Raw genomic sequence first — 144,179 nt, forward strand, 5'->3', positions numbered from 1 at the left:
CTAGAACACAATGACTCGACCAACAACAAAGACACCGACGATGGACTCAAACTCAACGACACGAATACTGAAAACAAAATTGTGAAGGCTCAAGGTGGTTTGGACAGTGAAAAAACTAAGATCCAAATATTTTTGTGGGGCAATTTTCAGGACTCTAGGTAATGCAAAACGATGAAACAAAGGGGATAACTGAGATTACCTAACGGGCAAACGAGGCTCTGATACCACTTGATGCACGTTTGCCTGATCTTCCGAAAGGTAATATGATAAGTCGATTGGTGAAGCTTCGACGTTGATGATCCAAAGGCTCTGAACAGAACAGATCGAGAACCCTCACAACCACTACACCACTACATGGTTATCAACTATGCCAGGACGCGGTTAACCTCGCCAAGAAGGTTTTTCCTGGAAGCGAATCGAGAGGGTTGTGCAGCCGTGAAAAGAGGCGCACACAACTTGGACTCCGACTCTGACACGATTACAAGCCCCAACTAGGTCCAAAACGGTGGCACAATATCTTATTCCTTTGACTCTAACTACACCATAAGAAATATTTGGTCTAGCTTATATCCATTGGAAAGGGATCATTGTAAGCTTTCCAGAATGTCAAAGAGTGCCTCAAATGAACTTTGTATGAGAGAGTTATGCCCGTTTTACTGACGTGCTGTCCTGAGACTCCACCACGACCACGACCTCGACCATGACCACGACTAGGGCTCAGCCTTGAGTTAGAGTAGACTTGGCCTTCGAGTGGTGACATCCGGGTAAGGTTGTGCTGCTTCTCCCACGTTCCTAAGCAATAAAACATTATAAAAATTTAGTAGTAATCCATCCAAGGAAGCATGAATAGCAAGGGACGAGTTCACCTGGTGGTCTAATTGTCGTGCACATGCTTTTGTAATTGGACCTTGTATGATTTGATGATTATTGATAGTATTGATCATATCCGAAGGAGCCATGGGCTCATCAGAGATCCCTAAAAGAAAGGAAACCACCCGTAGACACCCAAAGCATCCTGTAACTGGGAAGGTTTATCTCCAAGAATAGGAAGGATGAGTTCAGAGGACGTACGATACTCACATACACACAAACAGAGCCAAGGGGCCCTATGGAAGACAAGTGATTAGAGAGCACAACAAGCAAAAGCAACTCGAGACAAGCCAATAGAAGCCAAGGAGGAAGTCGCTGATTAGGTTTAGATCCATCTAGGCTAGCTACACCCCTCTTGTAACAGTCTCAGATCAATACAATACAAACAAGGTGTAGGGTTATTATCCTCAGGGAGGCTCGAACTTGTCTAAAAACCCTTGTGTGTTCCCCTTGTGATTTGTTTACTCAAATAATCCCCTAATTCTTCAACAAGTTCATTAGATCGGTGGTTCACCAATCGTCGACAACTGACGTCGTTCGTGGGGATCATGAAAAAATGGCATTGAAAAGTCTACACATGACATGTCGTTGACATCGCCTAAAGCTTCGCCAAATACTGGTTTTTCAGATGAGGGGTTCTATGATAACTTTACCTCTCTTCCCGACGAGCCAGTGATCGATTGGGTGGGTTTTGGCGATGAACTTTCTAGAGACGATTCAAATGATGAGGTAAGTCAATTTATGGATCAATGTGCCAAAGATTATGGCATCGAGTTTGAACCACTCAATTGCCAAGACAACTGTGAATGTTCGATTCACAATAAGTCAGGATAATCCCTTCAATTTTTGACATTATGGATTGTCAAGGTACCAATTTGGAGCAATCTGATGAAGCATGCATGATGAACCTAGAAACCTCCTCTAACGGAGATTACCCCCAAGAAGTTTTCACTATCAAAGGTAGGGGAGATGATATGGGTCATCATGATGATGGCCATGCTAATGGTTGGGGTTCTCTAGGTTTGGCAGCAGGCAATGGTCAGCCTCAAGCGGACACACCACCTCCAGTCCTTTGGGGTCTCGGTCATATAGTCTTTCGATTATCAACAGGGGCTAATCGCTTTAAATCTGTGACTGCTAAGAGGATCCTCCTTCTACAAGAGGCCCTCATGCGCCCTCCAACAATGGATCTGGCTACCCCAGCCGGTAAGGATTGGGTGAGCTCGGCGGTTGACTTAACAAAGGAGATCATAATCTAGGCCGAGAACTCTCACCAGACCCTAGCAAAAAATAGTGCAAATTGGGGCAGATCAGGCAATCCCCTGTTGCTAGATGCATCGGACCTAGAGAGGCGTAACCCTAAGAACAAGGCTTCCCAGGATGACAACCGGGCAAACAACCGCTGTCAGACCTCACCGGTTAAAGGTCGTCCGAACAATGACTTGTGTCAGGTCATCGACACCAATGGAGATGCCTCGGGGCTTCTAAGGAGACTTCTTCTACCCCTTATTGATCAAATCGAGAAACATCCCGATATTGATCAAATCAAAACCGATCTCTGATTTCCATGGGAAAGACTCTTAGGGGTGCTCGAACCAAGCAATATGCCATCAATGGATGCCTTTAGATCTACGAAACGTAAGCTGGATGGCAAGGTTCCACCTTGGGATGATTGAGAAATACAATTGAAGCACAAATTTCATTGAGTTTCTCCAGATCTATACCACGGCCATCCAGGTGGCTGGTGAGGATGAGAAGGTAATGGCGAATTATCTCCCCATGGCTCTTGAAGGGGAAGTCAGAACATTGTTGAACAATCTATCACTAGGGACAATCTATTCGTGGAAGTAGCTTTGCGATGTATTCCAAGCTAACTTTTAGAGTGCCTACGTTCACCCCAACATGTAAAATGATCTCCACCATTGTGAGTAGATAGGGAAAAGTTCGTGTGATGCTTCAGTAATACCCGGAATACCATCCCCAAGATTAACGACTACGATGTCATCTAGGCATTCACTTGAGGGGTTAAGAGCCATCGTTGCATTGAAGCCATCGCTAGAAAGGAGCCTGAAATGGTTAAGGAGCTCATGCAGATCGTCGTAAGTCTTCTAGGGCCGAGGATGCGCTCCTCTATGTTAAGGAAAAGACTCAGGGCATCATCCATCCTCAACTGGGGCTCGACGACGACAAGGTCCAGAGCAAGCGCAAGAACACCAAGGGAGGTAACGTCCATCTCAACCAGCACTCTGGTCCTTCCCAGAGCAGAAGCTTTACACTAGGCTCTGGCCAACATGACATAAAGCCTTGGTACGACCTCCACCAAATGACAACCATAGCATCTATGAGTGTCGTCTTTAGAAAAAGTTAGTCAAAACGAAGGTTGAAAAAGTGGATAAGGGAAAGAAGATCCAGGTTACGACCCAAAGTAGAGATTTCGACTCGGATGGCACTTAGGACAATACGGACATGATGTCTTTTCAGCCGGGCGAGAGGACAATTGACCACGTTCGGTGGTCCCGTGTCCTACGAGTCCAAGCGGCAATACAAGACGGTGGCCCAAGAAGTATTAGCTGTCATCCCTAAGGTTCATCAGGCCGTGAAGTAGTCAGATACTGAAATCTCCTCTAGCCAAGAAGACTGTCTTGGTAACTTCGTACGACCAGGCTGCTTCCCGATAGTGATCGAGCCTACGATAAATAACTATAGAGCTACCCAAGTCCTTATCGATGGAGGGAGCTTCATGAACATCCTCTTTGCTAATGCACTCGAAGAAATGAAGATCTCTCGGTCTGCTATTAAGCTGGTTATTCAAGCCTTCCATGGTATAGTACCTAGGTCTCGGCCACCCCCATTGGCAAGATATCGCTACCTGTTACCTTCAGGAAGCATGATAATTTCTGAACAGAAAAAATTCTATTCGATGTGGTTGACTTCAAGACGGTATATAATGCCATCCTAGGAAGACCCACTCTTGTCAAATTCATGGCCGCCACACATTACACTTATCAGTGTATGAAGATCCCCGGACCCAAGGGGATCATCACCATCCAGGGTTGCTCTAAGGCAGGTCTCTGTTGAGATAAATGAAGTTTTGACATGATAGTTTAGCACCAACCAAGCGAGGAACCTAAAAGCTCAAGGATCAAGGTGGATAAGAAGCCTCAGTCATAACCACGATCACAACACATCGAGATGCAAACCCAAAAGCTCAGGGGCTCAGCTTCATGAATAGTCTAGAGTCTATGAAATAACGCCTATGCTACCCCCGAAATAAGAAGGGTCATTGCTTATCGGCTTAATCTAATCTGTGTCATTTAGGTTTAAGATACTAAGTCTACGTAGCTCAAGAGTCATCAGGAGTTTCCTGTAAGTTCCATGTGAAAGTCATTAGAGTACCTTCTCGTAATAATAAATATCATATTGCCTATGAAGTCGATCGATTTTCTTTTTATGTCTTTCTTGTCTTTCTGCGCGTCTTCATGCCTGACAAACATGGTAAGTCATTTCTCGGATCCACCATCCCAAACACGCAACCAAGGGCAATATGAGTTCCCTTTACTTTAAATATGTTTTTTTACTATATGGATTGTCCACCCATAATTTTTATTTTTGAGTAGAAAGTTGGGGGTTTAATAAGTACTAGGCGCTGGAAACCGAAAACAACATATTGTGGATTCTCTAAAAGCAGATTCTAACGACAAGGGAAGAACCGTTGTGTTATGAACTCAGGGTTGCAAAAAGGCTGCTTGTCGCGTTCCACTAGCGACTAGGGGCTATGATGTCTCCCACTCAAGCAGATTGAAGGCCGTCCATAATAAGAACTCCGACTAGTGATTAACATGTCCTAAACTAATCGGAGGAAGAAGCCAATCAAAGATTATGATATGCTGTCAAAAGAGTCCAGCACGAAGTACTCCCATCAAGCATGGAGAAAAATTTAAGTTCCCGACTTAAACTAACAAAATCTACCAAGTGTTCTTACAAATTGCAGGGTAAAAGTAAAAAAACTACATCGAGGGAAAGAAATCCATCGCATCCAAGAAGGCCTTGGCTACCCAGGTCGCCTCCTCAACCTTGTCGATCAACAACTTTTCTGACTCATCCTCGAAACCTTTTAGGAGATGTTTGCGTTGAACTCTAGTTGATGGGCCTTCAGGACAGCCACTACGTAAGCGAGTGTTAGCTCCGCACTCTATCAAGACTGGCTCGAGAGGTGTTTGCTGACTGTCTCTCGAAACCCACCTTACACCTCGACAAGCTTGGCGACCTAGGCAGCGAGCCCAGGAGCATCCTCTCCGTTAGTATTCTCAGTCTGGATCCGAACCCCAGCAAGTGAGGAAGATATCAAGTGCCTCAACAAGATGTTGGCGGGTGGCTAACATTTGGGCCCCTTCATGGGTGACAGCTTCTCGGGCCATGAAGAGTTCTGCAGGGCGATATATTAGGAAGACAAAAGTGAATAATTCGCTTGTCCAGATATTGGAGGCTCAACCATCGTCTGGTCTTGCAGCACGACATCCGCTTTCTCCTTCTTCATCATCATCTGAGAGAGCTACTGGCGTAGCTCGATAGCCTCCTTTTAGAGCTCAGCGACTCGGACGGTGGCCTTCTTGGCATTGCAGCGGGTCTTGTCCAAGAAGTGCAAGGCAAACTTTAAAGAAAGATAAGGTCGGTACCAGTCATGTATCTAATTGAGTTTCTAACATGTATGTATAATATTACCATGAAGAAAGCTCTTAACACCAAATCCGGCTGATGGCCTACCCGCCCTTCAAGAATTTCACCCTAGGATGCATCCACCTAAATTCTGTACTCATTTCGTGGAAGGGCATCAGGACCTCAGCACTGGCTACCTCCAACTCCTAACTGGTAGCCACTGATGCCCGGGGCTCACGAGGCTTGCTGCCATCTCTTTTAGAGGAGGGAGGGGTTGAAGGTTGGGGACGTCAAGGCTTGGTACTATCGATGGTATTTCGACTAGCATGCGGAGAGACAAATTGAAACCATGAATTCCATCAAGCATGATAAATAATTCTCAGCATACCTGAGTCATTTCCTGGTCGCTGAAGGCTTCACCGGGACTAGAAGGGGCGCTAGTCTCTTGCTTCTCGACTGTAGTTGGGTAAAGGGAACACCGCTCGATGGACTCACAGGGACTTCTACCTTCCTGCGCTCTTGGGCTGAAGGCTAAAACATAGCCGATAGATTAAAGAACAGGGACATCTACAAAAGATCAGGGTAAATACTCAACTTACTAAGATCAAGTCCACAGTAGGGGTCGACATTGGGTTGACGGGAGCAAAAGGAGTAGGAGCAGTTGGCATTAGCGGCCTAACATCACCCGTCGCCGAATCTACTCCTGTAAAGTCATCATCCTCCAACACCATGCCATTATCGAATGATGTGGTTTGCAGCGTGCGATCACACTCTCAATTGGACCCCTGCTCCTTGTGATAAGAACATCAACAGGGTTTGCAATCGAGGCTCTCACGTTCTCGGCCTCTAGATCTAGACCTCTGAATCCAGGAAGTTACCAAAGTCAGTAATAGCCATCAATACAATTACGACTACTTAGAAAAAAAATAAGTATCAAGAATGTTTTTGTGGTACTTAATGACACTATTCTTGCCTGAGCTTCGGGGTATGTCGGAGGGTTAACTCCTGTCGCAGGGATCCTGAGGGACCCCTTTTTAGAGATTCGGCCGGGGGGATGATCCTGAATGTGTTCGCCGGAGAAATAAACGGGTATGAATGCGATGGCCGGTGGGGCGGAATGATCTAGTGTAGAACGGAGTAAATGCGCTGGTGTTTAGACAGGTTCGGGCCGCACAGAGGTGTAACACTCTACTCCTGTATGGATACTATAAATGCCTTGAGAATGTCCCTCAAGGATGTTGCTGGTTGCAAGAATGTTTGTCTATCTTAGAGCCTGAGGCTCCTTGTTCTTCGGTCTGCGTGTATCTACTGGCTTTGGGTGCTCTCGATCTTCTCTTCTCTTCTCTTCGCTACCTCGAAAAGCTTTTCCAAGCCCTCTCTTCTGTCCGTGCTGCCGGCGGCTTTAAATACCCGCCGGCAGTAGCGTGCCCAGAACGGGAGGGGGGCACAAGTTCCGAGACACCATAAATGGAAAGGGCGTCATAATAGCCTCTGTGCGAAGTGACCGGGGGTGAAAAAAGCGTCCCACGCCCAATCATCCGTCACCATAAATGCACTGGCAACGGGCGCCGTGGAGAGGGCCCACTGGGCAGTCGCAGAGCGGCCTGGTGTGCCCGCCCTATCTTGTTCTCCTGCCACAGTAGCGTGGCAAACAGAACGCCTCAGCCCTAACAACGTTATCCCGAGACGGGTCGGATGGCACGAGATGGGACCCGTGCATTTAATGACCCCACGCCCTTCTGCCAGAAAGTGGCAGGAACTGACACCGAGCATGGTGGGAGCAGTTGGGGGTGACAGGCCACGCACGCTCTTTAAATGCGGTCTTGGGCCTTTGACTGGCTGACACCTCATCAGTGGGCCCCTCGGGGGCCACTGTCAGGGGGCTCTCTGAGTCGTTGGGGAACCGGGTGCTCGGGGGTCACTGTTCACCTCCCCGAGCACTCTCTCCCGAGAATGCCCTTTCTTGATCCTCGGGGAACCGAGTGCTTGGGGGTACTGTTCACCTCCCCGAGCACTCTCTCCCGAGAATGCCCTTTCTTGATCCTCGGGGAACCGAGTGCTTGGGGGTACTGTTCACCTCCCCGAGCACTCTCTCTCGGGCACGCTCGTACTGATCCTCAGGGGACCGAGTGCTCGGGGGCTGCTGCACGCAGCCCTGAGCACTCTCTCTCAGAACTTCCTTCAGTGGGTCCTCGGGATACTTGGGTGCCTAGGGGGCCACCGCTCGCAGCCCCGGGCACATTTCTCTCGGTACTGAGCTTTCCTGATCGTCAGGGGACTCGGGTGCTTGGGGGTCACCGTATACCTCCACAAGCACTTTCTTCCCGGTACTTAGACTTCGCAGATCATCGGGGAACTTGGGTACTCGGGGACCACTAACTGTGGCCCTTAAGCGCCCTCTCCCGGGACTTAATCTTTTTTTGCCTTGCGGAGGAGACTCCGCGGGATGGCGCCACGTGGCGGATTGCTGGCCTGGCCTCGGGATTCGGGGACCTCCGGTTCCTGATTCACCGACAGGGTCCATCTCTACAATGTGAGTCGGGACGTTCTTGTGGCCGGAAGAAGGGATGGCTTCAAAAAGAACCCTGACCTTTTTGTATGCAGCCTTCGGTGAATACACTGCAAGGAGAATAAATAGTTAATTAGAGTAGATCTTGCATATCCCTTACATATGGTTGCTCGGGGTCGGGAAGTACCTATCACACCATTTCTAGCCAGATCCAATCCGGTTGGGAACTGCCAAGCCCCTGTAATCCTCTATTTTAGAGGACTAAGTCAGTGCTTGATGAAATCCCTGGCGATGTCATACGCTATCAGGTTCCTCTACTTTAGGTGCATGATCTCCTCGATAAGGTTCTGGCAAGAGTGGTCATCATTGGCTCCTAGGTCCAGGCGAGCCTCAACAACGTCGATAAGCCCCGATAAGGAAGCCTCTTTCGACTAGGTTGGCAATAGAACCACTTCTTGTGCCAACCAAACCAGGGGGACTTGGTTGTGAAGTCAATGTACTCCACTGACTTGCCTTCTCGGAGCCAAAACCCGATGCCACCGGCGACCTTATTTTGAAGCCTCTTTAGGACATAGAAGTACTAGAAGAGGTCGAGGAATGAACTGAAGCTGAGAAAGGCCTCACACAGATGCACGAAGACACTTAGTATGATAATGTAATTGGGATTAAGGTGGATGAGCTCCAGGCCATAGAAAGCCAACACCTCGAGGAAGAAGCTGGAAGAAGGGAAGAAATCAAGGAAGACCATCAAGTTGTGGGTGTCCGGGCTCGGGATCGTTTGCCCACTAGTCGAGAGATTGAGGGATGATGGTTTTTTGGGGGTTTTATGGAGCAGGGGGTGCAAGGAGAAAGATGAGCAAGACAGAAAGCAGTCACTGACGAAAGAATCAACGTTGAAGCGGGTCTCCTTTGCCTTTATGAAGAGCGAGTGCTCCCAGAAACGACGGTTCGGCTAACGACATGACACAACTTGAGGTCACAGTCTCCCTCTTTATCATCATGTCACATTTAATACCCGACGCACGCAGGGCAGTTAGAGCCGTACCCTAAGGAGTTCAGTTCCTCGCGCTGCTACTAAAATGATGACACTATGGCAGGAAAAGATCCTCACCAATACCCGAAATCTCTGATGCGACATTTCAATTTTCAAAAGGGTAGAGCTAGCACAAAACCTACTCGGATGGAACACCTTTTTGAGGACTCTCTTGGAGACTTGGAGGCGTTTGGAATCTCGAGCAGAAGATCAGAAAACCCAGTTAGAACCTTCACCCTAACCGAGGACATGAGTTCTACTCAACGACATGGTTGGGCAAAAAGGTTATCTTTGCTAGCCATATACTTGATCTGTCGAATTCTTATTTTACGTACTGATGGGGGACTTGACAATGAATAATGGATAGTTACCATATCTGGGTACTATAGAGTTTCCCATAATTCTCGGGGCATAACTTTATATATAGGAAGGGGATCCCTGAAAAAAAAGGAAACCACTTGCAGACACCCAAGGCGTCATGTAATTGGGAAGGTTTATCTCTAAGAATAGAAAAAAGGAGTACACAGGACGTAGGTCACTTCTATATATATACGAAGCCAAGGGACCCTACGGAGGACAAGTGATTAAAGACCACCACAAGCCAAAGCAAGTCGAGATAAGCCAATAGAAGCTAAGGAGGAAGTCGCTGACTATGTTTAGATCCATCTAAGCTAGTTACACCTCTTTGTAATAGGCTTATATCAATACAAGACAAACATAACGTAGGGTTATTATTCTCAGTGAGGTCCAAAGCTATCTAAAAGCCTATATATGTTCTTCTTGTGATTTGTCTACTCAAAGTATCCCCTAATTCTTTAATAAGTTCGTTAGATCGGTGGTTTACCAATCATCGATAAGACCATTGGTAGGAGATTCTTCATATGTCCCGAAATTAACCCTGATTTTATGGTGTGTTCCTCTTTCCCACATTTTAGCACATGCCAATTCTATATTCTGAACTACACTCATAATACCATGCTTATCAACCATAACCTTGTTGCTTCAAGCAATAGCGAACGATGATGATGGATCAGAGAGGCCGAAACCAAACAGAAGTACAAGATCAAGATGGAGGAAGCACGCTAGACAAGAGACACGTTGGAGCAACAATTGGAATGCCAGCGTTGAGAACAAGAACGCAAGCGGCAAACCGAGAAGCTTCAAAGATGGGAGGAACTATTTCAGAGGTGTCAAGCTCTTCTGCGCCGCCATGAAGAAGAGAAGTGCGGAGCGACGCGTGAGAGAAAGGGGAAATATCCCCATTACATACAGTAGAATACTTGTTCTATCTCTGTCATTATAATATTTAAAATCATGTACCATAAACTTTGTAAATGTAGATTTTACCTAACCGAATAAAAATAGCGGCTTCTAATCTCATAAAATATGCAAACTTATAAAAAATTACAGTTCAACAAATATGAGAAAAATATACTAATCTTGTGCTGGGTGTATATGGTTGGAACTGTCATCCGTGACGGCGCTGATCGCACTGGCACGGGCACGAGCGGGACACCTAGCTTTCTTTGTGCTTGACAAGCGCAAGATGGCAAGTGGCACGGCTAGCGAGCCAGTGTACTACTCGAACAGGCAGGCGGCACACGTTTTCCGTCATCTCTCAGTTCTCATCGCGGCTACTGGAAGCAGGGAGCCCAGGATCGGCACGACATCCTCGTGTCCCCTCGGGCAGCGACTTGATTCGGTTTTCCTGTTTCGATTTCCCTTCCCCTGCCTCGTCTCCTCTGCTTGGCTTCCGTGAGATCGCCGACAACCATCTTCATTTCACCTTCCTTGTACCCTCGTTTCTACCCCTCCCTTTCTTGAATCGCGTCTCTGCGCTTGCCCAGGTTTAACTCGTTAAGCTCCTCCTCTGTTGCATCCGACGGTGGTTTGGTTCGGGTGCTCTTGTACTTGTAGAAGGACCACATGGATAGGCGGAGATGGGTCGTCAAAGCGGCGGCGGCTGTGGTGCTCCTGCTGCTGTCCACCACTTCTCATGGAGGAGCAAGAACAGGTACTTCGATTCGGGTTTACTTATACAACCATTTCCTTTCCGATCCCCAATCCGTGGAATGTAGCTTGTGTGGTCGATGTTGTTAATATGGTTTGAGGAAGAATACTCGAGAATGCCAAATTAATGGGGTAGTCAGCTATTAGGTAGCGTTGTTGTGCACACCATATCAGTTATTTAGGAATGACTAAAATGTTGGGAGAAGTCAATAATGCACGCGATATTTGTGCATCTTGTTTTCCTACGATATAGTCTCCGTGTGGGTTGTCCTATAAACTGGTCTATCTTGAATGAAGTCAACAACTGTGCATTCTTAATCATATTTTGGTAGTGTTTGATGACGATAAGTAAGATTTATAATTGAGTTTCTTACTATATATCACTGCCTGTGTAAACTACGTGTTCCAATTATCACAGAACCCAGTGTCAAGAACAATGAGCAGCAATTTGTTTTTAACTATACTCTAGCCAAGGTTGTTGTGGAATACGCTTCAGCTGTAAGTTATCCCCCCCTTCAGTTTTCCTGAATGTGCCCGAGTTATTGTAAAAAAAAAAAATAAAGAGAGTTATGGAGGCTCTCTCTATATTTTTTTCTCGCTCTTTGATCAGTGATTCACCGGCCACTATACTAGACCTTTATAACATATCCCCAATCTTTTTTTTCACACATTTCCCAAGAGTTCATTAATTTTTTTTTTGTCAAATATGCTCGTTACCTTTAATTTCAGTTCTTCTCAAATGAAGTGACCCCCAAAATTTTCTGGCCCATAGGTATATATGACAGACCTAACGGCTTTATATACATGGACATGCTCAAGATGCAATGATTTGACTCGAGTAAGATATCTAGGATTATAGTGTTTAGCAATATTTCAACATAATTTATTTCAGTTTAAGTAGGACAACGATGCATTTTTTACTGACTCTGTTGTGGGTACCTATTTTACAAAACAGGGCTTTGAGATGAGATGTATAATTGTTGATGTCCAGAATTGCTTGCAGGTCCCTATGCTACTTCCTTTCCATGATCTAGTTCCGAGTGTGTTACCTATCAATTTAATTTACAGAAAATAAGCTTCTCGTGATTGAACAACCAATGTGGCAGGCATTCGTTGGTGTTGATCACAATCTCAATGCTATCATTGTTGCAATCAGAGGGACTCAAGCGAACAGGTTCCAAAATAATTGGCAAACTTCTAGCAATCCTGTTCAGTGCCTTTTCGTTGAGTTGTGTAACTTATGATGTCCCTCTCTATTCACTTCTCAAATTTCCCGACCAGCATACAGAATTGGATTAAGGACATGGTATGGAAGCAGGTTAATCTTCACTATCCAAATTTGCCCAATGCAAAGGTTTTTTCCATTACCTTTTGATATAATTCTACTTCTTTTTTAAGAGTGTGACATGTATTTTTTTCCCTTCTTTTCTGATGAGATTTCTACTCTGGTTAAAGGTCCACACTGGGTTTTACTCTTCTTATCACAATACACTTTTACGTCCAGCCATCAAGAATGCTGTTCGCAAGGCAAGGAAGCTATATGGAGATATTAACATAATAGTTACAGGGCATTCGATGGGAGGAGCAATCGCTTCTTTTTGTGCACTTGATCTTGCTGTAAGTGCTCCCAATAATATTTACCAAATATAAATTTACTGTCATAAGGTTCCAACGATCTGTACTATAGAAGGGAGTTTCATCTTTCGACATGAAATATTTTCCTTTTAATTTCCGGATTTCTGAAATGCTTCTTTCATTTACAGATCAACTTTGGAAGTAGCAATGTTCATCTGATGACTTTTGGGCAACCGCGTGTTGGCAATGCTGCTTTTGCCTCCAACTTCGCCAAATATGTACCCAATACAATTCGAATGACGCATGAACGTGATATTGTGCCTCATTTGCCCCCACATTTCTTCTTCCTCCCAAAACTGACATATCGCCACTTCCCCAGAGAGGTATGCTCCTGCACGAACCTAAGAAATGCACTTTGCTGAATATTAAGTGTCGACGATTAGTAAATCGACTGTCAAATATTTATAAGTTGTATAAGGATACCTGCTAGTCACATATGCGCATCAAAGATAGAAACATGGATTTTTATATAGGTTCATACATCTATTAGGGTAATAGACCTATGTCCTGTCTTGTATTGATTAATCTCATGAATAGATATTACAACTAGGGTATGTAGATCTAGTCCTAAGGCTCTAAGTGGATTTCTCAGTGTTCTAGGTCTTGGAAGCCCTAGTCAGATGATTCTAATCTATGCCGTGGATCTTTGCCGGATGTCTCTGGTTGCTACCCGACTAGGTTTGCTCTGGGGTTCCGCAACTTCGGAGTTCTTGAAGGCGCGAGTTGGCTTGTGATGTAGACTTGTGTTGGTGTAAAAGCACATTCCTTGGATGTACCCCCTTCCCCTGCTTTTATAGTTGGGGCAAGGCATGCGTACCCTACTCAGACTCCTTCGAGCGTAACTTTCCTAACCTGTGGATTCCCGGATATCTATGAGAGTTTTACCAAAGATGAGGATACATTTCTTGTTGGGTATGATTACATACCCGATATTTATTCGCATGTCTTAATTACTCCATAGCGACTATGAGCCATACCGAAACGAGTAAGGAACACGTGCGGCGTGGATACCCTTTGTAGATATACCATATTTATACAATATATAATAAATAATTGTATATCCTCGTCAGCTAGTCCCCCAGCTCCGCTCAGAAGTGGGCTACATGTTAAGACTTCGATATTCGTCAGAGCTCAACTAGTCAAGGGATTCTTTCATTCAACCCTGCTCTGAGAGAAATCTCTGACTGAATAGAATTCCAAAACAACCGAGTCGGGAAATTTCTTTGATCGCCGGTGCCAAAAAGATTGTTGCTCCTTTTCTGTATCCTTATTGTTACATTAAATGCACTCGATTTCTGAGGGGAGTTGAAATGATTAGACATATGCCAAACCACCTCGGAAGCTGAAATGTAACAGGCGCCATTTGAATCAATGCGTTTTGATGCCTACCGAGCTACTTTGGAAGTCGAGGGGTCTCGGACGCCGCTATTGCCGAATGATGCCACCTCTATCTGTCAGCTGAACAGTCGTGAGACACCTTGTCTTTATAAATGGAGAGCCCTAGGGTGTTACCCCTATCAACTCGTATTCTCACTGATCTCGCACTCGGGCTAATAACCCCCTTCTCATTCCTTCCTCCGGTTCCATAGTCATGGATTTTCCATCATTATCATTTTTGTGAGAGCTTAGATTTATCATCCCAGGCTCTCCTCCATCGTCTCTGGTGGGTCCTCTATCGCCATCACTGGCTTCCCCCCGCGCTCCCCCTCTTTCTCCAGTACCTCCAGCGATGGCCCAAGTGGTCATCGTCATCTACTCCAATGAGGAGGAGGTGGCAGAAGCACTAGAGGATGCTGCTAGTTGCGAGGAGGTGACGTTTGAGTGGCCGGAGGAACTCTTTGATCTTGGGGACTCAGCTCCGGACAAGGAGGCTGACTGGGACCTTCTCGAAGAGGATACGGAAGAGTAAGAAAGAGTAGAGAAGAACGTCGGGAAGTTCTCTGAAGCCTCGTCTTCCTCCGATGACGATGACAATGGGGAAATAAGCAACTTCGTCGCCATTAGCCACGATGCCTCACTCGGAGGAAGGAACTAGAGGCGTAGGCTTTTTATATTAGTTTTAGGTGATCCTAGTCACTAGATTTAGGACTCGAGAAGCTTTTGAGGTGCAAAATAGTGCCTTTTGAAGTATTATCTTTTTAATACTAATGAAAAAACCCTCTATCAGAATGTTTCCGAGTTTATATTCTCGTTGGATTTCCTCATGTGATAACATTTGTCTATTCAGACAATAATCCTTGACCAGATCTTGTCCCTCCTAGGCGAGAATATCGTTCGACCAAATAGGACCTTTATCTACTCCTAAGGCTCCAGGCACATTTCTTCGTGTTCCAGGTCTGGGAAGCCCTAGTTGGATGATTCTAATCTATGCTGTGGATCTTTGCTGGATGTCCGGTTCCTACCCAACTAGGCTTGCTCTGGATTCCGCAACTTCGGAGTCCTTGAAGGCGCGAGTTGGCTTGTGATGTAGACTTGTGTTGGCGTAGAAGCGCGTACCTTGGACGTACCCCCTTCCCCTCCTTTTATAGTTGGGGCAATGCAGACGTACCCTACTCCGACTCCACCGAGCAGAACTTTCCTGAATTGTGGATCTCCCGAATATCTAGGAAAGTTTTACCGAATATAAGGATAATTTCCTTGTCAGATACGATTACATACCCGATATTTATCCGCATGCTTTAATTACTCCATGATGTCTACGAGCCATACCGGAATGAATAAGGAATACATTCAACATGCATACCCTTTGTAGATATACTGTATTTATAGAATATATAATAAGTAATTATATATCCTCATCACTAAGCTTTTGTCCAGATTGTCTCATCGTTATGCTTATTGCTCTGGATGCAACTGAAAAGTTGAACTCGATATGCTTTTAACTTCATGTGCTTGGTGGCATGTAAATTTGAGTGAACACAAGTTGCTTCCGAAATGATATGAACATATTCATACTATGTAAAGATAATATAACGTTACTAATGTTTTGGTTCTTTTATGAATTGGTAATTTGCCAATCTGTTGTTCCTATTTGAAGATCCATTATATGCTATATTGGCTTAAATCCTACCTGAATTGAGTTCTGAAACGTTTTCTAATTTAAAATCTGCAAAATATCCTTGCAACGTCATCCGAATTTTTTTTTACATGCATTAGGTTTATTCAAATTTCAGGTATGGGAACATGATGTTGATGGCAAGACAATCTTTCAAGTCTGCGATGGCAGCGGTGAAGATCCAAATTGTTGCAGGTGGGCACCTATTTTGTTTCCACCCTCGTAGCTTGAAGGTGTTGCTGCCTTGCTCCTAGTCTTAGCTAACATTTAGTCATATATCTCTTATTTTCCAGAAGTGTGTTTGTACTGTTCTGGAGTGTTTCTGACCATTTAACCTACATGGGAGTTAGTATAGCGTCGGATCACTGGAGCACCTGCAGAATCGTCCTGGGGCGAGGTTTTGAGCAACTCCAAATGGATCTCGCCAGCAACATTGTTATGTCAGAACACTCCGTTGATTTAGTCATTGCAGATCATAGTGTGAAGATTGATTGATGCATTTCAGGCTTGCGATTCATAATCAATGCATATAAGCCGGTTTTCATTATTGTTACGTTAAAAGATGCGTGCTTCGAACCGAAGAAACGGTTTTCCCTTTTGCTTTCTGTTTCTTTCATGGATAGAAAACTGATATTATGGGTCTATTTGTTTGGTTTCTGTTTCGGTTTTTTCTGCTGTCAGAAGACAAAACAAATGAGATTGCTGAAAAGTGATTTTTAAATAAGTAAAAATCTGTTTCTGAGGAAATGAGTTAGAAATGAGTTAGAAGTTGAAAAACTATCTAAGAATAGTTTTTATAAGAAGTGGTATGCTAAGAAGTTAAAAATTTATTCTAAAAACTAGATGTTAAAATCCAAAGCAGTTTTTTATTTAGAAAAATTAAAAGCATGACTTTTTAAAAAAAGCTAAAAACAGAAGTCCAAATAAACCGGTTCTACGTTTCTCGGCTTCGCAGTTGGCTCCCAATATTGATTGCTGTTGTGTTACCTTGGGCCAAGCCCATATAATCTTGTACAGCTCAAAAGATGAATCCTCGAGCTCTTATGTGTAGGCTTGTAAAACGAAATTCAAATCCAGACGCTGCTGAAAGAACATTTGAGGCCGCTGGGCCGCGAGGGAACTTGCAGGGTGGTGCAGGAGCTAGTAAAGTCCGCACTATCCTCATTACCCAAAAAAAATTCATCAAGCTAGGCGCTTGACAGCTACCGCCAAAATTCCCTTTGGTCAGGGAACGATGATCGTCGAGGAGGCGTCTGTAAGGTGGCCTGGAAAAAAGTATGTCGGCCAGTAGAAAATGCCTTGACTTGCAAAAATTTGGTAGAGCACTGAGATTGAGATGGATGCGGTCAAGACCTGATAGTCCATGGATAGTTACCCCAACACCATGGGACAAACGGACAAGGCAATGTTCTACTCTAGGTGCACCAGGATAACATTGGGCCTCTCTGGAACTCTAGGTGCCTTAATGTTGAGGGCTTGAGGCTCCCAGGGACATTGTACCGGTGTCGCACGTGCATTCCTGAAGGAAAAATAGGACAATGGTAGATGCACTCAACGACAACAAACTGGACCAGAGATATTCACCACAGATCTGCTCGAGGAATATGTCAATCTATGGATCGAGATCAGCCAAGTCTAGTTGAGCCAAGAGGAGGATTCCGTCAAGATGGCCCTGCATAACAATGCTTGGATCTCCGACCTCAATTTCCAAGCGAATCTAACGGGCCGGCATATTGCGGAGCTGGTAAAGCTATGACGACTGTGCAGCAAATTCAACTCCAACCGGATACCCCGGACAATATTACATGGAAATTCTCGGAACATGACAAGTATACGGCAAGCTGGGCTTACAAAGCCAACTCCTTGGAGCCATGGGCACAAACTACGATCTCTTGATCTAGAAGGCATGGGCACCACCCTGATGCAATTTTTTTGCCTAGCTGGCTTACGGCGAGAGGAAGGACCAATAATATTCACTGCTCGCTTTGCAGATGCTCGTCGGAAGCGTTACATCACCTCCTTGCAGAATGTAGATACATCAAGAGAATTTGGGAACTCATAGTAGCCTGGATCTCGCAACCGTCAGTTAAACCACTAGAGTGGGAGCCTAGTGAGACCTCTCATCAGTGGTGGATCGCCAGAGCTCAAGCAATGGGCATGCCCAAGCATGGTCTGCGAAGCCTCATTATTCTTGTGTGCTGGGAGGTATGGAAGGAGAGAAATGTGCGCATTTTTTAGCACAAGGGTTTGCCAGCGCACATTCTTGTACAGAAAATTAAGGAAGAGGGGAGAGCGTGGATTTTAGCGGGAGCACAATACTTAGGCGTCTTATTAGGGGAGAGTAACCATGTGTTTTAGCCACGGCCTCCTTTTTGTACTTTGCCCTTATGAGTTTTCACCTTTTTTTTAAGAGAGATTTTACAATGCTTGGGATTAACGAGAGCCGTCCATTTGCTCAAATCCAATGATTAAAAAATAAGAGGTACCTAATAAGAGGTATTTTAAGTTGTGGGTCGGAACTAAAAAATGTGAGTCAGACATCAACTGAAAGATAAAATTAAAGGGTATATTAGTAATTTCGTTCTCTTTCAGAATTAGAGAGGAGGGTAATTTAGTACGCAGTACTAGTGCATCTTGGTTGAATTCACGAGAGGGGCTTGTCTCTCTTTGTGCTTCTCGCTGCCGTGTGCTCGCCGTCGACCGCGCGCCCATGCGGTGGCGGAGCGTGGGGCGGGACTCGAAGGATCCAACACGTGTGGCCGCACAGTGGCCGTGGTCATGGCCATCGCCAGCCGCCGCGAAAGTCGTCGAGTGGTGCGTCGTTGTGTGCAACTGCGACGCCGTGAAGTGCGTTGGTGGCACCTTCCTGGCAGCGGCAGCCTCCAAGCAACGACGCAACTTGGCGGAATCACCACCTCTCAGGACTCTTCTGCCCAACAGATCAAAATCCTCCCACAAAGTCCAACCATGTTGCAACCTGAATCCTAATCCAATTGAATCGGGCTGAGCAGGAATCGAATCTTCAGATTCTTGAGGGGAAGACTGGAGTACAACGTTGGGCAGAAAAAGAAGCCAGGCAGAGGAGATTGAAAGGCGGCCCATCCTCTGGCCAGGGTCCCTGGGCGGCGGCGGATCAAATAACAACAGTGAGGGCGGCTGTGAGTTAGGGAGCAGCTGGCTGTGGCACCGTAGCAGAGACGAGGTCTGTAACATGACGGAGAAGACGACCTTCGTGTTGTTTTAGCGCAGCGGATAATTACAGTTCCTAACCTACCCTCATTAATATCAACGGTCCATATTTTTTAGAGGAAAGGTTCCTCAGGTACCTCCCAAGCACCGTAACACTCCTCTTTTTTTAATACAATAGGTAGCTCTTCTGCAGTTCGTTTCTAAAAAAAAAAAGAGAGAGAGGAGGATTCCATCACTTGGGACGCTAAGAGCTCTCATGCCTACCGTGCTCAGTTCAGGGATATGCTGCCCTTGACACTCGTTTGAAATTCGTCAGGCCGCGAACGGTGACTAGCCGTAGGCCGTAGCAGAATCAACGATGTTCGATCGCTCCCACCACCGAGAATCTATCGCCGGTAGACCGAAATCAGCCCAAAAACCATCTATTAGCTCCTGATCCGTAGGCTGCTTGCGTATTGCCGGCGCGGCAGCCTCAGCAGCCTGTAATTCGTCGACCTGCTCAGAGCCGTCGCCGAGGACGTTCCACTCGGTCCACGAACGGGATGCCGTGATGGGCATGACCGCGTCATCGTCGACACACTCCTCGACCGGCGCCGCCAGGCACGAGAAACGCCACCCGCTGGCCGGCGAGAGGGAAGGCCGAGGCGTACCGCTTGCCGGTGAATATGTTGTTCTATATCTTAGGAGTTGAACAGATTTAGCCCCTCACGTTTTTATTTTCGCACTTGAAATTGATTCTCTCCTACATATAATATCTGAATTCTTCATGTGTTACGGGAAAAATAAATCAGCCTTAGGATAATAGTTAAAGATTATCATCTAGGTCCCTCCAGAGTCTTGATCTTCGGACTCTCTGTTAAAAGCTCGATCTCCAATGTTATCAGATTCCTTCACGGTACCCTTTTGTACCTACGAAACCTTCCTTTAGCTCCGCCGGCTCGATCTCCCAAAGCCTCCCAAAAACACGACATTCCGAAGCCTCGGTCTTTCGAAGCTTCGGCCTCCCAAAACCCCGACCCTCCGGAGTCCCGTTTTTCAAAGCCTTCACCTCCCGGTTCTCAAAGCCTTCACCTCCAGAAGCTTCGGCCTCCTAAAACCCTGGCCCTCCGGGGTCCCGCTTCTCAACACTTTTTGAGTATTTTAAATTCGCTGTGTTGATTAAATACATTAAATTATATGTTTATATCTCTTCTGGAAATTTTGCAGATTACAGATATTCTTAGTTTTCAGGTTTGAAAGCAACTGTTGACCCTGAGCACTATGAAATTTGAAGAAATCTTGTGCATAGTACATTGACCCGTTTGTCCATTACAGTACCAGAACCGCCTCCTTCACACTGTACATTTGTACAGACATCTGAAACCAAATAAATTGTCACCGCGTGTTTCTGGGACAAACAAGGCGCAAACTTGTAGATCACATCAGTTGTCAATTTATTTTGTCAGATCCGCTGCTAATTAATGTTATTTATGATATGTCAGAGCTAGACTGGATATGCTTTTCATAGTATATATTAAATAGATTCATTGTACACTCACTAATTATGTTTGGTTCGTTGATTAGCGCCGGGATCATCTGTACGTTAATAGCAATGCAAGCAGTTCGTCTCCGATCTGCGGCGCGAAAACACGTACAGCAAGCAAAACCGGCTGCGAGTCCCTCACCGACCAAACGGGCCCGAACTGGATTCCGTCTCCGACCTAGCATCGGACCCGGAAAGAACACGAGTCCTAAGCAGCGGTCGCCATGCAAGGCCGCGTTCGAGTCTGACACGGCCACCGCACGCCCTGGCCGATAAAACGCATGCACGTCCCTACCAGCATGTCGTTCCATCAAAGCTCCTGGCTCCATCGATCGAGTAAGCGCTCCCGACGACGATCGAGATGGCGCGCAACCTCGTGACGTCGCTTCTGCTCGTCATCGGCCTCGCTCTTCTGCTTCCGTCGTTCGGCGAGGCCGAACCGATCAAGACCACGCTCACGCTGTGGAGCTTCCACCTCCCGCTGCCCAACGGCGTCAGCGGCGCTGAGAGCCTCGCCTTCGACCGCAGGGGCCAGGGACCCTACGCCGGCGTCTCCGACGGCCGCATTCTCAAGTGGGGCGGCACCGCCGTCGGCTGGACTACGTTCGCGCACAGCACCAACTACCGGAAGATCCCCTTGTGCACGGCGTCCGTGGTGCCGTCGGAAGAGACAGAGAGCATCTGCGGCCGCCCGCTGGGGCTGCAGTTCTACGCCAAGACCGACGACCTCTACGTTGCCGACGCATACCTGGGGCTGATGAAGGTCGGGCCGGACGGCGGCGAGGCCGAGGTTCTGGCGACGCAAGCGGACGGCGTGCCGTTCCACTTCGTCAACGGCCTGGACGTCGATCAGGCCACCGGTGATGTCTACTTCACCGACAGCAGCAGCACCTACCCGCGCAGGTTCAACACGGAGATCATGATGAACGCCGAGTCGACGGGGCGGCTGCTCAAGTACGACGCGCGGACCAAGCACGTCACCGTGCTCAAGGCTGGCCTGCCGTACCCGAACGGCGTCGCGGTCAGCGGAGACAGGACGCACGTGGTGGTGGCGCACACCGTGCCGTGCCAGGCGTTCAGGTACTGGCTCAGGGGGCCCCAGGCCGGGCAGTACGAGCTCCTAGCCGACCTGCCGGGGTACCCCGACAATATCAGGCGCGACTCCAGGGGAGGCTACTGGGTCGCGCTGAACCAGGAGAAGATGCGACTCAACGCAACGGCTCCCGTCAAGCACCTGGTCGGCGTCCGGCTTGGCGCAGACGGCGTGGAGGTCGAGGAACTGACAGCGGCCAAGGGTGTGACGCTCAGCGACGTCGCGGAGAAGGACGGCCAGCTGTGGCTAGGCTCGGTGGAGCTCGACTACGTCGGCCTGCTTCATTAGATTTCTTTACGTTAGCTCTAGGGAATGTTTGTTTCAGTTTTTAATTGCAATCTGTGATCCTAATACGTAGGTTGAAATAAATAGCTCCTAGATTGTACAATAGCTTCTAGATCGTAACAATCCAGCAATCCGTTTTCTATCAGTGTTTACAAATAGTACGATTTAACTTTATAATCACTACAATAAATATGTTAATCTATAATAAATTTTCAGTGACGACAAAATATTCTATCACTATTTGAGCTCTCTTTACGATGATTTTCAATAATTCGTCACAAAAGACCTCAAAGCCAGTTGACTTGTTGTTAGTGACAAAAGAGATCAAGTCCGTCACTAAAATAATCGTCATAAACACTAATAAAATCATCATAAAGCTAATAAAATAATTTTAATAGCATTTGGGGTTCATTTGAATTTGAAATAATTTTGGAATTAACAAAAATACAGAAATGGCAAATAAGCTTAAAAATCAAACTAACTATGAAAATTACTCAAAATATCAGAAACACATACTTTTGTAAATTTTTGAATTTATTTTAATTTAAATGAGTCTTCTTTGAATTTGGTTTATGTGTTAGGTTCTATAATTTTTGTAAACACATACTTTTTTGTTAGGTGCTATAATTGACGATTTCGTCTATATGTTGGTGCTCTGCTACGGCGTAAGTACTCGGAGGTGATGAACGTGATCAACTTACATATTAGGATCACATCTCAATGGCTCAGATCGGAGCTCCCCGCCCCGATCCAGGAATATTCCAGAACAGCATCGTCTGCCCCCCTCTCCCATATAAAAGCTCCCTCCCCCGCTCATGCTCTCCTCCCCTCCAAACCCTAGTCATCCTGCATCGCCACTCTCGTTTCTCAAGCCTCTGACTCCCCCCCTCACATCTCTCTTTCTCTTAGGCGTGCACCCGCATGGGCGAGCGACGCGGTGGCGTGGGTGGTCGGCAGCTTGGCCCTAAGCCAGTGGCGGCGTGAATCAACTCGGATCTAGCCTTAGCTGTGACAAATCCATAGTGGGCGGCACAGAGGGCGAATGTGATGCGCAGCAATGAAAGGCTGCATGAGGTAGAGTGGAAAGAAGGTGGGCGGGCGATGGAGCTCCAGTGAAGCCTAGAGAAAAGAAGAGGTCGGATGAGGAGAAGGGAGGGCTAGCGTGCTCACCGAGGTGAAGCGGGTGACCAGAGGGGGAGCAGGGCTACGACGATGTGGTGCGGTGAGGAGGAGATGGCTGATAGGTGGCGGCGACGGCCAGATTCATAGGAGAGGGGGGGGGTTCTCGGGCGCTTTTCTATTTTTTGGGGGTTTATGTTTCCTTTTTTCAGGCTGTGATGTTTTTGGCTTGTTTGTATGTGGCTTGTGGTGCTCTGTGGATGTGCGAAGCTCGGCCAGCAAGGGGAAGGTCGAGGAGGAGAATCAGCGGTTGAGCTCGGTCACCGGTGAGCTTGGAATGTTTGTTTCAGTTTTTAGATTGCAAAATTGTGATCCTAATATGTAAGTTGAAATAAATAGGTTGGATTGTACAAGCTGGATTCTACAATAGCTTCTAGATTGTAACAATCCAGCAATCTACCTTCTATCAGCGTCTACAAATTGTACAATTTAATTTTTACAATCACTACTGCAAATCTGTTAATTTATGATGAATTTTCAGTAACAACAGAACATTTCATCACAATTTGAACTCTCTTTACGACGATTTTCAATAATTCGTCACAAAGTACCCCCAAGGCCAGTTGCCTTGTTGTTAGTGATAAAAAGAGATCAAGTCCGTCACTAAAATAATCACCATAAACACTAAGAAAATCGTCATAAAGCTAATAAAATAATTTCAATAGTATTTGGGGTTCATTTGAATTTGAAATACTTTTGGAATTAACAAAAATACAGAAATGGCAAATAAGCTTAAAAAATCAAACTAACTATGAAAATTACTCAAAAAAATCAGAAACACATACTTTTGTAAATATTTGAATTTATTTCAATTTAAATGAGTCTTCTTTGAATTTGGTTTATGTGTTAGGTTCTATAATTTTTGTAAACACATACTTTTTTGTTAGGTGCTATAATTGACGATTTCGTCTATGTGTTGGTGCTCTGCTACGGCGCAAGTACTCGGAGGTGATGAACGTGATCAACTTACATATTAGGATCACATCTCAATGGGTCGGATCGGAGCTCCCTGCCCTGAGCCAGGAACATTCCCGAACAGCATCGCCTGCCCACCTCTCCCATATAAAAGTTCCCTCCCCCGCTCATGCTCTCCTCCCCTCCAAACCCTAGTCATCCTGCGCCGCCACTCTCGTCTCTCAGGCCTCTAACTACCCCCTCACATCTCTCTTTCTCTTCGGAATGCACCCGCACGGTCGAGCGGCGCGATGGCGCGGGTGGCCGGCGGCTTGGCCCTAAGCCAGTGGCGGCGCGACGGATCCAGCCTTAGCTATGACGAATCCATAGTGGGCAGCACGGAGGGCAGATGTGATGCGCGGCAATGAAAGGTAGCATGAGGTAGAGAGGGAAGAAGGTGGATGGGCGGTGGGGCTCTAGTGAAGCCTAGAGAAAAGAAGAGGTCGGATGAGGAGAAGGGGGGGGGGGCTAGCGTGCTCACCGAGGTGAAGGGGGTGACTGGAGGGGGAGCAGGGCTATGGCGATGTGGTGCGGTGAGGGGGAGATGGCCGGTAGGTGGCGGCAACGGCCGGATTCAGAGGAGAGGGGGGGGGGTTCTCGGGCGCTTTTCTATTTTTTGGGGGTTTATGTTTCCTTTTTTGGGCTATGATGTTTTTGGCTTGTTTGTGTGCGGCTTGTGGTGCTCTATGGATGTGCGAAGCTTGGCCAGCGAGGGGAAGGTCGAGGAGGAGAATCAGCGGTTGAGCTTGGTTACTGGTGAGTTTGGAATGGCAGTGAGCCCGAAAAAGCAGGTTGCAACCAGGACAGACAACACTTCGCTTACGATTGAATTCAAATCTCTAGTAGAAATTTACAGCAAACCATCCAACATTTTTCCGATCTCACCGGTAAAAGGCCTAATACCAGTTTTCACCCATCAACATGAAGAACAAGTCCTGCGCTGGGAAATTAAACCGTAATTATGACCAAAAAACTTGAAACTTTATTTTAAGGAAAAAGTCTAAATTACTCCCTTAAACAATTCCTAGTGTCTTAATAACCTTCAAACTTTAAAACTGTTTATTTAACCTCCGAACTTTAAATTCCGGATCACAAAACCTCATGGACTGGTTTGTAACAGCAGTTTTGATGGCATGGCGATGATTTCACTAGCATGTCCGGGGAGAGGAGGACGCTGGCATGGGAAAGGAGCTCACCGGTGGCGGGAGGAGATGCGCAGATAGGGGGTGGGAGCAGGAAAGGAGAAGGGAGGGCTGCGAGGATCAGCGGCAGAGCACGCACGCGATGTTCACTAGCAGCGTGCAGTGGCCCAATCGACTCGACCGAGGGCACCAAAAGCAAGAGCGTGCTGCGGGGAACATATTGGGTGGGGCTCGGCCGGCGGGCTCTGCCAGGAGGTGGCTAGCGGCAAGCACAGAGGAGTGGTGGCTCACGCGGGCAGGCACACCAGCGTAGGGCCAGAGCCAAACCGACGCGCACAAAAGACTTAGTAGAGTATGAGGGACCTCATCGAGGTGCGGATTTAGGAGATGGAGCAACGGAGAGACAGCTACGGAGATGGTTTGTTGATGTTGAGGAAGAAGGCATATGCGCATCAAATCGAGTCGAGAGAGAGGGGGATTCGGCGGGGAACGGACTCGGCCCCACGATTGAGAGTTGCTACCAGAGCAGCGCAGGCAGTGCCGCGGTGCTGTAGGAAAAGGTGTCGCTGGGGGACAGGGCTGAAAAGAGGACCATGCGGAGGAGGATGCCCGTCATGGTGCGAAGGTCAGCGGGGGTGGCAGGCGCAGCGAGCGACGAGGCAAGCCGTAGCGCCAGGGCCTTCGGGTGGGAGGTGCAAAGGCGCTGGAAGGCAACCTCAGCGGTGGTGTGGTCGGCATTGGAGGATCACATGATCGTCGATAGCAACACGTCAAACGCCACCGGGTCACCCTCCAGCGGTGCGGTAGCAGCGGTCTGGTCGTCGGCGGATGCCATCCGATCGGAATCGAAGCTAGGGCAATGGCTAGGGTTTAGTCAGGGGGAGGAGCCGGTGGCAGTGGCGGTGGTGGGAAGGGAGTGGTTGTGGAGAGATAGAGATGGAGATAGAGAGGGAGACGGAGAGGGCGAGGAAGAGAGGTGACGTGGTAGCCATATGGCAAAAACCAGGTGACGTAATAGCCATGGTGGAAAAACCACCCTTAAAACCGGCCTTAGGAGGTTATGTGATCCAGTATTTGAACTTAAGGGGGTCAAATAAATGGTTTTAAAGCTCAGGGGGTGATCCGGACTACAGACATAGTTTAGAGGAGTAAAATGGATTTTTTCCTTATTTCAAAAAAGAATAAGTCCAGTTTTGGACCCTCAACTATTATGTTTGTCTGATTTTGACCCTCAACTACAACAGCTAGTAACTCTCACCCCTAACTGTCAAAACCAGCTCAATTTATACCCCGAACCTACTTGAGGTGGTATTCGAGTGACGTGGTGGCTGTTTTTTCTATGTTGATAGCCACATCACATGTTTTCTATTGACATGTTAGGTTGGTTGTTGGAGAGCAGTGGCAGCGGCTTGCTCTGCTTCGTCGACTACAAGGAGAGGAGGGAGGCAAGAAGAGAGACAAAGAGGAGGATGAAGAAGAGAGGATTGGGTCTGGTAGGTGGGACCCAAATTAAGCCTCTGTGACCACTCTCCACCAACCAAATCAAGCCACTGCCAATCTCCATCAACACGTTTTGCACTGGTGTAGACATATTGGCCTCAAGATCCACGGCGCCACCTTCGTTATCTCCATGGTTGACTGAGAGCTATCGTAGCCATCCATTTGAAAGCTTAGAGCTAGGGTTTTAGAGGAGAGAAGGATGAGTGCCTAGCCTATGTAATAGGTGAGAGTTTTGAGAGATAAATCTTTGTAATCCGCCTAGAATAGGGCTGACATATTTAAGTAATGAAGTTTTTGTTTTTGCATATGCTTGAATTCTCCTCATTCTAATTTCCCTCTATTGATTCCCTTGCAAGTATACAAGTTTTTTGTTTCCGGTTTTGATTTTTATTTTGGTTTTTTGGGCTGAAATTTCAGCACCTCATGAGGTCATTCTTCTTGTTGCTAGAGGCATAATTTTCGTATACACATGTTTATGTGATGGGGTCTTCAATTCTCTTGCCTCTAGACAATTAACTTGGGGAGTTTCATTGTTCGGTGTTCATCTTTTTTTGTTTCTTTACAAGTTGTGATCTTTTGAGTGCTAAGACACATGAATTGATCTTAAATGGAACCTATGGTTCATATACCATCCATGGAGTCGTGTTGCCTCAATTTTCTTTTGTTAACACTTCTCTCTATTTTTACTTCCGCTTGAGTTTTGAGGTGTGTTGGGTGATCCAGATAGAAGAAGCCCATCGATTTTGCAAGAAATTTCTTGAGACGTCTATTCACCCCCTCTAGTCGCCAATCTTGTTCCTACAATTGGTATCAGTACTGGTTTGATCACTTGTTGACCTTAACCAGCTTTGTTATCCGTAGGCGACATGGAGAGAAGTGGGAAGATTCCGCTGTTTTATGGCCGTGATTTTTCGTACTGGAAGGTGCGTATTGAGGCTTATCTCTTAAGCTAAGGAAGTGCAATTTGGGAGATAGTTGATTCCAACTACAAGATCTCTGCTTCTCACACGACTCAGGTTCAAATCGAACAGTATGAGGCCAACAACAAGGCCATAAATATTTTATTCACAAGTCTGAGTAAGAATGAGTTTGATAGGGTTAAACACCTCCGTACTGCCCGGGAGATCTAGACTACTTTGAGTGTCTTTCATGAAGGCACTAATCTGCCTTACCATCAGTCGGCATGTAGTGAGTAAGGTAAGTGCTAAAGCCAACAACATCGACGATCGGTGCTTAACCGACGCAAAGCGGTCTACGGTGTCTGGTTTCCTCAACCGACCTACCTAGGGGAACTCCACATCCGGACAGGACAAAACACCTTCTAGCACCGCCCACACCTCGTCTCATACTCACCACTCATACAACCATCTCAACCTCAACAAGTGTATGGAATCATAAGAAGGTCATATGCTCGCGAACAACGGGATGTGACGTCGTTCGACTTCTACCGAATGACCTAAGCATGGCTAAGCATATAAGTTGAACTCATACCTAGACATTGACAACATCTCAAGGCTACAAGGAATGTAAATACACAAGTATTCAAAGTAGAAGAATGCAATCGGCATAGGTTCTACCCATTGGTACCCGATACTGACTCACTAAACATGCATACATACATAAGCATATTTCATCAATTTTAGACTTATCCAATTACACAAGATGGATCAATATGCTTAGTTACTTGCCTTGATGCACTGGCTCAAATAGGTGGGGCGTGTCGGGATCGCCCTCGGCCTCCGGGATTGATGGATCGGTGTTCTCTAAAAAGTATCAACGCTTGCAATGCAATGAGTATGAATAAAGTGCAAAAATATGCCACAATATGCATATAATGGCTGAAAATATTTTTCCTAGATAGAACAAGTTATAAGGAAACTAGCAAAATTGGATTCATCAATTTTGGACTCGCAAAGAACCAACGGTGAATTAATGAAGTCTTAACCTAATTAATTTATCTCAGATAGTTAATTAACTCTTTCATGGCTGGGGACATTTTTAATAGGTAGATTTTGTTATTATGAAATCAACAAAATTTGTTTTATAATTTTTGGAGTTACGAAAAATTTATTATGAATTTTAAAACTTTCGGACCGCCTGATGAATAGTAACTACGGAATTTCCGGACTTTTGTGGAAGATCCGCGAATTTCTGCGGAAGTTCCAGACTGCGGAACCTCCAGAAAATTGTCCGGAACTTCCGGACTGTCCAGAAAAGCTCTATTTTAGGGGAAAACTTTGCCAAATCGATTTACAATCATCTTCAATCCAAAGGGGAACATGTTTGAGATGGTTTATAGAGTCTATAATTCACTCATCAACCTATCAACTCGATTCCTAATTCAAATCTCATCTAAATCCTCATTTTGGTCCAAAACTTCAAAACTCATGAACTTTGCTCCAATTCAAAATCAACCACCCAAATCATAAATTCATGCCATGGGAAGCCTAAGGGACTTACCCAAGATGCTTGTGGAGTTGGGTGACTGCTGGGGAATGGAGGAAATGCTCGGGAGATGAAGAATTCCGGTGTTCTTCATGTTTCAACCCTAATCACCAAAAATCGTCAAAATCGGCTCGAATCCTTCGGGAAAATGAAAATGAATTGGATAAATGAGCAGCTCACGAGCTAGAGAATGCAATTGTACCACATGCATACCTTGGCCTTGCTCCTAGAGAGAAATCCAAGGGAGAGTGAGAGAGCTAGAGAGGGGAGTGAGGGAGGGGGTGAGCTGCAACTGCAAGGTGGAGGCATGGGGAGTGTGGGAGGAGAGAGAGCAGGTGGGATGCCCACTTGAGTGGTTGGGTAGTTGGCCCACATGTGGGGCCCACTTTTTAGAGAAAAGGGTCCGTTTTGAGTATGAATTTCATTCTTTTTTCTCCCGAATTTCCTCTTCTCATCCAATTGACTTTTAACGAAGTGCATTAGCGTTCCGAATTACAATTACGCAAAATTAAACATAATGCTTAAGAAGCATGATTATGCTTAATTGTATGATTAATAATTTGGGACGTGATAGCCCTGAAGAGTCTTTGGATGCCATGTTTGCTTGCTTTGATGGAATTATTAGCAATCTTCGATCAATTGGTGTTTTCACCTATTCTGACCACGAGAGAGCGATCAATCTTCTCTATGCTTTGGATCGTAGCATATGGGAAGTGAAGATCTGGAGCATTGAAGAGTTATCAAGTTACGACACATTAACTTATGATGAACTCTTCAGCAAGCTCAAGTCTACCGAGATAGCCAATGTGGCTCGGATTGGTCTCAGAAACCCCCTGTCTCAGAACATGGTGTTGGTTTTTGAACCTAGCAGTGGCAACCTGTCTAGAGTTGATGTTTCTTATGCTAACACTTTATCTGGTGGATTTGCTTTGTCTTCTTTGGTCTCTGTCATAGAGGAGCAGGTTGATGTGCTTGATGATGAGGATCTTGCACTGATCGTGAAGAAATTCACCTGCTTATACAAAAACCGCTAAGACCAAACGAGGGACAGTTCCCATGCTTGCTTTGAGTGTGGTGACACTACCCACATCAAGGCAAACTGCCCCAAGATCAAGAAGAAGGAAGACCATGATCACGACTATGACAAGCACAAGAAGAAGAACAAGAAGCCCTTCTTTAAGAAGAATCATAACAAGATAGCCAAGAAGGCGGCCAAGGCGGCTTCTAGGGCGTTTGTGGTAGCTCTCGGTGACATCGACACCTCTTCAAGCGAGGAGGAGAGCTCAGAGGAGGATGAACCGCAAGAAGAAGGCCAAGGACCTCACCGGCCTCTGCTTCATGGCGAACGACAACAATGATAGCGACCCCGAGCTTGATCCCTCCGAGGTATTACCTTCCTACGGCCGCTCTGTTGGTCACTTGGTTGGGTTTTACTTTCACCATAGCAAGGATGAGCGGCATGAGTGGGAGTGGAGTACCCGGGACATGTACCTCCCCTCTGTTAGTGTACATGAGCCTTCTCCTTGCTCTTACCCATGAGTCTCTAGCGTTTTTCAGTTTCTTCCTAGAGGTGGTGCCCGGTGTGGATTTTACCATGACTCATATGGTTTTGATCCACGTGTAAGAGGCTTTGAGTTCCAGCGCTTTGCCGCACCACATTTTTCTCTTTGTGGTTCTCTCCCCCAGCGTACTAGTGTTGATTTGCATAGACATGCTTTTCTTGCTTCAGGCCGGATTACCCATTACTAGATTCCCAAGAAGTTTATGATTAACCCTAGTACTGAGCCATCTACCTACTACTCTTCTTGTATGTAGGTGGCAGGCGGAGGTCTGAAGAACAAATGACTCATTGACTCCTGTTGTTCGCGCCATATGACCAGATATATCATGGTTCTCCAGCCTCACCCCAATGAAGTGGCACGAGTACATCACTTTTAGGGATGATCGAAAAGGAAGGGTGAAAGCTAAAGGTATCTTAAGGGTGAATGAGAATTTCTCTCAAGGATGTGGCTTTAGTGGATCATCTGGGATACAATTTGCTTTCTATATCTCAGTTGCTAGATGAGGACTTGGAAGTGCTTTTCAAACGTGATACTTCTCGAGTTCTTGATTATTCAGGTGCTTTGATTTGCCAAATTTCTAGAGTTGGGAGAGTTTTTAGAGCTGATTTTTCTGAGTCCCTTGGTGGCACACCCGGTTTTAACGGACAAAACCAGATGCGGCTTATGTGTGTGTAGGATGTTCAACACACATAAGAATATCACAGGTGAAGTAACAAAAGCAATACTTTTATAGAATAAACATTAAACTCTTATAGCAATTGACATATATTATCTTCTATGTAGATATCTGCAGCGGAACAGAAGCACTGGAGCCCAACAACACCGCAGGCAACCGACAGGGAGACACGCGCCTAGAACGTCACAACCTCACCTTGATAATCTTCAACATCTTTACTCACTGAGCAGCACCCCACATGTTGCATGGCATAGGGAAAATAGCAAGTGTGAGCACATGACGCGCTCAGCAAGTGTAGAAAAGATAAAGATATGTAGGCTTTCAACAATAACAGGCTAACACATGCTATATTTGCGTAAATACGAGTAAATAAAATAGTAAAGTAATTGTAAAATATTAAAAAGTTGTTAAGTGAATGTAACCCAAACCACCAAACAACTACCTTAGAAGGCTCCCCACCTTGTAAACCACAACAACCTAGTACTCCCTGTACTAGAACCAAAACCACGACCATAACCATTCTCATTCCCCCACCATACCAGAACCAACCCACAACCAACTAATCATGTGAGGATCCAAGTCTCCTATAACCACGGGCACGTCTGTTATAACAGTTTTATACTCTATAAAGGTTGTACAACTTTCCACCGAGTCGTAATTTCATCACCTGCAAGTAGATGACTAAAGTCTCCATGTTGCAATGCCGGCCAAGCACTATACACACGCCAGTGGTGTGTTGCCAAGAGATCACTACGAAGCCTTTACAAAGAATCCTCCCAGTATGTGTCACCAATAGTCCAGGTTTCACCACCAGGTGCTACCGCCTAGAAGCCCCCTCTTGTGCCCTGTGGTTTTTGAGAATTAACTTCCCTCATCCACGCCTCCCATCTAGCCCACACAACACTAGAAGAACCCTAATTAATCGGCTAAGCCTACCCATATTAGTCTCGTGTTTGTACAGAACTTCTCAGGTTGTCGCTCCACGAACAGGTCCTTACTTAGGTCACTTGAGCAAACACTAAACCAACCACATAACCATGACCACTATCACCAATATCCCAATACTGAAGGCCTAAGATTCCATGTTGCTATACCATTAACCAGTTAACCACCATTGTTGTATATGTTCATTAGTCAAGATTATGACACTTTCCAGTATCCCAAAAGCATGGCTAAGCAATCTACCCACAAAAGACACCTAACCATAAACCATCTAGGTTATAAGGGATGATAGGGAAAAACTAGGAAAAACCCTAACATAGGTGACTACCCATCATATTGACAGACAATGCATGCAATTATGTAAAAAAATAGTTTAAATCATAGGTACAAGATGATCAAGGACACTTGCCTTTTACCCAATGTTGCTCAGTGTTGTCAAAATCTTGATCTTGAAGTCCCTCGAACTGATCTAGAGCGTTGATGTCTAATTGCACAATTACCGATAAAATACACAACAAAATACACTAAGAACAGAGCACAAAACAAAGGAACAACAAAAAAAAACCAATCTAGAAAGATAGAGCTCGGAGAAACAAATCTAATGGTGCAAGAATTGCTTAAAACGGAACTACGACAAAAAAGTTATGAGACTTTTACTAAACATGGGCTTTTCTGCAAAAAAAAAAGTCAGGGCTAAAACCTAATTTGTTTCATGTCCAAGGAATTTTATGTAAAATACAGGACCTAAATTCAATTATTAACAAATCTAGGGTGTTTATTGCAAAATCCAGAACCCAGATCAAATTTATTAAATTAAACAGGGACTTATTTGCAAAGTTGCCAATTATCAGGATTATTTGGAATTATTTTTGTATTGAAAAACCTTCTTTAGATGTTGACTAGGCGACACGTGGGTAGATCTGGCTACGTGGCACACATGTGGCAACGACGTGGCATGATGACATGGCTGTGTGATGACTGGATTAAAGGATGGACACGTGGCACCGGGCTATTGGACACCGAAGAGGTAAGTATGGGATCTAATCTTCGCTGCATGCTACTGATCGGACGGCTGAGGACGGGAGGGCAGAGAGGTGACAGCCGGCGGTTCTGCAGAGGCGGCGAAGGTGCTAGGAGACAGCGGTGCATGGCTGGACTTCTCGTCGGATTCATCCTTCGGTGGCTACACACTCCGGTGAGTGGCGTTTCACAAAGAGGAAAGCTCGGGTTACTCACCTAAGGCTTTGGCGGAGACGGCAGAACACCAGAGCGGTCTGATGACAAGCGGAGACAGCCACGTGCGGCGGAGCTACGCGGGGAACACGCTACGGCCTCGGGAACTTGCCAAAAATTTGGGGAAAAGAGTCGGCGACTTCAGAGAAGGGCGTATGGGCATCTATTTATGGGCGGAGAGGCTCAGGGTGGCCAGGTCGAGTTTGATTTGGACACCGTGGCGGTGGCGGTGGATCCGAGCTTGATTTCCTTCGTTTAAACGCGAGTCCGTTGGGGATAAGTCGGCAATCTGGCGCGGGGCTCATGAGGACTCGATTTAGCGAGCTTCTAGAGGTTTTCCCCCTTGGATTAGGCTCAGATTCGTGCGGGATTTGATGGCCAATGCAGTTCGGGCTCGACAAGGACTCCGGCTCGTGGTGGAAGAGGCGTCTGACAAGCGGAGCCCACGTGTCATCAGCCGGAGTAGAGGCGTAAACGGCGGAGGCGCATTTGGCTGTGGTGGCTAGAGGGCGAGCGGCTCTGGGCTGGTGGGCTACTGGGTTGGGACTGGAGCTGGCCCAAGCCGGGGGGAAGAAACAGAGCAAGCCGGGCCGGGAGGGAGAGAGGGAAAAGGCCAGCTAGAATTAGGTTTTCCTTTTTTCTTTTTTTATTTCTATTCCTTTGTATTTCTATTTTTTTTCTTTATCTAATTCTAATTTCTATTCAAAAGAAAAATAAATCAATTAAAGCCAAAACAAACCAAAACCCTAAATGTCTAATTCCAACATGAATGCATTTAAACAAAATATAGCCTATGTCAAATTCAATTTAAATTTAGAAATTAGGTTTTATCCTATGCTATTTGTTTAATCTCAATTAAATCTAGGAAATTTTTTAAAAATAGCAAAATTTAAAAATTAGGATGTGACACTTGGTTCTTCTCGTTGTTTGATTCAACCTTCTTCTGAGCTTTGGATGTGGCATAGGAAACTAGGGCATATAAGCTTTGACTTGCTTACTCGTTTGAGTGCCCTAGGCTTGATCCGAGGATTGCCCAAGCTTAAGTTTGAGAAGAACCTCATTTGTGCTCCTTGTCGGTATGGCAAGATGGTTGCCACCTCTCACCCACTAGTCAATCCGGTAATGACTGAACGACCAAGAGAATTTCTCCATATGGACACTGTTGGTCCTTACCAGGATTGTTCAGCGGGTGGGAGTGGTATGTACTTATCATTGTTGATAATTTCTCTCGCTACTCTTGGGTTTTCTTTCTTGTGAGCAAGGATGAAGTGTTTTCACACTTTCGAAGCTTGCTTTGAGATTGTTCAAAGAACTGCCTCGTGCATTGAAAATAATTCACCGTGATAATGGCACCGACTTCAAGAACTATCTCTTTGAAGCTTTCTGTCTTGAGCATGGCATTGAACACCAATTTTCTGCCCCGCACATTCTTCATCAAAATGGCATGGTTGAGAAGAACAATCGCACTTTGGTGGAGATGGCTAGTACGATGCTCAATGAGTATAGGACTCCTAGGAAGTTTTAGGCTGAGGCTATTAGCACGGCGTGCTACATCTCCAATAGAATTTTCTTACTCTCGATCTTGAAGTTGATTTCCTATGAGTTACGTTTTGGGAGGAAGCCAAAGGTATCGCATTTGAGGGTTTTTAGGTGTCGGTGCTTCATCCTAAAGCATGACAATCTTGACAAGTTCAAGTTGCGTTCTTTCGATGGTCTTTTCTTGGGGTATTCACTTCATGGTAATTCTTACAGGGTCTTTAGTCTTGACACTAACACCACCATGGAGTACTATGATGTGACCTTTGATGAATCAATCTATTGTGCTAGCCCTGTCTTTGAGTGTGCAGGTGATCAGGAGATGAGCGAAAGCATTTTTGTAGACAGCGACCTTCCAGCTTTTGGGGATGACGAGAATGATCCACTACTTCCTACTACTACACTCGCTCCCGAGCTAATTCCTGCCTCCTCGATACCCGTAGAGGGTCCTGCAGCCTCTACTTCCACTTCAGCTGCTTTCAAGCCTATACCAGCAGTTTTTGAGGAGGAGGTCATCTCGCAATGCGAAGCCCCTCAACACATTCAGCGGTGACATCCCCCACAGCTGATGATCGGTGAGCTTGGTGAGAGGGTAACGAGGTCCAAATCTATTTCTCATGCTCATTTCACTGATTCTGCATTTGTTGCTTCTTTTGAGCATCATGATGTTGGACATGCTTTATCTGATTCGAGTTGGGTCAATGCCATGCATGAAGAGCTTGAAAATTTTGAGAGAAACCAAGTTTAAGTCCTAGTAGAGTCATCCTCAAATGTTCACACCATAGGCACCAAATGTGTTTTCAAAAACAAACAGAGGGAGGATGGGTCTGTAGTAAGAAACAATGCTAGACTAGTAGCTCAGGGTTTCACTCAGGTAGAGGGGATAGACTTTGGAAAGACTTTTGCATAAGTAGATAGGCTAGAAGCTATTAGGATCCACCTTGCATTTGTGGCATCCCGAGGTTTCAAGTTATATCAAATGGATGTCAAGAGTACTTTCCTAAATAGTTTCATAGAGGAAGAGGTCTATGTCAAGCAACCCCTAGGCTTTGAGCATCCCAAATACCCTAATAGAGTATACAAGCTTCAAAAAGCTTTGTGTGGGCTTAAGCAGGCACCTAGCGCTTGGTATGATAGGCTTAGGTCTTTCTTGTTAAGGCATGGGTATGTGATGGGGTCAGCTGATAAAACTTATTCACTCTCAAGTGTGGCAATGATTTCTTATTTTGTTCAGATTTACGTGGATGATATCATTTCTGGTGTCTCTTCTCATGCACTTGTGGCCAAGTTTGCAGAAACTATGAGTAGGGAGTTTGAGATGTCAATGATGGGTGATCTCAACTTCTTCCTTAGGTTACAAATCAAGCAATACAAGTAAGGTACATTCGTTCACCAAGCAATGTACAACAAGGATTTGTTGAAGAAGTTTGACATGTGCAATGCAAAGCCATTAGCGACACCGATGGATACCTCGATCGTGCTTTGATCCGGATGAAGATGGCGAGGAGGTAGACCAGCGGGAGTACAGGAGCATGATCGGCTCCCTCCTGTACCTGACAGCAACAAGAACCCGACATCCACTTTGCCATCTACTTTTGTGCTCGCTTCTAGGCTTCACCAAGGACATCTCACCACGAAGCGGTGAAACGCATTCTGAGGTATCTCAAGCACGCTCTCGAGTATGGCCTTTTGTTTTCTGTATCTTCTTCGCTCTCTCTTCATTGCTTTTCGGATGTGGATTTTGCTGGATGTAAAATTGATAGGAAGAGTACCTCTGGTACTTGTCATTTCTTGGGTACTTCTCTTGTGTGTTGGTCTTCTCGCAAGCAGTCTAGCATTGCGCAGTATACTGCTGAAACTGAATACGTAGCTACTGCTAGTTGCCGCTCACAGATTTTGTGGATGGTTGCTACCTTGAGGGATTTTGGAGAAGATAAGTAAGATATGCCTCACTTGCAATATGAGGGCATAGTGTGACCCTTAGTTCTCCGAATACCTCTTTAGAATTGTTAATGGCACTGAAGAGATGATTGGTGATGACTATGTATGCCTCCATGATAGATTAGTTGCACAACCACATAAGAATCAACTAACAATCTAATTGAAAATGTATTTACAAATCTTCAGAACAATGCTAGATTAGGGGCTTACATGAGCTCACATGCTATTCTTTCAACAAAGAATGAGCATGTGGATGAGCTGAATGCAAAGATACAAGTTTCTAGGCCAAGAGAAGGTATACTACAATTTTAACTCAATCAAGGATGATTCACACAACTACCCGATCGACTTTCTAAACTCACTCACACCAAATGGCTTGCCTCCACATGTGCTCAAAGTCAAAACCAACTGCTTTGTGATCATGGTATTTACCTTCGTGAATCTGTGTTCTCGCATGGATAGCTTTATATTGCATTGTCTAAGGGTGTGTCAAGGCAGGCTTCTAGGATTTTGACCAAGCCAAATAAAGACATAGATTCAACAGGAAAGAGAACCAAGAACATGATGGATAATGTTTGAAGCCACCTGGACGATGAACCATACAAAACGGACAAAACGACAAGTAAAGAAGTGATGCTTAATTATCTCGCTTTTGTGAAGAAAAAAAAACTTATGACTACTTCACTATTTTCTTTTAATTAAATTATTCTTGGTTAGAAGAACTTCTTGACGGAGGTACCAAAGGAAGATTTTGATTTGAATCAACACTTTTTGAGTATTTTAAATTTGCTGTGTTGATTAAATAGGTTAAATTATATGTTTGTACCTCTACTAGAAATTCTGCAGATTACAGATATTCTTAGTTTTCAGGTTTGAAAGCAACTATTTACCCTAAGCTCTATGAAATTTGAAGAAATCTTGCGCATAGTACATTAACCCGTTTGTCCATTACAGTACCAGAACCGCCCCTTTCACACTGTACATTTGTAAACATCTGAAACCAAATAAATTGCCACCGCGTGTTTCTGGGACAAACAAGGCGCAAACATGTAGAACACATCAGTTTTCAATTTTTTTGTCAGATCCGCTGCTAATTGTTGTCTATGATATGTCCGAGCTAGACTGGATATGCTTTTCATTGTACACTCAATAATTATGTTTGGTTTTGAATCTTCCGTTGGTATCTGCTATGAACCCTCTTTTTTATATCTATTTCCATAGCTAATAGTAGTTGTTTTTTCCAGGCTATGATCAGTAACAAACATCTGCTATGGCTTCTTTTAATATATTGGACCTTTTTATGTTGTGGTCGTGTGCTTTGGGTTATAGTTATTTGGTACATCCATCGTGCATGTATGCATATTCCTCATATTCCCATATTCCTAAATTGGGGCAAGAATGCCCCCATTGTAATCATTTTCTTTTTCTTTGAGCGGCATATAATATATGGTATGACTCTCATTCTTTGTTATGTCATACACAATCAAGGATGGCTAACATGGTGTATTTCTTTATAAATAATTCAGAGCCCTATTGTTATCATTGTAATAAATGAAAAAATTGGATTGTATATGCCTAGCCATTTTCAGTAGACATATATGTTATCATATAAGCATCTCTTTAAGATATTGGTCATCTTCACATATTTGCGTTTTTTGGTTGATTGCATTTTGTTACCATCGTGGTGCATTCTTCGTAAAGCATTGTCTGGTTTAGATCATGTGTGTTGCGCGTTCATGTTTACTAGTATTTTCATGTATTTGAGAATGGAAAAGGTTTTGAAATATGTTCTCGGTACAATTCTGGATAGCCTCCAATGCAGTTATTCAAAATGTTCCACTTCCCCACTTTTTTGATCATTTTTCGATAATAGAGGTTTTATTAACTCTGATTATTACATCAAGACGATACAATTGAGTTCGCAAGCTCCTGGTCAATTCATAACTAAGATCCACACGACCTAAAGTATAACAATAGAAATGTAAAGCACAATCCGAGTACACAAAATGCACACTTTGAAAAGAGAAAACTATGGTGGTAGGATTGTGATCCGAAACCTAGAACTCTATCCATGCCGGGTAAAGAACTCCCTGACCACCTGCTCCAATCGCATGCACGCTTTTGTTACCATCTCTCGAGACTCCGACTGCCGAAGCATAGACCAAGTATGGAGCCAGTGTGTACATGTATATATAACTAGAAAAGGAGATGAGTTTTTCCTTTTATCAAAAATAATATTATTCCGGCATAGCCAGAATAACCAACAAAAGAGCGATCATGCCCCCAACCAGTACATTGGCCTTCAGTTGTTTACTAAAACCACAGAGCTAGTTTCCCATCATATGAGCGATGCTACGTGATGGATAATGTTTGAAGCAACCTAGATGATGAACTATACGAAACGGACAAAACGACAAGCAAAGAAGAGATGCTTAATTATCTCGCTTTTGTGAAAAAAAATACTTCTGACTACTTTGCTATACGCAAGCGGACGGCGTGCCGTTGCACTTCTTCAACGGCCTGGACGTCGATCAGGCCACCGGTGATGTCTACTTCACCGACAGCAGCACCACCTACACGTGCAGGTTCAACACGGAGATCATGATGAACGCCGACGCGACGGGGCGGCTGCTCAAGTACGACGCGCGGACCAAGCACGTCACCATGCTCAAGGCTGGCCTGCCGTACCCGAACGGCATCGCGGTCAGCGGAGACAGGACGCACGTGGTGGTGGCGCACACCGTACCGTGCTAGGCGTTCAGGTACTGGCTCAAGGGGCCCCAGGCCGGGCAGTACGAGCTCCTAGCCGACCTGCCGGGGTACCCCGACAATATCAGGCGCGACTCCAGGGGAGGCTACTGGGTCGCGCTGAACCAGGAGAAGATGCGACTCAACGCAACGGCTCCCGTCAAGCACCTGGTCGGCGTCCGGCTTGGCGCAGATGGCGTGGAGGTCGAGGAACTGACAGCGGCCAAGGGCGTGACGCTCAGCGACGTCGCGGAGAAGGACGGCCAGCTGTGGCTAGGCTCGGTGGAGCTCGACTACGTCGGGCTGCTTCATTAGATTTCTTTACGTTAGCTCTAGGGAATGTTTGTTTCAGTTTTTACATTGCAATCTGTGATCCCAATATGTAGGTTGAAATAAATAGCAGATTGGATTATACAATAGCTTCTAGATTGTAACAATCCAGCAATCTGTCTTCTATCAGCGTTTACAAATTGTACGATTTAACTTTTATAATCACTACAATAAATCTGTTAATCTATAATGAATTTTCAGTGACAACAAAATATGACAAAAATACAATTTGAAATAATTTTAGAATTAACAAAAATACAAAAATGACAAATAAGCTTAAAAAATCAAACTAACTATGAAAATTACTTAAAAAACAGAAACACATACTTTTGTAAATATTTGAATTTATTTTAATTTAAATGAGTCTTCTTTGAATTTGGTTTATGTGTTAGGTTCTATAATTTTTGTAAACACATACTTTTTTGTTAGGTTCTATAATTGATGATTTCGTTTATGTGTTGGTGCTCTGCTACGGCGCAAGTACTCGGAGGTGATGAACGTGGTGTCACGTAACTGCTTCTTTATGACGATAATTGGCTAAACCATGATGATAATTTTCGTCATGAATTAATGACGAAGCAGGATGATCATAGAACATTATGACAAAAATAGTGATTTTCGTCACCGATTGCAATCAGAGACGTGCAATTGGTGACGGTTATATTTTTGTCACCTGATCGTCATAAACTCTGTTTTATGATTAAATAAAATCATGAAACCGTAATGTTTATAGAACATCACGATTAGCAAATTTCTTGCAATGAATTCATCTTTCATAATTCAGCTTTTTACAATCTATAATCTATAAGTTATTTTTCACAATCCACGAACCCTTAGTGCCATCAGTGATTGGTTAGCAGCTATAACTAGGTAGTGGTAGCTATGGTTACTGAATAAACTTGGTTCTGGTTTTGAATAGTAATTTTCTTTATTACAATATGTTTTAATTGGGTGTGTTCTCTTCTGTAGAATTCCTGTTTAATCTGTAAGATAAAAGGCCAATAGTTTACCTGACATAAGATAGATGGTTTGATTAGTGGTAATTAGCACCAGTTCAGAATACCGACATGTATCAGGACGTCCCGACGACGTGGCAACTAATTTGCCTTACGTATTTGCTGCAGTTATGCAATACTCATGTTCATTAGTGCTGCATATATAAGCAATACCAAGTACTGCCATTCTTTTCGTTGAATGCGTGTGTAACTAGCCGTGGTTACGTCTTCTTTTCCCTGGTCCCAGCAGGCCTCAAAGAAGGCCAGGGATGCTTGCCCCTTAATAAAAAAAAAAATAGCCGTCGTTACGTCTTTAAAAGAAAGGGGAAAGAAGATAAGATGATAGTATAGATGCTTTTTCGGCCTGCAAAAGGACGGTTCGTAATCTCTTCTACCCGTACTGAGGTCCAAACATATACAGGTCACAATAATCAACATGTTGTCATGACCATCATCTAGAAAAAAGAAAAGTGTCAAGACCATAACCTTTTCAGCCGCAGATACAACTTGGATCCTGCTGAGTGGCGACTCTGCTTGTGGTGCAGCACCATATATACAAGCTCGGCCAGCGACGCCAGGCCTTGTGAAGTTTCATCCGCAAGCCCGGTTTCCGGCTTTCCACCATGTGCTTGCCGTGCCTCAAGGCCGAACAGCACGCGTGGCCGTCACCCGCTCGCGCCCACACCTCGTTGTGGCGCACCGGCGCGTGGCTGCGCGGACTGCGTGAGGCGGGACGGGGTCGCTGGACACGATTCGAAGTGGTAACTCCATGGCGTGCTGATGCACCGACTAATTTGGATACTTTTACAGCGAGTATCGTTAGAGACTTGGACGTGCTTTCCTTCGCCCTGGTGACGGGATGCGTCGAAGGAACAGACGGAGGCAAAACTAACAAAGCACGATCTGTTGTAATTTCATGTAGCATAGGCTGAAATCACAACGAATAAGATGATGTTTGGGGCTGCCTCCTCCTTCCACTCCTGTTTCTACGTCAAGCGGTGCTACAGCTCTAGCTCGTCTCTTTGGCTTGCATCGAAGGAAAGCAATGCAATGTTGCTGCTACTAACCGATTGTCAGCCCGAAAAAGCCGGTTGCAACCAGGATAGACAACACTCCGCTTACGGTTCAATTCAAATCTCAAGTAGAAATTTACGGCAAACCATCCAACATGTTTTCGATCTCACCGTTAAGAGGCCAAATACCAGTTTTCACCCATCCACAGGAAGAACAAGTCCTGCGCTGGAAACTTAAACCGCAATTATGACAAAAAACTTGAAACTTTATTTTAAGGAAAAAGCTTAAATTACTCCCCTTAACTATTCCTAGTGTTCAAATAACCTTTGAACTTTAAAACCATTTATTTAATCCCCGAACATTAAATACCGGATCACATAACCTCATGGACTGGTTTGCAACCGCAGTTTTGATGATGTGGCGGCGGTTTCACTGGCGTGGCAGGAAGTCGGTGGGGAGGGGGGCGCCGGGGAGAGGACTACGTTGCCTCGGCAAGGAGCTCACCGGTGGCGGGAGGAGACACGCAGAGAGGGGGCGGGAACTAGAGAGGAGAAGGGAGGGCAGCAAGGATCAGCGGTAGTGCACACATGCGAAGTTCACTAGCGGTGAGCGGCAGCCCAATTGGCCTGGCCGAGGGCACCAAAAGCAAGTGCACACCGTGAGGAACCTGTTTGGGTGTGGCTCGACCGGTGGGCTCTGCCAGAAGGTGGCTGGCGACGAGCACAGAGGGTTGGCGATGGCGGGTGGCTCACACGGACGGGCGCGTCAGCATCGGGCCAGAGCCAAACCGATGCGCACACAAGACTTAGTAGGGTACGGGGGAGCTCATCGAGGTGCGGATTTAGGAGACGGGGCAGCGAAGGGAGGCGGCGGAGAAGGTTGGCTAATGTTGAGTAAGAAAGGGTCGACGCATCAAATCCGGCCGAGAGAGATGGGTATCCGACGGGGAATGGACTCGGCCCCGCGATTGAGACTTTCTACTAGAGCGGCACGGGCAGTGCCACGATGCTGTTGGAAGAGGCGTCGGAGGAGGACGGGGTCGAAAAGAGAACCATGCAGAGGAGGATGCCCGCCATGGCGCGAAGGTCGGCGAGGGTGGCGAGCACAGCAAGCCACAGCGCCAGGGCCTCTGAGTGGGAGGCGTGGAGGCGGTGGCGCAATTGGCGTTCGAGGACGACGTGATTGTCGATAGCAACACGTAGAACGCCACCAGGTCGCCCTACAGCTGTGCGGTAGCAGCGACCTGGTCGTTGGCGGACGCCATCGGATCTGAATCGAAGCTGGGGTGATGGCTAGGGTTTGGTCGGGGGGAGCCGGTGGCAGCAGCGGTTGTGGGAAGGGAGTGGTGGTGGAGAGAGAGATGGAGATAGAGACAGAGACGGAGAAGGAGAGGAAGAGAGGTGACGTGGCAACCATATGGCAAAAACCAGGTGATGTAATGGCCATGGTGGTAAAACCACCATTAAAACCAGCCTTAGGAGGTTATATGATCCAGTATTTGAACTTTAGAAATCAAATAAACGGTTTTAAAGTTTAGGGGTGATCCGGACTACGGGCATATGTTAAGGAGTAAAATGGATTTTTTTTCCCTTATTTTAAAAAAGAATAAGTCCAATTTTGGACCCTCAACTATTATGTTTGTCCAATTTTGACCCTCAACTACAAAACCTGATAACTCTCACCTGTAACTGTCAAAACCAGCTCAATTTCTACCCGAGCCTATTTGAGGTTGTATCCGGGTGATGTGGCGGCTGTTTTTGCCATGTTGATAGCTACATCACATGTTTTCTATTGACATGTTAGCCCACTCAACAAAAGAAAAATAAATAAAAATAAATGATAGGTCCCACTTGCCAGACCCAATCCTCTCTTCTTCATCCTCCTCTTTATCTCTCTTCTTGCCTCCCTCCTCTCCCTGTAGTCGACGAAGCAAATCAAGCCACCGTCACCGCTCTCCAACAACCAGATCAAGCCTCTGTTGCCACTCTCCATCAACACGTCTTGCACTGGTGTAGACGTGTTGGCCCCAAGTTCCACGACACCACCTTCATTATCTCCATGGTTGACTGAGAGCCACCATAGCCATCCATTGCACCATGTCGAGGACTTCACAAGCTTGACCTCGACCGGTTGGGGTCTGAGTTGCGAGCTCTGCAACACCGTCTTGAGGAAGCTACGTCTGACCTCCTGCTTCCTCTACGTGCGAAGCCACACCAGCTGGAAGACCTCAACCCATCGCACTGACATGGGGTGGTGGCCGCAGCCATCAAGGACATTTCGTCACCATGGGGCGTCGGTCATGGTGCGATCCGCTTCGCCGATGTCGCAACATCGCCATTAGCCGGATTTGCCTCGTCCGGTGTGCCGACAGGTTCCTCAGGGATGGCACGACGCAAGGCCAGAAACTCATTTTTTTGCAATGGAAAACTCAAGCTCAGCACAAGAAACTCGATTTGAGCAGCGAGGATCTCAAGCTTCGAGCATGAACTCCATCTAAGCAACCAAACCTCAAGCTTAGCACTAGAACCTCCATCTAGGCAACGGGGACCTCAAGCTTGATGGTAGGGATTTGATTCTGATGTTCCTTCGCTAGCTGGGTCGAGTCCAAGCTAACCGTTGCGGGTTCTTATACTTGATTCAACATTTCCTTACTGAATCCATCTAGCACAAGTTTCAGGGAGAGAGCTTGAAGAGAAAAGGGAATTGACAAAGGTTGAAGACAAGGAGGAAGAAAGTTAAGAAAGAAAAGAGAATGAAAAGTAGGCCCGAGCCACCTCATTACCTAGTTGGCTAAAAATAACCGCTTTTGGCAAGATCCAGGTACAAATTGAGCCAGTTTTAACAATTAGAAGTGACCCAGTTTCATAGTTGAGTTAAAATCAGACAAAGTTGAGGAGCTAAAACTGGACTTATTCCTTCTAAAAAATATTCTACCCGGAGTACAACAGTTGCACACTGCAGTCGTATTTCATATCGGGATCCACGGATGGTTATGAAGATTTATATCCGATGGTAAACAATCCACTAGACACACTGATACTACTGCTTGTCATCTTATCAAACTGCTCACGTAAACAACCAATTGCCCTTTCACACATAGCAGTAGAAAAGCTAATAATAATTTAATTACCTAATAAAGTTAGGTCAGTATTGGAGTTCTCCCATAATTTTCCTTAAGAGGAAAAAAGGAAATGGAGAAATCATTAATTAGTGAAACATGGTTAAAACAGCGCTGGTGTATGATACAGATTAATACATTTGATTTTCGAAAGGAGGGGCCAAAAATCAAAGGTGAGACTCTTCACTAGTAAATCTGCAGAGACCAGAGAAAGCAGCTTTTCGGATAAGAAGGTGAATATCCCCAACAAACACTTCCTCATCCAACATTGCAATGTGAGACCAAATCTGCAGACAACATCGATCGTTTTTCAAGCCAATGAAATAATGTGCTGAAGTAACCTTTTTATAAAAGCAAGAACTATTTTCAGAATGCAACATGTGATATTCGGTTCTAGTACACCTTAGCCTGGCCATTACCACTTTGCTTGGAGATATAATAAATCGGTGCTTACAAGTTACTCTGGGGCAGTTTCCAAATGCTGGACAAATCCAGTTGGTCCAACTCTTTTTAAAAGAACTTGGTCCAACAGGATATCCATATAAAGTATCACAAACTTCCAAAAATGGGATAGAAATACTAACCTCAGTTGCATATTGGCGGGAAAATGACTTGAGATAACCCAGTGTACAAAGACACCATTGCTCAAGCTCTCCAACATTATAGCCATTTGTGTTTTGCCCATTTGATTCACTGTGAAAAATACAAAACAAGTTAGCTGTCCAGAAATAGAGAATGGCAAATATAGCTCCTAGAACCGGTCTAGTCTTTATATAACTGGGTGATTAATACCGGTTCCTGGCATATTATTGCATGTGATCAACATGCCAGATGCAAAATACACTGTTGTAACACTCCAGGTCAGCACGTATCAATTCATCTGGGAACCAGCTCATTTTAACTGGTCTCCAGATCTCTACTGAACATCTGAATTTTGCCCATTATTTGAAAGAACGTTCTAAAAAGTGCTAATGTGCAAGACAGCAAAGGGTAACACACATAGTGATGCAAGTTTCATTTTTTTGGGTCCACCCAAAACCCTTTGAACTAAAAATGCACTTCCACCTAATTGCTGATTCATTTTTTCCCTTAGATTTAGAGGCCAAACGAACTAGAGTGGTGACCCACTTGCATCCCATAGTAACACAGATGAACACCACCGGACTTAAGGAAAATATCCATACCAAGCCCCAACTCAAAATGAACCTTCCACCAGGAAAAAAAATAAACAAGGGCCTAAAGTGGTAAATCTTTAATAGCCCGTTTTACCCCTAATATGCGACTCCAAACAGTACAAGCAGTTATGCTGATAACAGTGATGACACAAACTGAATATTAGACTAACCTATCATCTGCTCCATTTTCGTTGTCAATCTCCATTGTTGCTGTTTCAGGATCGCAGGCCACAAATTTTACATTCAGATCTCCAGCGCGTAGATTAGGAATCTCTCCATCAGAAGAAACAGGTGGCAAACGTTCAGTGAGCACGTCAACAAAGCTCTTAAATAGTAACTTAAGCAATTCCTGTCAAACCAAATGGTCAAATTACAGTAAGTCGGTGAAAGGATAATGAACTCTATGATAGCAAAGCATAACACAAAATATTGAAAGATTATGCAATATTTATACCAATAGATACGTGCACATGGGTGCATACACGGAGCGAGAAATCAAATAATAAAGATAATAACAAAAGCACATAATGCACATATTTATACCAATAGATATGTGCACATGGGTGCATACACAGAGCAAGAAATCAAATAACAATAAAGATAATAACAAAAGCACATAATGCACCTTGCTTTCTTCTAGACCCCGAGCAAGGAGGGCTCCCTTTGCTTCTAAAGATTCTTCAGTGGTTATTTCCTCTTGTTTTGCATTGTCAGCGTATACTTGGAGACGCCTTAGCCTACCTGGTCTTTCGGCTGGAGCAGGCTGCCCCTCTGCAATCTCAAGTAATGATTTAGCCTCCTCCAACTCTTTTATGGCTTTTGCACTGACCTCTTTAGCAACTTGAAGACCTTTCTTGAGTGACTGAATTTCCTTCCGGAGGTCATTGATCCGATTATATGTTTTACTAACAGCATTTCTAAGAATCTGGATGGAAAAACATTTTAATCAGATATATTCAAATAACACATGAAGAGCTTAGTTGAAACAGATGAATTGTGGGGAAAGAATGCAGAGAGGATGGTTATTATAACAAACATGCATCCACACAAAACAGAAACCACATTGTATGTACAATCACTTTTACAATTATAACGAGAAAGTTTTGATCTCTTCACTTCGAATATAGTTCTGATTTGGTTGCTATTTATACTACTTTTATAATACAAAGATGCAAGGACAACGGATGTACCTCCCATGGGCGATCAGAAACATGAAATTGGTCAACATTGGCAGGAGAAAAAACCCATTTGACTATAGCCAAATTGGATATCAGGCGATAACCCATCATTCTATCAATAGCTATAGCAGTCATCTGGGTACTGTTCTTCCAATAAGCACTGACTTCATCCATCAACAGTAACTGCATTTCCTCATTTGGACATAGCTTAGAGATTATTTGACCATATCTCTCCAAAACAGTGATAAGATGGGTGAAACTTTTCGAGCCGATGTCAAGAAGTGTCTGACTAACAACACCGAGTGCAAACTCAGCACCATTTGTTGGAATTATATGTTCCTCCACCCATAAAATAATATCCCGTGTAGTCTTCTTTCCTCTAACCATGCCAACAAGTTCCTTAGATAGTCTATGGCCATCGGTGTTTTCATTGCTTTCATCGCTGTGGTATTTGAAGTTGGGCCCAGCTTTTGGGGGTAACAGTTCTTCCAATTCAGCGGCATCTTCGATACTCTGCAAAAGAGGTGATGCAAGATCCCTATTAAAACAAATGCAGTCCCATCAACAGAAACAAAGCTAGAAGTATGGAATGTCAACATAGTGCCAAAAGAAAACCCTCCTTATTTAAGAAGGAATGGCTAATGGAACAAGACTAACCTGCTTGATTTTTTCGAAGTAGGACAAGCGTACTTCCCTTTCCAATACTTCTTGGACAAAAACACGTTGTGGAGCCCATTTTGGAAGGCCCTTAACATAAGACCACTCCTGCCAAGGCCAAATGAATTGAAAATTTGACCTGTAGAAGTAGAGCAATATCATTACTTTTCGGTATCACAACAGAAATTGTTTGATAGAAAACCCAAAAATGTTACGTTCTGCAACCATTTGCCCAGAAAACTGTATTAACAAAGTATACGATGTTTCACTAATGATTAAAAGAAGCCATAGAGGCGAACATTATTAGGGATTCAGGTTTTGAACATCTTTAAGAAGAATGTACCAAGCAACAGACCACATGAAGCAAATATGAAGAGATCATATATTAGGCAAAAAATCAAATAACGATAAGTAATACAAAGCAGAAGTCCTGAATAACAAAACAAATCAAAATGATGATCAACTTACAAGTGATGTGAAAACCATAGGATAAGTCTGGTGCGGCACTCCGTGTCCATGCTACTAATTCTGTCAAAAAGAGCATGCACTGCTCCTACCACAACTGAAGGAAATGCACCTGGCAATGCCTGAAACAAATCTTTAGATAATCAGGCTTGTTTTCAATCAACCCTTGAAAGACGAAAAACTGCCACTAGGGATAAAACACATGGCGGTTATGACCGTACCATCATGGACCTGTAAGTTCCATAATGCCAAGAGCAAGAAGAGCTGCTTTCATACTGATTTTAATGAAATCTTGAAATAATACTTATAGACCAATAAACCAACACAATACTAAGAGAAATAGCAGACCAGGATAGGCCAGTGTAAAGAGGATTGAGGCAAATCACCACACAACCAAAGGGCTGGGGTGGCATTCTATTAGTAAGCCAAAAAGGCATAATTACAGGAGATTACAATCCTCAATTAGAGGAGCTATTCTAGGCTAGTATAATAGAAGGAAAGGAATAAAGAGGCTATTAATTCTAATACCCACCCGCAGTCGCAGCGGAAGGAGTCCGGACGCAAAGACTGGACCGAAACTCCTGGAATAGCTGAGTCGGAAGACCTTTAGTCATGATGTCCGCGAATTGGTGGGAGGAGGGCACATGCATGACACGGACCTCACCAAGAGTGACCTTTTCGCGAACAAAGTGAATGTCGATCTCGATGTGCTTCGTTCGCCGGTGTTGTACTGGATTGCTAGACATGTATATGGCGCTGATGTTGTCGCAGTACACCACGGTTGCTGAAACTGGGGCAACATGGAGTTCCTTAAGAAGATGTCGTAGCCAACAGCATTCAGCGACGGCATGAGCAACGGCGCGGTACTCGGCCTCTGCACTCGAGCGGGACACCGTAGTCTGGCATTTGGAGGACCAAGACACCAAGTTGTCGCCGAGATAAACGCAGTAGCCGGATGTGGAGCGCTGAGAATCCGGACAGCCGGCCCAGTCGACGTCGGAGTAGGCGGTGAGAGATGTCACCGGGGAGAGTCCGATGTGAAGATCAGCATTGAGAGTGCCCTTGACGTATCGCAAGATGCGTTTGATCAACGCGAGGTGAGGCTCCCGCGGATCATGCATAAATAAGCACACCTGTTGGACGGCATAAGCAAGGTCAGGACGGGTGAGTGTCAGGTACTGTAGAGCTCCTGCAAGACTCCTGTACTCCGAGGGATTAGCAACAGGAGCGCCGTCGAGGCCGGAGAGCTTGGCGTGGGTGTCAACTGGCGTGGCAGTGGGATGACACTCAGCCATGCCAGCTCGTCGGAGAAGATCGACGGCGTACTATCGCTGGGATAGAAATAGCCCGTCAGAGGTGCGCGTGACGGAGATGCCGAGGAAGAAGTGTAGTGGTCCGAGGTCCGTCATGACGAACTCCGAGCGAAGCTGACTGGTGAGGCGCTGGAGAAGTTCTGTAGAAGAAGTGGTGAGTACGATGTCGTCGACGTACAGTAGCAGATAAGCTATGTCAGTTCCCTGATGAAGGATGAACAAGGACGTGTCGGAGGAGGATGCGACGAAGCCGAGTCGACTAATGTAAGTTGCAAATCGCTGGTACCACGCCCGGGGAGCCTGCTTCAAACCATAGTGATTTTTGAAGAAGACACACATGGTCAGGATGAGCTGGATCCACGAAGCCGGGTGGCTGCTGGCAGTAAATTGTCTCGTCGAGGGAGCCATGGAGGAAGGCATTCTTGACGTCAAGTTGATGAATCGGCCAGGAGCGGGAGGTAGCAATGGATAGAACAGTACGAATGGTCGTTGGCTTGACCACTGGACTGAAGGTCTCGTCATAATCGATGCCGTGCTGCTGGGAGAAACCGCGGACTACCCATCGTGCTTTATAGCGAGCCAGTCTTCCGTCGGAGTGGAACTTGTGCTTGAAGATCCACTTGCCGGAGACAATGTTGGTGCCTGGCGGACGAGGGACGAGACGCCAGGTGTTGTTGTCCATGAGAGCATTCATCGCAGCACGCCAATTGGGATCGGCGAGCGCACTGCGATAGGTGGCTGGGACAGGAGACGCCGTGGTATGATGTGCTGTTAGTGAGAAGAACTCCAGGGAGGGGTTAGCGGTAGCCCGAGACCACGTCACCATCCGGTGGGGTTCTGATGGAGCCAAGACAGTTGTCGGTGGTGCTGAAGACATGGCAGCAGATGGTGGCGAGACCCCGGACGGAGGGGCGGCCGCACGTGGGCGTCTGGTGTATACCAGATGCACGGGCGGACGGAGTAGTGCAGCAGGGGCTCCAGCAGTGCCGGGGGGCATCGACGGCGAGGAAGACAGCAGCCGCTCGACACCGGATGGTGGAGCTGCCGCTGGAGGAACCTGCAAGGGTGCCATGGAAGCAGTGCGGAGCACCGGCACAGCGAGATCGTGGACTAGGAACTCCAATTCGGTCTCATTGGTAGGGGAATATCCCGGCAAATTATCACTGCTGGCAAACGGGAAGGAGCTCTCATCAAAAATGACATGACGAGAGATGATGACTCGGTTTGTGGCAAGGTTAAGGTAGCGGTACCCTTTGTGCTGGAGAGGGTAACCAAGGAACGCACATGCCGCTGAGCGAGGAGCTAGTTTGTGGGCAGCTGTGGCGGATAGATTAGGAAAACAAAGACATCCGAAAACGCGAAGGTGACTGTACTGAGGTGGTTTTTGGTGGAGAAGTGTGTGTGGAATGACGCCGCCAATGGCAGAGGAGGGGCATCGGTTGAGGAGATAGGTGGCAGTAGCTAGAGCCTCAGCCCAAAATCTAGGGGGCATATGAGCATGGAGGAGGAGCGTGCGAACCATATTGTTTATAGTGCGAATCATCCGCTTGGCCTTGCCGTTCTGCGGAGATGTGTGAGGACAGGAGAGGCGGAGAGTGATGCCCCGAGAAGCAAAAAAGGATATGTTGGTGTGGTTCACAAACTCGCGGCCATTGTCAGTCTGAACAGACTTGAGGAGAAGGCCGAACTGTGTGCTAGCATATGCAGCAAGGTCTACTATATGTTGGTGAACATCAGATTTCTTTTTAAGAGGGAATGTCCAGCAAAAATGAGTGAAATCATCAACGATAACTAAATAATATAGTGAACCAGAAATGCTAGCAACAGGGGAAGTCCACACATCACAATGAAGGAGTTCAAAGGGCGCAGAAGTGCGCGAGGTAGATGGAGCAAAAGGAAGACGAGCATGTTTGCCGAGTTGACAGGACTGGCAGAGCGAACGAGCTACGTTATTACAGGAAATAAGCGAATGTTTATTTAAAACATCTAGGGAGGTGATGCCAGGATGTCCAAGACGTTGGTGCCATAGTTGGGAGGAGATGGCGAGGTGGACGCTGGTGGTGGCAGGAGGTTTGTCATCACAGATGGTGTAGAGGTCGCCCTCACTATCGCAGCGAAGCATCACTTGTTGCGTCGAAGGATCCTTAACGAAAAAACCGAAGGCGTCAAACTCGATGGAACAGTGATTGTCACGAGTGAACTTTCTAACGGAAAGAAGGTTACGAACTATATGGGGAACAACAAGGACATCATTAAGGGAAAACTTAGTGGTGGATGTATGAAGAAAGGTGTGGCCGCTAGATGTGATGGGAAGGCGAGAACCATTGCCAACAGTGATAGCCGTGGTAGGGGGAGGGTGGGAGGACAGAAGAATACCATCATTGGACGCCATGTGAGAAGTGGCGCCACTGTCCATGATCCAGCCGCCATTCCCTTGGACAGCCATCTGGTTCAGCGCAGAGATGAGGCCCTGCTGGTCCCACGTCGGTGAAGGCTGAGCCGGTGCGAAAGCGGTGTGGGCCTGAGGTGGAGCACCGAGACCGGGAGAGGGTGACAGGCGCCACTGGCCGCCATGGGAAGCCCACGGACCAGCACCGGGAGGAGACCATGGGCTGAAGCAGAGCCATGGTCCGACAGGAGGTAGCGCGCGCCCGCCCTGGAGAGCATGGTGGGCGCCGCTGCTGTTCTGCTTGCCACGGCGGTTGCGCCCGCCGCGACGACCATCACGGTTGGTGTTGGAATGGGAGCCGGCTGAAGGTGTGGACGTCGTGGTGGAGCGGCAGCCGGACTGACCGCAAGCCGAGGGACCACTGGTGGCAAGAAGGGCCGTCTCGGTGGTGATCTTCACTTCATTGGCAAGCCGAGTCTCCTTGAGAGCAAGCAGAGAGCGTGCCCTGGCGAAGGAGGGAAACGGAGTTGAGTTGGCGATGTCATCAGCAGTGTTGGAGTAGCGCGGATTGAGACCACGCAGCAGGTTGAGGACGATTTGTGAGTCAGAGACGGGGTGGCCGACATCACGGAGGGCATCGGCGAGTGTCTTGACGCGCTGGCTGTATTCGGCAATGGACTGATCGCCTTGCAGCAGCGAATGGAATTGGCTGCTGAGGAAGACAGCGCGAGATTCCTTGTTGTCGCGGAAGAGCCCCTCGATCGCGACCCACAGATCACGCGCGGTCTCGTCGTCAGCCATCGCAGAATCAAGGATGTCGTCGGAAACGGAGCCATAGAGCCAGTTGAGGACGGCGGAGTCGGCGAGAACCCAAGCGGGTTCGTCCGGGTGCGCCAGGTCGGAGCCGTCGATGTGAGAGGAGGCCGAACTTGGCGCACATGGTCCGGAAGAATTTGGACCAGCGCGAGTAGTTCGCCGTCGTCATGTCGAGGGTGGTCGGGACGTGAGCCTTGACGACGACCGTGCAATAGGGGTTAAGGATGATGGGCTGCGCAGTTTGTGCGCCGGAGATGCTGCCGCCAGAGGCAGCGGCGGCGTCATCAGTTGCGGTGGCGGCTGCGGAAGCAGCGGCAGCGGCGGTGGCTGCCGCAGTGGCGGCGGCATTCGGGTCATTTGTGACCAAGGCCGACATGGCAGGCGGTGGGGGGGGGGAGGCGGAACACCGGCTGGAAAACAGGGGATGAGCAACGGAATGGGGCTCAAGAAGGAAGAAGAGAAACTGATACCATGTAAAGAGGATTGAGGCAAATCACCACACAACCGAAGGGTTGGGGTGGCATTCTATTAGTAGGCCAAAAAGGCATAATTACAGGAGATTACAATCCTCAATTAGAGGAGCTATTCTAGGCTAGTATAATAGAAGGAAAGGAATAAAGAGGCTATTAATTCTAATAGCCAGAAACGAGAAACCAGCAGGTTACCAGAAACCAATATAGCTCCCATAAATTTTGAAAATTTCTAATTTCTGATCCTTGACTGCTACTAGCAAATATTTACAAGACAACACATCCAATGAATGCTGCCTCTCTTCTAGTTGCACATAGGTGTTCACAATAATTAGTATCAGTGTGTTGTTCACAAGAGAACTCACACTGAGGCAAGATATCAGTATATCACAGAATAAAAACAATGAATCTGAAAAGGATGGCATGAGTAATACACATCATGTGTTGTTCCAATAGCTTCCCAATTCATACAAACCTCATGAGAATTTGAATAGAACATTAATTTGCTTTGCAACCATAGAAAAGTCAAAAGTCCAACCACTTCATGCCTTTGTGGTAGCCTATTCCATCAAACCATGCTTGCATATAGGTAAACAAGAGGAAACTTGCATGGTAATATCACCAAGATTTGACAAATGTTGCAAAAAGCTTGCCAAATGTGATTTATTAAGATTGATGTGTGTTATATACTTGCATCCCATAATGGATTCAGCTGTACATTGACTTTGACTGTAACACAGAAACAAACATAACAGTATTCATCAAGTCTTAAAGCGTGAAACTACCTTGCAAAGGTCAATGATAATTAATGTATAGTAAATTGGCTTGAAAGGTGGATTCGGCAACAATAGTAGCTGCAAAAAAATCAAATAAAACAATGTAATCATAAAGAAAAAAATGTTCCACAGCTATGCTCGCTACGACAGGAAAAGGTGAACCTCAAAGTGCAACACAGTATGGACAAATTTTGCAGCATGTATCCTAGACTCCTAGACATACCTCATAAGACAGACTATGATTAGTGCTTCTAAAATCCATTCATTTCGTGGCAATTAAGGTTTCTAAATCAAAACAGGTAATCCAAGTTGAACCAGGTTGGAAAGTGGCCTGGTACAACCTATTTTTCACAGTAGTGACTTCTCCTCACAAAGTACAAACTACTTCAAGATCAGCTGAAATCAGTAGACTGGTAGACTCAGACAATCATTAGACTAATTCCTCCAGTCTAAAACAGATGACATTTTAGGAGGATGGTTTTGGCTTGTGCATATATGTTGATTTGGGTTGTTAAAGCAACAATTTTGCACCAAATACCCCTATTAACTGCTCATTGGAAGTACTGTTACAAAGATAGATATACATCAATAGGGACAAACTATGCCAAAAAATAGTGTTAACTCCTTTATTGTTCTGTGTGCATTACAAGTAATTCAAACCAAGTAGAACTAAACAATACAGTTCACGTAAAACGAAGGCAGGTACATGGAAACTGATATTAACAATAAACCCCCAATACCCAATAAGTCAATATTAAAAATAAGAAAGCAATACCTGTGAAAATATGGTTTCAGCCATCAGGTATTCATAGCGAAAAGACACAGGCAGGCTGACTAGATAAAACGCACATTCTTTCCGACTATCTTTCAAAGAAAAATATAACCAAGATGGAATCAGTAAGCAAGCTGAAATTATATGATTCATAGGCGATCATGAACACAAAGTTCAATTAACGTTCCTGTGATTCCATATTAAATACAGGTTAATCAAATTATTTGCATTAAAGACTACTTCTGTTCTCTTTAGATATAGCCATAAGCAAAGTTCAACCGTAGAAAAACTGCCCTGAAAATGAACAAATAGTATACCGCACTGCAAATATCGAATAATCCCTGTGTCACTAATTATAGGACGTTGTGGGATTCACGTGGTAAAACTTTTGGACTATAAACATTTGTACATCCAAAATTATATAGATTGACCATATGAAAATAATGTCATTACATTGGCCTCGGAACATGCTTTCATAATAAAAAAAAATTTACTTGTGCATGACAACAAAAAATAAAACCTGGTCAGAGTCTTCCATTTGGGATTGGAAAATCAAGACTCAAGAACGACCTATATTCAGTGACAAAGGGAGTATGATCCAAATCCTGGCATGGTCAGCACTCAGCACAAAAAGAAACTGCGTAGCAAGCAATGCAGGCCCTCTACAGCTTTTTTTTCTCGAACACGCAGAAGAATTGCGTATCATTATATTAAAGAAGAAGGGTAGAAACCCGAGAACACCCACACACACTCACACCATAGGCCCTCTACAGCTTACTCTGAGGGCAGTGAGTTACACTCACGGGGTAAAACTTATTTACTTAAATAATTCAATCAATGGATAGAAGCAAGGGGATACTATAACCAGCTTTAATAAAGGGAGAAAATGAAGTACTCAATATTGAAACCACGAAGACATTTACATAGAGGCTGACAAGCAAACATAATAACTAGTCGGTATCAGACATGTCTTCCATGAATACGCTTAACAAGCAGAGATGTGATATCCTTCGAAATCACAAGTCGTTCAAAGGTATAGAGGTACTAACAATACTGTGACAATCAAGTTTAAATTCAGAAAAAATACAAGTTATACGAACTGACCATCCATTGAAGAAATGCAGCACATCCAATACACATTCTTCAACAACAAAACGATCTACAGGTTGCATGTTCTGTGAACCAACAATAGCTGATTAGATGTGCAAAACACAGTACAGTCGTCGTATGGATATGTATAGTTACAGTATCCTATTGGTACAATATACCTACGAGTGAATAATATCAAGATAGAAATCAAAAGAAGTTTTGGTTTCATTGATGTACAACTGAAGCCAATATGCATATAGATCGGTTTCTAGTGGAACTTCACCCAGCACATAGTGCCCTTTCATGTCCAGGACACAGAACTTGTGCACAAACATGAAGGCGCAGAAATACAATTGCAAAATGTACAATTTCCACAGTATTTACTGAACTGCCTGGGATGAAGAAGCAAATTAAATTACCTTATACAATATTACGATAATATGTATCAAGAAAGAACAGTTTTATCAGGCCACATGTTAAACGTTATGATATATTAACTCATTACAAGATGGACTTTATTTTACTTCACAAAGTGGACTTCATTTACTTCATATTTGGCAGTAGTTTCAGAAACCAAAGGAAATGATAGGGGTATTTTGTATCACTTAAACTAGAATGTGTCTTCAACTTCTAACTTAGTATCGAATGCAGGGCAAACTAGTAGCAGTACATCGGACAAGCACAAAGCCATTGTAAGCCATCTGACAACCAATGGAAGAAGCAGCTCGGAGCAAATATCACAAAATATATGCTCTTTAGAGGATATAATCAACTGAGTTTGCAATGTAAAAAACAAAACAACTAGTAGGAAATTCAATTTAGTTTTAGATTGCATATAGAAAACATAGCGATCAAAGCACACAAAGTGTTTGTAAATCGTAAATTTGCAAACTACCTCGGCTTTATTTGTTGGAAAGATATGGAGTCTACGAAGTCTTTGAGGATACTTCAAATCTGCTTCATGTTTCTCCTGCCCTTTTAATATGTCAGAAGATGACTGCGAGAGAGTAAGTGGAGGACAACTAATCGGGGAAAGACGATGAGATTTTCCAGACACCAACTGAGCTTCAAACGACAAGTGGGGTTTTGGAACTGCCAAGGAAGTAATTAGATTTCCATTCCGTAGTCATAATAAGAATGCAAAGATTTTGGATCAAATGCGACTTAATTTGACAAAACAATAGGTATTTCAAGATTCAACCATTGTGTATGTAAGGGGTTATTAACAGTTGAAATGGATTCTGAAATAACTACTAAATAACAGTTCGTAGTTCAAACAATATAAAATGTCACTGAAACAGAGTCAGGGAAATACAATTATCAGTAAGAAATTGTAAAGGTTGTCTTGCATACCACTTTTAACTTTCCATCCATTGCGGGAAAGAACTTGAATGCGCTCCCATAGGTCTTCCATGAAATCCTGCAAGTACTAGCTTTTATTACAGAATCGAGAAATAAACAAGTGTCATGATCATGTATTAAGAAGATTAGCAGTACCTTTTTGTTGGGAGAGTGGCCTTCATCCGTCTCAAAGACTGAGAAAGCAATATCATCAAAATGCCTTCTGATGCTTATGTAAGACTGTATACCAACCAAAACTCTCTCAAACTCATCTGGAACTTGCTGCATGGTACAGTTCATATGCGTGTGTTATCATCAAGTCCCCATCTGCTAAATATTCTAGTAAAAAAAATACATAGGAGCGCAACACTTCATCCATTAGAGGGAAATTTTGGTGGGCATCAACTCCCATTTAGTCAAAAGTGCATAACGCGCATGATATACTGTTCCAAAAATCCCAAATCCAGGGGGGGGGGGGGGGATTCAATGGATGGCATACATGTAATGCTAAAAAAATGCAAAACTTCAAGGTCAATCTCACCATACTTTCAAAATCTTGCACATGTGCATACTACATTCATTTTTTTTCTGGGTAGATTTATGGAACAGTGCCAAACTGTACTTTTGACTTCCGATTTTCTTCTTCATTTTTTTGTGTGAGGGAGGATGGCTTAACACAAATGCAATATACTATACAACTGCATAACCCAGAACGAAGTATGACAGTGGCTCAATTACTTATATTAGGCACCAAATTTGATGTTGGCTCAGCTACGCACTGAATTGCAGTAGTTAAACAAAGTTACCTCAAACAATTCTGGACCACCCCATGGAAGGGAGGCCAAAATACAATAAACATAAAAGTCTGCATGTGGTTGCCACGATGGATTTCCAGTCTCCTCATCTAATATTGTTGCAGCAGATGATAATAGAGTCTCAAACGTCTCAATGATAGAATCGGGAACAACAACTTTGCTGCACATCTACATAGCAAATTAAAGATCCACAGTTAAGATAAAAAAGTAAACGAACAACAGAAATACAATATGCTTGGCCATGATATATGCATATGGTGCTCAATATAAGAAAACATTTCTACCGTGCCATAAAAAGATCAGAAAGAATCCCTCTGTTATTTCGGAGAGAGGGTGTCAAAGCATTCACTATTTTCCAAACTTGATATAAACTCAAACAAGAGTACCGATAGTAGATATCAAACCTAATGTAAAGATAGAATTATCCTAAACAATCGGCTGACCAGATTCATATTTTAGGACCATATATCAAACAATGACTAGTCATACATAACATGATGACTGATAAACCGTACATATCTAATAAATAAATAGATAAAACTTATTTCTGGAGCAGGAGCTAAAGGGCTTCCACTTCTGGAATGCAGAAGCTAAAGAGGCAAAGATACATGAAATAGCGCCTAAGATAAATAAAGCCCTTTTAAGTACTTCTTCCACAGACATCCACATCCCCCGGTATGGAAAAAAATAATAATTTCAGATATTGACACCAACTCCAAAAGATAACTTTGATCAACAATTTCTGCTGTAGTATGTTAAGAAAACTAATGAAAATTATAATATTGAGACAGCAGTTTCCGAGGCAATACTACTCTTATCATTTTCATATGACCGGTCTAAATGCCTGTAAGATAATCTTTGTAGTTAAAATATGTTGACTGTGCACCATTCTAAAACAACATTAACTTCTGACTGGAGGGAGTATAGTGTACTTTAGCTTTAGAACTATTCATGAAGTTGTACTGTGCAACTGAGCAGTTTTTTCAGCTTATTCATTTGCTCCCCAAGTTAGCTGAGTATCAAGAAGTCTAGTAACAATTCACAGCCTTCAGCATAATTCAAAGGTATATAGACTAAACTATTCGTGCAGACTCATTGTCAATTCGAAACAAGACAGCATGCAGACTGTAAAACAACAAGCAACACGAGTTAGGACATACAGGAAAGAAGCCATTAAGGAGATTAAGACAACAAAATAAAACAAAGCAGACCAGCTGTATTACTTACCAGACCACTGAGAAATCGTAGCAATATCCTGATTCTATCACGATTTTCATTATGCAAGGCATCCTGCAATGAAGACATCAATCGCTCTTATAGCTAGGATGATCTTAAAAGGAGGAACCAAAGAGTGGTTTTCAAATCATTAACTGACATAGTATCCAGTTTATGCACAAATAGCATATACAGTAACACTAATTGCTGAAATATTTTATAGAGAAACTGTATTTGGTCGAACAAGAGGGAGAAAAGGTTAATAGATACTGTTCTGTTAAGTAGTGCAGAAATAAGGGTACATACCTGTAAGTTGGTCTGTGTGGCATCTACAATATCCTTGGCGAAGTCTTCATTTTCTAAGTTTATCAAACCAATCTGACATTAAAAAAAACAAAGTTGACAATCACAAAGAGTTAGCTTGATTTGATAAGAACCATGTGGTTACATCCTGTCCTTACAACAAATCACCTATGCATAATAAAATAAACTCTAATGTTACTGGTGTAAGATATTGATATTATTATGCCGAAAAGTGTTGTGAAAACACATCACCATAGACTACGGACAAGCTTGGTTAGGGAACAGAAAGCTTATAGATAAGAATATGGTTGGCAACAAATGTTCTTGTCATTTGGTCCAAGTTAACAAAATTAGCTACCTGGTCCTACCCTCATAAAAACATGCAATCAAAACTCAAGAGTTCAACACCACAACTGTCTGCACAGCAAAGACTTGAACACACTATAAACACTGTCAAGCCAATGTAACGAAACAGACCGAAATTATCACACAGAGGAGACTATGAGACGCACAATTAAATATCTATGCATGTAGATGCACATAGCATCTGGAACATTTGCTAGTTCCACAGTACATGTGAAATAGGTGGGAAGAGAATATGTTTGGCATTGGTTGCACTTAAAAATATATGTTTGGCATTGGCATTGCAAGCTCCAAAAAGGCGAGGAGATATCTAATAAAAAAATCATACAGAAGCAGCAGATAACAATGAAATCCATATGCATAAATGAAACAGCATAAGGTAAGTTACATCAATTTGTTTATGTGCAAGCACAATAAGACCTAGCTCAACAGCATATGAAGTTATGAACCGAAGCATAAGTGAACTTTGGTGTCCTCTCCCACAAAATTATGGATCTAATTGTATGCAGCGTCACTGTAACTAGTGACCCAAACACAATGTAGAGTGGAATAATTCCATAAACATAACTCCCAAACACTTATGAAAAAGGACAAAATGAGCATCTGGAATTCGTTTCAATAATGCCAGTATAAGTTGCTGTCCTTCATCTTCTGGACATAAAAAGGGAATTAAGCGCATAAACAAGTCAACATTATATTGAGAATATATAGTATTGCAATGTTCCACAGAAAATTTTGGCAAAAAGGCGGGATAATATAATGTAGCAAGATGCAGAGCTTTAGAGTAAATATTTGCATACCAAAACTCCAAAGAAAGGAATCTTGTGAGGCAATTGTTCGGCGCACTTAAGGAGAAACTGCACGGAAAAGAAAAATGTTTCAGTTCGCACATGAAGGTACTCCAGCCATACAATATTGGTGTACCTCCCAGGCTTCGAAAAAGTAAGCAAATGTGCAAGGTGCAGCATGTGAGATATATCCTCTTTGCATTAATTTTTCATTTCTGTACTGGCAGAAAAGAGTAGTCTAAACTCACTCAGTAGCAATGTTGTCAGGATCAAAATACAGATTGGTCTTACAATCCCACAAAGCTGACACAACACGGATCGCGTACTAGGATCGAGATCTTGTGGAATTGGATTCATTCTCCTTATATTATATTAATTTAAGCTTTGCTAGTCTAATATGTTTCCTTTTATCATTATATGAATTATATAAACTAAACACATATTACTTCTTATATTGAACTTTTAAATTATTTATTTTATACAAGTGAATTGAGTTTCAATGGACCAAAGTTGAACTAAATAACTATGTGTAGTTAGTTTAATTGAATTAATTTTAAAACATCATTCCTTCCATCATTATATGAATTATTTAAATTAAACACATATAACTTTTATATTGAACTTTAAATTGTTTATTTTATAAATTTGGATTGAGTTTCAATGGACCAAAGTTGAACAAATTAATTATGTGTGGTTAGTTTAATTCATAATTTAAAGCGCTTACAAATTCATAAAGTTTAATGAATAAATTGCACATTATACCAAGTATATTGACATCACCCAGAACACTATGTGTAAGCAATGCATTGATTCCATTGACATGACACAACCTCTTTTGCAGTTTTGTTTCATTTGGCACCAGGCTTAGGAACCGCTCAAACCAAAGTGGCTTGCTGACACAACGGGCCCTACAGGCGACACGCCGAGTTGCTGCAGTAGTAAAGGGCAATAATGGGGCTCGAAATGTGACAAAAAGGCTTATTCTATAGGCACGGATATGGAATGAAAATCGAAGCTCACTGACGTCGTGGATGTGGCAAAGGGCAGCAATGTGTCTCCCGGATGCATTTTTCACCTTATGCTTCATGTAAATCAAAGCTCATGATGTGGCTCGCAGATGTGGTCAAGAGCTTTTGCTACAATAGCAGCTCACAGATTAAGAGAGGGTCCAATCCTAAGCCAGGTTTAAAGTAAAACAGAATTCTAAAGGAGATGGTGCTACTTGAAAGTTTCCTGGGACCAGATGTTTTATGCAAAAGGGATAGATACCCCTGGTACAATGTGCAATCTACACAAGTCTAATTGAATACTTTAAGTTTTCTGCTTAAAAACATATATCTCAACAAAAACTTGTTACTATATATAAATATATGTATTTTTCAGAACCTCATAATCTTGATTCGTGATCCTACTATCTGTTACCTTGACTGGAATTGTGGAGAGGAGCACAATCATTCAATAGACTTGACATCAATATATAGAGTCGGTCCTCATGGGCCAATATGGGCCAGAATAATATGTTTCCATACCAGGATAATATATTACCATATATACTTAACACCCCCTCAAACTCAAGGTGGTATAGGAGGCTCGGAAACACTGAGTTTGAGTAGATGAAGCTGATGATGCGCTTGAGTTTATGTTTTGGTGAAGAAGTTTGCAACTTGCGACTCTGATGGCACATACTGAAGAGTAATGGTTTTCTGATGGCAATAAGATCGAGTAAAGGAAGCATCAACATCAATATGCTTTGTGAGTTCATGCTTCACAGGATCATTTGCAAGTTGTATAGCACCAGTATTATCACATAGAAGAGGTGCGGGTGCTTCACAAGATGCCAAAATCAGCCAACAACCAACGAAGCCATACAATCTCTGAACTGGTCGTGGCAAGAGCTCGTAGTTCTGCCTCTGTACTGGACTGTGATACAGCAACCTGTTTCTTAGACTTCCATGTAAGAGGAGAAGTACCAAGAAGAATACAATAACAAATAACAGAACGACGATCCATCAGATCACTCGCTCAAGTGGAGTACGAGTAAGCATAAAGCTAAAGCGTACTAGAATGGGCATAGAACAAGCATTGTGATGATGTCCCCCTCAACTAACGTAATACCCAAAGCAAATGACCAAAATACACAGAAGTAGGAGCACTCACAAACTGACTTAAAATATGAACTGCATGAGCAACATTAGAACTGGTGACAGTGAGATACATAAGGCTACCCACAATAAGACGATATCGAGAGGAGTCCTCAAGAGGTGTGCCATTAGTAGGACGAAGTTGTAAATGAAGCTCCATAGGTGTTAGTGACTGTCCGTTTATCAGTAATGCTAGAGCTAGCCATGAGAATGTATTTAGATTGAGAAAGATATAATCCCTTTTCGGAAGTCATAACTTCAATCCCCAAGAAGTAACTAATAGGGCATAAATCAGACATCTGAAATTGCTCACTGAGTTGCTTCTTCACATAAGCAACATGCTCAACATCATCTCCTGTAGTCAACATATCATCAACATAAAGGAGAAGCAAAGTACGCCCTTTTGGAGATAGGTGAATAAATAAGCAAGACCATGATTACTAAGAAAAAAAAAACCAGCAACCTGTATAACAAAAACAAACCACTCAAACCAAGCATGAGTAGCTTGTTTGAGGCCATATAAAGCACGACAAAGATGACAGACATATATTGAAGGAGCATCAACACCTAGGGGTGGCTGCATAAACTTCCTCATGCAGATCACCATGAAGGAAAGCATTCTTAACATCCATCTGAGAGATAGTCTAAGAACGAGTAGCAGCCACTGCATTCAAACTACGAACTGTGGTCATGTGAGCAACAGGAGCAAATGTCTCATCATAATCTCGACCCTTAGTCTGCTGAAAACCTCTGGCAACAAGACGAGCTTTGTATCGCTCAATAGAACCATTCGACTTTGTCTTAATCTTAAACACCCGCTTACATGTGATAGGCACTGCATGAGATGGTAATGGAATAAGATCCCAAGTTCTCGGACGATCAAGTACAGCTAGCTCCTCAGACATAGCAGACTGTCACTCAGGAATACCAGATGTCTCCTGATAAGTAGAGGGTTCCTCAAGTACAACTGCACTTACACAGGGAAACCCCAGCCTGTCAGGAGCCTCAATAGTAGCACGATCACATAGATTATAACAAGTAACAGTAGGCAACTCATCAACAACAGCAGGATCAGTAAAGACAGGAGCATCAGGACTAGCCAAAGAGGTGGAATTGGACAGGTGATTTGAAGGAACTGTAGTCCGACAAGTATAGACATGGATGATAGGCAGAATATATGGTGAAGGAGCTGAATCCAGAGCAGGAGTGAGTGGAGGAGCTAAAACCGAATCAAAGATGGATGGAGGCATCGGAGATGGAATAGGGGCATCATCACCAAATTAAGGAGGAGAAAGACATAGGAAAGAAGTGGACTCTGTGGGAGAGAATGAGGGCTAAGTCGAGGGATTATAGAAGGGGCGATCCTCAACAAAGGTCACATCACGAGAAATACGCATGTGACGAGAGGAATGGTCATAGCAACGATAACCCTTATGCTCAAGACTATATCCAAGAAAGACACACTCAACCGATTGGGCAGACAACTTAGCCCGCTCACGAGGTGCAAGCAAGACATAGCAAGTACATCCGAAAACCCGAAGATGATCATAGTTAGGAAGAGTACCAAAAAAAGCCTCACCAGGGTATTTTTCGACGAGCTTTGAAGACGGCTGTCGATTAATAAGATAAACAGCTGTAAAAACAGCTTCTCCCCAGAAATAAGAATGAACAAAAGATGCAATGAGTGCGCGGGCAGTCTCTATAAGATGGCGACGTTTGCGCTCAGCAACACCATTTTGAGCATGAGCCTTAAGGCATGAGAGCTGAGCAAGAGTGCCCTCAGAGGTGAGGAACTCACGAAAAACAGAAGAGAGAGATTCTCCTCTAGAGTCGAAGCGAAAGACTTTAATGGCAGTAGATGAGTGTGGACCATACGAGCAAAAGATTGATATATAGAACACAACTTGGAGCGATGTTTCATGAAATAAATCCAAGTATATCAAGAATGATCATCAATAAATATGACACAATAGGTATGACCACCTTTTGAAGCAAAAGGTGAAGGACCCCATACATCGGAATGAATAAGATCAAATGGTTTTGCTGAATGAGAAACACTACTGGAATATGGGAGTTAAAACTGTTTACCAAGCTTGCAACCCTTACAATGAAAAGTGGACTCAATGGACATATGACCTAAACGACCATGACGAACCAAAGTAGACAGACGCGATCCACATAAGTGACCAAGACAATGATGCCACTTGGCAAATGATGCAACGGATGACACACGAGCGGTGGAGCTGATGGAGGGAGGAAGACGCAAAGTGTCCAAAACGTAGAGGCCAGGAGACCCGCTACGGCGACGGCCAGTCCAAATCACACTCCCGCTTCAAAGATCCTGAATAAAACAAGATGAGGCGTCAAATCCAACAAAACGGCTTTGGTCAGTGGCTTGACCTACGGAGAGGAGATTCATGGATAATTGAGGTACAAAAGAAACATCAAGTACAAAAAAGCAATAAGTGGATAGTGCACCCTAATGAGTGATATGAAAATATCTGCCATCAGCTGTCTAAATAGATCCTCCTGTAGGGACTGGCTTGCAAGCAACTAGCTGAGAATTATCGGATGTGACATGAAAGGAAGCTCCTGAATCCAAAACCTAAGACTGAGAATCACTGTTATGAGTAGCAGCAACAGATATAGAACCTCAAGAAGGAGCTATACTACGAGCTCAAGCAGCATGACGGGCACGAAACTCAGCCAACTTCTCTAGATGACGAGAGAAGCAATTCTCTGAACGATGACCAGACTTCTTGCAATGCTCACAAGGAATACCCTCTGAGGAACTGCCTCTAACTGTGTTGGTCTTCTGAGAAGCTGCAAGTACACTATTAGGTAATGACACTAGAGCAGACGTGAGTGAACGAAGACGAATCTCTTCAGCAATCAAAGCAGATAATACATCAGCAATGGATGGAGTAGTGGGGTTGTTGAGCAACTGCATACGAATAGACTCAAAATCTAATCAGAGGTCGTGATAGAACTTCTCGATGAACTTGTTCTTCTGATCACAACAGCCTGAACACCCTCCAGTACACTGAGGGACCATGGAAAGCAATGGTCCCATCAAACGATCAAATGCAATGTAATACTCGTCTATGGAGAGATCATTCTGTTGGAAGCCATGAAGTCCTATCATGAGAGTATGCAAGAGGGCACCACAATTTTGAACATATCAACACTGCAAATAATCTCACATTTCCTTGACTGTCTTGTGATGCTCAAGACTCATGATCAAAGACTCGTTCATACTAGTGACAATGGCGCTCATAACTCTTCCGTCATCATTCTGCCAATGTTTGACTTCAAGAGAACCAAAACCATCTTTCGATTTATCAACAGGTGGAACATCAGTCAAGTGAGACGCTAGCGCATAACCTCTCAACACAGTTTTCACAGAAAAAGCCCACTCACGATAATTATGACCATCAAGCTTAATAGGGATAGCAATTGCACTTGGTTATGACATACGGGAAGCAAAACACCAATAGATGAACAGCAACAACACAGTAGCATATGAATAGTCCTGAATAGTCACGCAACAGTGACGAACAAAACAACAGTATTGAGCATTGTTGTGCCACTAAATACCTCCTCCACGGAGCAGCAGCAGCTAATCGATTCCTCCCGTCTCCGCAGAGACGCAGCAGAGGAGCTGGCAGATCCACCAAAAAAGCCTCTGCAACAGGCAAAGGGGGCGACGGGCTGAGGTGCAGCGAGTGGAAGGCCGACAGGCGTGCCTGTGAAGGAGAGGCAATGCACGGATCTGGGGCGACAGCACATGGAACTCGAAGCAGAGGACGATTGCACACGAAATCCGGGGCAACGGCGCGCGAAATCCAGGGCAGAGGGCCGACGAGGCGTCCCTGTGACGAATCCGAGGCGTCGGTGGCGTGCGGGATCGACCGGTCGACGCGAGGACGAGGACGGATCCAGGTTGCAGCTCAGAATCGCGCGGATTGGCGCGATGACGAGGGGATTGCGCGGATCGACGATGACGGAAGACAGCGACAAATGCACAGAGATGGACTGTGATGGCCACACGACGATGAGTAGCGACGGCCACACAGAGACGAGCGACGACAGTCGCAGAGGGAGACGGGCGACAACAACCGCACGAAGATGAGCAGCAGACGTAGAAAAATTGGATCTTGGATTAGACTAACCCTAACGCTAACCCTAATCCTTAAGCTGTTACCATGTTACCTTGACTAGAATTGTGGAGAGAATAGCACATGCATCCAATAGACTTGACGTCAATATATAGAGTCGGTCCTCATGAGCCAATATGGGCCAAAATAATATGTTACCATACCAGGATAATATGTTACCATATATACTTAACACTATCCAATCTTGTGAAGCAAAAAAGTTCTAACCTTGAATCACGATCCTAACAACCTTGATGTTAGTTGATTTAACAAATCCTAAATTCACTTAGCCAGTGGACTACATCCGGAAACACACCAGTTAGATATTCATTTTTTCTTCGTCAAACTACAGATTATAGATTATACTACAAAAAGGATCGCAAGATTAGAAAATAGGAACAACAATATGTGGACATGCAGGAGTACTGCATACTGACCTCAAATATGGCTTCTTTGGAGTGTTCATATTCTCGACATAGTACACCATAACAAGTTTCCTATGAAGCAATGTTTGATCAGAAGAAATGTGAAAGAAACATATATAACACATGAAATTATATTGTTATATTCAGACCACTGCCAAGAGTTGCAACAATTATATGATGGTGTAAATATGCAACAAAAACAAACATGGGAACAATGTTCTAGTTGTGTGCTGCGCAGAAATTCGATATACCCCTTCATTTTGCACCCTAGTTACATCATGTTAAATCTTTGGTATTGAAATCATTTAACTCAAACTGCATTTTGTAAACAAAAGTGACATCAGAAACTCCACCTGTTGCACTTATAAGTTAAAAGTAACACAATGGGATCGCATGGACACATAATTTAACATTCATTTTACCATATCGCTATCCACTACAGTCACAAATTCACTTACAAAAGATCCTATTCAACAGAAGCACGGTAATCAATTAACATGTAAAGCCGTGGCACAGATACAAACCATAAACTCCCTAAATAATCAAAACACAAATTAGCAATTCCAGAATACAGACTTCTGCATTTACAATTTTTTAAGTATGCATTGCATTGTGATAAGCAGTTTTGCAAAACTTTCAGGCCGGGAAGTTACTAGCTACTAGTTTGCATCCAGATTTATTCTCTGCACAGAACCATTCACATTAAAACGCACTTCTACATCTACATGATAAATCTAAGTAGATCAAATTACATACACCAAGTCCAACTAGGGAGAGCCACAATACTGAGGGTCCAAGGCTAAGCAAAAAAATTAGCATAACCAGCGGTAGGGTTTGGAAGTATAAGCAGACAATCAGGTAAAAGATCGTTGCAATTAGATTCTACACCCTACAGTGACACAATTGCTATCTGAGGGTGTGTTCCATTTGGAAGGTCAGGTGATGTGGCCTAGTTAGCTAAATTCAAAAAATGTCAAGCAAAGTTGCATATTCATTAATCATTATGTTGTGGCATGCGTTTGCAGATACCAGCAAAAGATGGATCTAGGAGGAATTTCTGCACAACGAAGTGCAAGAGGGATGGTTTCGTGGTCTGTCCATCCAGGAATAAAGTGGAAGGCATTCCAATGCGAAATTGATCTGCCTGTGCTTTTGCTCTGATACTCTCTATTTACCATTTAGTACAATGATACTAAAAATTTTAAGCTCGTTTTTTAACCAGCTCAAACCGCAGCGGTTCAATAGACACTAAAACCTAGGATCAGGCGCTAGTGCGAGTAACAGGAACCGAGAACTAGGGTTTTGAGCTCCCCGTCCACTCCGACCAAAAGCAGAGACGACCTAAGACGACGCAGCCCAAGCGAAAACCGGCACGTACCCAACCAATTCGGCATGCCGATGAACTAGGGTTAGGGGACCAACGGCGCGCCGGGGAAAAAACAGAGGGCGGGATGGGGGAGGGGCGCTCACGATATGCTCCTTGTGGTCGGCGGAGCCCCCGTACTCGGGGCACCTGTCGCCGATGCGCAGCAGCAGGGTCCTCCAGCCAGCGCTCATGGCGTCCGGGACGGCGAGGGCGGCGGCGAGGTGGGCGGGGTAAGAGGTGTCGGGTGCGCGAGAGGGACGCGGTCCGGGTCGAGGGTTTTGGTTTGGGGGCGCGGGATTTTGGTTTCGGACGCGGCTGCTGGCTTGGTGCGGCGCCAGTCTATATCTGTATTTCTTTACTAATATAAAGCACCAGTTTTGTCGTACGTCCTCCCATCCAATCCCACCATCCATCTAATCTAATAAAAAACCAAAAAAAATAGCAAACAAATCACGCAAAACTAAAAATCAACTAAAGCCTAACCGCCTTCCTTCCCTCAACCACCTGCCCCGGCCGCCCTCCTGCCTAGATCACCCCCACCCCGCCGCCTCTCGATTCCCAAACCCTTTGCCACCACCTGCCGCACCCGTTGCCGATGGAGAACTTGGCAAGCAGCGGCCTCCACGCCGCCTGCCCCGGTACCGACGGCCTCCTCGTGGAGGCCGCCTACGGGGTCAAGCTCACACGACGGCCGTCGCCATAGCTGTCGCCGCCTTCACTCTGCCCGCCGCGACACCACCTCTTCCCCCCGTCGGGCCGCTATCTCCCTCTTCGCTTGGTAGCCACCTTCGCCGCGCGGGGGCACACACGATCTCCGCCCCTGCCGCCCTTCATGGCCGTCGCCTCCAGTAAGTCATCTTCCCCAGCTCGGGTTGCCCTCCATTTAAGCTTTTCCCCGATCCACGGCACGCTATCTCAGCTTTGAGCTTTCCCACATTAACCAGGAGGAACGGCACTCGGTGGCCCGCACCCGAACCCTAACGATGACGGCCCCAGGTTCCGATCACTGGCGGGGAAAGGGAAGCCCGTCCCTCTAGCCGACATCACCAGCACCAGGCGGCCCAACCCCACCAGATCCATCAGCGTCGCCAACGTTGTCAAGGTAAATTTTGTCGCTTTAGCTCGAACAAACCAACAGCCCGATCTAGGTCAATCATGCCATTTCCGTCCGATTGCTTTTTTTCTCTGTGAAAACTGTCTCGTTGCCCAATCCTCGCTTGCTTGGCCGCAGGAGAACGCCAAGTTGCATCATCTGCTCAGCGAGAAGACGTACGTTGCCTGCCTCTCCATTCCGTCATTGTTCCTGTGAAAGGGGTGACAAGGATTGCTGTTTCTTTCTGAATCTGAAGAAATGTAGCGTTGCTTTGATTTCTTTTTTGCAGAAAGATCATCGAGGTCAGTAGAGTTGAGATGCACAAGCTCTGCCTCGCGCTGAAAGCATCACACCAGCAGAACCTGCAGCTCACACAGACCAATTCTCAGATGCTCGCGGTTCGTGTATGTCTCCATCCAGTCCCTGTCTCACCATAGCTGCACTAATTTTAATCCTTTGCTCTTGTGGCTGTTCCTTGATTGATGATTCAGTATTTCAGTTGGATTGTATGCTTACTGTGTGAGTTATACCTGTGCACCACAATATAAAAAGAGATGCTATATTTTTGGGGGGTGGGGGTGGGGGTGGGGGTGGGGTTTCAGATTCAGTTTTCCCAAATCATATATTGAATTGAACTCAGTTATGTTGGATGTGAAACATTGAGTAATTTTGTACATAGGAAAGAAACCAAAGCATCACGCGCAGTTGATTTATTTTGTGCTACAGCATAGAAGCTGTCTAAACCATCTTTCTGTTTTGTGCAGGAACTAAATCTGGGGAAAGATAGAGTAAGCTGTCCTGTTTCTTTTGTGTTTGAGTTTCTTCGATTGTCAGTACTCAGTATGGATTGTTAATTTGGGAACTATTTGCGGATATAATGTGCATCTCAAGGTATTGCAATATGAGCTGTCATGTACAGTAGCAGTGCTTAAGTAAAGGATTCAGAACTCGAGGCAAGCAAGAGCATGGCTTAACTCAGCTTCTTTTTATTATAGATGCCATGATTTTTTTACTCATATTACGTTTTGCAGTGTAAGAATAAGACTGCTAATCAACGGCGGAAGAAAGTAAATTCACAGGTAGATAGCAAATTTGTAAGTAAAATGGTCACCATGGTAATATACAACTATTATAATTATGAGATTGTTTGATTTCTATAATGAAATTAGGAGATCATGAAAGCCATAACTTCCAAAGTTGCAGCAGTTGAGGCTCATCGAATTGATGGTTCAGTCACCAGTGCCGTTGAACACCATTTTGTTGAATCTCAATGTAAAGCTAACACTTCTTTCTCTTCTTTTGTTGTGGATTTTTGTACTGTACTCAGCAGTCATTTTGTACCGCTTTATTCAACACGAGTTGTCTGTTGTGTAAGTTTATTCATGGTGGTTTCGGTCAGTATTGTGGCATTCTCATTTTGCTAGCTTTGTAATGTACTATTGTCTCATGAGTGTTACATTCCAAATAGTAATAGTAATCAGCAATGGTCTGCCATCGGCACATTTGATTCATCGGTGTTCCGCAATAAATTCATGTGCAATTGTTATTTCATTCAGGACTCTTCTTTCTTATCATCATATTTTAAAATTATGTTTGTTAGAGAGCTCGAATCATCAGGACTCAGCTTTAGGAGATGCAGATTTTGCATTGCAATACAACCCAGCACAAACATGGTGACTGTGCACTGTTGCGAAAATTCATCATGGTTTGTTGAGTTCCAATACAAAGCAACTTAAATTGACCAGCAAGGCTGCGATGGAAGATTTCACAAACAATATCCTCTTATAGTCTACACAATAGGAACATGTAGCTCTCCTTTCTATATTTGGGTTGGAACAAGTCTATGTTGCTTTGTATGATTGTCACCTGCAAAGAATTGGAATAAGCCTAAGTTGTTTTGTATGATTTGTCACTTGCAAAGAGGATAAGTCGTTCGTAAATATTCTTCTGCATGTGATGAATATTTTTTCCCCTTAATTTGTGGGTTACCCCTCTTTAGACATGATGGGAACATTAAGCAACTCCTTCGCCGGGTGTTGAGCAGAGATGGATTAAAGAATGCAGGCACTGATGCAGAAGTCTGATCAGCTTGAGATTCCTTCGCTGTTTATGAGAGAATAGAGATGCATTTTATTTGTAATTATTTTTATGGTGAAATAATTGAGAATATCGTTATGATATATGTTATTTTTCGATTGATATGCTATGATAATAGAAGGACATATATTCGAAATATTTGGATACCGTTGCAACGCACGGGTATTGTACTAGTTCTATATAATATATTAGTTCAATTTTCTCTATATTTATATAATTTTATGTTGTTACATAGATAATTTTTTCTTCATTCACTCTAATCTGTGTACGTAGGAATTATACTTCCTCAAAATAAAGCGCTTAGATCTTTTCTCGTATGGCTTCATCAAATTTGATGGGCTAAAACGTACGGTTCATCTAATCTATATCTATACCCCTATATAATATATATATATATATATATATAATATATATCAATTCAATTTTTTTCTACGTCCATACAACTTTCTATCCGCACACAAATGATTTTTCTTCATCCACCCCGATCTATACATGCAGGAATCATACTTCCTCAAAATAAAGCGCTCAGATCTTTTCTCGCATGACTTCATCAAATCCGATGGCCCAAAGCGTTTGTTCATCTAACACTCACAGACCCATGATCTTTTCGCTTACTCTCCCGAGTCCCGAACGCTCCACATGCGTTTCGCTCCTGGTTTTCCCGTTGCCCCTCTCCTGTCCGCCAGATCCGCTGCATCCCCTTCCCCTCCCCAAACCTCCCCTCCTCACACCGCCCCAGCCCTACCCTGTCACCCGGTCCTCCTCCTCCTCCACTAGTTCCTCCTCCTTCTCCAGATCCGCTATCACAGCTCCTCGTCTCCCTAACGGCGCACCCTCATCCCATGCGAAGCGCCCGGCGCTGACCACCTAGCACCTCGCCTTGATGGTGCACCTCGCTGCTCGCCTCGGGCTGCCGGCGCGCAAGATCCAGTTTGATCCCGTCGTCGCGCACATGCACCCTCCAAAAATCAATGAATCTTCACGTGCGGGCTGGACGCCGATGAGCTGCCAGAGTTCGTGGATGCGGTCTTCGACACACAGCCCACTGACAGGACGTCATTGCGGTGGCACACGCTTCGGCTTTTCGCGCTCGTGGTCGGCGAGAACCCGTCCGTTGTCATTGCGTCTCTCGTGCCTAGGCTCGTGGCCTTCACGCTAGCGGGTGCGGGACTGGATTCCTCCATGCGCGTCACGCTCGTCGACATCACGTGCGTCGCGGTGGGCACGACAGCGTCCTCGCCTATGGCACTAGGGCCTCTCGTGAATGCGTTGCTCCACGAGCAAGACCAATGCACGTAGCTCGCCACGCGCTCGCCGCGACGACTGCCGTCGAGGCCACGACTGTGAGGACCCGACCAAACAGTATTTGAACTAATCATCAAGCGGATCATTGACATAATCACAACCACGACGATTAATCAAAATACCGCTCCAGCAGTCCTGGCACGTGTTTTGTGCCTAAAGATCGGAACACATGCCTTCCAACATATTCATCACAACATAGTTTAATAAAGAGCACATAATTAAACATTTATATTACAAGACTTTAAATATACAGTTGTTTCCATAATTTGTATCAAAAGGAAACAACAACTACGCAGCGGAAGATAAACCTATACAACAAAAGCTGACGGCGCCATATGCCCTTAGGTACCGTCCCAAAAGTACCTAGTTCATAGTAGAGTGTGCTACTCCTGCCCGCCACCCTGATCGGCAAGCACAAAGTAACCTAACACCGCCTCTTCCTCACCGACCTGTGAACCCGCAACAACTTAAGGGCAGCACCCTGAGTACGAAGGTACTCGCAAGTCTTACACAGTATGAGTATATATATTCCCGACTTCAAGGATCATTCATTAAGCTGGTAGCAAGAATTAAACATGGTTAAGTTAATTAAACAGTAAGCATCCTAGACATAGGTGTGAGCAACTAACTTAACCAACTTATACGAAACTACCTTGCCATAATCAACAACTGAGCATATGTAAAAGTAACAACAAGTATATCAATGTGAACAAGTGCCAACTCGAACCACCAACCACCATACCCAAACTAAAATCACATGCTCAACCGTCAACCTCATGTCATCATCCACAAACCACAACGAGAACTCTACGACCGGGTGCAGATAAACGATAGACATGATCATAACCGAGAGCGCAGCAGTTCGAACTGTTTATACACCTTACAGGGGTACTCCTGGACCCACACAACATGAGGACCATACAACTTGTGCCACCCGCTAAAGTGCACACAAGGGGTACCCGTGACAACCTTTCCCAATCAGCCCCAACCGTGTGGGGCATGCATCGCTCGGCACGGCGATACTATAACTACTCCCGGAGCAAACTAGTACCGCTTACAAGCCACAATTGCGAAGGTATTCAGCTCGCCTTACCATTAGATCGGCATGTGGTGAGTAAGTTAAGTGCTAAAGCCGACTACCTCGACGATCGGCCTTAAACGATGCAAGCGGTCTATGGTGCTCGGGTTTCCTCTCCCGACCTGCCCCCTGGACTTTCCACCGAGACAGACAATACCCCTAACACCGCCCACATCTCGTCTCATACTCACCACTCACCAACCATACCATCACCAACAACATGTAATTGTAAACAGTAGTAGATCCTATCCTCGCGAACAACGGAGAACGCCGGCGTTCGACTTCTACCGAAATACGTAAGTATTACTAAGCATAGCGAAGACCTTTAGACATCAACATCTCCTCTAGGCTTCAAGGAACATACATGAACTCGTGACCAAGGTAGAAGAATGCAACAGCATAGGTTCTATCTAAAGGTACCCGACACATGCATACATACATAAGCATAGATAACACTTTAGACTTTCAAGTTAACACGATGCAATATGATAGATGTTTGCCTTGCTGCCCTGGATCAGAAAGATACGGCGCGACGGGATCTCCTTCGGCCTCCGGAATCGACGGATCGGCGGTCACTATAAGACATACAGATGTGACGCCATGGGTATGAATAAAGTGCAACAATGCATACTTCAATATGCACAAGATGAAATGCCATAAAAATATGCTTTACAATACATGAAAATATTTTTCCTAGATAGAACAAGTCATAAAAAAACTAGCAAAATTGGATTCGCCCACTTTGGACTTGTGAAGAATTATCGGTGAATTAATGAAGCTTTAACCTAATTAATTAATCTTAGAAATTTAATTCAACATTTAATGGCTAGAGATATTTTTAATAGATAGAGTAGTTTATTATGAAACCAATGAAATTGGTTTCATAATTTTTGGAGTTACAGAGAATTTATTATGAATTTTACAAGTTTCAGCCAACAGAAAACTGTGTTGAAACAGCTGACAGCGGTCAGACCACAGGCATATGGGCGGTCAGACCGCCAAGAGTCGCGGTCAGACCACCTGCGTACAGAGGGTTTTGTCCCCTGGCGGTCAGACCGCCCCACTCAATAGGTTTCTGACCCTGGCGGTTAGACCGCCAGCACGGCGACAAAACACCTTTTTAAAACTCTAGACTTTCGAGGGGCCGCCAATGGAGATTTCGGCGAAAACTTCGAAAACGGTTTGGAATAAAATAACTCTAGGACGTATGTGAATGTTTCACGAGGACGTTTGGACGACATCTGTGACCCAAACGTGGAGAACCCATAAAGTAGATCTATAACTGAAAAAGTAGGGTTCCACGGCAAAAAACTAGATGCCGACCGATTCGACCAACGAAAATATGGAAAGAGGGTATCGGGATGTTCACCTTGTCATTGACGAACTTTCTAGCTGATCACTTCTCCGCCGAAAAGTTCCAAATTTCAGATCCAGCTTCCGGAAGGTGGGCGTGCCTAAGGGGAAGAAAACGGTGAATACTGGCTCGAATCTTTCAAAATGGCGAAAACCAAATGGATGGATGAGTAGCTCTCGAGTGTGTGGTCGCGTGGGTACCATACACGTACCTCGGCTTCGCTTGTAGTGGCTGGAACCAAGGGGGAAAGGGAAGAGCTTGAGAGAGAGAGAGTGAGAGGGAGAGAGAGCACGTGTGGGGAGAGAGAGAGAGAGGGGGGCTGCTGCCCATTTGAGAGAGAGAGTGAGGGATATTTCCCTCATGTGGGTCCCACAAGTTAGAGAAAAAGTCCGATTTTGTTTCTAATTCAATTCTCTCTCCAATTTTCTTTTCTCACACCTCATTAATCCAAATTGAGGTGCGGTAGAGCTCCAAAAACTCCGAAAATTTTATGTCGTGATTTAAATCCTTAGGAGATCCTAATCGTGATTTCACAATGCAAATTTCAATCTGGCGATCGAAAGTGATCCAGATTCAAATATGAAGCTAATGATGCATGTTTAATACTAAACATGCAATTACGGATTTCGGGACGTGACAACGGCCCCCACCGACAACCTCGCCTCCTACCTTTGGGCCCTCCTCCCATGCCTCATCATGCTCCTCCACAGCGCCGCGTTCAAGGCCAAGCCCGCATTCATCTCCCTCATCGGCAGAACCTCGGCCGCCTCTCACGGCTGAGCTGCCTCCACCGCGGTGTTATGCCTCCATGACGCGCTCACCGGCGACGATTGGGTTGTGAGGAAGGCTGCCACCGAGCCGTTCACCTTGTTGGCAACGAGCATGGGGACGACCTCATATCCCATTAATCATCATACATTGAGGTCTTCAAAGCTAAGATAAGGACATCCCAAGGTTCGCCTCTTACCGTGAGTGTCCGCTGCAACGAGATTCCATGGCCCATCTCTGACTGTGAGTGTCAGCTGCAGCGACAATTATTTGTTTAGTAGATTTGTGACAGGTAATTGATGGTTCTGCATTGCAAAATGCTAGGTTTTCTTTCTTTACGATGATGTGCATCTACTTCCAAATGTTCTTTTCCGCATCTGATTTTGTAAAGACTCAATTATGCTTAGGAATTTAATTTAATATGCTAGGTTTTTTGTCAAAATATGCATTAAGGCAATGTCTTATTCTACAGTTCACATTTTTTATTTGAAATTTGTTATAAATTGTTGTACAACCAATGAAAATAAAAGGTTGAAGACTACACTTTGATATAAACCTGTTCACTAAAACATAGTCATATTTGAACATGGATTTCGAAATCAAAATGCACGCCAAGTTGAAAGTTTTTGCCTGGTTAATGAGTGTTGACAGATTGAACACAAGAAACATTATCAAAAGAAAGAACTTCACAATCAATTGTAACTAAAAATTGTGCTATGCAATGCCAATGCCAATGCAAAAGAAACATGAGATCACATGATTCTGCATTGTAATTTTAGCAAGAAATGTGAGGCAAAAATTAACATATACTGGGACCCTAATCAACAATTCACCAGCAATGTCATTCTGGCAAAGCAGAATTTCTAGGGTCCTTTGTTCATGGAAGTTTTCATAATCTCAACCTGCTGCATTTGGAAATTGTGAAATGAGAAGATCTTTTAAAATGGCCAGTCATCTTAACGTCTTTGACTTGGCAACTTCAAAGAATTTATAGCCCTTCACGTGTATAGAGTAAATTCTGCAACGAGAGTTGTAGTCATCTCCTGGCTTGACACCTTATCATGAAGTTTTTTTCTTTAGTTTTGCTTTAGTTTTCCATTTCTCCTCTCTCATATAGTTAGGTTTGTTTTCTTAAACCCTGCATAGGTTTTTCGTCTTTTATTTAATATAAAAGCTTGTGGGGGGATTATCCCTTTTCCTATAAAAAAAATATCATATTCGACAAACCTGATGAGATGTTACTTTCAGAAAGTTTCAACATGCTCTACATGTGTGAAATGTCTGCATATTTTCAATTTTCAGATTTCATAGTGAGGTTATGAAAGTGTCGATGTGTGTTTTTGCTATACTGTGAAAATGCCATTTGTCAAGCTCCCTTACATTCTGCTAAATGCAAGCATGAGCTAAAGCCTAAGTTACACAATTATCCTTTATGTTTGTAATTGTGAAAGCATTTGTAGCCTGCAGGTATTTATGCCTATGTTAGACTATCATACAAATTTTTACCTTGTACTATAAGAATTTCATTCGGTTGATTTTGAAGGTGTGATAAAAAGTTGCCCAAAGAATCATTTTAGCTCTGTACTACAAGGTTTTGCTTTGTTTTAACAACATTTTGTTTGTGTCAAGATGATCCCCACGAGAGGTATGACAAACAAATGAGGTTTTCATTGTGATTTTACTTACCAAGAAAGAATGGCCAAAGTGTCATTCTTTTACTTGTTTTTATTTTTTTTCTTTGTGATTGAATAGGTCTGTGGGGTCAGTAACAATACTAGCTGACATGCAAGATGTTATCAGCTCCATCAAACCAACTAGTATTTCACAGGATTCCTAGACCTATTCTTGCAATTATTTTTTATTTTTGCTATTTTTACCAACAGCAAACTAAGTGTATAATTAACATGAGAGACTGTCTTCATGTCCTATTTTCATAAGTATAATTGTGATGGTTGAAAGTAGAAGAAGCCAAAAGCCTTTGATACATGTGATGACAAAAATGCAATGAAGAAATCTGATTTAGTTTACTAAAATTTCATATATATTTTGTTAGGATGCAAGATATAGTACACAATATTTTGTTATCATCGGAGGTTCTTCCATGTGCATGGTTTCATAGGATTCAAGATAAGCTCTTTATGATTGTTTGGTCATCTGCATTTCCATTTCTATTGCCTTTTCAATTGACTTCACCATTTAAAGATCCATTTACTTTGTTCATTCTGCAAACACCAACATGGTTTCTCATGGGATTCCCGACACTCACATAATTTTATATACAATTGAAAATGTTTGTTTGGGTTGCGATCTTCAGTTCTGTATAAGGTTCAAGAATTTAGTGGATTAGTAGGTGAACTTTTGGTTTCAATGAATTTGTAATCCAATGCCATACAAATTACTGCACAGTACCTCACCGATATAATTTGGTGGAACATACATCCAACACAGGAAGCATTGTGATTGGGGATGGTAGGAAGAATGTTGAGGATTTTCTTGATACATAACTAGATTGAATTTGGGAAATATCTACCTTTTGTGGTTACCAATGGTCAATGATATTATTATGTGTAGCTGCATGATAACATTGATAACATTTGTCTTCTGTGGTGGAACTGGCAATAAAACAATCAATGTGTGTTCTCTCATAAAGAAGAAAGACACTGCGTATATATTCACATCACTGGTGCTGTAGTGACAAAAACTGGTACATATTCTCACTCTGCTTAACAATATTTCTTGTAATGAAAATGGAGAATAACTTTGATATATAACATAAATGTATTCTTAATAGGTTCCTCATTATGTCATAATTTCTATGGACTTATTTATTTGTACTCAAAGTTGAATCAAAGTTGTATTTGAAATCCAAGTTGCAAGCTCTACCTGAAAGTAGTTTTGTCATTTGTCATGTGGATATCCCCTGTGCATATCGCCTTTTGGTTGTTTTATTTGCATTAAGAAATGTCGTCGTAGCGTTAGCACATGCATTATACTAGTTAATACATAGTAATTAATGTCATTCATTAATATAGTGTTATTTGGTGATATATACGTTATCAGGCCCCTTGGTAGGCTTCCTCCTTGTCACATACTCTCTACTAGAAGGTATAGTGTTATCTAAAGATCTCTCATGCGTCGATGGCATAATCGATTCATGAAACTCACTGTTTGGATTGATAACATATTCGATGAAGAACCCAATGATCTATTCTTGAATGTCACGTATTTCTGTAGGTTGTATCGCACTTGTGCGTTGTTTGAAGCTCTGCATTTAAAGAATTGAAAGAATTAGTCCTTGAACACGTATAGAAATTGAAAAGAATGCATCGATATGTAATTTCATACCTCAACATCATTAAACCTGTTAGCGCCTCCGTCTCTACTGAATACGTGCATGAAAGTAAGAACATAGAACCCGCAGAGATTTTTGTCTGGTGGCTGTCTCATACACTTCAAGATGAAAGGATTCATCAGTGGAATGAATTAAATATTTTTATTTAGTAGAAAATGCAAGTCATGAATATTTTCTATGTACCGAAAAGTTAGTTTTTGCATTATACTACTTCCTAAATGGAAAGTAGATAACACACTCTTTTTGTAGTATCTTGTGTACGCCTTGTATGTGAATATGAATACCAATTAAACTTAGTTGCAATCGATGAGATGACATTAATAGTGCTACTGCAGTCCTCTAAATATTCACTTTGTGAGACAATAATCGAAGGTTTCAATTTGAACAAATATAAACTAGATGCACCATATATTCTAATTTAATATTGTATTTGCTAATAATATGAAAAATATTATGTGATAAGCATGGTAAATTAAAATTAAATTTTAATTTCTCCTCTAAACTATTCAGATCATAAAGATAATCAAATTCAATATAACCTAAAGTATTTATAGAAGATAGTAATATCAGCTTTTCTTGCTTACTAGCAATGCATTGAACATGTTTAATTTTAGAATAACTATTCATTGGTAAATCAGAATTAACACATTCACACACAAGTTGTGGTCGTGATATAAGTAAAGCATTACCACACGACTCTTCTTTATCACAAGTAATAACAAGCTAATGATCTTGTGACAAAGGTAAAATATTAATATGGTCCACTATTGGTTGCTCTACAATAGAATGTGTAGCGGGCAATTTTAGCACATCAAATTATGGCTCTTTATGGCTTCAATATTTGCTTTATCAACCTTTATTCCTTGTGGAGTAACAACATAGCTAAGAAAAGAGACTCGATCGGTGCAAGATGTGCACTTTTCGAGGTTACCGAACAAACATGTATTTCTTAAAGCATTAAAAATAGCACGTAGATGATCAATCACATGAAAGTACTAAGTGCATTAGTTAACCCAAAAGGCATAACTACCACTCATACAAACCAAACTTAGTTTAAAATGTAGTTTTCCATTCATCTCTAAGTTTTATTCTAATCTCGTGGTATCCATTTCGCAAGTCAATTTTAGTGAAAATTACAGAACCATTCAACTCATCAAGTATATCATCTAGCCTAGGGATATGATGCTGATATCTTATAGTAATATTATTGATGGCTCTGCAATCAACACACATACACCAACTACCGTTTTTCTTAGGAACCAAAAGAACGAGAACAACACAAGGACTAAGGCTTTATCGTATGTATCCGCGGTCCAAAAGGTTTTGGACTTGTCACTGAATTTTCTTAGTCTCTTCTGGGTTAGTCCTATATGCAGCACGGTTTGGCAAGGTCGCTCCCAGAATCAAATCAATTTGATATTCTATCCCTCGAATAGGTGGTAATCCCAGGGTACTTCAGTTGAAAATACATCAATATACTCCTGCAAAAAATTAGTGCTAGCATGAGGCGAAGGGCTAGATATATCCTCGAGTAAAACTAATGTATCTTTGCATATCAAAGCATAGCATGACGACTTATTATCATAAATTGTAGCAAGATCAGATTCGGTAGCAAGCATAACACATCATTTCAACTTAATTCCATCAGACTTAGAATGTGTTGTTGATTTGTCCCTTTTAGGTGGGTAAACATGTTTTACTACTTGTTGATTTTCAAATTCAAGTTCAAGCTTTTTTCTCTTATTTTCAGCTATCTCTTTTTCACATTTCACAATTTTAATAGGGGTTAAAGGTAGAAAGATTATTTTCTTTCCTTTATGTATAAGGGTGTATTTATTAATTTGACCATAATGTGTTGCATCGGTATCAAACTCCTATGGTCGACCTAACAAAAGAGAGCACGCTTGCATGAGCACTATATCAAAATTAGCACAATCATGGTATGAACCAGTAGAAAAATACACCATAGCTGTTTGCATTACCTTCATCTTATAGCTGTTGTTGATCCATTGAATATGGTAGGGGTGTGGATGAGTCTTTGTCAGCAAAGCAAGCTTATGGATCAAATATGAACTTACCAAGTTGTTGCAGCTCCCTATATCAATAATGACTCAAACACAGTAATCTTTGACTATGAGAAACATATAAAATAAATTGTGGTGTTGTAGCTGTTCCGTTTGATCCATTTGAGTGCTTAACACTCGCTGCACAATGAGAGTCCGATAATCATTCGTGGCAGCGGCTAAAGCATCTAGGCCCCTATTTTGTGTTCTGGTAATTAATGACAATACGAAATTTATAGACTAACATGTTTATATGAGTTATAAAAAGGTTAGTCACAAATGTGTTGTGAAGCTAGAAGAAGCATGTTTGGAAAATACGAAAATGGCTAGCTCAAGGCAAAGGTATAATTGTAGGGTATTTTCTTTTGTCAGTCAAAGAAGATTAGAGAAAAAAATTGACCGGATTGATAGAATAAGTGCCGTATTGTTAAAAGAGGTTAATGTGCATTTACTTAAGACATCTAAAATATCATAATTGCTCAAACTTCCATTTCATATAGAGTGTGAAATTTAGTTTAAAAGAAATCAAATAAAGACGGTCTTTTAGTGTTTCTGAGTTGTGACAGTCTGATCGTCGGAATGGCCGATCTGATCGCTGTATAGAAAAACTGTTCTGTTCAAGTTTCAAGTGTCGCGGTCTGACAGAAGGGCCTTGCCAATCTGACCGCTGTATAGCCATGTTTGAGATGTGTTCGGACCTCAGTCCCGATCTGATCGTGGCGCGACCTGATCTGACCGCCAGGGCCAAAGAACATAGGGGTTCAGACCCTCTGCTTTGGCTGGCGGTCTGACCGCCCGAGAATAGAGAGTTTTAACACTCTGTTCCTTGCTCACGGTATGACCGAGAGGGTTGACGGTCTGACCGCCAGCTTGTGTCAGAAGTAATCATCACGACTTTATAGCTATTGAACGGCTGGCGGTCTAACCATCAATTGACCTATGGTCTAACCTCTAGTGTCACAGAAGCATCAAATCAACAGAAACTGTTACATTTTGGAATGTGTGAGATATACTATGATGGGACTTTGTTACGTGCTATGATCGATTTTTAACTGATACGATTTTCATATATCTGTTTGTTCATGTAGCAAAAAGAATAAAACTACAAAAGAAAATCGCACCTGTGCAAGTTACTTAAACCGATTTCGACGGACCATTTACATATGTGTTGTGCGCCCGAGCCCTTCGCCCTGCCGAGGCGAGCATGTGCACGTGTTATTCTAATCCTCTTATTCACACATGTTAAATAGGTAGAGTAGATAATTTCTTATAAGTAGGTCTCCTTCATCTCTACTAGCAAGATATGACTATATCCACTTTTATTTAGATTTTTAAGATTTATTTGAAATTGCTCAAACATAATGGGCCAAGCCATATATTATAACACTAAGTGGGATGGACTGGCAGCTGTGCCTGTGCTTAACGAAAGGAGGGACCACAACACTGAAGAAAACCATGATCATCGGGCAAGAGCACGCCACGTAGAACAGAACACATGAAGAGAAAGGGGAAAAGAAGCAGAAAGGAGCAAGGAGGAGGGAAGCGGTAGAAGTTGGGAGGACAGTTCAGCCTATGACAATTCGATCTTCCAGCTACGCGCTCTTCAGTAGGGTGCAAACGGATCATATATTTTCAGACAGATCAACCTACTGAACCTCTGAAAAATTGGATATCCGGTAATTTTTCTAGATATTATAGTAATACCCGATGTCGAATTCAGACATAGGAGACAAGTATCCATCGAATATTGAATATTCAAAAATAAAATCAGATATATCTAAAAACTATGTGATGACTATCTAAACCTGTCTTTCAGATATTGTAACTCTTTCGTAAAGAGTTAAATGAAGTGATTCTTATATGAAAATGGTAGCTCTTAATGAGATCTAAAACTTCAAAGTTAAGACTTTTTTCATTTGAAGTTATTAATGTGTCCAAATAATTAAAAGCTTCAACCAGTATATGGGACACTCATAATTTTCTCCGGCTTCGCTCGAACATAACTCCTTCCATAAGAGTATATTGCTAATTAATTTACATATTGAATCGCTAATATAGTTAAGTTTTGAATATATAGAATGATGTAATGATCATAATATATGTGATATATATGGTTATTACTTTTACTTAATATTTAAAGAAATATTTGTGATTGATATTATTTACACCTGACTTGTCATATATCTGTATTCTTATCGAGGCTATCTATATCTGTCTTCATATCCAACAATATCTATGATTTAAAAAATAAAATAAGATATAAGATGAACGATATCGCTATATCTATCTTCATATCCAACAATATCTATGATTTAAAAAATAAAATAAGATATAAGATCAACGATATCGGTCTAAATTGATCCGTCCAAATTAATCCAATTGCACCATTTTCAACCTCCTAAGGCTCAGAGCAGCGGCCTAGCTCCGACCTAGCCCAGCCCATGTTTCACAGATCTGCCCTGACCATCGCACCATCAGAGATGTTCAAATGGGCGGCCGGCCCGGCACGGCACGGCACGGGCCCAGTCAGGCACAGCCCGTTTTGGCATGACCTGTTACAGCCCATTAGTTAAACGGGTCGTGTCGTGCCGACCCATGTGCCGTGGCTGCAGCCCAGGCACAACCCATTTAAGATCCGATCGTGTCGTACCGGCCCGCGACACGATAGGCTTAATAATATTTTTTCCATTAACACATGAACATCGGAAAAAACATAAAAAAAAACTGCCAGATGTTGGGATCGAACTCACGATCTCATATACAGGAAACAACTACTCTACCACCCTATTAAATATCTCTTTATATATTAGAGATAAACAAATTATATAAAATCTTAGAAAAATAAAAAAACTTAAATATATCGTGCCGGCCTGACATGCCGCGGTTCCGACTTAGACCCGACTCGCCTAACCGTGCCGTGTCTGGATCGAATATTTTTTTTGCCGCGAGCTGACCCGTTAGATCCGACCTAGCTGACCAACTTTGCGCACCACCAATTTTTTCCGTCTCTCTCTGTCACCCTTCTCTTCGTCTCGTCTTTAAAGCCCTCGCCCCCTCTCCCTCGCCCCGTCTCCGCCTCCTCTCCTCTCTCTACACTCCAACCCACCACCGCCCGAGGGCATAGCCCTCGCCTCTCCCTCCCCGGCGGTGTGCTGCTCGTTGCTCGTCCCTCCCGCGAACCGCCGCTGAATCTCGCCGCTCTTCCGCTCCGGTTCAGATTCTCTCGCTCCCGGTCTTTGGGGCGTCCGTTTCTCGTCCGAGAGGCCGGAGGGCTCCGCGCGCTCGGGACCGGGAGGCTTCACGCGGCTCATGTGCACGGAGGCTAAGGTTTGCCCCGGCTGCCCTGCTCCCTTCAATCTCGCATTCGTTCGTGCTTTCGCTCGGGGCCGCGCTGCTCTCGTTTGGTGGCGCGTCGCGCGTTTCCTTGTTTGCGATGGGGTGGTTGCGGTAGGCGTGCTCCTGGGCTCGGCTATGGCGATTTCGTCCGTGATCACGCGGTCTCGAGGGGTTTTCCAGGCTCGTATCCGTGCTAGTCCGCGTGCGCATGTCCTTGGTGCTGGCTCTGGCGTGGATTTGGTCGGTGCGGCCGTCTTCTTGGCTGCGTGCCTTTGCTTGGTTGTTCCGCGCGGGGTTCGTTAGGTTGGATTGGGTACGGCGGGGTGGTGTGATATGATATACTCACTTCGTTTTTCAATACCGGTCTCTTTTAACCAAACATATATATCAAGATATATCAAAGATAGTATAAATTTTAAATATGAAATGACAAAAATACTTTTAGAAACTAGCTAAAATATTTTAGAACCTATCATAAATATATCATAAATAAATGGATAAGAGATATTTTATAGAGATACAATTAGAAACTACGTCTTAAAAAAATATCTTAAAAAGTGAAGTAACAAGTATTTGAAAATAAATAAAATGATTAAAAGTGACAAATATTGAAAAACGGAGGAAGTAGATTCACGGAATTCAATCGGTTGCTTGGAGCCTATGAGATTACTTGATTAATTTGCTTCGTCTGGGTGGCTTCGTGGTGTCGTGTAGGTTTGCGGTTAAGCAGCTAAGGATTGAGAGTTGGACAGTGTGTTGGTTGATTGGTTCTGCTCATGATGGTGCAGTGCTTGATGCTGATAAGTAATTGTGGAGCTATTCAATCCGTCAAGACGAGATTTTTGTTCCTTTCGTGAGGCATTTTACACTTGCGAGTTATGTTCGTCAATGATTCCTCTTTGATGAAACTTCTACATCATAGACATTGACTTCATTTGTCGCCTGCAAGTGCTAGTGTTGCCTGTGTTTTGTCTGTGATGCAATCTTTTCTGTTGGAACACCCGGAACGTATCATCTCGATGACACTTGTTGCCGTGGCATTTGTTCCTCTACTAGCATTGCTTGTATGGCAGTAAACCTCATTACATTGTGCTGTTTATGCCATTAACAAGTTTGCAACTAATTTGGTGTAGCCAGGGAAGTCAACTCCTTTGCTGAAAACCTCCCCCCTTAATCTTATATTCAAGATATTTCGTGAGATTTTAGTTATTACAGGGGTTTGAATAGGAGTTTAGGGTACAATTAGGCATAGTTGCATCAGTCATCTCATCTAGTAATGTTGGTATCTATATCTCTACTTCAGCTACTCACTGCAAATGTAGTAAACTACTACTGTTGGTTACTTTCCTGTTGCATATAACATATTTCAGATGTTACAGTGATTATGCATCATAGGGATGTAAGCTCGTAAGAATTCTGAAAAAGGAACACAATTCACATGTGTACCCTTCTGATTCATTCTTCCAAAATATATGGCCTTATTTATGTTAGGAATAACAACATGTATTCTCTGAAGGTCCTGAACTAGTATATATACACATGTACAAGTGATAATATGCAAAGAACCCTTTATATACTGGGGATATTACACAAAGAAATATATATCTAACACCCTCCCTCAAGCTCATGGGGAATCAACCAATCAACCACACTAAGTTTAGAGAGACAGAATCTGTGCTGAGCGGTACTCTGTGTCTTCGTGAAGAAATCAACCAACTGAAGCTCGGAAGGAACATACTGAAGATCAATCACCTCATCCTGTACCTGTGTCAGACTGTCAGTGTGTAAGAAGCATCAACACCAATATGCTTGGTGAGCTCATGCTTCGTCGGATCCTCAAGTAACCAATTGAGCTCCGCTGTCAACAATGCTGTGACTCGCAACTCAGCCTCTGCACTAGAACGAGAAATTGCGTTCTGTTTTTTAGTCTTTCAAGTAATGAGAGAACCACCAAAGAAAATATAGTAGGCAGAAATAGACCAGCGATCAGGAGGATCACTAGCCCAAGTAGCATTAGAATAAGCACGAAGCTGTAAAGAGCTAGAGCGTGAAAAAAAGAGATGACGAGAGATAGTCCCATGAAGATAGCGTAAAACACGCAGGAGATAACTATAGTGGAGCTGAGTGGGAGTAGAAACGAACTGACTGATGATGTGCACTGCATGAAAAATGTCAGGATGAGTGACATTAAGATAAACAAGATTCCCAATTAGATGACGGTAGCAAGTGGGATCAGCAAGAGGCTCACCATCAGTGGATTGAAGCTGAAGATTAAGCTTCATGGGAGTCTCAACAGTGCGCTCATAAGTGAGAGAAGCATGATGAAGAAGACCCTGAATATACTTCTCTTGGGACAGAAAGAAGCCTTCAGAGGTAGAAGAAATCTCAATTACAAGAAAGTAGCGAAGATGACCAAGGTCAGACATAAGAAATTGCTCATTGACGTCGGGGCCCAATACCAATCAGAGCACCCATGCGACGATCCTGAACACAGCAAGAGTCAGAATCTAGGATAACATGACAACCATGGTTAGCGAGCTGACTAGTTGATATGAGTTGCATGGTAAGTTGGGGAACATGAGCAACAGAAGGAACGCTAAAAGAAAAGGTACTAAGAGTGCTCCGACCAGCAACAGAAAGAGAAGTACCATCAGTAGTAACGACATGAATAGGAGAAGCAAGAGGATAAAACAAAGATAGACGAGAAGAATCAGAAGTCATATAAAAAGATGCTCTTGAGTCAAGAATTCAAGAAGAAGTACCTGACTGCATAGAAGGTGGTCTCTTAGTGACACAAGAGAGAGTAGCAGAATCAGCATAACCTATCAGTGGAGAGCCAGAGGTAGCAACCAGGAGACAAAGCAGCGTTACAATCTCCCGCTGAGTGTTAGTCAAAGAGGTAGTCGAGGAGGTAGCCGAGGTAGAAGCACCAGAGGAACGTCGAAGATGCTTCTTCTTTCGGTAGCAGTTCATCTCAATATGACCCTCCTTACTGCAGTAGGTACAGTGAGAGCAACCACCACCTGAAGAGGCCGCAGGTGGCGAAGGAGTCACACGAGGAGCGAACGACATTGTAGTCGAAGACTTAGGCACAATAGGTGAACGAGCAGCCAACACTGAAGGAAGTGGCAGCAGTCCAGAACCACACATACGAGTCTCCTCTGAGCTCAGCTCCGTAAGAGCCTCCATAAGCGTGACACGAGGATGTCGGGCAAGCAGCTGAGCCCGATGTTGCTCGAACTTCGGACGAAGGCGAGCCAGGAATTCATAGAGGCGTCGAAAGTCACGTTCATCATGTAGACCCAAGTAGCATTGACAAGAGTGGCAACTAGCAACAGAAAGAGAGTCTAACTGACGCCACACATCCGACATCTGAGCATAAACTCATCAACTGTGGCATCACCCTGCTGAAGAGACTGTTCCTGACGAACAACCAACAGATAGAAAGCATCTTCAGATGGCTCATAGGTTTGACGAAGATGAGTCTATATGTGAAAGGTAGTAGGAAAACCAATAATCTCAGAAGAAAACCTGTGCTCCACACTAACAATCAGAATAGATGCTGCACGAGCATCATCATCCATCCACTTAGTACAGTCAGACAACCGATCACGATACTGTTCCAAAGCTCCTGATAGGAGGAGACAACCTTCTCATAAGCAACTGTGGCAATGTCATTAGCTGCTTTATCTCCTGTGTCAACAGTCGGCTGCACGGGCTCTATCAGAAGCTCAAGAGAAGGTAGACAGGGAATGTCGCCACAGAAAACACCCCAAAGACGAAGGCCGCATATGTGGACGAGCATATGCTGCGCGAAGTCTTGGTAGTTGGCACTATCAAAGATCACCGAACACTGAGGAACTGAAATGGTGCTCGATGATGTCTTGAAGAGATGAAGAACGACGGGCGAGAGCGCAAAGGAGAAGCGGTGGTCGATGGCGAGACTACAAAGGTAGCGACGAGCAACAGTAAGCAACAACTAACGACGGCAAAATCCACTCAAACTCGTCAGAAAAATCAAAAACTACTTCCATCTAGTAGCAAAGCAGAGACAAAAACAACAGATCTGTCGGGTAAGTTCTGACCCGCACGAAAGGCGTAACGATCAAGGGTTAATTTAATTCGCTGGAGAGATAAGTCCGTGGTGCCAAGGTTTTTGAGGGGGATAGAGAGGGTTATAGAGCCATTTCCGAACACTAGGAAAAGGGAGGATTCTGGATTCTCGATCGAGAGCACAAAGAAAGCGGCGAACTGCTGCAATTTTTTTTTCTCTTATCTACTAGTCAGACTTGGTTGTTGAACGGAACGACTCAGCCGAGTCGGACCGAAGAGGAGGGCGACCCGTGAGGCGGTCACCGAACCGGATCCGGCGCACAGCAGCCAATCGAGACCTGGCTCCTAGTGGAGGCCGGATCCATTCGGGGCGAGCCCAATCCGAGTGGGAGGAGCGGGCAGGTGGGAGCGGCGTCGGCCAAGCGGCAGAGCGCACAGCCCGAGGAGCCGGCGGCAGAGCGGGACGGGCGGCAGAGCGGGATGGGCGAGCATCGGGAGGTGACGCGCTCGTCGGGAGGCGGCATGAGGAGCTGACGAGGCGGGCGAGGCAGAGCGCATCGGGGCAAGGCGGCAACCGGCAGAGATAGCACAACGACGGGGCAAGTGGGGGGAAGAACACCGACGAGGAAGCCGGCGAGTCGGATGGAAACCGACGAGAAGGTGGATTGGATCTAGATCGGATGAGTTGCAGTGTCCTAAAAGATACCTAGCTCTAATACCATATTAGGAATAGCAACATGTATTCCCTAGAGGTCCTAAACCAATATATATACACATGTACAGGTGACAATATGCAAGGAACCCTTTATATATATATATATCTTTGTGTAATATCCCTAGTCTATAAGGGGTTCCTTGCATAACAATTTATACTGATGATGCACATGTTCTTGTATTATTGTAATGGCTCTTGACAAATTGCATTTATTTGTTCTAATTGTGATAGATGGAGCCACTCGATCTTGAAGACAATGGTGACCACCAGCCTTCTTCAGAAGCTTTTCTTGCTTCAGATGTGATATATGATGATTCACCAGTATGTACATGCATTGGAAGTGAGCACCAGGCAGAAATCCCCAATCTGGCCACAGAGGATGAGCGTCGTGAGCTCATGACTAGTTCACTTAATGATTCTACGTTACATGGTTATGGTTACCCTATTGTGGTTGGGTTAGCTCTACCAATTATGTGGGCATCACCAAGTGAAGTCAATAAGAAGGAAGAGGAATTAGAAATGCAAAAAAATTCAGAAATTGAAGCAAGAGCCAGTAGCAGAGACGAGGAAAGTCAGGTGACCTCAATTTGTCCAACCAGTAATAACACAAGTAAATGTGATCCAACTTATCAGGATCCGCATACAGTGGTGCCAGTAGTTCAGGTTGAATCTGACAGTAATCAAGCACATGATGAAAAATTGGCTTCTTGCCCCCCTCAAGAAGGCGTCAACTTCACCAATAATCCAATGATGCAGCAAAGTGAAACCAGACAATTAAATCCACTGCCTTATTCACCCATTGCCCTTTGGAGTGATCTTGAGGCAGAGCTGTTTCTCCTTGGGCTCTATATTTTTGGCAAAAAACTGAACCTGCTGAGCAGGTTTCTGGGTACTAAGAGTGTTGGTGATGTACTGTCATACTACTATGGGAAGTTCTACCAAAGAGATGCATATAAAAGATGGTCGGACTGTAGAAAGGCAAAAACTAAGAGAAGCATTCTTGGGGAACGCATTTTTCAGGGATCGAGACAGCAGGAGCTTATATCACACCTGAAATCTAAAATCCCTAAAGAAGCTCATGATTCATTGATCGAGGTATGTTGCAATGGTATTGGTGGCAAGAATCTCAATTGTTTTGCCATTTCATTTGTAGTTCACTGATTAATTGGACATTGAAATGGCTGAATACACAATTATTGCTCATGATATTTCAAGATTAAAATTATCCTCTGGGTCTGCTCAGTCCGCCCCTCAGTTTCAGAACTCTTTTTTGTAGTTTTTCTTGTTATATGACATCCTAAATAACCCTATTGTTTTATAAAAGCAAACACATGTGTTCCTCGAAGTAACACTTTCATGTTTGATTTACTCCATTTTATATCGCTCCAGTTTCCAGTTGGCTGAGATGATCTGTTTAGCTAGTGTCATAGTCTCATAGAGTGACCAACATATGGAGGGTTGTCCAAGCATATATGCTTTGACTGGTCCTCGATTGCGAACTTTAATGCCTTCAAATCTTCAATATACTGTCAAGGACTTCTAGGCTTATGATCATGAACATCAAACTGGAAAGATGAAGCCATAGCAGGCGTGCATTTGACCGTTGTTATTTCCTGTGGTTTCATCTAAATTTTCTGAAAGTGTTTATTACTTGGCATTGCTTAAACTGTGGTACCCAGGATAAGTATACTACAGTCAAATTTGTGATGATCCTAGCACAATTAATTTGCCTAGTTTATTTCCACAGAAGAATCATTAGCTTTCATGCTTCAGATATTTGCTGACATTATTGAATGATGTTGATCTTCTGTTATGCATTGCCATATAAGTTGTATTTCTTTCATATGTTGCAGGTTTTCAAATCTTTCAGTCACAGCCAAACATCTTTGGAGGAATTTGTCTTCGCTCTGAAATCCACTGTTGGAACAGAAGCTTTTGTGGAGGCAGTTGGGATTGGTAAAGGGAAGCGTGATTTGACTGGATTTGTTATGGACCCATCTAAACCAAATCAAGCTCTCTCTGTTCACCTCGACTTGCCTACAGGCAAAGATTGTTCCTCACTTGCTTCAGAAGATATAATCAAGTTCTTAACTGGTGATTTCAGAAGAAGTAAGACAAGATCAAATGATATTTTTTGGGAAGCTGTCTGGCCTCGTTTGCTTGCAAAAGGGTGGCACTCAGAGCAACCAAAGGATGTCAGCACAACTAAGAATTGCCTTGTATTTCTTGTGCCGGGTATCAAAAAGTTCTCCAGAAGCAAACTCACTAAAGGCACTCATTATTTTGATTCTGTCAGCGATGTCCTTAGAAAGGTGGCAGCGGATCCTGTTCTTCTTGAGTTGGAGGCTGATGGAATAGACAATGGTTTAATTGCTGAGAAAAATGGTTGTATGACAGATATGAAACTGAACCAAGATAGTCCTTTAGATGGATATCAGGAGCTTCCGAAGTTCACAATAATTGATACTAGCTTAGTCGAAGGGGAAGAGCCCTTCAAAGTGAGGGAGCTGAGGAGCTTACCTGCAGATGCAAATATTACTTTTGGCCTTACACATCATTCATCTAATATGGTGAGTGAGAGTTCCTCAGAGGAGCAAGATGCCAGTGATAGGTTATCAGATGACCTGGGAAATTGTGGGCGAGTTACAGCTGATGTAAAGGACATTGAAATGGTTTCAGTGGATTCATTGCAAAACATGGTGACTGCTAATGGTCATTCTTCGAATGGCAATGATGACAAAATTGATTTGACAAGTATCTATGGCCTCAAAACAAAAACTGAAAGGCACAAGTATTTATCCCCAGTGTCAAAGCGCAGAAGATTAACTAGCTGTAGTAATGAACAGACCAGTCGACGCCGATTAGCTAGTTGTAGTAATGAGCAAACCAGCCGACACGGCTTTTCTTTCTCGAAAGGTGGTGGTTTAGAGAAAGAGAAAAGCAAGCCGCTATCAACTTCATCAAAACCAACTGCTGTTGATGTCGGTGACACTTCCCATACCAAAACAATTGCAGGCTGTTCAACGAAGGGGAAGCCATCTGAGCAGAAAATGGACGCATTGGACTCTCTTACCAATGATGGACCAAATGAGAAAATGAGTATGGCAAACTTAATTGAGGATAAGTCATTTGAGTGCAAGGTAGATGCAGTGGCTGAAGTTCACTCAAAGAACACTGTTGATGAGACAAAGTTTGCCAAAGAAAGTGCTCAGGTTAGTGGTCTGATTAACTCAAATAAGCTGGAAACACCACACAATGATAAGGCTGGCGGAAGCATATGCTTCACGTCATCAGAAAATCATGGTGGCATGAAGGCTGAGGAAGCTCCCTCCATTTCAAACAGCAACATGGCTTGTGATCCTTCGGAGGCAACAGGAAGACCTGTTAGCCAACAACCTGAGGCTGCTTTGCAGGCGAATCCTCGGAGGCACGGAACCAGAAACAGGCCTCCCACTGCAAAAGCTTTAGAAGCTGTTGCTTTTGGACTTCTTGGAAGTGGGAAGCGGAAGGGTGATCCAAAGAACACGGTGACAAACGGGCCTTCTCAGTGGGCTCGCAAATCCACTGAACACTTGGTTTCTATGGCTGCCAGCGGTGATGCAGAGAAGTCCAGCATGAATGCAAAATCGCAACGATGAGCGGGTTTTATGCATTGATTGGCTGCACTAACAACCAGCGGGGCACCAAGTCGACGTGTGTGGGTGATGAATATCAAGCAAACTATATAAGGCCTCCAACTGAAGTTGTCTTCAGCTGCTGATGCACCTTACCATTGTCTAATGTTGACCATGCAGGAGGGCCTGAAGACGATGGTCTTACAGGTGCATGATCACCTTTTGTGTGAGACTCATCCTTACTTTTTCGTTTAGTTCATAGAGTCATGTGCCTGTCAAGGCTTGCAAAACCATATTGGCAAATTCAGTTATGAGCTTACCGAGACTAATCTTTTCGTGGACCGGTCGATCGACATCCCAAGGGTAGCATCAGATCTTGGGCGCATTCATCTATATGATATTTTTGCAGATCGGGTTTGTTCATCGGTTTCATAAGTAACTCTGATGTATGACATGCTGTTGTATGCATGTTAAGCAGCCATGCATTGTCTGGCAAGGCTCGCTTCTTGATCCATTCCTCCTTTCTTCTGGAGAAGGGAAATAACCTCTAATATCCCATATGCGTAGAGGCTAGAGAGTTTGTAGTTGCATGTTTAAGCAAATGCAGATCAAGGCTGGAGGGTGAGCAGAGCCCCTAGTCTTGTGAGGAAACTGATGATTCATCCATGAGTTTCTTGTTTTGTTTGCATCAAGGCTGAGCATGGGCAGAACCCTTGGCCTTGTGGAGAGCTGATGATTTACTGGCTGAGGTACCAGATTACTGGGCCAGTAAGGATGCGGACCATCTTCCTGCAACCCATATCTACCGATATTTTGCTGGAACTCGATCAAAATTTAAATTTTCTACCGTTTTGCATAATTGCATCAACAGATCCGTACCAGTTTAGCCTTAGCGGAACTGCCCATCTTGCAGATGACCCTGAACTAGCAGTTCTTACTTTCGTTCTCTCAATGAAAGAAACGTTCAAGATGCGCACAGAAAGATGATATATATTTACTTTCCATTCAACGGGAGGGTTTAAGGTAATTACACCTCAATCAGCGAGGCACTAGTATCATGCAGTTTACATGGCAAGTGTGTGAAGCATAGCCAACAGCAATTTTTTTCCCAGTTTACATTGCAACCATCTCTGAGCAAGGTTACTGTGCATTATTACAAATTCGCCGGATATCTTTGAAGCCTACTGCCTCAGCAGCAAAATGAAGTTGAAGTATGTTTGAAAAATTTGCAAAAAGATCATCCTAGCTCACATTAGTGTGCTGCATGTAAATCTCTAGCGGTATTCTTGCTCGATGCCAGCTGAAGCTGCCTGATTTGTTGGCCCAATCTTAGCTGCACACTGACCTGGCTTATGCTGGCACTAGTCCTCAGTATCTCCTCTTCGGCCTGCTCTGCAATATCCATGGCATCCCTTTCAAGTTAAGTGGACACAGAGACCAGGTTACAAGCCTATAATTTGCAACTTTGGTTTGGATAGGAAGGGTTAATTACCGGATCAAAATTTCTGGAGACATCGAAACTTGGACCTGAAGCAACACTCTTCCTTGCACGCAATGCAGCATTAGATGTTCGAGGGACATTTTCTGCATTAAATGATGGTTTGAGTTGTACACACGAATCTAGAAGACAATGGTTTAAAAATGAGAAGAAACTATATCAGACACGATGGCTTCTGCACTCTGTTGTCGTGGGATATCTTCTGAATTTCTTCTATCAGAGTCCTTCGAATCCTTTTCAGGTCCATGCTGGGGCCCACTGAGTATGAGGGATCTGCAATTCATGTATTTTAGAAGCATTCCGGCTGCAGGTTTTACACAGTTGTGCAATTAACCGCGAAGGGCATAATTGCACAATTTCGAGAATAGAAGCACTCAATGTCACAAGCAGATTAGCTATTTAGATAACAATGAACAAGGCATATGCTGCAGTGCTAGCAATCCTACAAATTTTTCATTTGGAATGCAATGAAATGCATTACAGAGTTCCAGTCAAATAGATAATTGTTAACACATACATTTTGTGGGATAAACATTTGTCGTGAAGATAGCTAGGTGACATCGTCGGTTCAGTAGAGATTATATTATAGATGAAGGAGACTTAGATTAATTCTTCTTTGCTTGATTACAATGAATGTTGTGCTTTCTTTTATACCGGAGCCGTATCTAACAATCTAAACTAACTAATCTTATCTTCAAACTAACTAATAGATCTTATCTCTAACTAATCTAACTCGGTATCCAAACCACTAACTAAAGCTACAGTCCCCGCTCGCTACATTAGACGTGGTACTACAGCAACGACCCTAATGGGCTGGACATGACACATTTTGAAATATTTCAAAAATTGTAGTAGACGCCCACTCTCATGCATGCAAAGAAACAAATTAAATCATTAAATGAATATTTCTGTGCATGGTCAGTGTTAGGATTTTAGCGGAAGCATCATCAGGATCATCAAGCCAAGCACAAGATCAACACATAAGACACGATGTTTTTTAACGAGGTTCGACCAAGTTGCCTACATCCTCGGAGCATGACTACGGACGCTCCTCCCTAACTAGCAACACCGGCCGCTTCCTGGGGTTTTCACAGACTTGCTGCCCCCTGCGAACCTGTCGCTATGCCGTCATGGTTACAAACAGCGACCCTCCTCTCATATTTATGAGGAGACCTAGTTACAGCAATCCTATTAGGATTCCACTAGAGTCTTACTAGGATTCCGCCATATACCGCTAATACAACTCTAATTCCTAACATAACCAACTCCGTACAATTATTCGACATATATCCAACAGTCAGTTCCAAATGGTAGGCACATTGTAGATAGCACTCAGTTTTAATTGCTGCGGATTACCTATGTGTATGAAAATTTCAGCAACTTGATTGTGCGCCTTCTGTAGTTGATGACGAACAGTTTCCCGATATCATGTGCTGCACTGACACTCAAGAAAGGATATACCTGCAATAAGGAAAATATAAGAATAAACTTAGATTAAGACTCCCAAAATTTGTCTGCTTCTGGTATTGTGACCTAGCTGGCTCTCTGCAAACCTTCATGATACTACTATTGAAACCAAAAGTTTCGCAGCAACAAATTAAACCACATTGCTGCATACCTCAATATATAATGAGGTCCCAGCTTTTCTTCCCGGCACCCCTAGCAGGATGCCACGAACTTCAACAATCATGGAATTGTGGGTTTAAAAGATACAAAACTGACTGATGCAGAAGAAATTGAATTTCAGGGAGTAACTGACATTCTATCTTCACACCATCAACCTTCAAAATAGTTTCCTTGGTCGGTTCTAGAAGTGAAGGGTCCACAGCAGCATCAACTAATTCCAGTACACTGCAAGTGAAATCAGTAGAATCATCACCATCAAGCAACAGCATGCAAACCAAAAAGGCGGTCCATCATGTTCATGTATACTGAACTGTAAAAGGATATAAATTGTTTATTTGAAAACTTTATGCTTATTTGATTCAATGCAACGGAAGTCATATCAGCTGAAAGAGACAAGAAAGCAATGATGCTTGTAACCTAGACAGAAAATGAGCATGTGGCATCTTATTTTCATAAATGTTTCCTGCCATAGGACTTCAGAAAGCTACACCTTGGTAATAATAAGAAGATAAAGCACTGAATACAACCAAAACAGATGTAATATCATCACTGATTACAAATTGCAGTGGGATATCTGAAAATTAGGAAGGCAAACAGATTTTAACTAGTAAGGAAATGATCCCTTGAAAGAGAAGCAAATCATATTTGATTGGAGTCTCATTAAACTGTAATAGGGTTGAACTGAAGATCCAGCTTCACACCAGAGTAATAGTTACCTCTCATATCCAGTCCGAATACCAGCTTAAGAATCATGCCTGACACAATTAGTCCAGCTAGTGGATCAAGAAGAGGCAATCCAAGAATAGAGCCACCTGTAAAAGTTCAACAGAGAGATAAAGATAGTAAAAAAGGTCATGTTTCTCCTTTAGCACAACTGTTTCTCACCAATAGAAAAAACAACAACTTTAAGCTCATAACACCTTCGTGTGAAATTCACAAACCAAAACTCACATTCAGTCTATCACAACATTGCAGGTGGAACTCTAATGCAAATATAGGAACAAGTTCATGACAATAATGAGCCAACCATTCATATTCTAAAAGCATGACACTAACTTGCCTTCTTGTGAAATGGAAGTACCAGCATTTGTTAAAGCTCTTACTTATATAGGCGCAGTAGAGCATGAGATCAAGTTAGGAGATATGTTATCTTTTTAATTAGGAGATAAGTTTGTAATTTAGGATTATGATTTTTTTAGAGATAAAATTAGCTAGGAGATAGAGTTGAATTCGGTTTAATAGTTAGTTGGATTAGGATTGTGACTCTTTAGTTGGATGTCTATATATATCTTTAACAGATATATATAGCAGAAGTTGCTTGTTCTTTTGTGATTAGAGGAGGATAGAGACCAGATTGAATACGACAGGGAGTTGTAGTTCGATTCGGTCACGTTTGTGCGTGTGGCTACCCTATAAATAGAGAGGTCTATTGTATTGGGTAGGCAAGCGCATAACGCAGCAGAGAGATAGAGAAACTCGAGAGAGAGAGAACTGTTTTTGGATTTCATGGAAATCCTTGCTGGATGCTTTGGAGAGACATCTTGTAAACTCATCTATGCAATGAAAATCAAGTTTCGTAAGTTGATGAGTTGCTGATTTCGAATTTTCTCTCTGTTTTATATTCTGCACGCTCGGTTTTGGTTTTCAGTTAATTCCATGTGTCTATGAAGTTTCATCTTGGTTTAATCCATCCAAAACCTTGCTAGAATATCTAGTGTTTGATCTGAGAACATTTCGAGTGGATTTGGTTTGTTCTCGAGTAGCTTTTTGTCAACTCGACTAACTTTTGATCTATTCGATACTGGTTGACACAGTATGCTTCGACCAGGAACAATTTTTGATCCACATATCCGATTTACTCTATACTTGTTGAGTTAATTTCGCATTTGAATCTAGTTTTCGCTGACCAAATTTGAGACCAATCCGACCAGCAGATCTTCCTCTACATCGTTTTTACTTGAACTTGTGCATTCTATTTCGAGTGGAATACCGAGTTTAATCGAGTTTTGATTTGGGTGAGTTAATCTTTGAATTTGGTTTCCGTAATCATTCACCCCCCCTTCTGATTGGGTATTTTGCGTATATTCGATCCTACAAATATACACTTATTCCATTATATATGTCTTATGTTTATATATAGGATTTGGAGTTTTACATTTTTAATTCTATGGAACAGACAATTACGAAGCATAATTGGATAAAAAATCATCAAAGGATGTCATATATTATTCAATACGTTTCTTATTTCTTATTTCTAATGAGTCACATGCCTTAACAAGCGAACTTTTTTATTGGAGTAAAACTCATAGATAATCGAGGGATGCACCACTAGCAAAGATCTGCTGTTTGTAGGCGGTGGTGGTCGCCACAGCTAGTGGGTTGAAGAGCTGTTGCTGTTGTTGCCAGTAAGCGATGGGACTCACTAAGGCTAGTGGGTTAAAGAGTTGATACTGCTGTTGCCACCTGTAGGTGACTCTGCTCGCCACAAACAATTGGTTGAAGAGTTGCTGTTGTTGTTGCTGCCAATAGGCAACGGGGCTAACCCCGGTAAGTTAGTTAAAGATCTGCTGCTGCTGCCACCAGTAGGCGGCAGGGCTCGCCACGACCAGTGGGTTGAAGATATCCTGCTGCTGCTGCCAGTAGGCTGTGGGGCTTGCCACGGCTAGCAGGTTGAAGAGCTGCTGTTGCTGCGAGTTGGCAGGAGGGGTCACTTGGGCCAGTGGGTTGAAGAGCTGCTGCTGTGCCTCGATGCCCTGTATCGTCAGACGTGCTGAACTTTGTTGCCGTAGGAAGTCCAGTTGTTGGTGCGTGATCACAACCGACGAGGGCAAGGCGCCTATGGCGAGCACATGCTGCAGTATGTTGCATTGCATCCATGGGTGTGTGGCTCCTAAATCACTCACCGATGAGAAGTATTGCGGAAAAGTGACCGCGGAAGCGACACTCACCGAGAGGACAAGAAGAGAAAACAACAAAAATATCTTGGCTGCCATTGGTTCTGAGATTTTGCTAGTGTGCTTCACTTTCAAACTTGCTACCTCGTTGTCGATGGCAATGGTGATATACTAACGACTGACTTGGACCCTATTCCCTATTTATACACACGAGTGATCATGTAGCTCAAGCAAGATGTTGGCCATTGCTTGACAACTTTTTAGAGGCTAGACAAGGTATCTAGTCGATTTTGACATCTGCTCATCCTTTTTTTTTTTGTAAGTATACGATATGCTTTGGCAAGATAATTTGTATTGATGCTTGGCAAAATTGTCTTTTTGTTGGAATTTCTTGATACGTGAGCCAACAGGTATGTTGAGTTTACCTTTACACAAGCGTGAATGCCTCAGCCATGCCAAATTGGTTTCTACTATGTAAAAGTGAGTTTGTAATGTTGTGATTTGTAATGTGGATCTAGAAACTTTTGAACTGAATTTGTCAACAAGTCTAATTGTTCCTCTTCCATAAGTCTAACTTGAAGATTTAATATTTCACATCCAAGTGTTTTTCTTGACGGATCTGTGTTAATTCAATTGGTATCTGACTATTTGCGACCTTAGCGGGACAGATGACCAAACCCCCTTACATGCGACGCCCAACACATCCTAGTATATTCAGGTGCCTTACCAAGTTCTCATGACCACCATTCTTATTAGACTGTCATCCATTCAGATCACTAAGGGATTAGCTAGTATACCTTAACATGTGCTACTTTCTTTCTCCCCTTATTTTTGGTTGAAACTGTGCATGCGCCCTAACTATGATCTAACCGCAATAGGTCAGCTTTAATCACAACTAGGGCCTCCCGAATCGAGTGCTCCATGTTGTTCCGGGTTTCTGCAATATCCAACATATTCTTTTTTCTCCTAGTGATTGTGGGGAGTCCCATCTTGTTTTACAATATAACAGATTTCCTTCGTTTAGTTAGGAAACTGTTTATTCAACATTATTTATGGCTTAGTAGAACTAAAATATGTTAATGATTACATGGTCATTATTAAATATTCCTCGGTCCACACAAAATCTTCAAACACGTCGGGTTGAAACAGCAAACAACAATAGCTGAGATGAAGCCATTGGTTTCATTAGAACCAACCTCATGCACACATAACGCCATAATAATAAAATTTCAATCTACAGTTCATATCCTCACCAAACTCCGGCTAGGGCTAAAAGAGAGCCAGCCAAACTCCGGGTCGTTTAAGATGTTGGAATTGATCTCGGCTTTAAGTTTTGACGTGTTTCCTAATGTGACCGAGAAAGAAGGGGAGACCATTTCATCACCATGCGTCTTGATCGGAGGGGCAACCAACAATTGGTTGCGGTCCTGATTTGTATAGTGCTACAATATAAAGGGGAGGAGCCGGTGCCCACAATGACGAGTTCTTGCGTGGCCCTGCCTAACCATAACACCCAGAAACCCCATCTCAATCATAAAGGCACTATCAACAGGTCAAATACCGCCGCCACGTTGTCCACGCCGGCGACCTGCTTCACCACGCCGGCATCCACTATACCGATGGTCTGCACGGCTACACCGAAGCTCTTCAACCTCACTATCAAGCACTAATGACGTCACCGAACGCAGGTATGCACCTCACGCTTCCGCAATTAAGAGGTGCTTGATCTAGAGCTAGGCCATCATGTTGGTTAGATGAGAATTAGCTCTAACATTTGGTATCAGAGTCTAGCTTACCTCTAATCAAACCTGTCAGACCTAATTAGACCAAATTAGATTAGCTTATGTTTGGATGATGCCAATCTATGATCACTTAGGCCAAATTTAGTTTGGTTCAATTGAAATTAGTTGTTAATTATGTGTTTTTCAAGGTCTATTTGGCTCGGATCTATATGTTCACGTCATGTTTATAACTATATGCTTATGGTTGTTGTGATCCGACCCATGTTTGACCCTATTGATGCAAATTAGACTCAATTGACCATTTTTTAGTTCAAATTGGCCTTGATTTAGAACTTATTGATCATGTTTTAGTCATGTTTATGTACTTTTGTGTGTTTGTGTGGCTCTTGAGGTTTGGCTGGGGTTTTACGTCTCGGGCAAGCATAGAGAAGGAGGGGAATTGTGCAAATTTAGAGAAAATTTAAGTTTTTCCCCTTCCCCGTAACCCTTCTCCCCAATTTTCCCCAAATTCTAACCCTAATCTAAAGAGGGGGAGGCAAACTTGCATGTTCATGACGAAATCGAAGCCGTCAAAGCCGGTTCTAAAACTCCTCTCCGGCGGATCCGCCTCCTCCGCCTCATGTGTACACGGGTTCCCTCAGTCGCTAACGCTTTTCTTCCACGCGTGAGCTAGAGATCTGTCACCGTGCTTGACGTCGTCGCGGGCACCACCGAAGATCTAACCAACGGAGCCGCACGCAACTCTCGTCACACGCGTGCTCCGTCGGGTAGGCCCACAGCGGCGCCGCTTGCCTTGCTCTCCTCTTCTCTCTCTCTCTCTCTCTCTCTCTGCCTTTTTCCCCGGTTCTTACGGCGTTGTGTCACCGAAGTTCTTACGACGGCCGCTCAACTCTCTCACTCGTCTTGTGGCGCGGAGATCTCAGAGGGAGACAGAGGAAATGGATAGGGTTAAGGTTTCTGGGGAGAGCTAGCGGGTTTTGATCTGGCGAGAAGGACGGAGAGCCGTCGATCGCAAATGAACAGTTGCGATGCGCTGGGATCTCAGGCTAGAGAAAGCGAGATGGGCCGATGCGCTACTCTGGGCCGTGGTGCCACTGGGCTGCAAGCGTTCTCTTAAGGTTGGCTGGGCTGCCTAGATCTGGGCCGACCTAATCTTTTGGGCTTCTTTATTTTCAGTGAATTTCCAGTGATTCTTTAACGTTGTCTCACTTATGCATTGGATATATTAATGTCTATAACCCAAAATAATGATGTTTTATGCATTAGGATTATGAATTAATTCTCTGGTCGTATTGGAACAAACAGGAATATTTTTCCGAAGAATTATACGATTAATTTATGCCGGTTCATAATTACTTTGTGACCAAAGTTAACTGTAATTATGCGCCATTTTATGTGTTCATTGAAATTCTTTTCCGTTTTCTGCCCAACGGTGATGTGTATTAGAGTTTTAATTTTTGCATGATTTTAATCAGACCAACGTAAGGTTATTTTTGTGCAAATTATTTCTTTATGATAATTTTCTAATCTGGTCCAATTTTTTCTCTCTAGCTCTTAACGTTTCTTCTGTTGCCGCCACAATTAACGACATAGAGCAACTTACAGGGAATAACTTTCCTGCTTGGAAAGCTAAGGTGATTGTTGTCCTTGGAGTTTTGGACCTTGACTACGCCCTCAGGGTTGACGCTCCTACTGCTCCCGCCATTGGCATGAAAAAATATGACGAATTAAAGAAAACTTATGGTGTGCTTTCTGAGAAGCGGGAGAGGTCCAACCACATGTCTCTTATGATAATGAGGAACTCGATATCAGATGCTATAAGGGGAGCAATCCCAAACTTAGAAAAAGCTAAGTTGTACTTAAAATCTGTGGAGGAACAATTCAAAGGTACCTCCAAGGTTTATGCCAGTACACTGATCCAGAAACTCAACAACACTAAGTACAATTATGGGTCCGCGGTACAAGAGAACACAGTATGATCATGACAAACATGGCTACCAAACTCAAGGGCATGGACATGGAAATCTCTGAGGGTTTCCTTGTCCACTTCATTATGACATATCTCCCTCTTGAGTTTACTCCTTTTAAGATAAATTACAACACTCAGAAGGAGATGTGGAGCATGAGCGACTTGATCGCGATGTGCGTCCAAGAGGAAGAGAGGGTAAGGGCTGAGAAGAAAGACTTTGTGAATCAAGTTAGTAGCCTCAACAATAAAAGAAAATTATAAGGGGATTTCAAGTCTAAAAAGAAGTTGCATTTCATCGCTAAGCACGACAAGGCAGCATGGAGGACGCCCAAGGCACCTGCTCCTTCTGCTCCCAAGAATCTAAGGATGACAGATGCCACTTTTGCCAGAAGAAGGACCACTACCAAAAGGACTGTGTTGGTTTCCTAAAGTGACTCGCAAAGAAGGATAATGATTTAATAAAATTCATTGATGAATCTCTTATGCTGATTTTACCCTTAATTAATGGTGGATTGAATCAGGTACCACTGTGCATGTTACCAACTTCTTACAGGGATACCTTACCGTGAGAACTTTGGGAAAGAGGGAGCGAAGTCTTCGAGTGGCCAATGGGAAGGAAGCTGAAGTTTGTTAGTCGCTGAATTCTTACTCTTGGTAGTAGCAGAATTCTTACTCTCATAGAGAGGATGACACTAGGAGTTGGGGCAAATTTTTCTGGTTTATTTCTCACTTCTCATACAATGCCATGCCAACCTGAGGGGTTGGGGATACATATTTATAGGCCTATGGCCAGCCAAGCATATGCCAAGATGCTAGTCTAAGATGCTGTCCTAGATGCTGTCCTCTAGTCTAAGATGCTGTCCTAGATGCTGTCCTCTAGTCTAAGATGCTGTCCTAGATGCTGTCCTAGTGTCCTAGATGCTATCCTAGTGTCCTAGATGCAGCCCCACAAAGACCATGCAGCAGCACAAGGACTTATCCCATCATTCTCCCCCTAAGTCTTGTGCGTCGTCTTGTGGGAAGATTGAACCATCCCGGTCCTGGAGCAGAGCTCAAGGAACTTGAGCCTCCCAAGAGGCTTGGTGAGCAGGTCCGCAAGCTGATCCTTGGTGTTGATGTAGCTCGCCTTGATGCTCCCTTCTTCCAAACAGCCTCGGATGAAGTGGTACCTCACCCGGATGTGCTTGCTCCGTTCATGGAAAACGGGATTCTTTGCCAGGGCTAGAGCGGACTTGCTGTCCACCCTGAGCTCCACCGCTCTAGTGTCTCTGCCGAGGAGATCACCAAGCAGTCGAGCGAGCCAGAGCGCCTGAGTCGAAGCGGTGGAGGCCGCTATGTACTCGGCCTCGCAGCTGGACAGGGCCACCACCTGCTGCTTGACCGACTGCCAGCTAACGAGGCACTTGCCGAGGAAGAAGAGGATCCCGCTCGTGCTCTTGCTGGTGTCGATGTCGCCGGCGTGGTCGCTGTCGCTGTACCCGACGAAGTGTGCCGCCCCAGGGCACCTAGGGTAGTAGAGGCCGTGGTCGAGAGTCCCCGCAACGTAGCGGATGATCCTCTTCACAGCCTGCTGGTGCTCCGTCGTCGGTCGCTGCATGAACCGACTAACGTAGCCGACGGAGAATGCCAAGTCCGGCCGTGTGTGGGCGAGGTAGCGAAGGCTCCCCACAAGACGCCGGTACTGCGTAGCGTCCACCTCCTCCGTCGTGCTGTCGTGGCTCAGCTTCAGCCTCTCCTCCATCGGAGTGAGAGCTGGGTTGCAGTCGGTGAGCCCAGCTAGCTCAACGACGCGCTTGGCGTAGGCGGTCTGTCGAAGCGTGATCCCGGAGTCATCCTGGTGCACCTCGATCCCCAGGTAGAAGGAGAGAGGCCCCAGGTCACTCATCTGGAAGGTGGCCTTCATCTCTTCCTTGAATGCCGCCACCTCCGCATCCTTGGTGCCGGTGATCACCAAGTCGTCGACGTAGACACCCACCAGCAGAGCAGTTCCTCCACTGCCCCGTCGGTAGATGGCCGCCTCGTGCGGGCTTTGCTCGAAGCCCATCCCCTTTAGCGTGGAATCCAACTTGGCATTCCACGCCCTCGGCGCCTGTCGCAAGCCATAGAGGGCCTTGCGCAGGCGGAGCACCTTGCCCTCCTTGCCGGGGATCGCAAATCCCGGCGGCTGGTGCACGTAGACCTCCTCCTTCAAGTCGCCGTTAAGGAACGCCGACTTGACGTCCATGTGATGAACACGCCAGCCCTCCTGGGCAGCTAGCGCAAGGAGGAGTCGCACGGACTCCATCCGTGCCACGGGAGCGAAGGCGTCGTCGAAGTCGACCCCCTCCTGTTGCACGAAGCCTCGTGCCACCAAGCGAGCCTTGTGCTTGACGATGGCGCCGGCTTCATCCCTCTTCAGCTTGAACACCCACTTAAGGGTGATCGCACGGTGACCACGAGGGAGGTCAGCAAGCTCCCAGGTGCGGTTCTTCTCGACCGCATCCATCTCCAACTGCATCGCGGCGCGCCATGCCGCGTGTCTCTCGGCCTCTGCAAACGACCGAGGCTCGCCGTCGTCACACGCAAGGTGCAACTGCGCCTCCAGATCGTGAGGCACCAGTCCCGGCACCGGCTGGTCGCCGAGAAGGTTCTCCATCGTACGGTACCGCAACGGCTCGCCGTCGTGGTACGCGTCGATGCGCTCCTCGTCGTGAGAGGGCGGAGTAGCGAGCTCAACCGGGCTGTGCTCGACACGAGCTGGTGTTGGAGTAGACGTGCCCGGAGAGGTGCCTGTCGGTGCTGGAGTGCGTGGCATTGCCGGCTGTGGTGGAGCTGGCGAAGAACTCATCGCAGCCGAGGTCCTGGCTGGAGAGCGTGGTGCTTTCGAAGTAGCAGGCGCCGGGGTCGGTGGAGGCTCGGGGACTGGGGTAGACACGCTCGTCGAAGAAGAGCTGCCTACTCCCCCAGCTTCCTCGAAGTGGACGTACTCGACAGTGAAGTCGTCGTACGTTGGAGCCGAGCCGTCGTCCACCGCCTTGTCCCACGCCCATCCTCGCCCTTCGTTGAACACAACGTCGCGCGCCGTGTGCACACGCTGTGTCTTCGGGTCGAGGATGCGGTAGGCCTTCGAGCCCTCCGCGTAGCCGATGAACACTCCCGGAGTGCTCCTGTCGTCGAGCTTGCTGATGTGGCCAAGCTCCTTGGCGAACGCGAGGCAGCCGAAGACCCGCAAGTGGGAGACCGCCAGCTTGCGCCCATGCCAAGCCTCGTACGGCGTCCTGCCGTCGAGCGCCTTGGTAGGCGAGCGGTTGAGGATATAGACGGCCGTCACCACCGCCTCTCCCCAGAAGACAGCCAGCATCCCCCTCTGCTTGAGGAGGGCCCGAGCCATCCCCACAACCGTCTGGTTGCGCCGCTCGACGACGCCGTTCTGCTGCGGGCTGTACGGCGCGGAGTAGTGGCGCTGAATGCCCTTGTCAGCGCAGTACGACGCAAATTCAGCCGCCGTGAATTCGCCGCCGTTGTCGGTGCGCAGCACGCGCAGCTTGCGGCCGCACTCCGCCTCCGCAGCAGCCTGCGCGCGCCTGATGGCGTCCGCAGCCTCTCCCTTGCTGCCGAGGACCATCACCCACATGTAGCGGGAGAGGTCGTCGACGAGCAGCAGGAAGTAGCGTCGTCCTCCCAGTGTGGCCGGTGTCACCGGGCCACACAAGTCCCCGTGCACAAGCTCGAGCCTCTCCTTGGCTCGAAAGCTCGCCTGCTGGGGAAAGGGGAGTCGCCTCTGCTTCGTCAACACGCAGACGTCGCAGAGCTGCTCCACATGGTCGAGGCACGGCAGGCCTCGCACCATCTCTGCGGCACTGAGCCGCTTCAGGGCCTCGAAGTGAAGGTGCCCGAAGCGCTCGTGCCACTGCCACGCCTCGTCGTCCCGACGAGCGGCGAGACAGAGGGGTTGTGCCACCTGCACGTTAAGGACGTAGAGTCGATTTGTGCCTCTGGTTACCTTGGTAAGAAGGCGACGACGGCGATCCCAAATCCTCATGACTCCATCCTCAACCACCACGCGTGAACCGTTCTCATCCAGCTGTCCCAAGCTGATGATAGAGTTCCTCAACGCGGGAATGTAGTAGACTCCGGTGAGCAGCCTGTGCTCACCAGACACGGCGGTGAAGATGACGGAACCGACGCCCTTGATCTCCACGCCGGAGGCATCCCCAAATTTGACGGAGCCTCGGACGCTAGAGTCAAGCTCGGTGAAGAACTCCCGTCGACCGGTCATGTGATGGGTGGCGCCGGTGTCGAGGCACCACCCGTCAGTCTTGTCGCTGCCGGAGCCGTCACCGAGGAGGGCGTGGGCTTTTGGCTCGTCAAGGTGGAGGATAGCCGCTGCGGCCGGTGCCGCTGGAGGTAGCTCTATGCTCGCATGAGCCATGAACAGAGCCGGCTCCTCCTCCTCCGCTTGTGCGACGTGGGCCTGGCCGCGTCGTGGCTGACGACAGTCCTTGGCCCAATGGCCAAGCCGGCCACAGTTGCGGCAGGTGTCGTCTCGTGCCGGCTTGTGCTTGCCGGCGGCGCCGCCCTGGGCGCCTCCGCGGGCATCACCCTCGGCACGTCCTCGCACCCCGGCCTCGGCGTCTCTGCGCGCCTTGCGCGGCTTGCCACGCTTGCGGCCGCCTGTGGTGGAAGAAGGCTCCCCCTTCCTCCGGTCACCCTGGCAGGCATCCCATTGCTCCCGAGTGAGAAGGAGCTTCCCGCCAGTGGTGATGGGCCCCGAGAGAGACTGTGGCTCATCGCTGTCGACGACCTTGAGGCGACCTATCGCCTCCTCGATCGACATCGTGGAGAGATCCAGCAGAGACTCGATCGAGCGAGCCATCTGCTTGTACTTCTCGGGGACGCAGCGGAAGAGCTTCTCGACGGCTCTCTCCTCGCCGTAGGTGTCGTCGCCGAACTGCACCATCTTCTGCAACAGAGTGTTGAGACGGAGAGCAAAGTCATCAACGTCCTCACCTGGCTTGAAGGCCAGGTTCTCCCACTCCTTGCGAAGTGCCTGCAGTGTGGATTTGCGGGCGCGGTCGCTGCCGATGCGTGCCGCAGCGATGGCATCCCAAGCCTCCTTGGCAGTCCGCTTATTGGTAAGCGAGAACTGCATCTCGGACGGGACTGCAGCGATGAGGGCATCCAGCGCCCGTCGATCCTGGTCGTAGTCGACGTCGCTGTACCGGACTGCCTCCCACATGTGCCGCACCTGGAGCTTTACCCTCATCACCGCAGCCCACTCAACATAGTTGGTCTTAGTGAGGGTAGGCCACCCACCGCCGGGGCCGACGTCCCTGACAACAGCCTGGAAACCGTGGTGACCACGGTACCGATCCGGGGAGAGAGAGCCACGCCGCCTGTGAAGGCCGCGCTCTCCATCGACCCGTCCGCCACCGTTGCCGTGCGCGCCTCCTCCAGGAGCGCCGCCGGCGTGCGCGCCTCCTCCAGGAGCGCCGCCGGCGCGTCCGCGCCTGTCTGGGCTGCCGCCGCGCTCGTGGGTGTGCGCGGCTGCCCACTGTGCCGCCCGCTCTCGCGCTGCCTCTGCCTCCGGCAGCTCGAGATCCGCGTCGGCGCTGTCGTCAGCAGAAATGGAGCTGCCGGTGCTGCCGCGCAGAGCCTCGACCTCCGCTGCCGCCGCACGCGCTGCATCCGCCGCCGCCGCTGCTTCTGCCTCCGCTCTGGCTGCTGCCAGCTCCGCCGCTGCTAGCCTCGACGCCCTTGCCGCCGCCGCAGCGGTCTCTTCCGCCGCTCGCTTGCGTTCCTCTGCCGCGGCAAGTTCGGCCTCCTGCCGACGCCGCGTGCTCGAGGCGACCGAGCGCTGAGACTGCCCTGCGGACATGACGCGCTACCGGGGGAGAGCTGCTGCGTGGGGAGAGGGCTGCTTCAGACGAGCTGCTGCTCGTCTGTGCAGAGGGAGAGGAGTGAGCAGGAGCAACCGGGGCTGCTGCTGCTCTTAGCTGGGGCTGCTGCGAGGCTGAGGGGGGAGATGAGCAAGAGATGCTCAGGCTACAGGATAAACAGGCTCTGATACCAGTTGTTAGTCGCTGAATTCTTACTCTTGGTAGTAGCAGAATTCTTACTCTCATAGAGAGGATGACACTAGGAGTTGGGGCAAATTTTTCTGGTTTATTTCTCACTTCTCATACAATGCCATGCCAACCTGAGGGGTTGGGGATACATATTTATAGGCCCATGGCCAGCCAAGCATATGCCAAGATGCTAGTCTAAGATGCTAGTCTAAGATGCTGTCCTAGATGCTGTCCTCTAGTCTAAGATGCTGTCCTAGATGCTGTCCTCTAGTCTAAGATGCTGTCCTAGATGCTGTCCTAGTGTCCTAGATGCTATCCTAGTGTCCTAGATGCAGCCCCACAAAGACCATGCAGCAGCACAAGGACTTATCCCATCAAAGTTGAAGCGATCGGATCCCTTCCATTAGTTCTTGATAGTGGATTCACTTTTAGGCTGAATAAAGTAGTTTATGTTCCTTCTATGAGGAGGAATCTTATTTCAGTTTTGATATTAGATGATGATGGTTTTCATTGTAATTTTGAAGACAATAAGTGCATTCTTAAGTTTAATTCAAATGTTATTGGTCTTGCCAACTGGCAAGAAAAACTTTATATCCTTCCTCTTAATGAATCCTCTATGTCTATGAATGTCTGTGACGTAAGCCATAGGAGAAAGAGAAGTGGAATTAATGAGACTTCTTCAAAACTGTGATATTGTCGTTTAGGCCACATTTTGAGGGGGAGAATGGAGCGTCTCATTAAGAAAGAGACTCTCCAACCCTTAGACTTTTCTGACTCTAACCACTGCATAGGTTGCATTAAAGGAAAATACGTTAAGAAAATAAAGAAGGGGGCCACTCTAAGCACAGGATTATTAGAATTAATTCACACGAACATATGTGGTCCTTTTCTTATGACATCAGTTGATGGTTTTGATTCATTCATTACCTTCACTGATGAGTTCTCTTGTTATGGCTATATCTACCCCATTAAAGATTGATATGAGTTTCTTGATAAATTCAAGATATTTAAAGCTGAGGTAGAAAATCAGCACATTCTAAAAATTAAAGTAGTGAGATCGGATTGCGTGGGAGAGTATTATGGGAGACATGCCCCCATACGGGCAAATCCCTGGTCCCTTTGCTAGTTTCCTTAGGGAAAATGGTATAGTAGCCCAATATTCTATACCTGGTGAACCTCAGCAAAACGGGGCAGCTGATGCGCGTTTGCCCGATCTTCCGAAGGTAATATGATTAGTCGATTGATGGAGTTTCAACGTTGATGATCATAAGGCTCCAACCAGAACGGAACGAGAACTCTTGCAACCACTACACCACTACTCCGTGGTTATCAACTGTGCTAAGACGTGGTTGACCTCGCCAAGAAGGCTTTTCTTGCAGGCGAATCGAGAGCACAAGCAAGAATAGATAGATGCAATCTAAATATTGCTAATTACCAATGAAGTACTCGAGTTTGGGTTCAACAAACCGATAAACGGCGAAACTGCCTAAAACAGAATAATCTAATCTAAACCTAAGCCTAAACTATGACGGCTACTATATATATATAGGTGGACGTGAGGAGGTCAACCTAGGGTTGTGCACCTGTGAAAAGAGGTGTGCACAACCTGGACTCCGACTCTGACACGATTACAAGACCCGACAGGGTCCATAACGGTGATATAGCACCTTATTTTAATGACTCTGATTAATCTATAAGGAATCTAAGGGTGAGATAAGATCCATTGAAACGGTCCCATCAATAGCTCTCCAATGAATCCAAGAACGCCTAAATTGGACTCCGTATGCGAGAGTTATGCCCGTTTTATTGATATGCTATCCTGGACCACGACCACGACAAGAGCTTAGCTTCGAGTCCAAGTAGAATTGTCCTTTGAGGGATGACGTCCAGATAAGGTTGTGGAAGGTTGTAGTGCTTCACCTATGTTCCTAAGCAATAAAATATCACAAAGATTCAGTAATAATCCATCCAAGAAAGTATGAATAGCAAGGAACGACTTCACCTGGTAGTTTAATTGCCGTGCACGTGCTCTTGTAGTTGGACCTTGTATGATTTGAGGAATATTAGTAGTATTGATCATATCTGAATGAGCCATGGGCTCATCAGTAGCTAAGCGACGCAACCGCACACTTATGGACATGGTGCGAAGTATGCTCAGCTATTTTAGTTTACCAGTTTGACTGTAGATGGAGGCACTTAAGACAGTCGCCCACATTCTTAATCGGGTTCCCAGTAAATCAGTTCCAAAAACACCTTACAAATTATGAACTGGGAGAAAACACTCTTTAAAGTATTTACGCGTGTGGGGCTATGCAACTGAAGTTAATTGTTACTTTATCGGGTATCCCAAGAGATCAAAGGGGTATCATTTTTGCTGTCCAGATAGGATCACTAAGTTTGTTGAAACAAGACACATTGTATTTCTTGAGAACGGAGATATGTAGCCCAGGGAGGTGGATCTCGAGGAAAAGCGGGTTTATGTTCCTACATGACTGATCCAAGATCCTTACATCCCTGTGCCCAGGTGGTTGCACCTTCAGTAGAAACTAACGTCAGTGCACCCCATGTTGAGATCTCTAAAATTCCTAATGATACAAACATTTTCTAGACTGATTCTAAAATGATTGTGGACTATGAAGTTTTTGGCGATGTTGTTTGCTTTGACAAAAAAAACTAAACAATGGGTGTCCATTTGGCTTGCTAGTTGGAGTGAATAATCATAAGAAAACTACTATTTTTGGTGATGCACTTTTGTATGATGAAACTGCTGCTAGTTTTGTTTGGTTGTTCAATACATTTTTGGCTGCTATGTTAGGCAAGAAGCCACATACCATTTTGACTGATGAAGATATAGCAATGGCAAAAGCAATCAAGTTAGTCCTATCTGAGACTCATCATAGGATATGTGTTTGGCATATGAACCAGAATGCATGCAAGCACCTCGCTGGACTTGTAAACGACTATAAGAAGTTCAATGCAGACTTCCAGAATTATATTTATGATCAAGAAGAGGAGGATTTTATAAATGTGTGGAATAGATTGCTAGACATATACAAGTTGCGACAAAATAAATGGCTTGAAAGGTTATTTGATAAAAAGGAACAATTGGCCTTAGTATATGGGCGAAATACATTCTCTGCTGATATGGTTAGCACTCAAAGAAGCTTAAGCATGAATAATGAATTGAAGGGGTATATTAGTGTCAAATATAACATACTTGCCTTCTTTGAGCCCTTTGACAGGTTGGTGTCAGATAAAAGACATGAGGAGGTGAAATATGACTTCAAGGCAACATAAAGTACACCGAAGTTGAAACCAGATCTGAGAATACTAAGGCATGCAGCAATAATTTATATACCAGCACTATTTAAGGTATTTCAAGAACAAGCGATGCAAACATTGAACTGCGACCTATTCTATTATGGTGATATTGATGCTGAAAGGATGTACAAAGTAAAGGTTGATGGCAAGCATAATGAACAAGTTATAAAGTTTTTTCCATTGGACGGTAAAGTGAAGTGTAGCTGCAAAAAGTTCAAATTCATTAGCATCTTATGATGTCATGCATTGAAGATACTTGATATTAACAATATCAAAGAAATTCCTGAACATTACATACTAAAGAGATGGATGATTGATGCCAAAGCCCTATGCGTAAAGAGCAATCGTGGCACGCATGAAGATCCCAAATCAAAGCTATCAAAACATAGGAATGAGTTATGCAGAATGTTCGAATAGCTGCCCGAGCCATAGAATCTGAAGAAACATACTTAATGGCCATGAACAATGCATGTAGATTAGCAGAAAATGTGGAGAAAAGCCTAAAATTATGGTCTAATCTAGACTTGGATAGTTCATATCACCCACAAGGTTTGCACAGTACTAGAATCTAAATAGTACTTTAACACCTACACATGCCAAGCAATCTAATTGTTATGAAAAATGTTGATTTTTTTATAGTTACATAGCAAAATGACCAGCCTGGAAAGCCTAGAGGCATCAAAGTTAAGAAGAAAGGCAATCCTTTGGTCTAGGAGACCGATTGGTGGCTTTGAGAAGGCAACACGACAGAGAAAAAAGATGAAGAATGACCCCAAGGAATCGAACCAGAGATTTTTACAGACTCACAACCATATTTCACCATATGGGTATAGCAATCCGACAATACTTTACATTATTTCCTTTTTATTGGAACAGGGCCATTTACAGACTCCTACATGCCAAAATCGCATATAGACACCAGTTCAAAATGCTTCACTCCCCCCATCCTTCGGTTCCCGCTTTGGAATCCCTAACCTTGGTAAAGATACGCAAGGAACTGCCACTCAGTCATTCAATACAAATCCCTACAATGTGTTCACCCATTTTAATTGAAGTTCCCATCCCTTTAGAAGAATGCATGTCTTTTCTGCACTGGCATGCGAATACTATGTATGCAACTATTTATCTTAGCAAGTAACTAAATCTATCAACGCTTTGTTAATTATTGAGTATGTTAGCTCTCAACCAGACTTGATTGAAGGGCTGTGTGCACTAGTAATTTTTTTGTATGGTGAAGAATTTTTCCAAAGTGCGTACAAATGTTACAAACATGCCTAATCCGATTGGTTCGAAAGCATCAATCGGAAGGGGAAAAGTACATCTTCTTCAAGAAAAAAAAAGGGGAAAAACACAATACAACTGACCAGACAAAATTTGCTGGGGAAGGAAGTGCATTAGAGCCATTGGCCCTCGCTTTCGTGTTCATAGCAGTCGCAACCTGCAAGGTCCATCGTCACCAACTCAAAGCCGGTGAGCCAGAATAAGCCGCTAGGTGGACGCCCAAATTGACGCCTCCCAGCTTGAGGACCCGCCACGGTAACCTCGGACTCAACGGTGCTGATGAGGAAATGCCGAAATAAAAATCCCCAATGCTGGAATCGATGTCTGGGCCACCCAAATCGAAGTCCTTGCCACCGGAATCGAGCTCCCGACCGCCGAGCTAGAGCTTGCTGCCGCCCAAATCTATCTTCCCGGCGCCGAAGTTGAGCTCCCCCCAACCCAAATCGAGCTTTACGTCCCTGAGCATGAGCTTCCTACCATCCAAATCGAGATTCCCACCACCGAAGCGAGCTCTTCAAACTATACGCTACTCCTCAAACATTTTTTTAACAGAGATCGCATCGGTTTTTATTGAAATCCAATAAGCAGGTTCACAACCACAGGAGAAGAAAAAGGCAAACACTAGGAAAAAAACATATAAGAAAACATATAAGGCACAAACATGTTTACAGGCAAAAGATAATAGACCCTTATCCTATTACACTAAGGTCGAAGGCACCAAATCATTAGTCACAGATATTAGATATTAGACCAGTGCTAGGAGAGAAGTCGCGCAACCACTTCCAGACATGAGCGGAGGCACTATTCACCTTCAGCTTATTATCGTTACGTAGAAGGATACTCCATTTCTGCACGAACGATATAGCAAGGATCAGAACTTCAGCTGGCCTTTTGGGGAAGCTCTTCTCAATTTCCATGGTGTTCTATGTCCTCACAAAGCCCAAGCTATATCTGCAAAAAGGAAAATCCCTAGGTATCGAGAGATGTTAAAAAAACTTCCGAAGCCAGCTTACCCATAAGTCAGCTATTGAGGTGGGGAATCCATTCCAGCCAAAGGCATCTCTCAGAACACTCCATGTAAATTGTGCAAGAACACAATCAAAAAAGACATGGTTGATATCCTTAGGTTTACCACACAGACAACAATGCTTATTCCCTTTCCAGCCCCTCTTCTTAAGAGAGAAGACCACTAGGAGCTTATTGTGTAACATCTACCATAAAAAGATCTTGATTCTGAGAGGTAATTTGGTTATCCAGATCTTCTTAGCCCCATTGCTAAAGACCTCTCAAAAGTCAGAAACCTATATAAGGATTTATTTGTAAATCTTCTTGACTTATCTAGAGCCCAAGCTACTTCATCTTCTGTGTCATTCAGTTGAATATTATGCAGCTTGTGCATCAGCTCCTCCCACTGTAGTAGATCGTTTGTTGTCAAACTTCTAACAAATTGAACCTCCCAATCATTATCCACCAAGCAGGTAGAGAAAAGAAAGTTTGGATTAGCACACAGACTGAAAAGGGTAGTAATTAGATTTTAAGAGGCATTTCTCCCAACCACACATATCTCCAGAAGAAGATTTTTTTTACCTCTATTCACTTTGTAAACAGCTCCCCATTGGAAAAGGTGTTTAACCTTGTGAAAGTCATGCCAAAACTAAGAGGTGCCTCTCTGTTTGGAGGTGAAGAAGTTGCCATCTGGCATGTACTTGGCTTTGAAGAGTTTTAACTAGTCCCTTCAGACCCTGAGCAGATCTTATGTGAGGAACCGTCCGAACAATATGCCTTTCCAACATATAACACCACAACAAAGATTAAGAAAGAGAGAGTAATTAACATTATATTACAAATTCTTAAGCATTCAACCATTTACAATAATTTACATCACAAGAGATAAACTACGCAGCGGAAGAAATAAAACCTAATAACAACAAAAAAACGTGGAGCCATATGCCCTTAGGCTCCACCCAAAATCTCGCCACACGAGTAGACGGCACTACTCTTGCCTGCCGCTAGTATCGACGCACATGAAGTATCCAGAAGCTAACCTTTCCTCACATGCAACCTAAAAGAGCAGCGTGAGTATGAAGGTATTCTCAAGACTTAATCTATATAGGGTACATATAATAATCCGACTCCAAGAATTATGCATTTAGGTATTTAACAAGAATAGGTCACAAGGTTAAATAATTTCATATGCTGTAGAAACCTTAAGACCTATGTGTGAACACCTATACTTAACCAAACAACCCCTTTCTTTTTCGGTAAACACCAACTAAAGCATAAATATAACTGGAATCATAATAACCATATATATATGAAAACAGAACCATCTCAACTGCAACCCAACATACCAAACCATCACCCCTCATTCGTGACTCTACGACCGATGCATATGGACAGAAGCATGCTCATAACCGAGAGCGCGACAATTTGAATTGATTTTATACCCTGCAGGGCAGTACTCCTAGACCCACATGAAACGAGATCACCACTCACACAACCCATCAATTGCCAGAGATGATTCCCGTATCAACCGTTCATGTACCCACCTCAAACCTTTATTCCCATATCGAGTAATGTGGAGGCCACCTAGATCCCGTGCGTACCATGACTTACAGGCACCCCTAGCAGCATTCCCGCTCATATCTCGATGCATAGGTCAAATGAATGTGGCGACTTACGGTACTTGGCTTACCTATCCCATATCCGAGTATGCGGTAAGTACGGAAAAGTGCTAAAGCCAACGGCACCGACGAACGGTGCTTAACTGATGGAAGCGGTCTATAGTATCCGGGCTCCTCTCCCGAACTATCCCTAGCACCGCCCACATCTCGTACACTTCAATATCATCATTGTATTTGTGAATAATAAGTAATTCCTAAGCTCACGAATAATAGTTGAACCATTGCTTGACTTCTATCGATGACCTATACATGGCTAAGCATATTGAATAGACTTGTAATTAGACATCAATAATGTTATCGAGGCTACAAGCATATGGATAAACAACAATTCAAGGTAGAGATAGTGCAATCAACATAGGTTCTACCCATATTAGCCTGACATCGACTCATTAAATATGCAACCATACATAAGCAGTAATTTATCAATTTAGACTTCATTCGGTTTGAACTAAAAAGTGCAATATTATTAGATGCTTGTCTTGCTGCTTTTCTTCAGTTCGGGATTAAACGTCAAACCCCTTCACGAAAACCCGTTACACTCCGGTTCGACGATCACTAAAGAAAATAATGCATCGCAATAAGCATATGATAAAATACCATAAAATATATTTTATAATGCACGGAAATATTTTTCCTAGTTATCACAAGTCATAATAATAATAGAAAATTTGGTTTCACCAATTTTGGATTGTAAAGAATTAATGGTGAATTAATGAAATCTTAAAATAATTAATTTATCTCAGAAATTTAATTAATTATTTTATAACTTAGGATATTTTTAGTAGGTAGAGGAGGTTATTATGAAACCAAATAAATTAGTTTCATAATTTTTGGAGCTACAGAGAATTTATTATGAATTTTACAAATTTTAGCAAAGAAAATAAAAAAAAAGAAAAATACATAATGAACAATACAATCAGATACTCCAGGTTGAACTCGGACCCTTCAGGTTCCGGAGTCTCCAGTTGAATTTCTGGGTGGGGGTCCTCAGGTATTTTTGGCTAGGATCACCCGGAACTTCTGGGTTGTGACCCGGAACCTTCAGGTGAGGTCAGAAATGCTGATTTTCGCTGGAGATCTCTTCGACAATGATTTTGGCAGCTTTTAAGGTTGAGATTTTGGACCTAGAGCATCATCGTGACCTCCTCTACCGCGTAGGATAACATGCATAAGCCGAAAATGACCAAAACTTGGTTATTGCCTCTAATGGTGGCGGCGGCCATTGTTGAGCTCTTTTGAGCTCGATGCCGATAGATCCGGCCATGGGAATGAAATGGGAGGGGGGTTGGGGTGCTCACCATGTTCTAGCAACCTTGTGGCTCGGTGTTTGAGGTTGGGGAAGGGCCAGAGCTCGATATGAAGCCAAGGAGGTGGTGGCCGGCTCGAGGAGGAAAATGAGGTGGTCGAGGTGCTTGAGCTCGACGAGGAGGATGACCTTCGGCGTGCTGTGGTAGGGGAGCTCACCGGGGACCTCTCCTTGGCCTCCCTTGCTTCCCCTCCTCAACTTTCTTCTCCTCCCCCTCTCCTTTTTCTCTTGTCCTGTTGGGAGAGCAAGAGAGAAAGCGAGAGCACGTGAGGGAGAGGGAGTGGGTGGGGTGAGAGAGGACTGTTGGTAGGAGTGGGGAAGAGTGGGTGAGGTGGTGGGCCCAGCTAGGTAGCTCCCACGTGTTAGGGAAACTAGTCCGTTTTAACTAAACAATCTATTCTTTCTCTCCTGAATTTATTTCTCTCTTTTTATTAATCCAAAATGAGGTACTATAGGGCTCCAAAATAAAATTGCTCAAAGTTAAAAACGATGCTTGTGATGCATGATTATGCTTAATTATGTGATTACAGTTTTAGGACGTGACAACCCCCCCCCCCCACACACACAGACACAAAAGAATCTCGTCCCGAGATTAGGTACAAGTTAGGGAAGACTACAATGAATCTAGGAACCATGTTGCAAGAAGATCTTATGCTTGTGAGAAATGGAATCTAATACAATACTTCTAGGTTGGAGAAGAACTCAAGGTAATCGGTACGAAGCTGATCTTTATGTTCCCACGTCGCTTCATCTTCGGAGTGATTACTCCATTGAACCTTGAGGAACTTGATTGATTTGTGTCGCGTCTTCCGTTTCATTTCATCAAGGATGTAGACTAGAAGCTCGCGATAGGATAGATCCGACTATAATTGTTGGTTTGCAACCTCAATGACCTCAGCTGGGACTTGAAAACACTTCTTTAATTGTGAGATATGAAAGACGTTGTGCACTACGGAGAGAGATGGAGGTAGTTCCAACTAATAAGCCACCTCACCACACCAGACAATGACTCAGAAAGGGCCCACATAATGAGGCGCCAACTTTCCTTTTATTTGAAAATGTTGCATTCCTCTGAGGGGAGAAATCTTAAGATAGGCAAAGTCTCCAATGTCAAACACAAATTCTCATCAGTGGCGATTCGCATAGCTCTTTTGTCAGGAGTAAGCTATAAGGAGGCACTTCCTAATAGTCAGAACATGCTCTTCTACCTCTTTGACCAAATTTGGGTCTAGAAAAGCCCTTTTCACCGGATTTGGACCAATTCAACGGCGTTCGGCATCTTCGGCCATAGAGAGCTTCAAACAATGACATTGCAATGCTTGCTTGATAGCTGTTGTTGTAGGAGAATTCTACAAACAGTAGGCAAATATCCCACTTCTTCCCATATGTGAGAACACAAGCTTAGAGCATGTCCTCTAGAATTTGATTTACCCTTTCGGTTTGACCATCGGTGTGAGAATGATAAGCGGTACTATAGAAGAGCTCGGTTCCTATGGCTTCATGAAGGCTCTTCTAGAAATGAGAGGTGAACTGAGTGCCTCAATCGGAGATGATTTTCTTCGGAATCCCATGGAGACAAACAATTCAAGTGAGATATAACCCTGCATAATCCTTAGCACTGTATCAAGTCTTCACAGGGAGGAAATGTGCAGACTTTGTGAGACGAGCCACAATGACCCAAATCGAGTCATACCCATGTGAAGTCTTTGACAAACTGGTAATAAAATCCATACCGATCTCCTCCCACTTCCAAGAGGGAATAGGTAAGGGTTGGAGCGCACTGACTGGCTTGAGGTGTTCAGCCTCCACCCTCAGCCAACATCACACTCGGCAACATATCGAGCGACTTCGAGCTTCATGTGGGTCCACCAAAATCTGAGCTTAAGGTCTTGGTACATCTTGGTACTCATCGAATGAATGGACAACAACAAATCATGAGCTTCGTGCAGAATCTTCTCAACTCTGGAACTTTCGGGACCACTAGTCTCTTCCCAAACCACAATACCCCTTCGTTTTCTAGGGTAAAGCATTTGGCTTGCCCTTCCTTAAGCTTGCCACGTATCCTCTCCATGCCTCTGTCTTTCTTCTGAGCCTCTTTGATTTGGTAGAGGAGGGTTTACCTTATCTCCAAGTTGGACAGATAACCCTTAGGAACCATCTTGAGTCCAAGCCTCCAGAAATCATCACAAAGAGTGGAGCTCTCAGGCGAGACCATAATACAATTGAACTGAGCTTCCCGGCTCAAGGCATCGACAACAACGTTTGCTTTTCTCGGATGATAGTGGACCTCCAACTCATAGTCCTTGATTAGCTCAAGCCATCTCCTTTGCCTCATGTTGAAATTAGTTTGGGTGGAAATATATTTGAGGCTCTTGTGGTCGGTGTAAATGTTGCACACATTCTCAAGGAGATAGTGATGCCAAATCTTTAGGGTGTGTACTACCACTGCAAGCTCCAGATCGAGAGTAGAGTAATTCTCTTCATGTGGCTTCAACTGGCATGAAGCATAAGCAACCACGCGACCCTCTTGTATGAGAACACAACCGAGTTCGATGCGAGAGGCATCACAATAGACATCAAAGCTCTTGTGAACATCCAGTTATGCTAGAACTAAAGTTGTGGTGAGAAAAGACTTCAATGTCTGGAAAGTCACTTCACATGCCTTGAACCATTCGAACTTGATATTCTTCTTCAATAATTTGGTCATGGGCTTGGCAATCTTGGAGAAGTTCTTGATAAACCGACGGTAATAACCCACAAGTCCAAGAAAACTCCTGATGTTGGTGACACTCCAAGGTTGCACCCAATTAAGCACATCATGCACCTTACTTGGGTCAACTGCGACACCACCTTCAGAAAGAACGTGTCCGAGGAAAGAGACTTCCTTCATCCAGAAGGCACACTTGCTGAACTTGGTATAAAGGCGATGCTCCCAAAGTCTCTCAAGAATGACACTAAGGTGACCGACATGTTCTTCTTCGGTCTTGGAGTAAATAAGAATGTCTTCGATGAACACCACGACAAATCGGTCAAGCTCTTCCATGAAAACTGTGTTCATCAAATACATGAAGGACGCCGGCACATTGGTCAGGTCGAAAGACATAACCGTATATTCGTATAGTCTGTAGCGAGAAGAGAAAGCTACCTTTGGAATGTCCTCCTTCTAGATTTTTATTTGATGATAGCCTAACCTCAAATCAATTTTGGATAAAACCCAGGCACTTGTCAACTAATTGAATAAAATATCAATCTGAGGAAGCGGATACTTGTTCTTGATAGTGACCGCGTAATGGGCGGTAGTCAACACACATCCACAAAGACTGATCCTTCTTCTTCACAAAGAGCGCCGGACATCCCCAAGGTGAGGATCTCGGTTGAATGAAACCCTTTGCAAGTAGTTCCTGAATTTGCTTCTTCAACTCTGCCAACTCATTCGGCAGCATCTGATAAGACTTTTTGAATATGGGAGCTGTTCCAGGGACAAGCTCAATGGCGAACTCCACTTCTCGGTCGGGTGGTATTCTGGGCAACTCATCCGGAAAGACATCCGAGTACTCACACACCACATGAATACTGGCAAGATCCATGGAGATGGCACCATCCACTGCATAGAGGTGGTGACCACCCTCATCAAGCCATAAAGCGACCAGATCGCCGAAAGAACTTGCAAGGGAAATGGACCTTGGTGACTAAGTCCCACCGTGACATGGGTATATCACAGTGTCACCAAGTACGTCATCCTGGTGACCGCCTTCACCTCCTACGGGTCCCAACAGGGGCCACGCATGAGACGGCGTATGCCAGTCTATCTCCTCGTCGTCATCGGAGATATCGATGATCTCGATAGGCACACCCTCCCCAGCCAAAGGTCAGGCTGGAGCAGCGAACAACCACCTCCCCTACAGGGGAGGAAGCTGTTTCACCTCCGTCGCCTCTACCGACGACTGAAACAGCCCAGCTCCTGAAGGAGCCGTCGAGATCATCGATGTCTCCAAGGAGGATGAGGAGGAAGACGATGCCATACTTAAGTCAAGGTTAACTGCTTGCTCATGGGCTGTGGAGACTCCAACCGGGTAACCCTGGCTTTATACCCAAGCCACACAGCCACGTAGGTCCGGAAGATGAAGCTGGACGAACGTCGCCGTGTCCTCCCATTAAAACTCCTAGGGAGAGGGCCGTGGCCCTATGCGGTTCCCTCCAACATGTGGCAGCACTCCACGATGAAATGCCTCGTTTTCTCGCGCGGACATCCCATCACATTAATGACACAAACCCCTTTCGGTGCGTGATAGGATCACGGGCACAAGACCCTAGCGACCCCTCGCATTATCCAGTCAGAACGCAGCAGTGGCATGTCTTGTCCCACCAGGCGAACGTGTGGGATTCTCCAAACTCACACGAAACCTCTACTCTGGCGACTCCGAAGGACAGAGAAACGCCATCAGGCATCCTTGATACGATACCAGGCTGGGGTTGATTTTTCCTCTGCATCCTCTCCCCCCTCTGAAACATCAGGGCCCGACAATGAGGGGGTACTGTTGGGGGGAAAGCCACCATACCCACAGTTGTAAGCATGCAACCATATGCATGGCTGTCTCAGCTATATGCACCGTATGCATGCTCCAGCCCCGCTGCCGTGTGGGATGGCGTTCCTCCGACCTTGGCCAACCCAGAACACTGGGTCGGTACAGGAACTCCATACAGCGCAGAGGCCTTCCAGCTCCTGCACAACGAAGACCTCACCACCTCATGAGAGGACACGGCCAAAGCTACAACCAAGCAGGTCGCCTTCCAATGGTTTTGGGTGGTCCAACCCAGGAATGCTCCCAACTAGGCTTGATCCCTGGGTATCCCCTTTGACCACACCTGGGATACCCCGAGCGAGCCAACATCTTGAGAAAGTGTTTCCACCCAGCGCCCTCCTTGGGCCCCTCAGGCAAGAAAGGGTTCCAAAGAGGCGGAGGGCTCCGGGGGGCGCAGACCCCGCCAGTGCCTCCGACGCCACCCTCGCAACTCCAACCATACACAGGGAACTCCAAGCCCGTGTCATCTGGGGAGGCATAGTCATCACCACTTTGAATCCAAAAGCTGGTTCACCGGGCAGCCTCGATGGTCTCCCAAGGGGGAAGGAAACCCCGGGGAAACCACAGGCTCCGGGCCACAGCGCCTTCGGCAGCGACCCCAACGACAACTCCAAGCTCCGGTGCCCCCGGAGGCACACGGGTGCGTCCTGCATGGACCAGGGCGCGGCCACAACACCAACGACTGTCGCACCCTCATGACCTTCCGGGAGGAATACCTCGGAAGGCAAGCAGAACACCTGGTCGTAGAAGGAGCCGACGAAGGACGAAGCAAAGCTCGGAGGCCTGGGGCAAACTCCTGGGCGAATCCCCGACCCCTCAACCTTGCACCATCACCACCAACCCTACTACCAACGGTACCATACCCAGCAACGAGAACTGAGTCGGGGACACGCCGTCGCCAGGCTCCAGACAAAGTACCTTCGGAGCCCCTCCCACATGCTGCCGCCAGGATCCAAACGGATTAGCTCCGGAGCCGGGCAACGGCTAAAGGCTGAGCGGGTCAAGCACCGCCTCTCCCAGCCTAGCCATAGGCTTTGAGGCCACCAAGCCTCACAATAGAGACCTTATTTCTACAAAGGTACACCCACTGTTAACTACCCAGTAGTTTGCCTAGTGATCCGTCTTTCATGCGGTAAGGTTAGAGTCTATTGGAGGCCTCCAACCATATTATTAGAAGTCTTTTGCAATAAGATAGCTACTAAGTAGATGCAATAGAACTTAAGTTATATTCTCATTTAGCATGAGCAGTTGTTTAACCTAGCTATGTTTCATACTACAAATAGCTTCTTGTTTCCAACAGTAGACTGCAAAACTTAGCTAGTATAATCATGCAAAATCCCTGCACTCCTGTAGACGCATCGTGCCTAGGTCACCTGGGGGCGGGTCTGCCAGGTTTCCTAGAAGCCATTGTGTGGTCTCGGAAATATAGTTGCCACGTATCAAGGGATTTACTTGACAGACTATGTTGCGGCGCCACCCGTAGGATATCTTCGGGTGGCGTGACAAGCCCACGTATCGCGGATGTAGCATGCCTAGGTCAACTGGAAGGCAAGACTGCCTAGATTTCCTGGAAGGCATTGCGTAGTCTTGATAGAAAGTGAGGCCCACACCCGCGGGTGCCGCCAATGCCTAGGTCACCTGCAAGGCAGATTATGCCCTGCCCTAGAAGGCATTTGCATAGCCTCGGGTGTCGAAGCCACACCCCGGGGGATGTCCTCGGTGGCGGAGTTGCGGTGCTCCGAGGAATGCTGTCGTAAGGAATCCTCGTTGCGTGGGCGTAGCATGCCTAGGTCATCTTGAAGGCAAGACTGCCTAGGTTTCTTGGAAGGTATTGTGTAGCCTCGATAGTGTGTAGATGCCAGTTGTCAAGGAACTTCCTTGGTAATATAGTTGCGGCGCCCTCGGGGGATTTCTCCGGAGGCGTGACAAGACCACTCACCAGTAAGCATCGCTTTCCTAAACCTAAGGTCACCTGAAAAGGTTTCCCGGAGGGTAGGCTTTGCTCTGGTAGGAAGTGGAGCCCACACACCGTGGGCGTAGCATGCCTAGGTCACATGGGGTGTAAGGCTGCCCAGGTTTCCTGCAAGGTATTGTGTAGCTTCGATAGTATGTGGACGCCGCATATCAGGGGACTACCCTGATGTGGGGATGCGATGCTCTGAGAATACTGTCGCAAGGAATCCTCTCTGCACGACATGCTTATATACCGCGGGCGCCGCTTATGCCTAGGTCACCTGCAAGGTAGATTATGCCCAGGGTGCCCTGTAAGGTATTGCAAAGCTTCGGTCATATAAATGCCACGCGCTAGGGCACATCCTTGGTGGACAGTGTTGTGGTGCACCCCGGGTGTTTCCTTGGGAGCACGTCAAGTCTACACACCGCGGGCGTACCATGCCTAGGTCACTTGGAAGGCAAGACTGCCTAGGTTTCCTGAAAGGTATTGCATAGCTCCGATAGTGTGTAGGGCCTTCAGCATTAATACATGCCAAGGAACCTTACCAAAACCTCCAGTAAAAATAGAGAGCTTTATCAAAACCTCCGGTAACAATAGAGAGCTTCACCAAAATCTCCGGTAAGAACGGAAAACATTACCAAAACCTCTAGTAAAAACGGAAAGCTCTACCAAAAACCTTCGGTAAAAACTGAGAGCTTTACCAAACCCCCAGCCAAAACGAAGAATTTTAAAAACCTCCGACAAAACAGATAACCTTACAAAACCTCCGGTAAAAACGGAGAGCTTTACCCAACCTCCGGCCAAAACGGAGAGTTTTACAAACCTCCGGTAAAAACGGAGAACCTTACAAAACCTCCAGCAAAAACAGAGAGCCTTCCACAAACCTCTGCAAAACGGAGAGCCTTTCCAAACCTCTGCACAACGGAGGGTTTTTACAAACCACCGGAAAAAATGGGGAGCCTTTTCAAAACTCCGCAACACGGAGAGTTTTACAAACCTCCAGCAAAAATGGGGAGCCTTTCCAAACCTCCGCACAACGGAGAATTTTTTTACAAACCTCTGGAAAAAACGGAGAGCCTTTTCCAAACCTCCGCACGACAGAGAGCTTTCACAAAAACCTCCGCACCACGGAGAGACTTCCAAAAACCCCCGCGATGGAGATGTTTCTTCGAAAACTCCGCCGGGCAAAAAAATTCTGAAAAGACCTAGGGGGAAAGGTACCCCGGCATCATGAAGGCTAATGCCTCCGTGCCGAAGGGGTACAAAACCCGCTAGCCTCTAAAAAGGCACAGCAGACAAATCAAAGGGGTATAAAAATCCCCCTCCATACGGGGAAAGGTATGATCACGTGACTCAAACACGTATGGTAAAAGGTAACAACATTACCCTACCATCTCCTCCGAAAACACCTTTTACATGTTATTTTATGAGGGTTATACTAATATTTAATAAAATCCCGCGCCTCATGGCACGGGAAACATAGTGGGGCCTCCAGCTATCCATTGCAAAGACAGCAAGGCCGGACAATGGCTAAGGGCCGAGGGGGTCGCGGACCCTCTCTTCCGCCTGGCCTTCGCCTTCGCCTCCGACGCGCCGTCGCCAGGCTCTGGACGGAATACCTCCAGAGCCGGGCAGCAGCTAAGGGCCAAGGGGGTCGTGGACCCTCTCTTCCACCCAGCCTTCGGCTTCGCCTCTGACGCGCTGTCACCAGGCTCAGGACGGAATACCTCCGGAGCCGGGCAGCAGCTAAGGGCCAAGGGGGTTGCGGACCCTCTCTTCCATCCGGCCTTTGGCTTCGCCTTCGACGCGCCATTGCTAGGCTCCAGACGGAATACCTCTGGAGCCAGGCAGCGACTAAGGCCCTAGGGGATCACGGACCTTCTCTTCCACCCAGCCTTCAGCTTCGCCTCCGACGCGCCATCGCCAGGCTCAGGAAGAATACCTCTGGAGCCGGGCAGTGGCTAAGGGCTGAGGGGGTTGCGGACCGCCTCTCTTGCCTAAGCCCTCAGCTGCGCCTCTGACACATCATCGCCTTCATCTCGGGCAGTTGCTAAGGAACCCGTAGGGTCAAGGACCACCTCTGGAGCTCATCTACAAAGGTTCCAGAGGGACTTCGCTGAGTCAAAAATCTAGAACAAATTAAGAAGGAGTACGCAGTAACCAGGCTCGAGAAGTACGCAGTAACTAGAGACAACGAGATGTCACACCCGGTTTTAACGAGCAAAACCAGATGCGGCTTATGTGTGCCCAGGATGTTGAACACACATAAGGACATCACAGGTGAAGTAACAAAAACAATACTTTTATTAAATAAATGTTAATCTCTTACAGCAATTGACATATATTATCTTCTATGAAGATATCTGCAGCGGAACAGAAACACTGGTGCCCAACAACACCGCAGGCAACTCACCGGGAGACACACGCCTAGAACGTAACAACCTCGTCTTGATAGTTTTCAACATCTTCACTCACTGAGCAGCAGCACACATGTCGCATGGTATAGGGAAAATAGCAAGTGTGAGCACATGATGCGCTCAGCAAGTGTGAGAAAGATAATGATATGCAGGCTTATATCAAGAATAAGCTAACACATGGTATATTTGCGTAAATACGAGTAATGAAAAGATATTTGGACTCAAAAGCATTAAACAATTATTAAGTGAATGTAACCCATACAGTCCAACACACAGCATACAAGGCTCCCCACCTTGCATACCATAACCGTCTAGTACTCCCTGTACTATAACTAAAACCACAACCATCTAGTACTCCCTGTACCAGAACCATAACCACAACCATCTAGTACTTCCTGTACCAGAACCATAACCACAACCCATAATCACAACCCACTAATCATGTGAGGATCCAAGTCTCTCATAACCGTGAGCACGACTGTTATAACAGTTTTTACACTCTGCAGAGGTTGTCCAGCTTTCCCCACGAGTCGATATTTCCATGTTGCTGTGTTAGCTAGACACTTAACACACACCAGTGGTGTGCCGCCAGGAGATCACTATGAAGCATTGTCCATTGATTAGGTCCTGGTACTCCAACAAATGTCAGCCAGGTGTCTAATCAATATGCTAAGCCTTACCCATATCGGCCTCGTGGTTGGTACGGTAATTCTTAGGTTGTCGCTCCACGAACCGGTCCTTATATGTGATACTTGGGCAAAGACTATCCAACAGGGAGATAACCAACAAAACCTAACACCTCCGCTCGGAACATATCCACAAGCTCACCGCCATTATCAAACTAACAAATTTCTTGGAACGTATCCACAAGACCACCACATAAACCACCATAATCAAACCAACTCTTTGCCCAAGTCCTAGGGTTCCATGTTGCTAAAACAAGTTCATCATCACCATTGCATTTATCCACTAAACATGTATATGACACTTCCCAAAATCCCAAAAGCATGGCTGAGCAATTCTACCCACAAGACACATAACCATAAACCACATAGACTTCAAGGAATGATAAGGGAATGTCTAGGTAAAACCCTAATATAGGTGACTACCCATCATATTGACAAACACTACATGCAATTTTGTAAAACAAAATATTTAAAAACATAGGTTCAATATGATCAAGGACACTTGCTTTTACCTAATGCTGCTCAGTGTTGTCAAAATCTTGGTCTTGAAGTCCCTCGAACTGCTCTGGAACGTTATCGACTAATCGCGAGAACTACCGACAAATAACACAAAGCAAACACTAAGAATAACATACCAAACATCATTAAAATACTTTAAAAATACTATGGTTGGATAGGGATGATTTTAGAAACATTTAGATGCAAGAATCGCCTAAATCGGAGTTAAGATGAAAAGAGAACAACTTTCAAGAGATGGATTAGACTGAAAAGGAAATGCCGATTTTCCGAAACTATCTTCCTATGGGAAAAGACTTTATTGCACAATCACTGTGTTAGGCTTGACAACATTATTGCGCAAGATTCAAAAAGTGTAGGGCAGACTAGACTTCACTGACTAGGCTAAGGAGAATGATGTGGTACTAACTTGGCATGCTATGCAAGTACCATCTTGGATTAAAGAAGGGATACGCTGAGATCTAGTATCGACCACTTATGATGCATCAAAAAGGCTAAAGGTTGCGCTTCTAGGTTAAGAATACTACTGGTGACTCTATGTAGTGGTGGTGGTTCGGGTTTCGTCTAGAGATGGCGATCGGGCGCATGCCCACAGACATCGATGTGGGCTTCAGTGGTGTTTCAGTGAAACAAGGGAAGCATAGCGTAGAACGCGAAAAGACTAATTTAGCGGTATGGTTAGTTTTGAAAGGGGTCATCCAAGGTAGTGGCAAAACAGTGATGACTGTTGCTAGGTTTGGTGGTGACCGCGAACAGATGAAGGAACGAAGACACTCGCGTTCCAAGAGATTGGGTATGAAATTTGAGAAACCGTTTGAACAGAGATGTTCATATATCCTGGGAACACAATGCTACGGCATTGTTTTGGGTAGATCATCCACTGAGAGGAAGAACGATCAGCAGAGATGAGACGGGTGATGACTGTGACGTGCTGTGGTTGGCAATAGCGTCCTGGTTATGTCGCTGCACATACGGGGATGGGCTCCTGGGGTCACGTGGAAGACTTAATGGGACATGCCATAACGTGGTTGGTGCATCTGATGAGGACATCACTCCCTCGGATACATACAATGATCCTCCATTGAACTTTCAAGGTCCAATCACAAGAGCTCGCGCACGACAATTAAATTTAGAGGTGAGCTCGTTCCTAAGCAACTCTTTATATAATTTTGAGAATGGATTACTACCTAATGATTATGTGTTGGTTAGGAATCATGGAGAGGACAAGGAGACACATAGAGGAAGGCTTGGAGGCGTGGAGGAGCAGCTAGGACGTCCAACAACAGCAGGAGGTCCAGTCCAACTCGAGTCCGAATCAGCCTCGACCTCCAGGACCAGCGAGCAGTAAAACGGACGTCCAGGACGCATCCGGACTCCGTTTTCGACGATTCACATATGGTTGGAAAGATAATTTCATAAGGAAACCAATGGCGTTGGTTTAAGGTCCAAATTCCTTCTGAGTCAACGGAAAACGTCGAAACAAGTCAGCGTCCAGAATCTGTCCCGGTGCTGCGTCACCGTTTTTGGTCCGTTGGGCCATGTATCGTGTTGGAGTCCATTAGGGACACATCCAGGGGTCCTTGGCCGACCCTAATCCTTTATATACAGTAGCCGCCGCCCTAATTAGGGTTGGGTTTTGCTTAGATTATTCTGTCAAGAACAGTTTCGCCGTTTCGTCGGTTTGTGAGACCCCAACTCGTGAGATTAATCATTCATCTGCAATTTGGTTGCATTCTTCCTTGTTCTTGCTTGTATTCTTCGATTCGCAGGCAAGGATTTTAGCCTTCTTGGCGAGGTCAACCGTGCAACGCCGGTTGATAACCAGAGGAGACGTGGTGCTGCGATTGCGGGGTTTCGGATCGTGTTGTTCGGAAGCCGGATCGACTTGTGTCTCGTTTCCACCAAATCGAGAGTTACCAGAACCTTTCGGAAGATCGGGAACCCTTGTTCATATTAAGTGGTATTCAGAGCTTCAGGTATACCGTCAGGTTCATATCTACCCTTAGTTTCGAGTGTTTTCGCCTTCGTTCCATAGTCCACTGCCATATCGTTTTTTTTTCCTGTCCTACAACCCTTCCGCGCCTTTAGCTTTTGCATATTTCAGTTTCAGAGTTCGTTGTGTTGAGTTTGTGTCCTGGTCAAGGTCTTGTTGCTGGTTAGGTCGTGTTAGAGTCCAGTTCGTGTGTTTTCCCCCACCGTTTCCATCAAACCCTAGCCTCCGTCGCATATTTTCCCCACTTTCTTCCCGTTTTGTCCTCTAATTCGGAGTCGTTTCTCAAATCGGGCATAACTTTCGCATACGAACTCCGTTTTCAGAAAAGTCATAGAGTTTTTCGCATCGAAACAGCGTTTCGGATCCGTTCGTCCACGGCTTTGCCGGGTTCGGCGAAATCAGAATTCCCAAATTCGCCTCCGAAGTTTGAGTTTTCAATTTCCAAATATTTTTCTCATTTTACGGCTGAACTTCAGAAAATTCTACAGGTCACGTCTTTCACTTGTTTAAGCTCAAATTTTCTGTGGTTCCCTCTTGTGTGCTCCTAAGTGAAAAAAAAAATATCAAAAAAATAAAAAGAAAAAGTCGAATTTTCCCAAAAAAACAACGACAGCCCAAAAAAATAGAAAAAAGAGAGGGGCAAAAGAGGAACAATATCTAGAGGAGCACAAAGAGAAGGGCAAAGTGAGCTGTGTTAGCGTGTGCTATTTAGTTCTTTGTTTCTGTTGCTCTTGCTATCCATCATACTTGTTTCTCCACCTTGTTTAACACACATACTTGGTACTTGCAACACTTTAGGCCAGCAACGAGAACAAGTACTTGGGACTATAATTCAGCATTACTATCTGTTTCTGATTTGTGTTCCACATATACATATTTGTGCTCTTTGTGTGCCTTCCAAGCCCCACAGATTCTTCTGAACAGCACTGGTTTGCATCCCTGCAATCGCTCGCACGCCTTCCAGGTATCCTTTGCTTTGCTGGTAAGAACCCTGGTAAGAGCTTGGTAAGGTGTCTACCTTTGCTGATCTTGATTGAGAGGCACCACTCCATCTTTGTAGTACGATTATTAGGGATAACCTTCACTGTTTGTTGTTGTGTTTGTTTCCATAATGTCAGTTGAAGGAGATAAAACGCCAAAGGACTTCAAGGAGTGTGTCAGCCAAGAGCAGCTACAAGCTGTTGTAGACAATGCTCAGAAGGAGATGAGGGAGACAGTCATCAAGGCTGTCACTGAAGCGATAATTGAGATGAAACTCGCAAACGCGGTTGAGCGGGTGGACAAACGGTTATCCGAGCTCACCGACAGGGTAAATGCTTTGGAAAACCGTCCTGTGCACAACGAAGATGTGAATGGAAGCAACACCGGTGATGAGTTGTATGATGACGATGTTAATGTTGATCCAGCGGCGACATTGCAAAACAGATTACGGCGTCGTCTTCGCACTAACACCACAGGTATGGGTGGCGTTCCACATCACCACCACCATCGAGGTATGTATAATCGAGCTCCTGAAGATCCTTATGCTAAGGTTAAATTTACTATACCTTCTTTTTCGGGACATTATGATGCTGAGGGATATCTTGATTGGGAGATGACAGTAGAGCAAAAATTTAGTGCCCATCAAGTACCTGAACAACATAGAGTTAGACAAGCCACTAGTGAGTTTAAAGATTTTGCTATTATTTGGTGGACTGGTTTAGCTGCAGATGGTGCCACACCTCGTACATGGGAAGAGCTTAAGGTTGCTATGCGTGATAGATTTGTTCCCCCATCTTATCATAGAGACTTGCGTAAGAAATTGATGCGCTTAGAACAGGGAGATAAATCTGTGCAGGATTATTATGGTGAGCTTCAAAAGGGCTTGATGCGTTGTGGCATAGTAGAGGGAAACGAAGATTCTATTTGTCGATTTTATTCGGGTTTGAGACGTGAAATCCAGGATATTATTGATTATAAAGAATTTAACAATGTCAACCAGTTGTTTCAGTTTGCTATGCTTGCAGAGAAGGAGTTGCAGGGGCGTGAGCAGCAGGGCAAGTACAAGGCCAGCACCACATACACGCCGCGCACAGGACCATCATTTGGGCTGTCCAAACCATCCACTTACAGGGCTCCCTCACCAGCGAGCAAGCAACAAGCAGCTACGGCACCAAATCCTGTCACTACACGACCTTCGGGCTCAGGTAAAAATTCTGTTTTGCAGGGACCTTCCAAGAGTGCTTCCTCTGTTGCATCAATGGGACGCACCTCTGGCATTCAGTGCCGTCGCTGCCATGGATTCGGTCATGTGCAGAAGGATTGCTCAAGTCAGCGGGCATACATTGCAACGGAAGATGGGTACATCAGCGCCTCTGACATTGAGGAAGAAGAAGAAGAAGAACCAGTTGTTGAGGAGAGCAACGAAATCTTGGGCAGTGATGACACAGCGACCTATAGGAGCATCATTGTGCAGCGGGCGCTCAGCACAAAGGTACAACAACCAGAGAAGCTGCAACGCCATAACTTGTTCCAGATTTTCTTCGTCATCCAAAATCGGCGAGCACGTGTCATCATCGATGGAGGTAGTTGTAATAATTTGGTGAGTTCAGATTTGGTCAAGAAGCTTGGCTTGACCACACGCCAACACCCCCATCCATATAACCTTCAGTGGTTTAATGATGCTGGAAAAGCTAAGGTAACACAAACTTGCAGAGTTTCTTTTTCCATTGGTTCCTATGCTGATTATGTTGACTGTGATGTGGTACCTATGGAAGCTTGCTCACTTTTATTGGGTCGACCTTGGGAATTTGATAATGATGCTATACACCATGGTAGAAGTAATACATATACTTTTATGCATAAAGGAAAGAAAATTACTTTGGTTCCTATGACCCCTGCTGAAATTGTACAAGCTGATAAAGAACGAGCTGCTAATTTGCGTGATACTAAATCTGAAAATCAGCAAGTTGCTAATTCTCTTTACCCACCTAAAAAGGATAAGTCTGCACCTAGTTCTAAGGTAGAGGGCATAAAGTTGAAGGGTGGTGTTATGCTCGCACTAAAAAGTGACATTGCTGAAATTTCTAATAATGATATTTGCTACACCTTGATTTGCAAACGAGTTTTGTATTCGCTTGATGATGTTATTAGTTCGATACCTCCTGCCATCACTAACCTTTTGCAGGAGTATGAGGATGTTTTCCCAGCTGAGATACCCCCGGGACTGCCACCTATGAGAGGGATAGAGCATCAAATCGATTTGATCCCGGGAGCAACATTGCCAAATCGTGCTGCGTATCGAGCCAATCCCGAGGAGACTAAGGAAATTCAGCGGCAAGTCCAAGAGCTTTTGGACCGCGGGTATGTACGTGAGAGCCTTAGTCCTTGTGCTGTTCCTGTGATTTTGGTTCCTAAGAAAGATGGTACTTGGCGTATGTGTGTTGATTGTAGAGCCATCAATAACATTACTATTCGATATCGCCATCCTATTCCTAGACTTGATGATATGCTTGATGAGTTGTGTGGCTCTGTAATTTTTACAAAGATCGACTTGCGTAGTGGTTACCACCAAATTAGAATGAAACTTGGAGATGAATGGAAAACAGCTTTCAAAACTAAATTCGGATTATATGAGTGGTTAGTAATGCCTTTTGGTTTAACTAATGCACCTAGCACTTTCATGCGTTTGATGAATGAGGTTTTAAGAATTTTTATTGGACGATTTGTGGTGGTTTACTTTGATGACATATTGATTTATAGCAAGTCTTTGGATGAACATATGGATCACTTACGTGCTGTTTTTAATGCTTTACGTGATGCACGTTTATTTGGTAACCTTGAGAAGTGCATCTTTTGCACGGATCGAGTCTCTTTTCTTAGCTATGTTATTACTCCACAGGGAATTGAGGTGGATGAGATGAAAATTGAAGCCATAAAGAGTTGGCCGGTGCCCCAAAACATCAAACAGGTGAGAAGTTTTCTTGGACTTGCAGGTTTTTATCGTCGTTTCGTGAAGGATTTCAACGCCATTGCTGCCCCCTTATACGAGTTGACAAAGAAAGGTGTGGTGTTCCATTGGGGTAAGGCACAAGAGGAATCCTTTGACACTTTGAAGGACAAGCTTACGCACGCGCCATTGCTGCAACTTCCAAATTTTGGTAAGACCTTTGAGCTAGAATGTGATGCTAGTGGAGTTGGCATTGGAGGTGTTTTGATGCAAGAAGGTAAGCCCGTTGCATACTTTAGCGAAAAATTGTATGGCCCTGTTCTTAATTACTCTACGTATGATAAGGAATTGTATGCACTTGTACGTTCTTTAGAGACGTGGCGTCATTATTTGTGGCCTAAAGAATTTGTTATACATTCAGATCATGAATCGCTTAAGTATCTTCGTTCTCAAAATAATCTGAATCGTAGACATGCTAAGTGGGTTGAATTTATTGAATCTTTTCCTTATGTTATCAAACACAAGAAAGGGAAGGATAATATAATTGCTGATGCTTTGTCTAGACGATATGCTTTGTTGTCCCAACTTGATTATAGAATTTTTGGACTTGACTCAATAAAAGAACAATATGTGCTTGATCCTGATTTTAAAGATGTATTGCTGAACTGTAAAGAGGGACGTACATGAAACAAGTTTGTGATCAATGATGGATTTGTGTTTAGAGCTAACCGTCTATGCATTCCAGTTGGTTCCGTTCGTCTTTTGTTGTTGCAGGAAGCACATGGAGGAGGATTGATGGGACATTTTGGTGCTAAGAAGACGGAGGCTATGTTGGCCACACATTTCTTTTGGCCAAAGATGAGGAGAGATGTTGAGCGGTTCGTGGCACGCTGTACCACATGTCAAAAGGCTAAGTCTCGCTTGAATCCACATGGTTTGTATATGCCTCTTCCTGTTCCTTCTATTCCTTGGGCGGATATTTCGATGGACTTTGTTTTGGGATTGCCTAGGACTAAGAGAGGGAGGGATAGCATTTTTGTTGTTGTGGATCGTTTTTCTAAGATGGCACATTTTATACCTTGTCATAAAAGTGATGATGCCGTTTATATTGCTGACCTCTTTTTCAAAGAGATTGTTCGCTTGCATGGTATGCCTTCTACTATTGTTTCAGATCGCGACGCTAAATTTTTGAGTCACTTTTGGCGCACTCTATGGAATAAGTTGGGTACAAAACTATTGTTTTCTACTACTTGCCACCCACAAACTGATGGCCAAACGGAGGTAGTGAACCGCACTTTGGGTACCATGTTGAGAGCTATTTTGAAGAAAAATTTGAAGATATGGGAAGAATGTTTGCCCCACGTGGAGTTTGCTTATAATCGGGCAACACATTCTACCACCAAGGTAAGTCCTTTTCAGGTAGTGTATGGTTTTACCCCTCGCGCTCCTATTGATCTTTTGCCTTTACCTACCACTGAAAGAACACATAGTGATGCTAGTGCACGTGCTGATTTTATTCGTAAGTTGCATGAAACAACTAAAATAAATATCGAAAAGATGAATGAAAAGTATAGAATTGCTGGTAGTGAAGGTAGGAAAGAAGTCAAACTTGAACCAGGTGATTTAGTGTGGTTACATTTAAGAAAAGATAGGTTTCCAGAGCTGCGTAAGTCTAAATTAATGCCAAGAGCTGCTGGTCCTTATAAGATAATTGAGAAAATAAATGATAATGCATATAAACTTGAGTTGCCACCCGAGTTCGGGGTTAGTCCTTCTTTTAACATTGCAGATTTGAAACCTTACTTGGGAGCCGATGATGAGCTTGAGTCGAGGACGACTCCAATTCAAGAGGGGGAGGATGATGAGGACATCACTCCCTCGGATACATACAATGATCCTCCATTGAACTTTCAAGGTCCAATCACAAGAGCTCGCGCACGACAATTAAATTTAGAGGTGAGCTCGTTCCTAAGCAACTCTTTATATAATTTTGAGAATAGATTACTACCTAATGATTATGTGTTGGTTAGGAATCATGGAGAGGACAAGGAGACACATAGAGGAAGGCTTGGAGGCGTGGAGGAGCAGCTAGGACGTCCAACAACAGCAGGAGGTCCAGTCCAACTCGAGTCCGAATCAGCCTCGATCTCCAGGACCAGCGAGCAGTAAAACGGACGTCCAGGACGCATCCGGACTCCGTTTTCGACGATTCACATATGGTTGGAAAGATAATTTCATAAGGAAACCAATGGCGTTGGTTTGAGGTCCAAATTCCTTCTGAGTCAACAGGAAACGTCGAAACAAGTCAGCGTCCAGAATCTGTCCCGGTGCTGCGTCACCGTTTTTGGTCCGTTGGGCCATGTATCGTGTTGGAGTCCATTAGGGACACGTCCAGGGGTCCTTGGCCGACCCTAATCCTTTATATACAGTAGCCGCCGCCCTAATTAGGGTTGGGTTTTGCTTAGATTATTCTGTCAAGAACAGTTTTGCCGTTTCGTCGGTTTGTGAGACCCCAACTCGTGAGATTAATCATTCATCTGCAATTTGGTTGCATTCTTCCTTGTTCTTGCTTGTGTTCTTCGATTCGCAGGCAAGGATTTTAGCCTTCTTGGCGAGGTCAACCGTGCAACGCCGGTTGATAACCAGAGGAGACGTGGTGCTGCGATTGCGGGGTTTCGGATCGTGTTGTTCGGAAGCCGGATCGACTTGTGTCTCGTTTCCACCAAATCGAGAGTTACCAGAACCTTTCGGAAGATCGGGAACCCTTGTTCATATTAGCATCCATACGGCTTTCGGATTGACAGGGAAAGCGAATACAAATCCGGTGCGAGGAGAACGCATCCAGAAGCCGGACAGCGGGTATGTCGACCTTGATTGCGGTGGTTTGGCTTCTCCACTGGCCGACCTGGTTGGTGAGGGCGTGGGGAACATCATGGGACATGCACCGGTGAAAAGGCTTGGTGATTTGACCTCTGGTCGGTCGGGAACATCGATGCCAATCGGCTACAGCACGGCTATTCGCTACGGCGACGACCGTGGCGGCGTAGATCGGGCTTTGGCCGGGGCTAGGGACTTAATATCATGCTAAAACAGTATTAAGGGAGGATAAGAAAAGGTCCTCACCTTGATTTGATGGTCGAGGAAGGAGGATTCGCTGAGAAGACGACGAGGTAGCGCATCACGGGTGGCGGCGACGGCGACTCCAGCGAACGGCGGCGCACAGACAGGGCAGAAGCGACTTCTAGGGTTTGGTGGCATGGAATAGAGGTAGGAGAGGGCGTGCAACTCATATTTATAGGGCTAGGGGCGGCTGGATGAGGTGGAGTCCAAACCGAACACGAATCGGATTCAAGTTCGAGTCGGTTACGGTTTCCTTTTTTTAGCTCTCTATTCCGAGGATGATATCTCCATCGTCCGGACCCAAATTGGACGTTTCTTGATTCTAAATTGTAGAACTCGAAATGATCTACAACTTTGGTAGTCATTGGAACTTCTAAAAATGCCATCTTGATTTCCAAAAATGCACCACTTCAAATAAACTATTTGTACTCAGACTTATCTGCGCAGCACTGATTTCGGGGGCCATAACTCCTTTTTTTCCTTGGTCTCATGTGTATTGCTAATCAATTAGTGGTTGTACACGTTGATTGCGTATATATACTGATATGTGGCATTGTTAATTATACTATTAGTGTGCATTATGCTCGCGTGTGTTGTACTGGGGGTCGTTAGGAGGTGTAAACCTTTGGTGCTAGCTTGGCCTTGATTCTTGCATGCATAGGTGGTGATTCTTGCATACATTGTGAGTATGGTTTGGTTCATGTGTTAGTTCCATCTATATGTTTTGTGTGGCGGAAACAAATGCGATTTCAGATTGTTTTTATCGGTTTAAACTGAAAGGAGTTTCTAGCTAAGAGATCTAGCTGCGATTCTTCTACTGTGGTCTAATTAGTGGGTGGTGATACCGTGTTTACAGACTTTGTATAATATAATTTTTCTTTTTATTTTTCATTGTACAAATCATAGTTTTGTTTGAAATTTTTTTAGAGCTATCTCCAAATTTTTTATGACTATTTCAATAGTATTTTGAATTTTAAGATTATTAAGATATATATTATTTTAATTTTTTAAATCTGTCATCTTTTTAACGAGCGACAGTAGTCTAGTTCGGTAATTTTTTCAAATAAACATTACTTTTACTATTTTTTGATTTTCGAAATATTAACAAAAAGTCCACGGTCGGTCGGTCAGTCGACAGTCCGTTAGCTGGAATTAGGCGCGCGCATTCCGCCGGCGCGTGATTGGAATTTGGAATTGGATCGTCCCCCACGGAGATGTTAGTCATCTACTCATCAGGGCCAAGAAAAAACTGCCGTGGAATAGCGTGCTAACTGCCCTAGCTAGCAGATCAGTAGGTAGGCCATCGCCTCAGCAGAATGGCTGACCAAGCTACAGGACAGGCGATCTTCAGACCTCGCGACTGGACCATCTGATTTTCCACCTATCTAATGCTATAAACAATTTTTTCAAACCCTAGGCATGTAGGCACTGCCATTAGCGCACCTATATTACTTATCCTAAACAGCGAATGAGATCAACGAGATACATATGTCGCAAAAGCGACCGGCAGAGACAAATAGTTTACGGAAGCAATACAATGTGCGCCAAGAAAACAAAAAAGAAAAAAAGAAGAAGCAAGCAATGTCGTGGTGACCTGGTGGTGATGAGGATCATGTCTACTATAAAATACCTCATCTTTATCGGAATATTATTGTCGGTTCATCAAAATTTAGCAATAATACGATTATCACTTATCAGTTTAGAAGAAAAAAAGAATATTACTATCGGTTCATATAAAAACTTTGCGAATTGAGCTAGTTCCAATTTTGATTTGCCAGCTACTTGTTTTATGGCTTTAATTTGAGCTGTGGAAACATCAGTACTCCAGTGCATTTCCCGGTCTGATTCGGACTATTGAATAAGTTTCTTCAGCTTGAGTTGGGTTAAAAGCGCGGAAGGTGCTTTTTTATTATTTCTTAATGCAGTTACAAAACCGACAATGATAATATTATTACCGGTTTTTTTACATGAGTAAACCAACTTGACCTGAGTGGAAAATACTAACTCCCCGGCTGGGCATCCTTGTCTCTAACTCTCTCTCTCTCCTCATTTCTTCTCTTCCACTTTAGAAGTCCTGTCCTAAGGGCAAGGCAGTGCCGGTGCCCTGAGTCGCAGCCGAAGATCTTAGCGGCGTTCTCATCAACGTCGCTCTAGATGCTCGATGTGACGCGAGTGTTCGATGAGCTCTTGACCGCCTCCATCGTCATTGTCTCGCACCCCAACACGGGGAACAACACACCCATGCCACTCTCCTATACCATCAAGCTCCACTACACGCAGGTTCGTGGATCCTCCTAGCCTCTTTCCTCGATCTTCGATTCATGGCGCTTTATGATTTTTGTGGATTGATTGATGGCGTGTTCAACATGGAATCCTAGAAAAGCATGAGAATTCAGGGTGATGCGATGTTGATCACCCTTACCTCCTACGCGCGCTCATCCCTGAGGAGCTCATGTGGAGGCTGCGGGTACTCGTCCCTGACTGTAGATCCTGCATGGGAGGGTGGATCCAGCAGCAGCTGCTCGTCCCTGAGGAGCTCATGTGCAACTTCTCTGAGGTCCGTGAAAGGGCGGGTCGAGATCTATGGAGCGACGGCCAGATCTGCGGATGGGTGACGCCGAAAGAGCGGTGGCTACCAAATCCGTGGAGGGGTGGTGGTGGTGGGATCCGTGGAGGTGCGTGATGGGAAGGGTTGCGATAGGATCCATGACAACGAGCTCTGTTGTATGGCTTTTTTGTCCTATAAAAACGCACCACTATCGGTTGGGAACCCGATAGTGTACTCGATTATCATTGGCGCTTATGTACTATCGGTTTTAAAAATGTAGTGTACTCGACTATAACCGATAATGATAGGTAATTCTATAGTAGTGATAGATGGCCTTTGCCAAATCTTGCTTCTCTTTGTACTTTGTAAATCCGTTGAGAAAGGGGGTAGACCATAACCTATGTATGGCCGAAACAGAACTACGGTGATGATGAGCAAGCTGTGGCTGCGACTCGGCGAGAGGCGAGCAGCCGAAGCCTCTATGGTGCACTATGCATGCACACTAGCGTCAAGGCTGCAATCTGTGGTGAGCAATCTCCTCTTTTTTTCTAGAGCGTAGCTAGGTGCCTCAGCGCGCGCGGCGTTTTGTTGGCCCTGACGTCGCCGTAGAAGGCGAAATAGTTGAGGCTATCGTGTCAGACTGTATATTATTTGTCTTCACCTGTCGACTAGTTGATTCCCCCAGGTGCCAGCTGATTCTTGGTTTAGCAGTGATTTGTTGGGCTATTTGAAAAGCCTGTAATAAAGTATGATTTGAGAAAAAGCTGATTTATGATCTTAGTGAATTTTTCATGTTTATTTTGAAAATCTGAGCAGATCTGTCGAATGCTATAAGTAAGAGGAGCTGATGCAGGACACTTAAGGCTTATTGGGCATTGTGATGAATGTTCTTGCTGCTCAACAACAGCAATCTTCCTGTTTGAGGGCTCTTCCAAGTACTGGTGTGACGATCTCTAATGATCTGGATGGAGAGGATGATCAATACCATTCTGATGGTGGTGATATGAACCTGTGAAGTTGTTTCTTTTGTGTGTTTTATGTTCTGCATTACTTTTGGGGGCTGAAGTAACTCTATCTGAACTTATCTCTTAGTAGTACTTCTGGTAGTTTCTGATCGCATTACCAGTTACTTCTTTAGTTTAGTGGTGCTACTCCTCTAAACGCTTGATGTTTCTCGTTCTACCTCATCTGTGATGGATGTAATTAAAACAAAACAATGTTAGTGATTCCGTTATACGGTAATAGAAATGGGATTCCCCGTGTTAAAAAAGGTGCCAGCCGATTCGGTTAATTATAACCGATCGTGTCGCGAAAAAGGGAAAAGAAATAAGAAGATTATAGGATCCATCGACCGATCGATGGTGTTAGAGGACAAGTCGTCGCCACTGCTGCAAGTTGCGTACAGGCTTCAAGCTCTTATCGTAATGGAGGGTTAGCAGATGAGAAATGCGTTTTTCGTGCTTACAGGCGTGGCTCGTAGTGATCACTTGCTTCCGAATTATGGAGAGCGGTACGGGTTAAAGTTTTGGTTTGCGCTGTTACGAAGAAAGATTGATCCATAACCGTCAGTGAGGGTTCTGTGTGTCCGTTGGGAAGATAGGTCTCCCAACGGACACACATCCATTTAAATTGTATATATTCATAATCAATGAAAGAGATAACCTATCGATTCACTCTCGAATTCAATCTCTATTTCTATTCTATATTCAACATGCGCATCACCATGAGAGCAAAAAGAAGCCCCAGCTCGATGATACGAGGAGGGGCCCAGTGCCGCCCATGATGCACCGCTGTACAGGTATGCGCGGTGATGCGGCGTTGACACGGCGACACCCACAAGCTCTCGCATGACATGCGCAATGTCGCCACGCACGAAAGCCACAGGGTAGGAACGGATGCGGCGGCGGCAACTTAATCAGGAGTTCCCGCACGCCAAGAGCATTGAGCGACCGCAGGTCAAACTAGGGCTGTCAGCTATTCGAGCTCGAGCGAGCCAGGTCAGACAAACGGCCTCGGCGTGCACAATAAATAGTAGACGTGGGTGCGTATGCGGCCGCCGGCGTCGAACGTCGCCGTTGGGCGTACCGGTGCAGTTACTGCGGTCCAGGACAAGTCCCATCCAAGAAAACAGCTCCGTGCCTCTACCGCGACCGATACGGCGCGATAAGCCTCGCGAGACGGTGTGCCTCCCTCATCACGGCCTCCGGACTGTCCCGGAAACAGATGCATGTTCAGAGCGCCGCCGCCGATGGCGCTGCCTGAGGCTGGTGCCATCACTTCTCTATTCCCCCGGTGATCAATCTACACATGGCCAACTTTCTAGCCAAAGTCCATCGGCCGGCCACGGCACGTATGCTCAGCTGCTTTTAGCACTGTACAGTGAAAAGCACCAGGTCTAATCCGACACCCTATCCTGTCTGTACGTTTTCTAAGCTTCCAGCGATGCATTGCACGATTGGCTTCATTGTTCGTACCAGACCTGAACTCTTTTTTCCCTGTGGCACTACTAGTACATAGCAGGAATCCAGTGCAACATGTCACCTGATCCATCGTAAATGCGACGAAAGAGAGGCGTGTCCGGCGCTCTCTCCGGCCCCGCTACGAACAAACCTGATAATCCCGTGCGTCGACAGCACAGCTCGCACGCGGCCAAGCTAAGCTTTGCTTTCCTCGCACTCAAGAGCTCGCAAAGCAAAGCAAAAACCCCGATTATGATGACCAAGCAAACACACGACCTCTCCAACTCTACAAAACGCATGCCCGTCGAGGTCACGAGAAGGCGAACAGCGATGCGCAACTTGCGAACGAACGAGCAGACTGACGAGCGTACAAAATATAAACATCTCAATTATACAGGTCCGAGGCAGAGGTCATGATCCGTGGCAAGAAAACGAAGAAACGGACGGCAGTTTATCCGATGAGGCCGGGCTTGCAGAGATAAAGCAGGAAAAAGCTAGCGGCTGTGAAACGAACTCTGCTCTTCTCCGCTCGAGCAGCCGTGAAAACTGAGATGCACCGGCACCGGCCGTTCCCATCCAGGCTGACTCTGCACTGCAATTTGCAGAAGCGCCGGCACCGGCAGTAGCCAGAAAAGGGTCAAGAGAGGAGAGGAGCTATCGATCTCTCTGTTTCCCGCTTGCGCGAGCAGAATAGTTGGGATTTGAGGGAGAGCCTTGTCGAATCGCTGGGGCCAAGAAGACAATTATCGTGGTGGGCTTTCTATCGAGTTTCAGTCTCGCGGTGCAGTCCAGCGTGCCATCATGATCCTGCCCAACATGGACCGGGGCCCCCGCCGGGCCAGGGCCCCCCACCAGCCAGCGATGATGTAATAGACTGGGCCCGCGTGTCCTGTGGTGGAGTTATCTCCTCGCCGCTGCCCTCTCCCGATCCCTGATCGCCTCAGACAAATCCTGCTCGCCACCACCCGGATCCGCCTCCTTGCCGATCACGAGCCTCATCTCTCCTCCCCGGCCGTCTCCTGGAGTCGCATCCCCGCTGGTCAGGAGCCCTCGTCATCTCCAAGAGCACCCTCGCCGATCAGGATCCGCATCGGCCGCCAATCTTGATGGGCTATCTCGATGAGAAGAAACAAAAGCTCTTTTTGTTGAGTAATCATCCGTTCTTTATGCCCAAAACACTGATTTGAGTAGTCATTTATTTGGTACCACTAAGGAGCGGAAACTGCCATTCTAACCCTTCTTGTCCTCATCTTTTAGCAAAAAGTCACTCCACAGTAGTAAAGGAAGATGAATCGAACAAGAGCTGAGCTCGACCAAGAAGTCATGGCTCGTGGAATTTAACCTGTTCATTTTGGTATTTGAGTGTTTTTAATGGATGATAAAATCTTTTTTTTATGTCTCACTAATTCAATGTTTTTAAAACGTGATGTATAGAGTTGGATGAAAAGCTCGAAGCTCATGAGCGGCTCACGTCTAGCTCGGCTCGATTCGACACGTTTAGATAACGAACCGAGCCGAGTTAGAGTTTTAGCTTGTTTAGATAACGAGCTGGCTCGTAAGCCAAATGAGCCAGGAGACAGCCCATATAACATT

The 144,179-nt window shown here is 44.8% G+C and overlaps 5 protein-coding genes and 2 pseudogenes across 9 annotated transcripts; 5 read left to right on the forward strand and 2 right to left on the reverse strand.

The window, feature by feature from the left end:
- The first annotated feature begins 10,647 nt into the window (after positions 1-10,647).
- Positions 10,648-16,425, forward strand: LOC133916113 (lipase-like). Of its 4 annotated transcripts, none has more exons than XM_062359629.1 (11): positions 10,648-10,861; positions 10,986-11,082; positions 11,497-11,576; positions 11,851-11,916; positions 12,034-12,081; positions 12,185-12,252; positions 12,360-12,432; positions 12,534-12,695; positions 12,842-13,036; positions 15,887-15,963; positions 16,062-16,425. In XM_062359629.1, exons 2-11 carry the CDS (start codon positions 10,995-10,997, stop codon positions 16,261-16,263), a joined length of 1,059 nt encoding a protein of 352 aa, XP_062215613.1. In that variant the 5' UTR covers positions 10,648-10,861; positions 10,986-10,994; the 3' UTR covers positions 16,264-16,425. The 4 variants fall into 4 exon arrangements, with proteins under 4 accessions (XP_062215613.1, XP_062215614.1, XP_062215612.1 ...); XM_062359630.1 differs by having other exon boundaries at positions 10,648-10,823; XM_062359628.1 differs by having other exon boundaries at positions 10,648-11,082.
- A 4,415-nt stretch (positions 16,426-20,840) lies between these two features.
- Positions 20,841-21,860, forward strand: LOC133914727 (protein STRICTOSIDINE SYNTHASE-LIKE 10-like). The gene has a single exon (XM_062357767.1). The coding sequence runs from the start codon at positions 20,841-20,843 to the stop codon at positions 21,858-21,860; it is 1,020 nt and encodes a 339-aa protein (XP_062213751.1).
- Positions 21,861-39,454: 17,594 nt separating this feature from the next.
- Positions 39,455-40,030, forward strand: LOC133914728 (protein STRICTOSIDINE SYNTHASE-LIKE 10-like; annotated as a pseudogene).
- Positions 40,031-45,157: 5,127 nt separating this feature from the next.
- Positions 45,158-69,507, reverse strand: LOC133916114 (nuclear cap-binding protein subunit 1-like). The gene is made up of 19 exons (XM_062359632.1): positions 69,291-69,507; positions 67,833-67,892; positions 61,110-61,166; positions 59,950-60,021; positions 59,656-59,718; positions 58,420-58,596; positions 57,770-57,895; positions 57,626-57,692; positions 57,168-57,364; positions 56,288-56,358; positions 55,187-55,271; positions 54,421-54,489; positions 48,651-48,769; positions 48,183-48,321; positions 47,538-48,038; positions 46,973-47,272; positions 46,518-46,696; positions 45,757-45,865; positions 45,158-45,459 (listed from the first exon to the last, which is right to left on the reverse strand). Exons 1-19 carry the CDS (start codon positions 69,375-69,377, stop codon positions 45,340-45,342), a joined length of 2,598 nt encoding a protein of 865 aa, XP_062215616.1. The 5' UTR covers positions 69,378-69,507; the 3' UTR covers positions 45,158-45,339.
- A 393-nt stretch (positions 69,508-69,900) lies between these two features.
- LOC133914327 (shugoshin-1-like) lies at positions 69,901-71,735 on the forward strand. Of its 2 annotated transcripts, XM_062357446.1 has the most exons (6): positions 69,901-70,034; positions 70,131-70,288; positions 70,418-70,455; positions 70,569-70,677; positions 71,044-71,358; positions 71,449-71,735. In XM_062357446.1, the coding sequence occupies exons 1-5, from the start codon at positions 70,019-70,021 to the stop codon at positions 71,131-71,133; spliced, it is 411 nt and encodes a 136-aa protein (XP_062213430.1). In that variant the 5' UTR covers positions 69,901-70,018; the 3' UTR covers positions 71,134-71,358; positions 71,449-71,735. The 2 variants fall into 2 exon arrangements, with proteins under 2 accessions (XP_062213430.1, XP_062213429.1); XM_062357445.1 differs by lacking the exon at positions 71,449-71,735 and having other exon boundaries at positions 70,131-70,455; positions 71,044-71,379.
- Positions 71,736-85,308: 13,573 nt separating this feature from the next.
- LOC133916116 (uncharacterized) lies at positions 85,309-94,491 on the forward strand. The gene is made up of 3 exons (XM_062359634.1): positions 85,309-85,623; positions 90,632-91,495; positions 92,254-94,491. Exons 1-3 carry the CDS (start codon positions 85,606-85,608, stop codon positions 94,036-94,038), a joined length of 2,667 nt encoding a protein of 888 aa, XP_062215618.1. The 5' UTR covers positions 85,309-85,605; the 3' UTR covers positions 94,039-94,491.
- Positions 94,492-94,998: 507 nt separating this feature from the next.
- Positions 94,999-107,113, reverse strand: LOC133914729 (uncharacterized; annotated as a pseudogene).
- Positions 107,114-144,179: the final 37,066 nt, after the last annotated feature.

The sequence above is a fragment of the Phragmites australis genome, chromosome 4, assembly GCF_958298935.1.
Source record: "Phragmites australis chromosome 4, lpPhrAust1.1, whole genome shotgun sequence".
NCBI classification, from domain to species: Eukaryota; Viridiplantae; Streptophyta; class Magnoliopsida; order Poales; family Poaceae; genus Phragmites; species Phragmites australis.

Bases quoted from the DNA above. Each gene is read 5' to 3' on its own strand.
- LOC133914327 (XM_062357445.1), top strand. The intron at 70,456-70,568 runs GTACGTTGCCTG...TCTTTTTTGCAG, and splicing joins CATCTGCTCAGCGAGAAGAC to AAAGATCATCGAGGTCAGTA. The intron at 70,678-71,043 runs GTTCGTGTATGT...TGTTTTGTGCAG, and splicing joins CCAATTCTCAGATGCTCGCG to GAACTAAATCTGGGGAAAGA.
- LOC133916116 (XM_062359634.1), top strand. The intron at 91,496-92,253 runs GTATGTTGCAAT...CATATGTTGCAG, and splicing joins CTCATGATTCATTGATCGAG to GTTTTCAAATCTTTCAGTCA.
- LOC133916113 (XM_062359628.1), top strand. From the start codon at position 10,995: ATGGATAGGCGGAGATGGGTCGTCAAAGCGGCGGCGGCTGTGGTGCTC. The intron at 11,917-12,033 runs GTAAGATATCTA...TTTACAAAACAG, and splicing joins GATGCAATGATTTGACTCGA to GGCTTTGAGATGAGATGTAT. The intron at 12,696-12,841 runs GTAAGTGCTCCC...TTTCATTTACAG, and splicing joins TTTGTGCACTTGATCTTGCT to ATCAACTTTGGAAGTAGCAA.
- LOC133914727 (XM_062357767.1), top strand. From the start codon at position 20,841: ATGGCGCGCAACCTCGTGACGTCGCTTCTGCTCGTCATCGGCCTCGCT.
- LOC133916114 (XM_062359632.1), bottom strand. From the start codon at position 69,377: ATGAGCGCTGGCTGGAGGACCCTGCTGCTGCGCATCGGCGACAGGTGC. The intron at 56,359-57,167 runs GTAGTTTGCAAA...GTTGGTTCACAG, and splicing joins TTCCAACAAATAAAGCCGAG to AACATGCAACCTGTAGATCG. The intron at 48,039-48,182 runs GTTAGTCTTGTT...CCTCTTTTGCAG, and splicing joins ACTTCGAAAAAATCAAGCAG to AGTATCGAAGATGCCGCTGA.